General features: G+C 40.9%; 6 protein-coding genes across 6 annotated transcripts in view; 3 read left to right on the top strand and 3 right to left on the bottom strand.

The window, feature by feature from the left end:
- Positions 1 to 50679, bottom strand: part of LOC118113718 (eukaryotic translation initiation factor 3 subunit H) — a 55130-nt gene extending 4451 nt beyond the window's left edge. Inside the window, exons 1-6 of the mRNA XM_035163658.2 lie at positions 50523 to 50679; positions 40743 to 40899; positions 19351 to 19518; positions 12375 to 12474; positions 9049 to 9198; positions 1462 to 1582 (exon numbers count right to left, since the gene is read on the bottom strand). Coding sequence (XP_035019549.1) covers positions 1462 to 1582; positions 9049 to 9198; positions 12375 to 12474; positions 19351 to 19518; positions 40743 to 40899; positions 50523 to 50624 — 798 coding nt within the window. The 5' untranslated portion in view covers positions 50625 to 50679. The remainder of the gene's footprint in view (positions 1 to 1461; positions 1583 to 9048; positions 9199 to 12374; positions 12475 to 19350; positions 19519 to 40742; positions 40900 to 50522) is intronic.
- Positions 50680 to 51811: 1132 nt separating this feature from the next.
- LOC118113978 (double-strand-break repair protein rad21 homolog A) lies at positions 51812 to 60104 on the bottom strand. Its single transcript, XM_035164147.2, has 14 exons — positions 59947 to 60104; positions 58517 to 58703; positions 58063 to 58192; positions 57743 to 57842; positions 57441 to 57547; positions 57108 to 57305; positions 56852 to 56977; positions 56487 to 56612; positions 54735 to 54958; positions 54098 to 54251; positions 53858 to 54003; positions 53338 to 53511; positions 53068 to 53151; positions 51812 to 52783 (listed from the first exon to the last, which is right to left on the bottom strand). The coding sequence occupies exons 2-14, from the start codon at positions 58658 to 58660 to the stop codon at positions 52592 to 52594; spliced, it is 1905 nt and encodes a 634-aa protein (XP_035020038.1). The 5' UTR covers positions 58661 to 58703; positions 59947 to 60104; the 3' UTR covers positions 51812 to 52591.
- Positions 60105 to 65540: 5436 nt separating this feature from the next.
- On the bottom strand, positions 65541 to 102950 carry LOC118113668 (exostosin-1b). Its single transcript, XM_035163595.2, has 11 exons — positions 101066 to 102950; positions 80821 to 80914; positions 77954 to 78061; positions 76882 to 77001; positions 74876 to 75008; positions 74175 to 74293; positions 72842 to 72937; positions 71224 to 71313; positions 69904 to 70064; positions 69627 to 69798; positions 65541 to 68591 (listed from the first exon to the last, which is right to left on the bottom strand). Exons 1-11 carry the CDS (start codon positions 102001 to 102003, stop codon positions 68406 to 68408), a joined length of 2217 nt encoding a protein of 738 aa, XP_035019486.2. The 5' UTR covers positions 102004 to 102950; the 3' UTR covers positions 65541 to 68405.
- Positions 102951 to 113315: 10365 nt separating this feature from the next.
- washc5 (WASH complex subunit 5) lies at positions 113316 to 126154 on the top strand. Its single transcript, XM_035164252.2, has 29 exons — positions 113316 to 113396; positions 114143 to 114401; positions 115229 to 115374; positions 115548 to 115632; positions 115814 to 115914; positions 116498 to 116690; positions 116796 to 116948; positions 117141 to 117254; positions 117671 to 117842; positions 118055 to 118182; positions 118431 to 118560; positions 118922 to 119034; positions 119490 to 119656; positions 120036 to 120111; positions 120577 to 120687; positions 121102 to 121242; positions 121800 to 121880; positions 122096 to 122197; positions 122485 to 122664; positions 122833 to 122957; positions 123112 to 123274; positions 123456 to 123558; positions 123647 to 123726; positions 123833 to 123936; positions 124577 to 124706; positions 124800 to 124896; positions 125371 to 125524; positions 125674 to 125761; positions 125985 to 126154. Exons 2-29 carry the CDS (start codon positions 114216 to 114218, stop codon positions 126039 to 126041), a joined length of 3480 nt encoding a protein of 1159 aa, XP_035020143.1. The 5' UTR covers positions 113316 to 113396; positions 114143 to 114215; the 3' UTR covers positions 126042 to 126154.
- A 390-nt stretch (positions 126155 to 126544) lies between these two features.
- Positions 126545 to 131514, top strand: nsmce2 (NSE2 (MMS21) homolog, SMC5-SMC6 complex SUMO ligase). Its single transcript, XM_035164253.2, has 6 exons — positions 126545 to 126915; positions 127340 to 127452; positions 127729 to 127882; positions 130142 to 130233; positions 130440 to 130546; positions 131170 to 131514. Exons 1-6 carry the CDS (start codon positions 126801 to 126803, stop codon positions 131276 to 131278), a joined length of 690 nt encoding a protein of 229 aa, XP_035020144.2. The 5' UTR covers positions 126545 to 126800; the 3' UTR covers positions 131279 to 131514.
- Positions 131515 to 134275: 2761 nt separating this feature from the next.
- On the top strand, positions 134276 to 136525 carry lratd2b (LRAT domain containing 2b). Its single transcript, XM_035164688.2, has 2 exons — positions 134276 to 134480; positions 134780 to 136525. Exon 2 carries the CDS (start codon positions 134979 to 134981, stop codon positions 135798 to 135800), a length of 822 nt encoding a protein of 273 aa, XP_035020579.1. The 5' UTR covers positions 134276 to 134480; positions 134780 to 134978; the 3' UTR covers positions 135801 to 136525.
- The last annotated feature ends 7654 nt before the right edge of the window (positions 136526 to 144179 follow it).

Here is a 144179-nt window from a genome sequence, read left to right as displayed (position 1 = left end):
GGTGATGATGAGAAGGTCGGTAGTGGAGGATGATGGATCATGAGGGCTTCAGTGTGGGTGATTGGCCTGGGGGTGTGTGTTTCTTTGCAGCCCAGGTTGTAAATGTCTTGTGTACATACAGGGATAACCTGTAGTCGCAGGTGTACGTTTGTTGTGAGTCTTTTTAATGTGTGTGAACTTGCTGTTGGCCGGGATGATGATGACTCAGCCCGGATCAACATCCATACTTCAGATGTTTCCTTAATTTCCACTCGCAGAGAATAACGACAGAATAATGTTTGAACATGCATGTGAGGTGTCACATTGTGCCTCGTTTCTTCCATTTTCCTGTTTGTTTGTCTGTGCACGCATGAGATGCTGGATGTTTACGATGCAACAGGCCGAGCTTGCAGTTGCAGATGGTTCGTGGCCAACTCTTCATCTGGGTGTGAGTATGTTTTTCTGCTCCGGTGTTTTTGCTGCTTCTGGCTCAGTTTGTGCTTGTAGGAGGTGAATGTGTCTTGAGTCTTTGCGCACACGCACACACACACAGTATCTGTGTTTTACAATGTGCTGCAGCTTTCAAATAAAGTCTGGGTTTGTGATGAGTCTGGCTGGTACAGAAAATATATATTTTTTAAAAGTTTAACTAACTCACTAAAATAAAAGAAACACTATGTATTAACATCAGCTTAATGTCCATTTGTATCAGCTGCCCCTTGGTGCAAACGGTATATGGAGATTGTCGGACAGAGGCTTGTGACGAATGATTTAAATCACCCCCTGCACTACATTTTCTATATATATGGATAAACGAATGACTCTAGCATGGATGTAACCCCCATGGTGATAAAAAATGAACAATTCCTGACAGGAAAAGTAATGCAACACGTGGAGGCGAGGCGTGTTTGAAATTCGAGTGATGCTGATCTGCAATGGGCACGTGTCAGCAGCTGCAGTGAGGTGGAGGGTGCCATGTCCAGTTTATTTGTTATTCAAATCACAATCATTCGAAAATAAAAAAAAAAAGAAGAAGGACACTGAAGTGGAAGACTTCATTAATGTTCATTTGATCATCTGATCATCATCAGCATTGCCTGTCTTCAGCTGACAGTGATATGTCTATGGAATATCCACATACATCAATGTGAGTATACATTGCTTTCACAGACACAATAAATGTTTATATATCTTTAACCTTTGCTGTTTACTGTAGTTACCGCTGTGGATTTTAAGTGGGTGTTTGTGAGCCTGGTGGACTCTGTGTGTGTGCGCACACACACACACGCTACTTGGTGCTTCTGCTTCTTGCCTACTGGTATTACGGCTACAACTAGTTGTGTCCATGTCTGAGAGAAATATAACTGCGGTTTTCCTCCAGAGTTTGTGGCGGTAGGTGCCTCGGCTGCTGCTGCTTGCTGATTGTGTGTGTAGGTGGTGTGTGCGCATTGGTGAGTGTGTGTGTGAATGCGTGAGAGTTACCTGGTGTTTCTGCTGCTGTTGCTTACTCAGGTTGCGGCTGTAGGTGTTAAATTTGACAATGTCTTGGCTCATGTCATCGACTCTGTCCATCAGAAGCTGAAGGCTCTTCTCCAAGTGATTGCTGGAAAGAAAAATGTCAGTATGTCATTCGCACATTTTTGTACAGCCATCAGTGAGTGTCAGCAGCAATGACATACATCATTTTATTCACCCTCGTTTCTGATCTTCCAGATACCACATACTAATTACCTCCACCCAGGAGATTATAGTTTTGCCCTGTGTGTTGGTTGGTTTGTTTGAGACGAGTTAACATTTTCCACTGCTTTCACCATCTTAAAAATCTGGCAAAAAGACAGCAAAGGCTCCAAACAACCTGGAACATTTGAAATTTCTTGGCAAGTCCGCCAGCTCTGCCGCACCAATTTACATACTAAAATCACAGTGTGGGGAGAACTGAGATAACAAGACAGCTTAGTGCCAGGTGTACATACAAAAGCCTGTGGTCAGACGTTGCAGTCTAAGAATGCTGTATCCACATCGGATGGGACTGAACACACCTAATCTACGAGTTCACCGTCTTCCAGAGTGGCTCCTATTTGTCCTGAAAGAGATCCGACAGGAAACCTTTCTCCTGGGGTTTGACTGTACTCAGACCCCTGGACCGGTCCTCTTGTCCCTGTGCTACGTGTCTCTGCTCATGTTCCTCATACCCCCCCCCCCCCAGCCCAACACTTCTGTGCTGACAATGCTAACAAACATCCTCTTCTCTCTCCTCCCATGAGCCCTGTTTTTAACAGGATATCTCACTACTGCCTTAACTTCAACCTTGGCCAGGCTGCAGTGCTCTACTTCAAATCTTCTCCCTCTTCTACTTTCCTCTGTGGAATTACACGATATTGTCTTATTTATGAATGTTTTGGGTGCTACATAATGCAGCACGTAACTGTGGAAAAACAGATTCTGACTTGTTTATTTAAATGACAATTGTACCCGCAAGGAATGCCAGCCCCTGTGTATGTTTGGGCTGTGTGTGCACTCGCGCCGACATAACTGTTTTGTGTGTGTTTTATTGTTTCTGTGATTATGTGGAGGCAGAGTGGAGAGAGGTTTGGGTGATTTCAGTTACTGTCCTCTCTGCTGTGAGATTTTTCAATTACCAATTTTTATAAATCAATATTTCTCTCTCGCTCCCCTGGCTCCTCACACGCTCCATCTTCTGTTGCAAGCAAAAAAAAATAAAAATCATCTTGTCGAGAAATAATTTACCCACCCTCAATTTCTTGGACTTAAAAAAAAAAAACTGTCACCGTCTCCACAGCTGTTACCTTGAAACTATTGATTGGGAATACCTTTCTTTATGGTGTATTAATACAGATAGCAAAGTTTTGGTACCGCTGAGAAACAAGATCCACTGAACCCAGAATTGAACTCACTTAATCAAATATGCCTTTTTAATCCGTGCAGATTTCCTTTGTAGCAAATTTTTGTATCTAACAATTCTAAGGCTACTTTTCCGACATAACAAACATGACTTTAGTTAAATTGCTTTACTTTGTCACAGTAGCTCTATAGACTTCATCTCTCAACAGAATCCTGAGTCAATTATAACAATGAGTAAACAACTTTGTACGGGCTTTAAGGTAATGTTTGAACAACACACTCATAAAACTTACTACAATACAGTTATGAATCCAGTATATTTGGTGTTACGAAGGTGATAAGAAATGAAAGTAAAAGGGGAATTGTTATGGTATCATATTATTCACAAACTGCAACATGAGTAACAGACGAAATCAATTTATAATCTAACATCAAACATCTGTTAGTTCTGACTTCTGCACTTTGTGTGGTGTACATTTATAATATATGCAATGGAAATCATTAGAGCAGGATCCTTGAAAACATCTGTCGGTTATTTACAGATGGGTTAAAATTCTTCGTCATCTGTCTGTATACATCAAGTCATTTATCTTGTGTGTGTGTTATTTTAATATCAGGTTTTCATATTATCTTTTGCTGTACATTGTGAAATTGAAGGGCTTGTGTATGAGTCCTTGCCACGTATAAAGGGTTATATGAATCCACTGGACCTCTATTTGATATTTTGAGATACCATAGCTGAATTGAGAATGCAATGTTGATTGCAAAAATAAAATAAATATTATGAAATTCTTCATCCACTTCAAAGACATTTTCAGTTTTTTTTGTGTATGATAAACACACTTCAAAAGGGTTAAGTATTTCCTAACACTGAAAGATGGGACTAACAGTTACACCTGGTTGAAAAAAAATGCTGAATAATCTATTCAAGACTGCCCAGTGTCTGACCATAAACTCCAAAGAGTTTAATTATTCAGAGGTGTCAGTGAACCTTCCGATCAATCCTGAATTAGAAATCAAAGTCTATCGAGGCAGTTCCTACGATCACCAATTCTGTTTCAACGCCGGGTTCAATGGCTGCCCATACTGTATGTGTGCTCGGCCCCACATGCTCATATTCACAGAGGACAGCAGAGGACAACTTCTAAATCGGTATTGATGTGCAAGCAAAAATAGGCCGACATTCAGTAAATTGAAAGTTCAGAGGAGTTGTTTAACAAAGCTGCCAAGGAAGTGACTTCCCTTCTTACAATGACTGTTTTCAGTGATGGAGCCTTTTTCACTGATGGACTGAGGCCCAACACAAACCAACAGACGTGCTTCTGCAGCAGTGCAGGGTTTTAAAGAGGACATTGCAAATCGAACATTGTCCCAGCACTGGTGTACACTGTTGTCTTGGCAAAATATAAAATTAAGTATTCATAAAACACATTTTTATACTACATTTTCACACGTATTCATATCATATAACTTTGATGCGACTGAATAGCCTACAGCACAGTTGTAACTATTCCATTATGGAAAGGAATCATCATAGACAGGAATATTATTGCCCGGTGATCAAAAGCACCGTCTCACTGAATCAATTTCGTCTGTCAAGGGTCATTTTTCCTCAGAGTATTTTATTCACAGTATCATTTCTGTCACCACCTCCTTTGTGACCCTATTTTCCGTTATTTCTCCTCTCTTCTTCCCTCTTGTCTCATTCCCTCTTTAGCTGCAGCCTGAATAAAGTCTTCTTCTTGTTCTCTGTGCCTGCTCCCGATCAACTTCTCCCCTATTGAATATATCATCATATTTCTACAGAGCATGAAGCTATGTTTACATATCTTTCTCTTTTCGTACATTTCAGTACAGAGAGCCAATGACGCTAATCAGACAGTGGCTAATGGTTTGATGATGTAGCTCTATTCATACTGGACAACAGAGAGTAATTATGAGGTTTAAAGGATAATTTACAGTTAACTATGAGGAGAACTGTGAAGATGGTTAAAGACTAAGGGTGCTCCGATTGATTGGCCACCGGTTGTTATCGGTTGATATTCCCTCTTATTACTTTGAACAGCGATCTCTATAAACGCCGATCAGATGAGGCAAAACCAACAGCTGTCACTCAGGAAGTGCAACTCTCAACAGAGATGAGAAGGAATCGAGATGGCTCACTCATTTTTTTTCTTCCAGTAAATACTATTGTATTGTAACCTTTTCATTTGATTCCAGGAGCTGACGGTGGAAATAGGTAGCGAGTGAGGCATTTCTCTTCTCATCTCTGTTGAGATGCACATGCGCAGCATTTTATTGATTCCACAGGAAAGTTAAGCTAAAGTTAAGCAGCTGTTGCCCTGCCAATAATAAACTGTTGCCAATGAATTCATGATACTTTCCCATTCCTTGATTTTATACAATGTTAATATAGTTAAATAAATGCTACATGATACAAAGGCTTTCAAAATGAGACGCACCTGACGTGCACATGAAGCACGCTGTCTGATCACCATTTGCTTCTCTGTGATGAGTGTTTATGCTCTTGTTTAAACTTTATAAAGTTTGTGAAACGCTGTCTACAACTAATTCTGAATCATTTGAGCCTTCTTGTAAATTCGGCAAACGTTACACATGAAGCTATTTCTTTACTTGTGTAAAAAAAACATGTCCCAGTGGGTGCTCAGTAGTGTTGTGGTAATCTTTGCAAACGGGTTACTTACATCACCAAAGGTGGCACATAATATCATATAATCAGGCATAAACAGGGACATAGACCCAGTGATGGGTGATCGGCCCCAAACATCCTGATCGGATCACCCTCATTAAAGACCATGTAAGATTGGCCTACACTACAAGCGCTTTTAGATGTGATGTATATAGGCTCCTGTGTAACAAAGAGCCATTTCAGGCCTGTTTGGGGGTAAAAGCTACATAAATGAATTTCCATTCATGCAATCCATCACCACGATCAACATCATCATCTGTGGTAAGAACAACCCTGTTTGCCAGAGTGAAACTGCATTCACTCAGCCCTAGACATAGATGACATTGACAAATGGGGCTGCAGATTGGAAAATGAGACAAAAGGGAAAAAAACATTAAATAAAACCCATTATCGTTTACTTTTTGAAGGAGTGGAAATGAGGAGAAAAGGGTGGGGCTGTCAGCAGAAGATGTAGAGAGACGGACGCTACAATCCAACACAAGGACAGAGCTGCGTAGCAATCTGACAACTTCAGGAAACAATTTCATCTCGCCAGACATCCCATCGGCAGTCATCCCGAGAAACCTACGGGGAGGGCTGGGCTGCCTCTTCTCCATTTCGCGTCATATCTGAAGCTTTGTTTGAACCTCTGAGTAGTCGTCTTCAAAATGGAGCGATATGAAAGAAAAGCGAGCCATTCTCCTTCAAGTCTATTTGACAATTTGTAAGAAAAGGACTGCGGCTGCAAAGCTTGGCTGGCCACGAGGATGCATTCTACAGAGCTGTGGAACAATTCATTTACTTGATGGCTTACTTGTGTTACAAGACACAGATGATGAGAATCACAACAACTCCTGATGGGTTCCACTGCAGTGTACAACTAAGCGCGGTGCATTTTGTGTGCTAACAGAGTGTGAATCAGCTCTGCGAGTCGTTATTGTGCTAATTTCTCCCACCTGCCCCTGGGAGGCTTTTTGATTAGCGGCTTCACAGCTGTTGCTCCACTTGCAGCGGTTTATCTCCATAAATGATTGCTGATAAATTCTCCCGAGACTGATGCCGATGCCTCTGAGATCTAAATGCAAGACTTAAAGAGGCTGTGAGAGGATATGGTGGGGTGATGCTTGCTCATATTGCACTCATTAGTAATGGAAGACAAAGTTTGATGGCGAGTCCTGCTTTTGGAGAGCTTTCGGAATAAATACGCTCTGACATTTATATGTGGCATTTACTGTACCTTTTTTTAGACTGTATATCTCAATCAAACATCCAATAGTGACCCAGAGGCACAACAGTAAGCTCCAGAAATCAAATAAGTCGTCTCAAATGGAAAAGGAACTCAAACTAAACTCTGTGTGCAGATCTGATCCAAGCAATAAATACCTGTTAGAGTTTGGTTTAACTATATTGTGCATATTACAGGTATTACGATGCATAAAACACCCCCTCTGTGGTACACTTCATAGAATGGGTACATGAATTATCATGAATTCATGCAAGAACCTCTCGATTCAGGAATTATTAACATGAATTTAAATTCTTCCATTTGTCACCTGCATGCAATAACATCCTATGATCAAGCCATCAACTAAGACGAGTACGTCATCATAAAAATGATGGTTTCTTAAAATGACGTTTGCTTTTTTATTGAGCGTGTGTTAATGTGTTCATGGTAGCCTGCAGGTAAATGGACAAACCCACAAATTGATCAGTAGCTCGCAATTTTTGCTGACATCCAAGAACTGTAGGGATCATTAAGTAAACATTTGCTTCTCACGACTTCACGGTTGGACATGACTGGCCCCTCAACTAAAGTGGTGGAATGAAAAATGTGTTGTTAATGATGTAATTGTGAATTGACATGAATTAGGTGTTAGTTACTTAGGACCTCATCATGTTTGTGGCTGCTCAACTAAATCTCCATGACACACACACGGGAGTCCAGCTACTGTGTTGCCCCACCCACCTGGTACTGCTGTCCCAGATGGTTGAAATATGGTTTATAGAATTAGGCTGGTGGTATTTGTATACTTTTTATTATTATCAACAAATCCCATGAAAAGACCAAAACCAACAGAGAATTTATTCTGCTAACAAGTCGGCATCTGTGGAGCCTTATATAGCTTATGCCTATGTACCATATAACTCCATTATCCTCAGGAAACTATTAAAAACAGATAAAAGAGCCATAACGCTGCACTGGGTGACATATTTCTTCATTACAACAAACACAGAGCGTGTAGTTTGTTGCTCAGCTCGGTGCGTTCTCTCCTCAGAGTACTTCAGCTCATATGACATTGCTGGTCCGCCAAATCTGAACCCGTCTGCATGAGAGTTGTCAGCTGAGTGTTCAATTTATGAATCTGATCTGGGCTGTGCTCATTGTAATGAAGGAACGTGTAAATCAGTAAACCTCTCTTTTATTTGTTTTTAACAGGCTTGAGCGTTGGCGACAAAACAATTCTTATTCAGATAAATTAACTTTCGCATTTGTCTTTTCATGTGATTTGCGTGAGGACAACAAAAAGATAAAACAGCCTTCCTAAGAAGTATTTGGAAACAGCAGTGAAGCCATGTATGGTGGGCAACAGGAAGCAAGAATCTATAGACCTCGTATTATTTCCTCCGATCTGGTACAGTTTAGAACAGAGCAGAAGACACGGATTAATGCCCAGGAGTTCTCTAATGTCAAATCAATTTTAATTTAGAAGTAGCTTTAACTCATGTCTGTGAAAGCAGCCTGTAGGTTTTAAGAGATACCGTGATGCACTTTTGAAGAAGGCTTTTAAGACACTTTCCAGAACTGAGAACTGCATTCTTCTGTAGCTATGAATTCACAATTCTATTGGTATACCAAGAGCAAATGAATCATATTAATGTGACACTTTGCTTGGTGTTGGATGGTTGGGGGGTGTAACTTCCATCAATAACCTCTATTTCCTGGATTTGACCGTAGAATGATTTTGCACAGAGACTGATGAGATTGATCATTTTTTCATGTTGGATCTTGCTCCTACAAACACCATGAGGCAGACAGTTTAATTATTAAGTTTGAAAAGCTTCCTCCAATCAAAATCTAATAAACTTCCATAAAACATTAGAATTTTGCATGATTTTCACAGGAGCATTAAAACTTGAAAACAAACAAAACATTTTGATATGGAATTAACGTCTATGTGTATATACAAAATCGAGAGAACTAAAATCCCTCCTGAGCATCCACAGCAGTGATATCTGTTAGATCCCCTACGTGTTCCCCGCAATGTTAGATTAGAAAAATTTACAGCCGGATTGAAGGTCAGAGGCTTTTACAGAGGACAGATGTTGATAAACGCACACAATTCCCCACAAGACCATGCAGAAGCACCTTGTAAATGTTGATCCCTTGAGGAAAACCTGTGCGGAATTGTTAATCCAGATATCAAATGTACCTATATTCTCTCCTAACGTTTTTTTTACAACCGAGCAGTCTAGCCTTAGGCCCTCATGGTAAATGGCTGCGTGCTTTTATGTCTGACCTGCTTGAGAGGTTGAGCAGTTCGTGCTTGTCGGCGACCGTGGACTTGTCCTCCAGCTCCCACAACATTACACTGATGAGGTGGGAATTCTTGATGATGATGGGCACCTCCTCGAACATATGCTCGAAGCCGATGTTGGCCTTCTTCAAGCTGGAGAGCGAGGGACAGGAAAGAGGAGGAGAAGAATGTCAGAATTTACGACAATTTATGACAATTACCATCACACTGGCGATGTAGACATGTTGTTTGAGCCACCTCCAATGAGACTGAAAGCGATTGCAATAACACTTCTAAATTCTAGTCTCTAATTCTAATCTCTTCAAATTCCTACTATGAATTAAAAGAGTTTTTTCCTGCCAGCCCACTAGTAAAAACTCTGGAGAACGTCCGAATTAGCCCTCGTGACAACAGCAGAAGATCCTCCTGAGGATTCACCGCGAGTCAGTGATTTGATTAAGTTTATAAACTGAAAATAACAAAAAACAATACAAATATCAGGATGAAAAAGCGGTGCCACAAACATAGAAAACACAGACAAAGATATCAAGAGGGACGACCCTTGTGTCTATGTGCTATAAAAAAAAAACATGTGATATCTGTAGCAGAACACACACATTGCACTCTGCCTCCTTCATGCTCGGGAGTTGTCTGTGTCATTGTGAATGCATCTAACTGGAGAATCTCTCTTTAGGTGAGAAATGCAAACTCCGGAGAAAAACCGAAGCCCGTTGTATGTACATACTGGAGTTAATGTCTGAAAACCACTATAGTGTAACAGCAACACGGTTGTTTCTATTGTGTGGATAGACATCTATACTGCAAAAACCCCGGGAAATACATATTTTATCTGAGAAAACCATTTGTGTTTATGCCTTGAGATTAAATGCGTGAAATCAGTGGGGATCGTTAGTCAGTAACAAACAAAAGTCATTCCAATAAAAACCCAGATCGTAGCCGATTCATGACCAATCGGAATATTTTTAAGTAAACTGAGTGGGTGTGGTCAACAGTTGCTCTACCTCCAGGCTTGTTTTTTGTCAGTGTTTGTTTCTCATTACACACAGGTATTTTGCTCTTGCCACTAATGTTGTACTTCGAAGTAAACTGAATCTCAGCCATATAAAAGCAAATATGAATCATAACGTTATGCATGTTGCATTTGATATCGAAGAATGGTGTGATACGATAGGATGTGCATATCGCTTACCCCAAGCACTGTTCGACTCAGTAGCATAAATTACATTTTTTATGGGCCGTGCTGATAAGTGTGCAGAGCACTGAGCGACTTTAACCACATCTTCTTGTTCCTCGGGATCTAAAAGCTGCATATCTCTCTGCCTCGCTCTTTCTCTGACATGGGCTTGTTAACACAAAATGGAACTTCAAACTTTGCTTAATGTCTCACATAAATCCAATAGCATTGACTGAGTGCGTTGGTTCAGTCTGTCACTTGTGCACAGTGCATGAGCTACAAACTAATGTCTGTATATGTCTAATGTTGGCTTGTTCGACGTGTTGTGCTTGTTTTGGGATCAATACGCCTGCTGCATTAATCCACCATGTGCACTGTACCACAAACAGATGTTTATACTATGCTTGCCTGTGTGATAAATAGCGTTGTGGAGCATCATTTGATTCTGCTACGGTAATTTTGATAAATGCTGTTTTGTATTCAGAGTAGAGCATCACCTCGGGCAAACTTTAAGATGAGACTTAAAGGCAACGGAAGTGGACAACCCTGCCTCAGGCTCTGAGTGTGGAGGACAAAAATCTGTATGGATAACAGCAGTCTATAAGAAAAATCTATAATGTTATGAATACTGTTTGTTATACATATTGGCACAATTATCCATCTGGAGTGCTTTAAAACATTTCTTGCATATTATGACCTTTTCAAATACCCACAGAGTGATATAAAAAGGTGTCTATGAGGAAATGGAAAGACAGCACACTGCAGGCAGGACAAATTGCTCAACCCTACTGGACTTAGCACACACTTAATGCCATGCTCTTTCCAAGTCGGTCCCCGCTGGACAAAGCCAAAGGTTGACTCCACAGGCTGACTAATTTGACGCTTTAGATTGTGTGCTGAAGTGGAGTCTATTGACCACTGCATCCATAGTCCAGCGGACTTGGAGAGCAGTTCAAAGGGATGGGTCTATTCAGCACTCATCTATCCCTGCCTTTCATTTCAAAAAGGTGCACAATATATGCAAGCTTATGTAACATCAAATACGCCAACATGAAAGGGAGTGCTTTCAACAAACACTGTTGTGTGGGAAAAAATGAAACACTTTTGAAGTTTTGCATCTTTGGAAAAAAGGAAACATTATTGATATTCAGATTTCCAGTCTCTCTGAAAATAAGCAGATAGAGACAAGATTGTTCTAATGGGGCGATATTGCCCTTTCCTTCCCTGAGCTGCCCTCTTTCAATCATGGAGTTATTGGGAACACTGATAGCTACAGATTGGGGCCATAATAAATCATAGGGACTAATGAAAAGCCGCAGAAATCAGAAGGATTCTGACTCTGGGCCAATCACAGTAGGTCAATAACAGAATGGCTCGTAATAAAGACATACAGGTGGAGAAATACAGAGGACATGGGGAAGTGAAATAAAACTGATGCAGATCTTTAGTCTCCCTTCTCCCCGCAAATACACTTGCTTTTAGTGGATTCAAAATATGTGTCTCTCACACACACACACACACACACACACACACACACACACACACACACACACACACACACACACACACACACACACACACACACACACACACACACACACACACACACACACACACAGAGAGAGTGAATGGATAGCAATTTGATGCCCCAGGGACTTCTTCACTGAGCATGTTCAGCTTACATTTGGCAATGCGTGTGTGTTTTTGTCATGCGTGTGTTTATGCCTGCGCAAGCTTGTGCAGTTGGACTACCCTGAACAGCCTGGAAAATAGTTCCCCTCATTACATTCATTTTTAGCTGCAATTTAAAAGCAATTACGATAAGCCTTGGGGTCAGAAAAAGCGTAAACATGGTACATTTGTTTGATGGGCAAGGACGAGCTGATAAATGATCAGCATCCATCTCCGACTGCAGCCACATGTGTCCCCTGTGGATGCACAAGCCTGCATTTGTATCCATTGAATAAGCAGAGTCAAAAGAGCAAAAAAAATTATATTTCTGTGATTAATATGAGCCGCTGCGTTAATACATATGCTCAAATTATGAGAGCATCTGCACTTCAGTGTGAATGTGATCATGAAACTCATCCACATAGTGTCCGTATGTGTGCGTGCTACTTGATGAGCTACTCACCCCTCAGGTGTAAAATCTTTCTCTTTGCAGATCTCCATCAGTTTTGGAGTGAGCCTGTAAGCCTTGAGGGACAGGGAGCCTTGAGCCGTCTTTATGGGGTCTAGAATGACAGGAGAGAGAAACGAGTTTATCAAATTATTTGAAACGGTCCTTTGAATCAGATTCTTTGAATTCAAAAACAACAACAAGCCATAAGTTCAATGTAAATATGTATGGTTGTCTGCAGACAGACGCTGGGCTCCAAAGATCCAAAAGTTTTGGACATGAGCACTGGTTCTCCACTGCTCGACTTGGGGCTTGAAATAAAGCATTCAGGGGTTAAGTGCCTTGCTCAGGGGTACCTTTAAAGATGACTGAATGAGTTGAGAACATTTGTCATTCAGTTCCTGTAACCCACATTTTCCCAGTCAACAAGCTTCTCATTACAAGTCTCCCTTTTTTTTTTTACCCTGTGGGCAACTGCTTCCAACTGAATACTTAAGTCCAAAGCTTCTTGTGCGTTAATTTGCATGTGGTTATCAAAGTTGTTCCTCAAACTAACAGTGTATATGAAAAGAAAAAAGTATGTGGAGCGAATATAAATGTCTAAACAGTCAAAGGTGATTTTTCAGTTTCTAATAAATCCTTACACTAAAAGCAGTATAGTGTGTTCACTTCAGACATGAGAGAACAGTTTACGTAAGATTCAACCAATTTCTTAAGATGTTTAACTGAAAGCCCGGTGATGAAATTAGAGACATTTCACAAGTTATCGTCCTCTTCTCATGCCAATACGCAAAATTAATTTAAGCAACTAAATTTGCAAATACAATTTAAAATCATACGACCACAAGACAATTTATTTTTTATTTACACCGATGTGTGTGCATGAACCACCATCATAGGGCAAAATTAAAATGTATTCACTGATTTAGAATGCATACGTCCTTACAAAAAACACTCATAACTTGCTTAGTGTCAATTTCATATTTTCAAGCAACTTTCAAATTAAAAAGATGCAGTCAAGAGATGATCTACGATAAAATTCATTTTCAGGACGTTCAGTACATGAGTCAGATCTTGTATTTGATGGATTTCTCATTTAACTAAAATAATACTTAATTTTAAGGGTGGAAGACATTCATTTCTGCACATGGTAACACATCTGGGCTGGAAGGAATGGAGTGGAGGACCAACTGGTCTGTGTGATGCAAAACAGCTCTCTTTTTTATAAAATCTATTCACTGAGCTCGAGAGACGAGTTAAAGTAGATGGTCAAAAATGGTCAACCAGATATTTTAGCATGACTTACTGTATACTGTTCCCAACAGTCATTTACCTACACCACAGCCAATCCCAAACAAGACAGACAATTGGCAGCCAATTCCTATAGAGACTGCTTGGTGATAGTTACACTTGATTGAGACAACCCTCCTACATCTGTAAGAAGCTTGATGAGTAAAACATGATTTGACCTGAGCTCCTAAGAGTCTCTTTAAACCCTCTCAGAAATAAATGAGGAATTAAATTAAATAAGAAATTTATTCCAAAATGATGATATTCTCCTGTGAAACGCAGCAAAGGTTTAATAATTGATGCTGTTTTACATCTCAAGGAAACTCAAATTTTTTTCCTTCAGTTTTAGAAACTGTGATTGATTTGCTTGACAAAAATGATATTAGCTTAGATAATCAAACAGAATATTCAATACTATGTTATTTACAAACAGGAGTATAGCATCACCCAAGCAGAAATTGAATGAGGAATAGTTTTAATAGCGAAGACGTTGAAACCTCCTTCAGGAGGAGAAATTGTGAAAGAGCCTTGTTGCTGCCATAGAGCTGCTTAAACCTAAAAAATAATACATATTTTAACTTTCAGTTTGTCTTGATTTACCATTGCAGCAAATGACTGATCTGCTCCAAGATATTGACAAAATATTAGACACTGCAAAAAATGTCCAGTTCTTCACTCATTGCTGAGTTTGATATGTCACTACTGGTAGCAAGAAGGTTTGCTGCATCTCCCAGCACAGTCTCAAGAGCGTGAAGGAGATACCAGGAGACCAGCCGTTACACGCAAAGAAGAACAGGACAGACTTCATGAGGCTGGTATGAGGGCTCGACGTCCTTTAGTGGGACCTGTGCTCTCAGCCTAGCACTGTGCGGCTCGATTGGCATTCGCCCCGTTCTCTACACAGATGAGAGCAGGTCCACACGGGCACTGATGATAGGCATGAGGCAAGAGTCTGGAAATGCCGGTGCGAACTTCATGCTGCCTGCCGCATCATCGGTTTGGGGGAGTGTCAATGATGGTCTGGTGAGGCGTATCCTTGGAGTGTCGCACAGACCTCCATGTCATAGCCAACGGTAGCCTGACTGCTGTTCGGTACCTGGGATGAAATCCTCAGAGCGATTGTCAGACCGTACGCTGGTGCAGTGTGCCCTGGGTTCCTCCTGGTGCAGGACAATGCTCGGCCTTATGTGGCCACAGAGTGTGTAGACAGTTCATGGATGACAAAGACATAGATGCCATTGACTGACCCTCATGTTCCCCAGGTCTGAATCCGATTGAGAACGTCTGGGACATTATGTATCAGTGTATCCGTCGCAACCAAGTAGTGCCACAGACTGTCAAGGAGCTCACAGATGCCTTGATCCAGGTCTGGAAGGAGATCCCCAGGACACCATCCGCCGTCTCATCGGGATCACGCCAAGACGATGTTGGGATTGCATACAGGCATGTGGTGGCCATGCACAATATTGAACAACCTTAAGAGTTGTTGTAATGTGAAGTTGGATCAGCTTGTAATTCCAAATTTTCACTGTGATTTGGGTGTGATTTTGAATCCATTATTTTGTTCTCAATGAATTATACAATGTATATCAATAAAGATTTTCGACATGAATATTGTGTTCATTGAGATCCTATGTGTGATTAAAGTGTTCCCTTATTTTTCATTGAGCAGTGTAATTCAGTATGACCTACGAAAGATGTTATAAATATTGAAATGGCTCCTGATGGGAAAAATCTCCTCCTCCATGTTAACACGTTGCCTCTAATGACGTTCTGTGCTTAAGGGGTTGCACATAACCCTGAATTGAAAGTGCATTGAGCTGTTTGCAGGTTAGCTCTGTGTCCATCCCTCTTCACCTCCTGTATGAAAACTGTTGTCATGGTAAAGATATTAAACCAATCGGTTTAACAACGTGCTCGTATTCTAAGCTGTCACTGGACGGATGCCATTAACTTGCCAGTTGGCCATCGTATTGATTAATGCGCTGGTATAAAATGACCAGTGAGCTAATGATGAAGAGAACAAAAAAAGAAATCAATTTTCTTTCCCTTTGACTTTAAACAGAGATGTCAATTCCTTTGAGTTGCTTTGATCCATTAAGCGCTGCATTATTGATTGACATTAACAGGAGACCTCGTTTGGAATGAGAAAGGGCAGAGTGAGTAACTGCCCGAGTGTCCTGCAGGACTAGATCAGAGGGGTTCATATGTCGGGTGGTTAAAATTAATCTTTGACGATCATGGATTTGTATCAGAGAGCATGACCACTCTGAAGTGATTTGGGGAAACACATGAATGAAATTATTTCCAAAATTACAATTGCAGTTGTGAGTCAATAACAAATGAGCAGTTTTAATGAGACTGATTTCAGATCAGTGAGACTTGTTTGTGCCAACCAGGCTCATGTTTTCAGAATTGAACTTATTTTTGTTTGCCTTCCACATAGAACACAACAGTAGATCTATAACATTTAAGTGAGCAGTGGCGCCATTGGTAGAGCATGCAGGAGGCAAAACTTGACGTATAAAGTTTGATCGTTTTTTTAATAATAATAAATAATGAACACTGGTTTCGACATCTTTTTTGGTGCCTTAAACATGTATGACACCTCCTTTTCATCCTGATGTATCTGTATACTTCCACATAAGTTACCATAGCATGTTAGAAACGTCAACACACCCACTCGCTCGCTGTGAATTTTCCAGACATTCTCTTGCTGTATTCTCACACGAGCTCACTCAGACATTTACCAGAACCTTTCCTGCCAGCCCTTAGAAAAACATCCTGAACAACTGACTCAATCATATGCATATTCACATACAGCCCCTCCGGGACATTTCAGTAAAATGTCCAGACCTCAGTGAATGTCTGAGAGCAGTGTTCATTTTCAGTTCATAAACCTGAAGGAGGCAGATTCAGAACATTATAAAGTGAGCAATGTGAATTGCAATAGAAAATACTCTCTTAATACTATGTCATTTTGACAATGTCTACATTTTATTGTTTGTCTACAGCTAGACGTGCGGGTCCCATTTGAACACCATGTATAAATATACATAGATATTAAAAAGGTCCAGTGTGTAAGATTTAGGTGAAATTGATGTATTGGCAGAAATGTAAAATAAAATAATCCTAGTGATTTGGTCACTACTGTGTAATCATCTAAATTGTACAAATTGTTGTTTTGTCTACCCTAGAATGGGCCCTTTATATTTAAAAACTCTATATTTTACAGCAGGGCGGGTCCTCTCTACGGAGGACGCCATGGTTTTTTTTTCAGTAGTCCAGACTGGATTAACTACACTCCTTTTGAGTTTTTATGACAACTGAAAGCTACAACAGGTTCTCTGTCATGTTTGGACGGGGAGGGTGAGGTGAGGGGCATTCATCTGCAGCATGCTACTTCGCCACTAGATGTCACTAAATTCGACACACTGCAACTTTAAAGCCAGCAGAGCTCTCAGTAGCCAGAAACAAATGACTTGTGTTGCTCATTTACTTAAATGTGCACCTATCCGTGCATTGTACTACTGCCTATGATCCCAATGACCAGTGAGTGTGGTAATGAATTATCATTTACTTTGACACCAAGGAGTTAAATGCACACCGCTTTATAGTGACAGGTTTTCATTTGCTGTCATTTGAAAGAAAGCTTTCACCATCTGGGATGGCAGTTACGGTGCAGCAATTAATGGAAGCTCTTAAAGGCTTTTAGTGTAAAGCAGGCACCCAGCTTCCATAAGTGTCATGTAAGTTGCTACCAGAAACCTTGTTAGTCCTGTCTATATTCCCATCTTGTCACTGCCTCCTCTGCTGCTGGCCTCAGGAGGGTGGCAGGCAGACATAGGCTACCTCTGCAATGTACTGTGACATTTTTTTAACTTGTCATTGAAGATTTACTAGGATGGAATAACTCTGGTCTTTGTGGTGTTTGACGAGAACATATGCCTCACTGCCTCTTCACCAGCCATGCATCCTGCTACCCTGTTTTTACACAGGTTTCCTAAATTCAGATCTGTACAAAAATAAAATATCTTCAATATTCTTCAAGCTTTTCAGCCCACTTGAAATGTACTTGATGTCATCAGAATTTATCTGTCAATGTAAATCTAAATCCAACCATGAGGATAAAACATTGTTTGATTTAGATGACATTTTTTTTTTTCAGACATTTGTGGTTACATCAACTAATAGCTTCCTACATCTGTCAGACTGATTTATTGCTGAGACTCTGAATGTGAACCAGGGTAGAATATCTTAACACTGCTCAGAAGCAGGCCAATTCTTGGATCCACATTGAATAATGAGACTGTTTATTGATTTGATTGTCTAATTATTGCTGAAACATAAATGAATATAAAATCATAAACTGTTATAATCGACTCAACATGGCTGCGGATCTGCTCTCTGCATTATTATTCCTTTAACTGTCAATAAAAGGTTTCCTTGTAGTGAAAGCAATAGATTGGCAAAGACTGAAACCACCATGGGACTATTCCCAGTGGTCACTCACTGTTGGACCTGTATTAGTTACTCAAACACACTTAATGAGCATGGGTTTACGTTTAATTTGACCACTGACCTAAATTTGCTTTCACCATTAAACCATTTCAACTACTTAAACAATTTCAGAATCTATTTTTAATGTGTTCTTATACAGTAGCATGGCTTAGTGTCACTTTATTCCCTTCAATTTAAATTATTAGGACTCTGCACTGGCAACAGCTGTGGCTTGGCATCTTGTTTTTGTGTCGTCTGTACATCCATCCGTTCATTTGTCCTTTATCTCAGGAACACCTGGAGGCAATTTCTGACGAACAAATTACAATTTGCTCATCAAAGGTCATAGTGACCTCACAAACATTTTTGCTCATAACTCATGATATTGTAATCTGCATATGACAGAATTTGACAAATGTCAAACTGGATAAAATGATCAAGTTATGATTATTTAATATCCAAAAGGTCAAATGTCAACTTCGCTGGGACATCATAGTGTTATGCAAACACTTGATCAATTTCATTTTAATTCTTGAAAGTAGGAATAGACACAAATGTACGGTGTTCTATAACTTAAAGATTTGACTTTTTGTCCGAAATCGAACATTCGTTCCAACGTGTGGGGACAAGTTTGTATTGGACCTGTAATGACCTGTTTCAGATTCAAAATATACAGTCTTGAAGCGCACTGGACAATCTCAAGTAGTTTGTCTCCTGATCCAGCAGAAGGCGATCACTGTCAGCTTGACCTATTGCATGTCCTTTTGCCCTTAATGGAGGACATGAGCTAGCAAATCCCTCCTGAGCAGACAATCGTGTCACCAGAGCTGTTAGCAGCAGCTGAGGAGGCACCACAGACGAGTGTGCAGCGTCAAGTGTTCAACCGTTGCACATTCAAACTTTATTTTTGTAAAAATTATAGCCCAACTGCAATTTGACTGGTTGGTGGAGACATAACTACAAGGAACGTTCTAGTTTGTTGTGTATCCAATTGCAATCCATCAAAGATTAGTAGAATCCTGTTGTGTTTTACTTTAATCTGATACCACAGGTACAACCCAGTCATTTTGAGCTTAACATCTTGTGTGGTCAACGCCTCTTTACTTGAGTTTGGTGTAATATGGTAGATAGTGAGATTCCTGAAAAGAAATATATAATCAAAGCAAAGACTTTACACAGTCTTCTCTGTAGGCGTACTCACCATAGATAAGAACAACTGACTCCTCGATGGCGTGCTGGTAGCTGAACTGGGAGTCGAGCAGCGCCCGGCTGACAAAGGAGCCATAGTAGGTGGACTGGTACCAGCCCACATGCAGATGGTCAATGTTGACGTGACGCAGCGAACGCATCATCTCCATCTGGTACTGGACTACAGGCAGAGAGAGAAGGGTGGGCATGGAGAGAGGGAGGATGTCGGGGACAGAGAGAGAGAAAGAAAACAATTAATTTAGAATGAACATAGAAATTAGATTAACTTTTTGGGATCTGCGATTATCTGGTCTCCATCTGGAGCTGGACATGGTGCATGAACCGAGGGAGGGGGGGGAGGATGTGACACACATGAGAAATGGCGAAAAAGGGCAGGGATGTGAAGAGAAATTAATTGAAACTGAGAAAAACAAAGGCTTCATCTTCTGTTATCAAGTGGTTGTGGTGGAGATTTCTAAAACAAACATCAACTGGGATGACAAGTCACCCTTTCGTTCTTTATGTGAGAAAATATATCCTGGTAGGGCGACAACAGCTGGATAGATACACAGACAGGTTTCTGCTACTGGAGAGAAGGCCAGATAGATTGCGAGCACAGCCTTTTCATTACACCAGACATCCTAAGGACGCTCAGCCAGAAATACAAACTACCTGCCTTGTTGGCTGTAAGTAACAACCGGAGCAAGCGAGCTAAACAGCATCGCCATGCAGGCTAGCTGAGGGAGGTTGATAAATCAGGGTGTTATTGGGCAGCTGTGGCCCCCAAGACCCCAGACTGTAGAGCACATCCTTCTCCTGCTGGGGCTGTTAACGACAACAAACCGAAGAGGTGGAGAAGAGGTTGAGTGGAAAGCAGGCGGGGTAAAAAGAGGGAAGATAGAAAGTTCAGGGAGAGAAAAGGGAACAAATAAGTAAAGGAGAGAAACAGTGGAGAAGTGGAAAATGACAAAGAAGAGAGAAAAGGAACTAAATTATAGAAGACATGGGACGTTCTTACAAGGGCAACATGTCTCTTTTGGCATATTTCTAACGACCTGAATTCAACCCCTTGTGCTAATGTTATGTAAAACAGGGAGTGACTTCATTCAAAATATATGAACATGTTCTTTGGTCACTTTGACATTCGACCTGACAATTATTCCTCACAAAACGACTCAGAGCTGCAGTTGTGGCAGTTTGCAGATTAAGTCTGAAGCATTTCAGAATCTTTCTCCCTCTATCATTCCTTCCCCCGTCTCTACTGCACAACACGCACACACACAAAAATCGCAATGGATTGCCCACAATTTCTGCAGGTGTGTGCCATGAAAAGGAGGGCAACGCTAAGGTGCCTTTCTCCCGACAATAAAATCTCATTGAATTTTGTGAACATCTGGATTGGAGCACTGGATGGGGGCAGACAGGTGGAATGGGCTTATTCACAACCTGTCCTGCAGGGATGGACTGTATGTACCTATCTGCCCTTTTAATCTAGCCTTTTACTTAGTGACTGACATGGTCAGCGAGACAAAAGCAAGCAAAGCAGATGAATGGGAGAAATACAGAGGGGAGGAGGATGGGAAAGAAGGAGAGGAATTGGGGAAGATAGGGTGCATGAGGGTGGGAGAAAGACTGCAGACCGTGCAGCAGTTCTGCAACAAACCACAGGAGGAGGACGTGTAAAGGTGGTGGCTGGCGCTGTTTGTGTTTCTTTGCCGTAGTAGCACACCCACAGGAGAAATGTGTGTTCAGTAGCCTCTATTTCACAGAGAAAAATTAGCTGGTGGGGTAAGCACGTGGGAGCTTCTTCTTTGACGGTGGTGACGAATGAGAAGAGTGTTCGAATTAAAACGTGTGGGAGAGACAAGTAGCGGAAGAAGCTAAACAGAGATTATGAGGAAAGAGACGAGTGTTGGTGACAGACTGAGAGCGAGTCTGTTGGAGAGTGGCTCTGCCCAGGGGCTGGCTAGCAGCAGACTCCAAGACAAAGAGAGCTCAATGGAGAAGGAAGGCAGTCTGCCACCCACCTACTAACTACTGTATCTGTCTCTGCACTTCTGTGCCAATCAGTAAGGGTGCTTACCTCTCAGGGGCCACTGATGCGTATACCTGCCCCTCCACCCTATCATTAATGGGCAAATTGTGCACAAAGTGATCTGTCTCTAAAGTGAACACTGAAGGCTGGAGGATTGACAAGAGAGGCAGGGAAACCAATCAGCCATTTCTCCTCTCCTAGCTGTTCACAAATAGTCTTCCCAGTTATTTTTTTTATTATTATGTGGAAAATATCTTTATGCTGATGGGTGGGTGGGTGGATGGCTTGTTTCCATTGTGATATGTTTTATAAAATTAAGTCTAATCCCACACTACTAACAAAATATCTGTATCTCCTTCACTCTGTCAATCTTAGTAGACATAATGGCTTTGTCTGATGTTTAGTTTCACAGTGGATGCAGTGTTTTCAAAGTCGTCACCAAATTCTTCTCAGTGTCCTTGACTTCTTTGCAACTGGTTTCATTCAGAATCTCCAGCGTAGGAGTCTAAAATGGGAAACGTTGTGGATCTGTAGGAAGATTATGCAATTATTTCTGTGCCGAAAATTTCAAAAGCACAGAGTTGGATACAAAGAAATTATAAAAACATGGGATTCCACAGTGTTTTCCCAAGGCTCGTAGGTCAACTGAGCAGCTGCAAGCCACGGATAGACCGAGACCCCGCCGAGCATTCACACACCGTGACGGAAAACCTTGTTATTTTATTTCTGTTTACTTTGTTTAGAACATAATACCTAGTGAGAAGCATGGTTGTGGCACCACCATGCTATATGGGAGCTTCTCAGTAGCAGAGAAAAGGAGACCGATCAAAATTGGGGGAAAGATGAATTCAGCCAAACACAGAGAGGTGCTTGACAAAAACCTGCTCCAGCGTTTGTGCAAGTTAAACCTTTCGGCATGACAATGATCCAGAGTGTAGAGCCAAGACAATGCTGGAGCGGCTACGGGACATGTCTGACTGGCCTCCAGTGGCCCAGACTTAAACCCCACAGAACATCTGTGCAGAGACGGCAGCTCACACATACTTCCATCCAATCTGCTGGAGCTTGGGAGGATCTGCCAGGAAAAGTCAGATAAACTGCCCAAATCCAGGTGTACAAAGCTTGTAGAGACTTAACCCAAGAAGACTCAGAGCTGTAATTACTGCCAAGGGGACTTAGAATAAAAAGTACTGCATTAAGGGTACTCATTAGTAAATGAGGTTAGTTGTTTTTTTAAGTTGCTAAAAACATGTTTTTCATGTGTTGTTTTGGAATATTTTGTGTAAAATGGCAATTTTGATCATTTACAATTACATCTACAACAAAGTTTTGCAGTAAAGTCAAGGGGTTTAAATAATTTCTGAAGCTGCTTTATAAACAAAAAAATCATAATACTGCTGCAAACTGATTTTTATAATACATTTTCACCTCGAAGAAAGGGTCCAGAAGTCTCAGATATAGAATTTAAAACGGGTGCCCTATTCAAAATATCTGGGCCCAATTAAGTGGACTAAAACATGTATGAACATTACGTGGTACTTTTCCTTATATGAATCAACGTCTACAACAACATGATATATGAAAATAACAGAAAAGGACTGGATGTTTTCGGAAAGCCCTTGGATGACACGCAACTTCCTTTCAACACTCAAGCAGACGGGGCAGACCTACAAACTGCAACATGCCGTTCCCATGTCAGATAATAACGACCACGGAGTGTTGTAAATGCCACATTTGTTTTAAAAACCACACCGCAACAACACAAAAACTGACCCTCCGACCTTGGAGACTGTGTGTACAGCAACATGGTTAAGCCTCTGGAGATCTAGAGAACTTTGAGTCGTGTTACAAGGTAAGTTTTGTATCAGTATTAAAGTATTTTTAAAGCGATATATGAAAATTATTAATTTTATAACATTTGAACAGGTATCCTGGAAAATATTTTGTATTGACCATATTTTGTTACCTTGGCTTTTGACCAATCACCTCCAAATGTTCATCATCTGGAGATACCCTCCCAAGTAATATTTCCACAAAGTTTGGTGGAAATTTGTTGTTGCATTGTTTAGTTACTTTTTACACACACACAGACTAAAAACAATATCCTGCTTGCGCCGCTATGCTGGTGCGCAGGATAATAATGTTTTCCGTTCTTTCCAGTACCACTGAGATGGAGGCAATGAATGTAATGAATGTGGGCGCTACCACTGATCCACGAAAATGAACCAAATGGGTTTTAGGTCGTAGCTGGTGGGGCCAGTGGACATGTTATGTAATCAGTGTGTGCCTGAACACTGTGTAACGCCAACTACCGTGGCAACCCTAATGTTGATCTGTACCTCAGGCAAATGAGATTTTGAGGTTAGGTAGCAGGAGCATAGCAGGTATCTGATTCTACTTCTCTCTCCCTTTCTAAAACTATGTTAGCAGCCACTGTGGGTCACAGAGCTGTTTCAGGAGAGCCCTGACATGATAATACAAAACAAATATCTTGTAAATCTACAGCAAGTCCCTGCATGGCCAGCTAGTTTAGAAGCTATACATCCGTCTATATTCTCTGTCCAAAACAGGACAAACCCTTCTTGCTCCCCAATGAAGTATAAGTAAGACAGCTGGTGATACTTTGTGGATGGAACTGCAGCATTAGCCAGAGAATAGCCAATTTAACAATATCATCAAGGCATAGAGGGGAAGCATGCGCCACCGTTTGCTATTCCTCACTCATTTCTACTGCCCTGCCGCCTCTCCTATCAATCAATCTAGGTCCCGAGGCCAGACAGGGAATGAGTCTGCCCATTCCCTTTGCACTGCTCAAGTGTGTGTGTGTGTGTGTGTGTGTGTGTGTGTGTGTGTGTGTGTGTGACAGAGAGAGGTCGAGGGGGAAAAGGAGAGGGGGTGGTGTGTGTACGTAAGACAGAGAAAATGAAAGTGTGTTTAACGGAGTATCTGTGAAATCATGAGTTCAGTGAGGGAAACAGAAAGCGAGGAAGGAAACAGGACATGATGGTAAGTGAGAGCACAAAATGTGGGATAGCAAGAATATGTTTTTGTAGGTGAGCAGGTGGGTAAGCATAAATGTGTGGAAAACACTGAAAGAGGAAAAACTAGGAAATGGGAAGCCTAAGGATACCATGTACTGCATGCTGTACGTCTGAATCGCTTGTGTGTGTGTTTGTGTGGGCATATATATATATAGTTATGAGGGCCATTATGAGGGCCAGGAATTAGGTTAGGCATTTAGTTGTGATGGTTAGGGTAAGGGGCCAGGGAATGCATTATGTCAATGAGTGTTCTCACAACTATAGAGAGACAGGCATGTGTGTGTGTGTGTATGTGTGTGTGTGTGTGTGTGTGTATGTATTTATCAGCTAGGAGCTAAACTCTACACCTTCAGCAGTAATGTTAAGAGTCATAATCAACAAGGCGATTCCAGTGTGTGCTTGTGTGACTTTATGTGCAAGTGTGTGTCTTTGCAGTGAATCAGACAGATAGTCCATACTCTAATACTCAATGACACAAGAGGTGAACTGCATCAGACCTTGCATGCTGCTGCAGGCCACAACATCTCAGTAGAGGCAGTGAGATGTGTGCGAGTGTGTGTGTGCGTCTGTGGATGTGAGGATGCACGTAGCTGTGTGTCACAACATGTTCTAATCACCACCCCGACAGGCTGATGGGGCCTTGCCTGAATAACTGTTGTGGTTTAGCACGTGCACGCACACACAAACTCAAACAAATATCCATGAACGTCAAGTTTAGCTGATGGATAATAAAATGGTGTCAAAAAACTTGGAGAGCTACATTTTCTTAATCTTCCATTCCCTTCACGTTCCTCATGAGTTTCGGGGGAATTCAGATAGTCAGCCAATCAGACCTCTATCCACAATAACCAGATTACATTACGTGGAAGACTTTTTCTCTGTTAGTCACGAAGAATAAAATTGTTTATAAGAGAGTGAAAAATAACTCTTCTATGTGTTGTTTTAAACTAAAATATTCAACTCCGACTGCAGTGCCCTCCATAGAGGGGGAGTGGTGTTCAGCACAGTAAAAGTCAAGAGACGAGTTTGCTTTCTTACGCAGTAAAAAACATATTTTTCCTTTTTGATGACCCATCAATATCGTCTGAGTTGAAAATGAAAAACATAAAAACAGTCATTTCGGATGATTGATGCAACTGCTATGTTTGCTGGATTGCTAATTCCTCATATTCTGCCCGAGGTGCTTAGTGGTGGCAACAAAGCATGCTCATCTTGGCGTTTCATAAATACGTCAGAGCCAAAAGGAAAGAAGACACATTTTTATGTGATTTACAATTTAGAGACACCTTATTCTGCCAGTGTTTTGCTCTGTGAAGAAGTCTGTTGTTCCACACCTTCTCCATATTTTTTTCATCTTACTCTCTGGACTTGGAACAAGTCTAATTTAGTGAGTCTACACTTATGACCAATTCATTCAACAACAACATATTTTTACTTCACGCTCTGACATTCATTAACTTTATCAAAACAAACTCCAAGCTGTTTTGTAATGTGAGTGAGTGCTTCCTACCATCACTGTGTTTAAACGTTTATTTCAGATCCTCGGTTTTCTTTAAAATCCTCTGTGACAATTTTGCTAAGCATTGTATAAATACACGTGGCTTGACTTTACCTCACTTGCAACAAAACACTACATCTGCTATTGTTTACTGTGGTGTACAAAGTGAATCTCTCTGTTTGAAGGCCTCGAGACAACCCGGCTGTTCTGCCTTGTTGCTCTACTGCTGCGTTCCTGTTTACCCTTCCTCTCTTAACCATGCTTCTCCTCTGGATTCCCTAAACAAAAACAGATAATACCTGCTGATAATAACTTTTTCTCCTCCTCAGAGTCTGTTCACCACAATACAAAACAACGGTATTGTGTAGAGTCCTGAGAACTTGAAAATCAAGTGTTCATTGATGCCCTGAGCATCTTGGGTCAATACAATTTATTATTGAGGGAAAGCTCAGTCCTCGTAGATTGAAATGTAATCAAGCTAGAAAGTAATACGATATCTTCACAATGAATACAGAAGGAAAATATAGCTGCAAGCAGCAAAGATCCAGGTCCAAGCAGTTAATGGATAGCACATAAATGAAATGTGTGGATTCGAACCCCAGATATTTGTTTATCCAGTGAACTTTACTCATCGACTGTGCCACTGGGGAGACATGGTAGCTATGATATAACTGGGGTATTTTTTTCAATTCTTACTCAAAGTGCATTTGACAGTCAAATGTTGGAGATAAAATTATATCACACATTCCAATTCCTGTATATTGTAGAAAACACGGCGATCAAGCGTTTGGTGAAATAGAAAATGCTGTACATTATGAATTACAATAAGACATTGAATGTCACAGCGCACTTGTCGTTTTTTAAAATATCTGGTCACCATTTGAAACTAGTATCCAAATAAGTTTAGGTAACATTTAAATGAAGACTCGTGGAGATAAATATGTTAATTGATTTAGCATATTTTAAAAACATTATGTAACTGACTCTGGATCTGTCAGACATACAGGCGATTCATTTTGATTTGTACAGACTTTTCAAAATTCCTGTAAGAGAAATTTGTTATCATTCTTTGAAAAGTATGCCAAATTTCACCAGATCGAATGAAGAACCTCTGCTTTTACCTTTGTATTTACAAAAAGTTGGTTAATTTGGCATTTACAGAGCAGAGGACCATTGAATGAATGGATGAATGAAATAAGGAAATACATGAAGGCAGAAGGAAAGACAGAAAAAAAGAAAAGTTATTCTCAAGGACACTGAAGATATGATATCATCTAATGCACAAGTCTGTACCGTGCACCCTGGAGGTGAGACGTTTTAAAGGTGCGCCACTGAGGCTAAATTTGACATTCTCAGAATGTATGGATCTATTCCCTCATCCTTCCACACCACCCATGTGTAACTGAGATTTAGCCTGATAGCACCACCGAAAAATACAGTTTCCTCCATGAAAAACACCAAACAGGCTCTTCATTCGTCCCACTGGCACAATAACATATGTCAATTAGGCTTTGAGCTATCTGACATTGCCCTTGAGTGAACTAACAGGAGCTTCCTACATAAACCTTGGACTGGTTTCTTAAAGAAAACAAAACGATATTCACTTCCAATAAGCAGGACACACACACACACACACATGCAGGTACAGGGCTGACTAAACTGCTTTTATTAAGCAGGGTGGTGGCTTCCAGCACCATTTACTGAGCCGACAATAAAAAAGAAGCCAAGATTTAAAACAAAAGATGAAAAATAACCACATAAAAACTCTCATACTAAACCACCTCCCCCCAAAGAACTGTAAGAAAACTAAATTAACACCAGAATATTGAAGCAACCATGATAAGAGGCATTTTCATTAAGGTGCAGAACAGTGATTCCCAACCAGGGAATGTACCCCAGGGGTCCCATGAAAAGATTTTAAGTATCTCAACAATTTGAAAAAGATGAAAATTACAATATAAATATAAAAAATACAGTGCGATGTATCACCCTTAGCTGAGTGTGATGTAACTTAAGAGTCTGAAGAGTGGAAATAACAAGCTAAAGAATAGAAAATGATGACTTTGCCTAGATGGTAGGTCTGTGTAGTGCAAATCAATAGCTTTCTAAAACATTTTTTCATATTAATGACATATGAAAATAATGACGTGATCTTATATCATTTCAGTAGTTGAAACGTAGTAAAGTAAAGTTTTGATTGAGTGAAGCAAATGTTAAGCTAAAGTTTCCTGTCAAAATAAGACTCAACCATATTATATTTTCCATTTTCAAATCATCTTTGTTTAAAGCCAACTTTAATTTGACTATAAATCAGCATTAACAAAAGCAGGGTAGTTATTTAAGGCCATGGCATTTGGCAGATTAGTGTAATAACTATAAATTAATTGAAAATCATTACTATTAATTTCTAGAGCTAATCACCCTGCTCAGTAAGTATACTGCTAACTTGTCTCACTCCCTTTCCCAATTCACATGTGCCTCACAGAGCACACGGCCCTACAGACCTGCGGCATCTTGGGTACTTCTGTCAAAGACATTAGGTTCAGTCACATTCTTTGCTTCCCTTCCTCTAAAGAGAAAGGAGGACAAACACTTTCTTTCCAAGCATTGTCAAGGTCAGCAGCTGCTGATGTGAGAGAGCAGATAGCTCGTCCTCCTGTCACGGCATTTTGTCCGTCCACGCGTTCATCTGTCGGAGGGAGGGAGCAGTGATGAATGTGCGAGTTGTCGGGAAGTAAATGGTGGTATCGAGTTGTGGTCTAGTCCGGGGTGTCAGGAGAGACACGGGGCTAATTTTCAGCAGCGAGGCTATAATGGGATGTGTGTGCCTATTTGTGAGTACGTCTGTGTGTTTTTGCGAGTGCACCCACTATGATCCATGTTCCACCTGGCACAGTGGATTAGGTGCAATTAATCTTAGTTAAGCAAGCCCTGCAGAGGGCTGCCTCCCTAAAACGTGCGTGCACATACAAACAGACACTAGGCCACAAACAGGCACACAAACACCCTCAGTGATGCATGGGAGAGGGTGAGAGCGTAGTGGAGCAGCTGCTTTGTGTGCTTAACACACTGACGAGTTCACCGTATGCACATTTGACAGCGCCGCTTGTCACAGGGCTTTGTTTTTATAGTGAGAATAGGGAGATGATGTAGAGGAGGAACTGATGAGCCCGTTTGTTTTATATCCTAGTTTGGGAGAAGGAATTCTTACTTGATCTCATTGTCAGCGCTCATTTAACAACCCCTAAGCTAGCAACAGGTACAAAGTGTTGAGTGTGCATGTATCGTTATGAAGGCATACCAAACGTCTGTAGTCCTTAAAATGCATGAGCCATACATTTATGACTCAATATAAAAGTCTGTATGGAAATGTTACATTTCATATGAAAAACTTAAAAGAAATTTGTAAATAAGTGCAGCAAATAAATGTCTTTCATCAAAACAGATCACAAGCTTAAATCCTCCTAAATCCTTCTCTTTATCCTTTCATCTCTGTGCTGGGGACAACAGGTGTAGCAGCTAAAACCTGTGCATGTATTCACAGGTGTAGTTCCCACACAGGAGCAATTAATTGCAGAGGCATCACCTACATCATTTGTTTAATCCGTATGCCACATGGCCTGTGTAAAAAAAAACAAAAAACTACAACTGTCAGACTTGCATGGCTAAACATTGGACCATAGGTGATTAATACAGACCCAACAGAGCAGCAAGTGGGAGGGAAACTTTCAGGCATTCAGGTTTCTGCAGGCAAAAGTTATGTTCTTTTTTCTGCATAAATGATGTTAGACATCCAACAGTTGAATCATTGTTTTTTTTTCACCATAGAGATTAAAGGGGGGGGGGGGATAAAGTCCTTCACTGGTCTCCTATTGGTGTTCTGTGGTTATTTTTTTATTATTTCCACTATTTTCATGACTACAAGTTATGACAATGGTTTCTATACTTTTCTCTCACTGCCTCTCGCTGTTTCCTTTTCCTCGTCATCTTGCTCCACCTTTTACCGACCTTCTTTTCCCAGTTGTTCTCTCCTTTCTTCTGCCCCAACTGTCAATCTTTTGTTCGGTTTCTCAAATTTTCCCCTCATAATTATCCCTTTTTTTCCATCATCCCTTCATTCCTCCCTTCCCTCCTCTCTTGTCACCCTCCATTTCTCTCATCCTTGTCACATCCTTCTCTCGTTCTTATCTTTTAACCCTCCTCTTGCTCCCTTCAGCCCACCTGGATTAGCAGCAGCCTGCAGTGATGCATTTTGACCCTACCTCCGCACACACAAAATTTAATGTGGGGCTGAATCGTGATGAGACAAAGGAGCAGATGAATAAAACAGTGGAACTGATGGCAGTGGTGACGGCACCCAGGGGACCCACACTCTTGATTTATAACGCCGGGTGAGCATTCAAAAGCAGATACAGCTCCAGCTCGCTGCTAACAGCCAGTCTCAGATCTACACTACAGTGGGAGAGACAGAGAGCTCAGATAAAAAGATAGAGCGGGGGGAAGGAGGAAAGGTGAGAGACTGGGGACATTGAGCAAAAAGACAGCGAATGAGAATCTTTTAGCGCTCAGGAAAGGTGCCCCCCAAAATCCTAATACATAACAGTGACCATAATATCTTTAATGTATATATATTTCCCTTAAAAGGTGGGATACCAAGTGATTTCTAATTAGCCTCACTGAGGGAGAGCAAGGAAAAACGGAGGAAATCAATTTCCCATTTGGGGCAGGTAACGTGATCTATTGAAGGGCTAACCCCGAGAAAGACCTGATCAGAATAGAAGAGAGACAACTTTTTACAAAACACACACGCACACACACACATGCACACACAAACGCGCGCACACACACACACACACACACACGCCTTGCTGCATACTGAATAGTGTATTTACTGGGAGGAGCGGAAAGATCATGGCAGAGGTATTTTGAATCCCCCTGACTTCAATTAACCCACCGTGAAAATGTCTGTCACACACGACAATTAAAGCTCCCAAAACCGAGGACTAACCTTGCAGACCCTACTGGAGGGAGCCGCTGATGTAATTGGCCTTAATTAGCTCTGTTTGTGTTTTCTCTTCCATTTCTTTGCCTTGCTTTAAGCAGATTAAGATTTATTTTAAAATGTGGTTTCACAAACCTCCCCTCCAACGGACAATTTTCAACTTGATCTTGACACAGATAATTTTTAAGCAATACAATCTAGAAAAAATGTACAAGATACCACCACATGCACTGATTTTCTGTGTGCAATTTTTAACGACTAAAGAAATGCAGCACGCCTTAGCTATACCACTACTCCTTTAGAGAAATCCAGTGTATTCACTCTGGGATAAAAGGTGTGCATTATTCAAGCCGTACGATGTAGGTGCCTCACTTTGGAAAAACAAATTTGTCTTTTTTATTGAGTATCACCAAATTATTAAAAGCAAACACGTCTTTAAATATTTAAACAAACATTGGTTTCAAACCCAACACAGATGAACACATCCACGCACTGAAACTCGACAGGGGCATGGGAAGTAGGTTTGCTCACTGCCAAATAAAGTTCATTCTTCCTTTGAAGCCATTTCAAATCTCATTTCTTGGTTATCAATGAGCAAGGTAGCTTAATTATAAATAATAATAATAAACATTTGCAGACAAAAGGTGGCAACGGAAACTGAGGGGTGGATGATAAAAGGGAAGACAAGGACACTGGAAGCCACTAAAATCTCAAGGAGTAGAATATTCAGTGGAGGCGTCAAGGACCATTGGATGGACAATGACGGATGGAGAAGAGCCAAAGAATATGAAGCAGGTGATGCAGCTTTTTTTGCCAGCTATAGACAAAGCAAAGGAGATATCCACAACAGTGAAGCTACTTTTGGACCCATGCTGCAGTACAGACATTTGATTTATTTTCTGGACAATATTCAGAAGGGGCTGTATGTGACAACGCAAATGTCTGTTTGCTGACTCAGACATTTTCAAGAACTTTTCCAGCCCAACCCCAGGTAAAATATATATGAAAGAAAATGTCCCTTACTGTAATGTTTGGATGGGAAATTTCTCTGTTCTGAACGTATCTGACACAGATTTTCCGTTTTTCATACGTGAAACTCCAGAACACATCCGGAGGTTTCCCTGAGTTTGCATGTCTTTGAGGTCTGAATGAGGCTTCCACAAATTGCTGTGAAATCCTCTGCCAGGTCACTATCACAACATGGACATCCGCTGAAAGACTGAGGGGAAGCAGACCTCAAATAACAAGAGGTGGTGGTGTAACAATAATTAATGTCTTTTTTCATTAAAATTAGTGGTGACAGACAATTTTCTGTGGTGCGTCAGTTCCACTTTCACAATGGCCCCAAGTACTTAAATGAATAGATCAGTACAAGCGCCAGTTTGAATCATTGATACAACTGGTCTTTCGCCTCAATTGAGGTGTAATTTTGTGTGAATGGCTTGAGGTGGTTGCTTCACTTCTTTTACACTTATTAGTGTCTAATGTTTTGGTTTGACTACACAGACCCATTGCTTTTAGGAAATAAATTAGGTTATTGAAGCATAATTGTGTTAATTGCACCAAAGCAGAGCTCATTTAAAAAAAGATAATATTTTTGTTTGCGTCATTGGCATCTTGCTGCACATTTATAGTCAAGGCTCACACGTTTAGTGTCATAAATTTATGCAAAGTATGCATAAAGGACATGGCGTACAACATGTTGATATGGGATTCATGATATGTAAATCCTAAGGCAACCTTGCCCTCAGTATACGACACAAAACTCTGGTCAGGCTCTTAGGAGCAAAGTGCTGCAAACTAATGAAACAAAACTCACAATCACAAAATGTATGGCCAACAAAAAGGAGAAGCATTCGGGGGAGAAAAACACACTCGCATTGCAGTGGATTTATTATACTTTAGAGTCATTTGGCAGCCAGAGGCACGGGAGGTACAGACCTTTTGGTATTGACTTGTCACAGCAGGACAAGCAAACGTGTATCTAATAACATTAAAGACTGCTTGGATCCATTTAGTTTCCAGTGCACCATACCAATGGGCCAGCACGCGCAATTGCGATGCCTAGAAATGGAATGCCGCCATGATTAATGTTATTAGTTACACTTGTGCTTGACAAGTCAAAATGTCTGCTTTTAGAAAGGTGTTGTTCATAGAGAGTGGGTAAAGAATGGACTCTTATTTTCAAAAATACTGACAAATCCTGGCAGTTAATGTCAAAGAGCTAAACAGTGGAATGCTGATGATCCTAAACATGCCTCCAAATGAACAACAAACTGTTCACCGTCATGACTTTTAGGGGAAAAAACCTCTGTTACAGCTCAACCACACAGTGACTGTGACCCAACAACCAAAAAATATCCTTTTAACTCGACATACTCCATAATTAAGAATGATTAAAAAAAAACACCCTAAAGAAATAACAAAGACTTTCTTGAAGTGAAGGCAGTGATTTCTTCTCCCTCCAAGTTGTTAAATAAGCTCATTAGGAGCAACGGTGTCATGTTCTCCTGCAGAGGTTGTGTGATATTGTTTGGAAACAAAACATACCATCAGTAATGCAGATCAATGTAAAAGTTTACCACAAGTGGACAGCTATAACTCTAACCTAAGGTCTAATCAGTCAAGACATGTTAAAACTCTTGCATATGTGTGTGGGGCCTTTAGATGGCGTCGTTTCAAGGGTTTTAGATAGTTTCAGATTACAGTTTTTACAGGTAAACACATTTTTGAGAATTGTTTAAATGACAGCTATTTTTATAGGGACTTGCTCTGGGCTTTCCTTTTGGAGTTTTAATGCCAGCAGCCAGTTTTCCCATTGTAAGGAGGCATTGTTTTTATCTCACTGCTCAATCATATTCACATCATCTGAAGTTGTGGGGCTAATTGGTTTGCTGAGCAATTCAAACAATGGCAGCAGGAGCGACATACACAACTAATAACTGAAAAGAGGGTGCCAATCAGCAGAAATCAACCTCGTTAATGACCGCAAGTTGTTTATACACCAAGAAAATCTTTCTGTGCTCTTTTTAATTAAGTGTCTTGTTAGGATTGGAGTAACAACAACCTGTTATATGTTGTGGTGTCAGATGTCCAAAAGAAATGCTCATTGGCTAAGAAAAAGCTGTTGTGTGTTGTCTGAGGAGCCCAGCTGAAATCAAAACATCTCTAATTACTGAATCAGGACACATCAGAAAACAAGCTCCCTTAAAATTTGTTTGCTACGCCAGTTTGACAACTGTTCCCATCCTCCGGGCCAAGCCGAAGCATAACATGAGCCCAGACAAGGGGCCTGGCAGCCCTGCCACCTGCGCTGGGCAGAGAGCTTGTAGCTTGGCATGGGGCTGTGGGACCGCCAGAAGGAATAAAATACAAATACTTCTTAGAGGGGAAAATAACCAATAATAAATATACATACGTTTTGTTTGTATGTATGAAGTACATACAAATTAGCAAACTTGCATGAGAAATTTATTTTATCCAAGCAAATATTTGGGGGTATTCCCTCAAAGTAGAGCCAAAGTAATAACTCCAAATGTTAGGTTCTCTTGGGCTGTCATTGATGGACTGCTCTCGTCACAAAAAGATTACACAAAACCCTTCCGTGGCTATTTAAAGACATAATTTTCAGGAAATGAATGCTTCATTTCCAGGGCATAATTACTAACAGGACGTTGGTTGGGTACTCACATCATTCGTCTTTCCAACAGTATATTGCTTAATAAATCCTCCAATCGTTGCGCCAGGGACGGAGGGAGGATTTGATAGTGGAGTGGATAGATCGAGACAATGGGGGTGTATTAGCGAGGAGAAAAGTGAAACAGGGTTTTTCCAGGGCGTTGGGGCAAGGACACAGGTAGGCCAGAGTCATGGGATCCATGCACAGCTCCACTAAGTCCACTTAGTATAAATGTGGGTCTTTTCATACAAGTTTGGACTCTTAAAAGTTATTTTTTACAGTTTTCACCGGCTCTGTCAGTAATTTACTCCTCCTCTCTGTGTCTATCATTCACGCTGTGCACTGCCAACCGAACCGAATCGAGCCAAACCGAGTGGCGCCCCTCCATCTCCATTCATTGTCTAAGTTTACAAATTCTGTTGTTTTTACCCAGCCTGAGTATACACATTGTCCGATCACACTGTTTGTGTGTGTGAGTGCGAGAGACTAGCTGAATTCTGAATGAATGCGCGGCTGTGAAGAAAGATTTGACGCATTTAAGAAAAGTATTCATCATTATGTGATAATCAGTGTTGATATTGTGGCGTCATTTCATACAAATCTAGGTTTAAATTGTAGCAGTTAAGAGACGTCAGCTGAGTCTGTGAGAAAGAGAGCGAGAGAGAATATAGCAGCAGAGTCATTGTGTGTGTGACACCGCTACCTTTCCCTTAACTTCTGGGACTATCATACAGAAGCTACACAATTTGTTTATAGTAATCAACCGTTTAAAGTGAAGAATTTGGCCCGATGATAAACATGACGCTGTTTCCACGGGACTAGCATTTTGACGGGAGTTGGAGGCAGCTGCCGCTCAATTCTCTGTCCAGAAAAAGCCCTGTAAAAGAAGGGATTGTGAAAAGTACTGAAGGAAAGATCCAACGTCATTGATTGCTGAGGAGGAAGAAGGGACATTGTGGGCAAGAAGGGGCGGAGGCAGCCCTTTCACCTTACCAAGTGAGTTAGAGGGGAAAAGGGAGGGGGAAAGAAAGAGAGGTATTAGAGGGTGAACAGAAGAAAAAATAAAAATAAGAAAAAGAGCAGGCTAATTCGGTTCTATACCTTCAGGATACCTCATCCTGCTCCTGAATACCAGTGACATGGGTTGAATGTTAAGCATACTTCCCAAAATTGGTACTGAGCAGCAGTTAGTTGATGTAATCCCAGGAAAATTAATCATGATGTACAAGTCTGAATTGTACTGAGCCACATTTGATTTCATTGTTTAACTAACTGAAATTCACACATTGCTGAGACTTTCTATTCACCTGCTTTTGAAGTTCGATCTACCAAAACGCAAATAACAAGTGACACAGAAATAGCTTAGTGCGTCACTGCAGTTTTACCTCATCTGTTAGAGGAAATGATAATTAACCCTTTGACTTCTTTTTTTTTTACTATAGTGCACTGCGTCCAATGAAAAAATGTCTAGGTAGCTAGATGTTAGGTTCTTCTTTCAAGCCACTTACTTTACTTAGATCTTTTCTGTGTTGTTGGATCTTGGGCAGTGAACTCTAAGCATTGTGCACTCCATGAGTATGATCATGTCAGAAAGCAGCTGCAGGCCACAGTTTGGGTTTTTGAGCATAAAAAAACTAATCTTTGTAAACTTAGACAGGTGCAGTGCCATCAAATATACATACACTGTGTTGACACTGTGCCGAGGTTGGCCAGAGTCCACCACATGGACCAGCACAGAGAAAAGCCGCAGAGTTAGGTGTTGAGTACAATTGACAGTACACACAAAGTTTAGCACTGAATCTACTGCCTAACCCTTTAAGCATCATTGAAAAAAAAAACTCTTTCCTTATGTAAAAAAAAATTGCTTTTATGCAACTAATAAACAAACTATAAATGCACCCGGTACAGCACATACCTTCACCCGGGCCAAACACCTTTGACTTAAATCAAGCTGCAGCAAATTGCGCACAATGATGGATATCAGTCCTAGAATTCATGACTTTCTCCCTGGGAAATTGGTAGAAATGTCGAAGAAGAAAAAAAACTCCTGGATCCGGCTTTGTCCGCATCCATGCCAATATTTAATAGGGTTCTTTCTTGGCCCATGTCCCATCCTTCCACCGAGTTTCGTAGAAATCCGTCCAGTAGTTTTTGCTTACAAAGAAACAAATGACTCTGAAATGTCTAATGTAAACTTTTTCTGCCACAGACCTTAATCTTTCTGTAGAGCTCTTTGTTTTATTGCTGATACCACAGCAATAGAAGAAGCCCAAAGCACATTATCAAAATGCAACTTGTGTGCCTCTATTGCACAAAATGTCAAAAGAATAACTACCTGCAGTTCTACACATCTCTCTCCATACATTTTGTCAATGAGAGCATGTCAGCACATGGGCAATAGCGGAGTTGGGGTTCAGCCAAGGCTTTTTTCCTTTTTCCTCTTATTTTAATCGGAGTCTACAGTGCGCATTTGATTACTCTCTTTGTCTCACTCATGTTGGTCACTTTTGCTGCCACGGACTGTCCTGCAAATACAGCTCCACACTGGCATCTGTTGATGGAAGAGCAGTATAGCACAGGCACGCACAGGCACACACAGCTTACTTCATGTCAATCACACACCCACACACACACAAAACCCCACACACTCACACAGCTGCCTGATCCTGTCCATCTCTCCTTCAGAGTTATAGATTGGAGGAGTAATACAGATCTGAGGGGCCTGTAGCAGGCTTTCAGGTTAAAAAACACATGACAACACTGGTCCAGCTAAACACAGCAGAGAGACAGATAAACACACTGAATAAACGTGTGCAGGGTGCCTGATTAGAGGAGAACAGAATACTAACTGCTCTGCGGACTCTTTCTAGAACTAAATCTAAAGCTTTATCTCGGGGGTGTAACGATTAGCTGATATGCATCAGAAAGTCAATACAATAGTCAGAGATACGGCTACGGTGACAGAAAGGAAATGCAGATCCAACCAAAATCAGAGAGAGATTTATTAAAAATTGATACAAATGTCAAAAATATATTTTAGCCAAATTACCTCCTGTGTCTCATGCATGTGCATGAATGTGTGTGTACTCGTTTTGAGTATAGGCCTTACGGAGTGAGGACATTAGGGAAAGTGAGGACATTTTAACCAGTGCTCCCTTTTTCAAAGGGCTATTGGAGGGTTTAGACTCACTTTTAGGGTGGGTTAGAATTAGCGTTAGGCATGTAGTTGAGAAGGTCAATGTTAGAGGTGGAGCTAGGGAATGCACTTTTCCAAAGGGTGTTCTGACTAAAATGGAAGTGCAAGGTTGTGTGCCTGCGTGTCCCTCCCCTCTCCTGCCAACTTTCCCAATCATATACCTACTTCAGGCCATTCGCTTCCACGGATGAAAAAGAAGTAGCATGGTACAGAATAATAGAGTGCAGATTGAAACATTTCTTTCAGAAGAAATCGACCCAGCAAGTTGCAACAACGCAAGTGGGAGCAACTATTCCGAAAACACACTGGCTCCTAAAGTAAGTACTCCTTGTTTAAGGCAATAAGCAGTTTTATTGTCCGTGTGGCATTGTTTACGCAGATGACACTGACCCTGGTATTGCCAGTCTGCAGTGTTTCACTGGAGACTATTCATTTATCACTTCCCATTGCTTGTCCTTACTGATGTGGCAATTGGCATTGTATTGGAAGCATGCCGTTTTTAGCCCATGAATTAAATTAGAAGTGATCAACTGAGCGGAGAAATATGAACTTCATTACTTCTGTTGGGTTCTAGATATTTGGAAGATTTCCAATGTCTCTTGAGATTAAGTTCACAGATCCTCCACAGAAACATGATTGTTTCAAAGTCACACTTCACACAAAACTGTTGTTCTGTGTGCCGTTGTATCTGCAATGGGTCGAGGCAACCCGCCCCACCATCAGCACAGATGAACACTGACTATTGGTTGCTACGGTGTAGACGAGAGAGAAGAGAAGGGGGTGGTCGAGCTGGTCAGCTGTGTGCGTAGGTAGACAATTCAGGCTCAAGTATGAAAACAAAACAACCAAATGTACAGGAATAAAATAAATTTGTCATGTTTTGCCTGCATGATACTTTTACTTGGAGTACCACTCTTTCCATCGCGGTGAGTTAGTGGATGAAATCATGAGTGCAGCATAAACACACTGAACAGAGACGAGCATTCTGCAGTTCACGGAGTCGTCTTCTTTGTACTGTGCCGTCCTTGATCTGAAATGATTTTGACACCAAACAACACTCACAACATGAATGACTACCAGCATGTTTCAAATTGGAATTTGGTTGTGTAGCGACAGATAACGTGATGTCTGTCAGCTTCAGGAGCTCGATCTAAAGCCCTGTTGAGGAATTCTGTTCAAGGGGTTTGTGTCAGGGCGCTCCTCACTGAAGGCCTTGTTAACTTAAAGAGAGTGACAGATGGAAAATCCAGCGCATCAAAAGTCAACAACACAACCATAACACACACACAAACGGAGTGAGCTGTTCCTGCCACTAACGACCTTTAGCCACCAATGGCACTTGTGTCTCTCGTAGAATTTTCGACAGTTGCTCGTTAGCAGTGGAACATGATTTTCTCCCTTTCCATTGGCCCTCACATCTTCTCACCATCCCATTCTTCAGCCTGACTTGCAGCAGATTTTGCATTACCACACTGTCCTTGTGCTAACAATGATCGGGCAACAAACAAGGCTTGATAGAGGAAAGGCTGAGGTCAGAGGGCATGGCATCCTTAAATGTGAATGCTGACGGGAGGCAGAATGGGTAAGGAAATGCGAACGTGGGCAGATTAAAACCAAATCAGACCCTCGACTCCATCCCTGCACCACTGCCCTCACACATCAACCCAGGCACTGACAGTGTAGGACACCCAGCATCTAGTTAGCTTAGTTAAAAGTCAGCATTGTCCTTAACACGGCGTCTGGGGACATCTTTCACACACACACACACCTAAGCAAACACAGTGATGTTTAGTGAATTGCTATTATGACTTTCTCCTAGCCTCGAAAATCTATTGTTTCTTTAGGGAACGTGGAAATTCTACTGGGTGACTCCGATCCTAACCTGTTTCTTTGGATTTGTCATATTTTACAGCTTATGACAATGGTGCGTTCACACATATTTAAGGATAAGACGACGAAGGTAATTCATCTTCTGAAACCTTGGCAGCTAAATTAAACGATTAACTCATGGCACTCGTGTCTGATAAATACCAGATAAATGCCACCAATGCATAACGATCTCTTATAACCACATAAGAGGAGAGAGAGCTGTAAGAAGAGCCACTGACTTCTCTGAGCAGCATGCTGGGCATTAATTACAGTATAATAGATTTGTGGATATTCATCACTTTTTCCCCACAATTGCCTGAATAACTCACTGTTGCAAGGTGCTGCCGTCTTGTCTGCCTGTGCACTGTCCATGACTGGCCTGTTTAGAACGCGGACATTTCAACGTCTAAAGCTAGATGAGCTAATGTTAGCAAACAACTCTACTTTTAGCTTATTCCAAGTTCGACTGTAGCGAGTGGGCAAAGCATGATAACTCAACATAGTCTGGCTTATCTTTTCCTTTGTTCTATATTCAGCCAATGATCACAGTTAAGCTTAACTAAAGTTTTCTCCCCTTTAAAACACACTCCTGTGTAAATTGACAAAAGATTGCTGTTGCCAATAATCAGCAGTGGGTTGGACTGAACCAACTCAAAGACAAGTCCAAAAATGGGTGATCATTTTTAACTTGTTTGTGTCTGTTGCTGAAATTAGTAGGCTGATCTTTGATATAGGCTGCTGAAACTGGGCACTCTAAGATGTTACGTTTATGCTTATAAGACTAGATCAAATCTGGCACTTTCAAATAACAATATCCATTTATGTCCATTTTGAAAAAACACATGTTTATTTTCAAATTCACCAACTTTCAGAAATTCCAAGGACCCGCTAAAATTGCAAAAATAATTTTTCAGACAAACTGTCAAGGACAGTCAAATAAAACAATGCCAACAGACAAAAGGTTTCCACAACCAAAACAACAAATTTTTTATACGTTTATTCTATTTAGTATTTTCAGTGCAATTTGGAATAAACATTTTTGAGCTCGGAAGAGATAAAAGAAAGTATAGAGTGCTCTCATTTACCTTCATCGAAGTCGGCATCATCCTCAGTGTGCTGGGGGAAGGGGAAGCAGTTTGTGATCTCCAGCCGGTCTTCGACGACCAGGCCCAGCAGGACGCCCTGAACCACCTCGCTCCCTTGGCCCTCTTCCTGGTAGTGCTTAATAATCTTTAGCACAACCTGTGAAAACAAACAAAAGAGCAAAATCATTGAAGTATCGAACTATCGCAAAAGAACAGAGGTGTAGAGGGAGGACGGCTTCATCCTTCTTCGAATAACAATTTCATTTTCAGAACCTGAGCTGATTTATTAATTTTCCCCATTGTGTGTGCATTTTGTGGTTTACAGAATTTCTTTTAATTGTCTTTTGTCATCATTTGATTTATGTTGTTCAATTTAATTGGATTGCTGCTCCAAATGTCGATTTGTGCTCATTTGGTTTTTAGGGTTAGTTTGGTTGATGTTTCTTTACAAGATGCTTTGGTTTTTCTTTCCCTCCAGAAGCGGGTCTGTGGTTTTCTTTTGTTTTTATATATGCAGACTAGGGCTGTCAAAATGAACGCGTTAACGCGGGATGATTAATTTGTGGAATTAACGGGTTAATTTTATTAACGCATTAACGCATGCGCAGAATGACCCGTTCCATGTACCCATACCCGCCCCCACTCACCCGCTCAGAGAGCGACACACGCAGTGAGATCAGAGCTCGTTCACGTTAAGCAGCCGGTCAGTGACTTTGTAGAAGAACAGTGTAATACAGAGTTTCTCTGGTCACAGCTGCTCAGTGATCAGCGCCGCTGCGTCATGATCATAATAGAAGCTGCAGTTGGTTTGTACCGAGCTGGACTCTTTGTGTCCTCCTCGACTCTGCTCTCACTTGAACTAATAAACACTCATCACTAGTTATCAGGACCTGATCAGTACATGTAGTAACTTAGTGTTTGTTTGATTCGCTCCAGAGTTTATGAGGCTGCATTTAAACATCATGAAAATGACTCGTCAACATGTTGTGCTCAGTACAACACGAGACGTGACGCTCACAGTCTGGACTCAGTGTTAAAATGAGGGGAGCGACACTGATTCTGATTTCACATTCAACTGTGTAAAGCTACCCTGTGATTAATCTGATTAAAATTGTAATCGTTTGACAGCCCTAATGCAGACACACATATTCAAATATTTACAAATCAATTTGCATTGAAATACCTAAAAACAGATAATCATTGAGATGCCTTTACTGGGGTCAGCCCGTAGAAAATTCAACTGAATGAAAGGTAATTAGAAAGGTCCACAACTAAGTCTTATAGCTGAAAATGCACATCAGAGCATAGTCCAAGCAAAGGGGGCGAAGAAACTGGCTGCAGAGTTCAGAGACAGGATTGTGTCATGGCACAGATCAAAGGAATACTACAAAAAACATTTGGCAGCAATGAATGTTCTTAAGAGCATAGCGATCTACATAATTACAGCCTGTTAGAATTGAAACTGGGAGCCATGGGTTTTAGTGGCCTGACCCTGACTTGGATTGATATATACTTATCAAATCATACTTCAATGGTTAATGGAAATGGGCCCTTTCAGAGTCATGAATTGTGGATGTGGGGTGCCACAGGGTAGCATCCTGGGCCCGTTATTTTTTCCTATGTGTATAAATACCCTAAAATCCACTTCCTCATGCTATCTTTTTTATATTGTGTTGATAAGTGTTTTATTGGTAGCATATAAAAGAAAAAACGTTTGAGAACATTTTTAGTGAGGAACTTATAAAATGTAAGTGCATGACTATCAGATCTTAGATAATAAAAAACTGAAGCCATTTTTTTGTTCTCAAACAAAATTAGCAAGGTCATCGGATTTTATAGTCCAAGGTAGAGGCATCCATATAACTGTGAAAGACAACGTAAATTACCTTGGCTGCACTTTAGACAGGTCCTTGTCAGGTGAAATGATGGCTTTAAAAGCCCTTACTAAGATAAATCTAGTCAGAAAACGTACTTTTCTGAACACCACAATCCTTCTGGCACTCTAGTTCAAAGTCATTTTATCACACTGCCATCTCCTGGCACCCTAGATTATCACAACACTGCAAAACAAATCACAAAGGCTCAATATGGGTTGAATTAAAAGGTCCATCCATGAGCACATCTTGAACCTTCACATTCGAGTCATCAAATAAATTCATTCATCCAACATATTCGAGAATACAATAAAGTAGGAGATAATGGTTTCAATTCTTTTGACTTTGAACTTTATTAGGCCTCTTTCTTATGGAGACAACCGCCACACCAAATTACAAAAAACATAAATTATTAAATATTTCTTAAAAATCACAAACATATCAAGAGCTTAGTCTCACTATCTAGTTCAGGTTTTACCTCCCTGCAGCTACAGAACAGTGACATGCGGATCGTGCTCTGTTGTGGTGTTCATGTTATGGATGAATTAGATTTGCAGATGTCACAGAAATACTGCTGCGCTGTTGTATTGGAAACAAGTAGATTTTCCCAAGAAATCACTGCTTGCTTTTTGTCTGTGTGAAGCCTTTATAGGTGATAAATCTTGCCAGGTTCAGCCCACCCTCAGTAGGGTCACCGCCTCCACTCTGGAACCCTATTATAATTGAACTCCTACTACACTTTATTTTAAATAAACCAACATTAAAAATGTCTTGTAACCCAATTGCACTGTAGGTGTCTGTAAGGCACACTGGTATGGACATTCAATTCAATATGAAACTTTGAGTTCTTATTTGAAAGAACTTACATTTGTGCCATTTGCCAGTTTCAATTATAAGAAACCTATTATTAAAAAAATATTTTTGGAAAAACCTTAGAAGACCGACACCATTAATTCATCTGCAAGTGAGAGGCTGATTTCTCTCTTTGTCTACTCTGTTCAGTGAGTGGCAGAGAGATGGAGCCACAATTCCTTACACAGACTGAGATATTTCAATTTGTGACAGACAAATGCTCCTTTCAGACATTCACAGAAACCCTAGCAAGCTAGGCCAACTAAAATCCAAATTCCAAAAGGAATGTACTGCACCTCGAGCAATACTAATTTTTGAGTTTAGATTTGTACTGTTTTTATTGAAACAAATACAGCAACAGTATATACACACTATATATCATGTGAAGATTTAAAAGAGAATTTGATACTATTCTCTATCATTTATACTATTTTTAATCAATCACTATTTATGGCAATAATCATCGTTTTCATCATCAGCTTTTGTCCTGGAGTCCAACATATGATTAAGAGTGACAAAGATTGAACAATGACATTGTTTTAATTAACACATCCACAATAGTGTTTAACCCTAAAGACACCATCAAAGCCAAATTTATGACATAACAGTTAAAATTGATTGTACAAGTGTACCTAATAAAGTGGACACATTATGCCCTTACACAAAAAAAGTGATGATTCAAATTTCAGTTTGAATGCACGTGTTAGTTGGCCTGAAAATCTACCACATCACTAGAATCTATTAACCATCAAAACTAAATTGCACAATAAATCCTCACCCAGCAGTCTACACCCTTCACTGGTCACCAAGCTCTTATATAAAACTACAGTAAATGGCCATAATCTGTTATTTTAGGAGGAAACTTTGGGAAAGTTACTCAGTCAAACACTGGCTATGGTTGAGGTAAATTGAATGGTAAGCACCACCTGTCGGCTCTGACAATGGTCCATCACTGATCCTGAGTGCGGACAAGTCAGTTAGTATTCAACACAGCTTAGCCATTTACAGAGGAGGAGGAGGAGGTGACACACAATGAAATGTTAAGAAAAATGCTCCCCTCACATGGTGGGAGGGTATATTTGGACTTGTCCTCTAATATCCCACATTGTCGTGCCTCAGCTGGACAAAGTGTCCATGCATCACCGTACTCATTTAATTTTTAATGCCAGATAAAAATGGGCCAAAAGGACAAGCATCCAAATGATTGAAGACCTGGTTTAAACTAATGCTGCATCACCGACACCAAGGACATCACCTAAGGGCTACGGCTTATTTACACACACACACACACACACACACACACACCGAGTACGTAGACATAGACAGACACACACACAAACACCGACCCATCATGAGACGCTTTGAAAAAAGAGAGCAGCCAAAGCAAAGAGTGCAGAATAAGGCAAAGCATCTAAATGAACAGGAACAGGACAAGAAGCTGAAAGCATAGTGTGGAGGGGAAGAGCATAAATCATGCTGATAACAGTGTGAGCAGGTCACAGCCAGAGGCATTAATAATACACACATACATGCAGGATCAGGGTGGCAGTCCTAGAGCCATACTCACAACAAAACACCTGTCACCACCATGAGGGAGCCCTTACTGGTCTCACTAGCCCGCGCGCACGCACGCGCACACGCACACGCACACGCACACACACACACCTTGGGAGATGATTTATTTCAATAGAGTGCTACACCTGTCATGCAACAAGTAAAAGAGCTAGGGGCAGGAGAAGGGAGACGATATGGGGTGGAGTGGGGAGAAAAACAAATCTCATTCTCTGCCTGCCAGCCCTGGCTTCTCTGACTGAGGGGAGGAAGGTCTGGACAATAGTTCGGGGAAGGTTGATAGAGAGAGAGAGGGGGGGGGAGAAAGTGTAAGAGTGAGAAGACGATGGAGAAGGTGGTAAGAAAGGAACATGGAGGCAAGGCAAGAGTAAAAATATGTGAGCGAGAAACCAGAAGGATACAGGTAATGATGACAAAAGATAGCATGAGGGGGAACCAGGCGAGGGCAAGGAGAGCGATGGATAAACAAATGACGGCCAAGGAGACCGAGGGGGAAAGAGGGCTACGGTGGAAGTCCTCAGGATCGGCAGCGCAATCGCTTTACAAAGCCCCCTGCCCCCCCTTTGATCTTTCGCTCCTTTTTCTCCTGCAAATAGCTTTTCTGGTCTCAGTGAGTGCAGATAGCAACAGATACACAATGCTCTCAGCTATCTGACTCTTGGCAATCTGTTCATCACACACTTAAGTAGCATCCATGTGGAAAAGGAGGAGGTGAGTGATGGACAATTGGCTAAAAACAACTCCGGGAAGGTCAGATAAATAAAACTAAATTCAAGCGAGGCTTTAAGAAAACTCCTGAATCTACAGAAACGCTTTAAAAAGGGAGTAACGGAATAGGTGATAAAGAAAGGGAGGGGAGGAAGGAACGAGGTTTCAGTGGATTTGTCGTGCTGGCTTCCTGATGTTGAGTAAATGACAGCAGGTTTTGTAAGCAAAGCCTGGAAATCTCCAGGATTGTGCAAACACACACACACAAACAAACACACAGGCTAACACTCTCCAGTACGGTCTTTTGCTGCTTTCTCTCACACACGCACCACTTACATTAATTTCCTTGAGACTTAACCATAACTACTACTACTTGCCTAACCCCAACCTTTACAATACATATATAACACTTTAAAATCTAATAACTTAAATAATGGGCCTTGGTATTTATCCCAATAAAGTCCTCATATTAAGATTGTGTTAACATACAAGGGTCCCTGTGACATGAGTAATACTTTGACCACAGACCCCCACAACTGTATTGATCTAGCTCACCAGCTAGCCCAGAGAGTTCAACTCATATGGAGAGGCCCAAGATTGATGTGCGGACAGCGCCTTATAAATCAACAAGGTTAAAATTGAATTGTGCAAAATCAATTGCGGTCCAAATCCCGCGTTGCCTGCCTTTAATTCTCATCATAAATCTTCGCTCACACTAAAGTGCTCACATTCCTGCCACAACAGGGCTTCAGTTATGAGAAAGTACCGCAAGAGAGACAATCCTGTAATTACTTATGTTTGCTCCACTGGTGTGTAGATGACTCTACGCTCGGTGTGGGCTGTTTTTGTACGAAGACGGAGAGAACGCGTCTGTGTGGCGGCATATGTTATCTGTCCGGTTGCACCATGGATGAAGACCAATCGAAGATTCCCACTTTATCTGCCATCTTGCGCCTGTCGGCCTGATTAGATCTTTCTCAAATATGTTTGACTTGCAGTGTGAAGTAGTCCAAGACTGAGGAATGATAGTCGGGGGCCCTGACTACAACCATTGGATCAAAACTGCTTTCAAATCGAGGAGGGATTCACAGTTAACAATGCAGCATATACAGCATTAGTTGTTTTTAAATTTGTGATCTTACAGAGACCAGCCTCACTGTTTACTGTTCAGGCTCCTATAGCATCAGAGCTGTACAAGGCTGCGGCTTCACATTAAAACCATTCAACTGAGGAAACATGGGGGGGACTTTTATTGTGAAGCCATCACAGCATGCAAAAAACAAGTCAAATTATTATTTTTATGTTTACAAAGCAGTAACCGAACAAGAAGAAGCTGCCACAGCAAGGTAACCAGTGTTAACTGCTGTTTTGTGGAATCGTGTGTTGAATGAAATCAGATTGTGGCTAAAACATATTTTTTACTTACTTAAACACAAGTTTGGGTAATTGCGCAATAAATACACACACTAGTTGCTCTTCTGCTCAGGGAGTAGTAGTATTTAACCACACTTGCTGATAACACTAGCAAACTCTAATCAATCAGGAAATACATTTTAAGAAATTATAACTTTAAATTACCGAATGGACATAAATTTTGGATTCTGTATTTGAAGTCATAGAAGAACCATAGTAATGAGTAACTGTAGTGGACAGATGGAGCATATGTTTCTATACTGGGTAGTAAGTTATCTCTGGTGTGTGTGTGTGTGTGTGTTAACAGATACACTGTGACATATTACATAGTGTGAAGACCTTCCTGACGAGCCCGGGCTTAAGAACCAGAGACAAGTGGAAAATCCTCAGGGGGAAGAAGGGACTATTCTGCCACAGTGTTTTACTCATTCATGTATTCACTAAAAAAACAAAGAACATGTCTGCCACTGGTGGGAAATGTTAAAAGTGATTTTGACATATTTCCAGCCTTTTTTCTGCCCCTGAGCTTTAATGTCAACATGTTCTGCACAACGCACCCCGACTTCTCCTTGATTCACAGCATGTGAATAAGACCTGTGTCTGACGTTCATCAGACGTCAGAATGAATCGAGCCTTCTTCAAAAGTACAGGTATGATCTCAGTGGGTGTTTAATGGAGCCCTTGGCTGTGCAGCACTCCTCTCCCGTGGCAATGTCAACCACTGAAACCTCCTTCAAAAGCAAGGAAACCATCCAATTTTACTACACAGCAGTGGTGATGCCCACTGTAGGCAACCCCCCGGCTACACCTCTGACAGACGGGTCATGACGCAACACAGCAGCAACTGCTGCATATCAATGCATTCAGGTGAAGCGCGTTTCATAACCCAACCTCAAAGAGACACTTCTCCTTCAATGTGACGACTCTAAATAAGGTTGCACACTACACAGCTCTCAACTGGTAATTTAACAACTGCGATTAAGTGTTTGGTTGATAAGACTGAGAAAATGAATTAAGAAAATCTCATTAGGAGGTCTAAATAATACACACTAAGGTGAAATATTTAGATTTGAAATTAGGGCTCTAGACTCTAGGGCAGCTTTAATGAGAAAGATAAAAAGGAAGGCAGCAGCTGGCAAGTTTAAGTCCTGCTACTGTGTTCAGGCACATCAGGCAAATGAGCGGCTTTGTGTCCAGTGCTGTTAAGGGCAGGGGGGGTGAAATAAAGTGCATGGCAAAGTGCAAGTTTGTCCTCTGCTGTTTATACAGGGGTACTACAGAAGAGTACCTGTTAAGATTGTGTGAAGATCAGTTTCAACATGTGATTAAATAGGCTTGTGACAGGCAGTAGTGCCACCAAGTCAAAGTCCTGGAAATAAAACATCAATTATTATCGCAACATAATTTTCATCAATAGCAATATAACAGTTAAATTAATGTTGATATTGCCTATGCATCGTGTAAGCCCAGTGAGGAGGTACAACACTTAGTTGATCAAACTCCGATTTGAAAAACGTTTTGCTGTAAATCGAGTGTTTGTCATTCTATGCTCATGAAGAAACAATAAATAATGGGAAATTTATGATAGTTATTGATCTACTAATATGACTTTATCTTGATAGAATTTTTGCCACATTGTCCAGCTAGGTTTGTCACGAGAACCGATACATCGGTTCCAAGTCAATGCCAAAATTCTAAAAACATCATGGTGCTCTTTTTCTACAGTAACGGAGTATATAGATGTGTGTCAGTAGATGGAGTGTGCAGCCTCTGCCACTGTTCTGTTGTATAATGTTAACAGCCTTATCTTTTTACTTATTACATGAAGGTTACATAGCCACTGTGTTTTGTATGTTGAAATATTTGAATAAAAGGGGTGCATGTTGAAGTAAGTGGGATTTATTGTTTTGGTTGTGGTATCTAATTGGGAACTGGATGTAGAGATGTCTTTGGTATCGAGACATCTCTACATCCAGCCCTTACCCACTCCCAGTATGTTTAATTGGCTTAGGAACATAAATAAAAACAGTATAGCGGAGAATAAATTTGAAGAAATTGGTTTGAATTGTAATCTGGCTGTTGGTATATATATTCTCTTTCTAAGAGAAAAACCTGCCTGAGGTAAGTTGTTTTTCTGTATTAAAAGTCAAATCCAATTAAAATGAAAGGCCAACAAAAAAGAGCAGAGCCCATTGATAAGCTGCTCTGTGCTGTGAGAGCAATACCAAGTGGGGAACATGTACATCAGCAATTTGTTTATTATTTTTATATCTACCATAAAAAAACAAACACCTTTGCATTCATACCATTAACACGTTAATAAAAATAATGTTTTCATACAGGGACGGTGTATTTGACCAGACCAAGCTCTTTGACCATTCTATCCAATCATTAACCCAAAACTGTTATTTCCACCTAGGAAATATGGTCAACCTGAGGACCACTGAGTCAGAAGATACTTCTGTTCACATATAGAGCTCTGCATGTTCCAGCCGCTGCTTACATCACTGACCTGCTCCTTCCCTACAGGACTTACTGGTCACAGTCGTCCCAAGGTGATCTTGGTGCCTATAGATTTACATTCAGAAGTTTCTATTGAGGCCTTTAAAAAACAACTGAAACCCCAATTGTTACTCACCTGCAGTACTGCGTTTAATCCCATGTGTTTCTACTGCCTTCCTGATGTTTATCTGTTTTTTATTGCATATTTGTATTGTGCATTACTCTCTAATGTCCTTTTATCTATCAAAGGCACTTTGTGAATTTGGTCAGAAAAAGGTGCTTCATTAAATAAATTCCACTTACTCATTACCGAAGTGAGACATGTTTCTTATTCCAAATGCAGGAGTTATTTAAAAGGCTTTACTCAGAGTGATGGTTGTCAAGAGACACAGAAACTCTGTAGCCTGTATTTAAGAAAACACCAATTTAGTTTGGGAATTAGTTTACGCTGTTTTTGAAATTCAAACCTTCAGATACTGACAGCGACTAACACATGTCCCTGTAACCACTGAGGCTTCATAGTCTCCAGATGCTCTCTCGGGTCCTGCATTTAGGATTACACGCCGCCGTAGCTAACAGCAGCTAACTTGAGTTAGCTTGTTGTTAGCCTCTCGGGTAGTTTAGAGGGTTTACACCACGAATATTAGCTCTTTTTACAGAGCATTTTGGATAAATGTAACGTAATGTAGGTAAAGCCACTGGTTACTGTACAATACACCCCTTGGCGTCATCTGGCCGCCATGACGATGCTCACATATTAGCTCCCACCCACAGATGCTAACAGTTGGAGGCCGGTTTCTCCCTCACAGCCGCTACTAAACTTCAACACACAGCTCCAGGGCGCCGCGGTGACACTTACCAGCCCCTCGATCTGGATCTGTTTGACCGGAGAGTCCAATGTGCCGCTGGGGGTAGCCACTGCGACGGTGGGTACCGGAGTTGTCTCTTTACGTGCAGCCATTTCTTAAAACGCGTGTAAAGGAAGGACAGTTTTCACTGGCGGACTCTTCCGGTATCTATGCGTCCCCCCTTTTCCTGCTCGTGCTGAAACAAGTTAACTGGACATGAATTTCAAGATTTCATCTGCTTTAATTTAACATCTGACTCAGGAGCACGAGAGACAGATGCTGCGTTTTGTGTAGAGACCCCGGATGTCTTTATATCATGATTGAATTCATTACATTTTATCAGTGTTACATTATTTATTTGTTTCAATAATAGTTGGATCCTAATGAGACAAATGAAGAGTGAACTGTATATGGCAGAGCCAGAAGAGGCTGCACCTCCATGTTGTAATGTCGCAAAGGTATCCGCAATGAAACTGAAGATGAAAATAATTTGATTTACCCAGCATCAAATAGTCAATTCATTACATAAAGTTATTTCAGTGCAGTTTTCACAGACGTGCTTCGTATAATTTCGCCAACGTTCATCCCCACGAGCATCTTCTTCGTATTTGTACGGCTGAGCTCCTGAGAAATAAAGCTGTATATTCTACTTTAATTTGAAAGGCTTCTTCTAAACAAAGATTCTAATCTAATCCAAAGAGCCATTATTCCAAAGACGTAATTGAAGATGAAACCGTTTACCTGAAGATGGATCTTTTTAATAATCAAAGACTTGGGCTCCTCCTCTGCTTTGCTTGTCTTCTTCATCAGGGCATCTTCTTTTTCAGCCCAATTTCAGCTTCACCTTCTCTTTTCTCTCGACGAGCTACTTGTTGAACTACTCGTCCAGATCGATGAAGCCGTTGATGCTCTGGTTGAGTCCAGTAAAATGCTCGTAGTCTTAGCTTCATCTGTCATTTTATCATATTTCCTTAAAAAAAACAGCCCTATCCTCAACATTGGAAGAATCCCTCACATTCCTATATCAAAATCAATGTAGATTTGTTCATGAAATGATATAAAAATATTAAATTATCAGCAAAATTCAGTTCGAATGCTCAATAGTTTTACACTGTCATTTAGTTTTAACATTACTGGTAACTTGCATTTCTTACCAAGGTGTTAAAACTGCTCACTTAATATTTCTGTGTAATTTAATATGTAAAAGTAGATTTTATCTAATTTCTTTTTTCATATAAAATAATCTAAAAAAAAGATCAGTTTGAAAAAAAAAAAATACAGATATAATAAAAATATCCACTTTTACCAAGTACTTAAAACAGTTTATTTGAAATCTTTACAGATGTATCACAACTAGAAGTTACCATAAGACTAAAAAGGTGGGATACCGAACTTAACTGTAACAAGTACATTACCTAGTTACATGATGCAAAAAGGTGAATAAGCATAAAAAGGTACAAAAAAAAAAATCCAAAGAACTGAATTGATAAAACTGCCTGAATTATACATCTGAGACACATTATTTAATGCCAGGTAAGATTTACTGATTTCTTTTGACATTTTAACCTTTTTGTTTATCATGAAAGAACAAGTGCAACAAGGAGAAGGTGGAAGAGGCTACACTTTGGAGCAATAAAACAGTACCTTTCCAGAACATGTAGAGTCAATGAGGGACTTCATGTGAAAATACAGGGCTCTTTATCTAAAATCTCAACGATATCCGGTGACAGGGGCAATAGTACAAAACTGAATGGAATGAGCAGACAATGGACATTTAACTTACAAAACACAATGAAACCAAGCTTGCAAATCGGTGACTAAAAAAATGTTGTTTTATAAATATAATTGTTAAACATTCTTCCTCACTTCGTTTTACCCGAATGAATACTGCATGATTCCATCTGTAGTACAGTAAAATCTTGTTTTTTTTTAAGTTTCCAACCCGTTCCCCGCTACTCCCGCCCCTTCCCCAGAAACAAATTGGGCTGACAGGAAAACAAAATAAAAAAGGCCAAAAACTTGAGTAATTAAAAAAGTATATCTGTTGCAAGCAGAGTGTTTTTTTCTGTTCTTCCAATGTCTAAATAAGGTGGAATCTTGGTCCAGCGGTGGCAACGATGTCGCTGTAGGGCTCTGTCTGGGTGACCTCGATGGCTTGCTGCTTCTTAAGGACAAGGAAACTGTAAAACTTGGCTGCTGCCTGCTTCTTGTTGTTGTTCCGGCACAATTCGAGCAGGCTGACTGAGTCTGCTCCAGTCTTGGCCATGACACGCTGTGGAGAAAGAGGCACAAGATATCAGTCCAGGTCCTTTAGTTTGAGCTGTGGTGACTAATCTAACAAGCAGGTAATGCTCATCTTTAACCTTACTTTCATCAAGAGAGGGAAAATAATACTACTCTAGGAAGTAGAGTTACTCAATGCCTTTTTAATTTTAACATATATAGAAAATATATTCTAAACGTGGCAAACTACAAACAACCTACAAACTAATCTTTTAACAACTGTTTGTCTACTTTGAATCTGTTATCATAATTTGAATACAGTAAGTTTTGTACCTGGAGACCGTGCAGCATCTGCTGGGTTCTCTTGTTCCATCTCTTCTCCTCCTGATCCTGGTCTCCTGTCTGACCATCCTCGTCCTGAGGAACACAGACACAGTCATCAGCATCAATTGCCTCATACAGTTTCTTTCTTATTATTGCAATTTCTGCAGTAGCACTTTGGGCAGTTTTTAAACAAAATGACAAAATGCATCACTTTTACTTGACTACTACCATCAACAATGTTTCCACTGGGTCAGAGACAGCGGTTAATTTTCCTCTCACCTCTTCTTCATCGCTATCATCCTTCTTGTCTTTGCTTTTCTCGCCAATGAGGTCGAACTCAGGGACAAGCTGGGTGAGGGTGAGGGTCTCCTCTGGGGGCAGATCTACCTGAGGCATCTCTAACCTCTGAGACAAGACTGAGCGGTCAACTTGTTGCTGCTCCAACGTAGCCATCTGAAAGAGAGGAAGCAGGGTGGAGGTCAGGAAGAAGCCAAGACTAAGACTGAAGTGATTATGTTTTGTTTTTCTCCAATTTGGCTGTTGAGCAACAAACCTTTACTGCCTTTGTAAATTGAAAATAAATAAATAAATCCTGATGTCATATACCCCCCCATTCGATAACATAATAGTAATGACACCCCACTTATTAATCATTTAGTATGAAAACTAAAAAATTGGGAAACGTTTTATGGATCTGCTGCTACTGCATTAAAATCAACGATCACTCAGAAACTTTAAACAGCGCCTTTGAATTTTAAATCGTGAAATACACAGGAAAACTCAGTTGACTTTTACTCACTGCGAGGGGGCTTTCTTTGTCAAGGGTCTTGCGCTTGACACCACGTGGGGTGGAGGGAGGAGGCATGGCTGTCTCATCCAGGGTCGTTCTGCTGCCCTCCATCGCAGAGGCTGCCAGCATGCTGGGCTCCTCAATGATAGTCTGGTCTGTGAGAGATGTTGATATGTATGAAGGTGTCTCACTTAAAAACCTCTGCCATCAGTCTCTTGATCTCCACTCATCTCCTCCAGCAACACTTACCAACAACATCTCTGTTCTGACTCATGGCCTCCTCTCTAGGCACCTCGGGGTTCTCCAGCTCTTTGAGGAACTCATCCAGGCTGTCGGCTTCTCCGCCCTTCCTCCTCTTCCTCAGCTCGTCTGGCACCAGAGGCGTCAGGCAGCGCGTGAACATCTGTCATCAGAGATTTAACCATTAAAACTTGGAGCAAAATAGTGGTACAATAACAGTGTAGTTAAGGAAGACCGATGCAAGACAAAGGGAAAGTCTGCTAAATTCTAAATCAACACATTATCTATTCTGGAGGTGTAACATGGTTGTGAAGTGATATGGATAAGAGAGAGAAAAAAAAAACAATCACTTCCTCCTCTTTCTGTTCCTTCAGTGTTCTCATTTTAAAATCTCACAACCTGAACAGAATGCCAATGAAAGATATAATATTGTAAACATACTCTCTCTCCCTTTGCTTTAATCAGCCTTCAGTCTGACCCACATGGAGAGAAAGACCTCAGGTGTAGCTTGCTTTTGACCCATATTGTCTATGTGATTTCAGGCAGACAGCTGACAGTTTTGGTATGTTCTCCAACAGGAGTAGACACACAGTACTTTCCATAAATACATGCACATTTATACTTAATACAAGCTTTTGTTATTTACCTTGAGCAACCTTGGATTCCACAGGGGTTGAGCAGGCAGAGAGAAGAGCTTCTCCACTCCTCCGGTCTCTTTCCACATCATGAGCTTCTTCGTGGGAGGGGCGAGGTCCAGGGTGGTGACAATGTCCGAGTAGTCGGACAGCTGGGCCCTGATGGTCTTACTGTCCAGCTCTTTCACACTGTCCACAATCAGCTTCCTCTTACGCTTTGCCTTAGTCTCTTTCACTGCAAACGAGAAAATAAAAATACTTCATGACATGCTTCAACTTTAAAATATGGGTCAACCAATTTTCAAAACCAATATTCAGCATTTTTTTTTACAAATATTGGAACCATAATTTTCCTTAAGTTCAGATTGCTGATACAATCAACTCATGGTTTAGAAGCACCAATCTCTGCAGTGTCGAGCATCATCCAAGCCACAGCACAATCCTGTTGGTTACAGGTCTCAAGCAATAGCCCATCAACACTGAATGCTAGTGTGTACACAGAGGATTTCATTTACTGGCATTGCTCCAGGGAGCGAGCAAAGCTGCGTGTTAAAAGGTGAGGCAGCAGATATTGCAGAAGTGTAATAGATATAATCCTCTTTGCTGAAGTTGCAAATACCTCATTTTTTATGAAGAGGTTCATTTGTTGATTCAAAACACTGAGCAAGAGCGAGATGGAGAAGAGTGAGCTTAGCTAAAGTAACTATCAGATATGAATAATATGTGAAAAACTGTGGAATGAAAAACTGTTTTGCTTAAAGAAGGAGAGCTATGAACGATTGAGCAGAACAAGTGTCAAATGTAGAGCTGGTATGAGGAAAATAGCACTGTCCCAGAATGGAGGCCCAAACACTGCACAACCATTATTGAAATGATTGTTTCTTCAGTTCCAACAAATCCAACAGTGTGAGACATCTTCCTTCTAGTGGATCACATCACTGTGACTCTCTCAACTGAACTTTCATTTGATATCATAGCAATAATTTACAGTTATAAACTTCATATTTTTGAACGATGGCCTTCAGCATTTAAATTATGAAGCTTATAAATATAATGTTTTTGAGATTAAGAAGTCTGTAACTGTGTTATTCAAAAGGAGTCAAATACAACAGCTGTTAAATAAACATTTAAGTATCAGTTAAGATGCATCAGCATATACCCAATATATAATAAAATGGTTTAAAGCAGGAATAATTAAAAACCTATTGTTCGTTATCTAGTCAAATAAAATCCTTTTCCTTGTAAATGTCACCGCTGTTCCCATTATTAAAAGGAAAAACACATTGTGATAAAATTTCATTGCCCCGCCCCGCCCCCCCCCGCCAAAGTTGTATTTACAACAGGTGCGCCTTGAGAAAAAGTAAATACATCTAGCTAAACCGAACGCAGTGTAATGCAACACTCCTGGTTATAATCTTCAGTTTTTAATATAAAATATTTTAGAGTTGAGGATTCAACTATACGATTACTATGGAGGATGGACAATGTGGTGCTGTTGATGAATCCATCTCTCTGTGTAAGGGAGTGGTATTTTCAAATCAGGGAATCCTTGTCTTACGCATTCATTATGAACATTGAAATGTTCCTAGGTAGCATTCATGCATTGGGGTCATTGTGTGTCAAATTAGATAAGGTTGTTGCAACACATCTAAAAAAAACAAACTACTTACATTCTACAGAAAAGAATTAACACAGAATTTAATGCAAAAATATATGAGAATAAATGTATTTATAAACAGCCTCTTAAGAAGAGGGAGTCTTACCAGTGATGTCAATGGGCTCCAGGGCAAAGGCCTCCTCCTCATTATGAACCAGAGTTGTCTGTTCCGTCTGATCAACCATTGCTGGCAGTGGCTCGGCTGGGCCGGAGTCTGGGCTGTCTGGACCCGCTACACACAAAAAAAAAAATTGCATTTCCTCTTAAACAAGCAGATCATGACACAATGTGCACACAACTTATAATAGTACGTGACGATGTAGGTTTTCCTGGGGACCTCTACAACATTTATACATGAAAATGTATTTTATCGATAAACAGTGACTAGATAATAAAGGAGAAATAACAAAACCTTCATAGTTTCCTGGTTAATTTCCTTTGCAATATGGCAAATGACTTTGCTTCACTTACGAGACTGGAGGTTGTCAAAGTCATCCTCGTCATCTCCGTGATCTGGAGGCATCAGGACACTTTCTGTGATGGCTGGAGGATCATCAAAAATACCGCCTCCATCTTCAGAACTCAGCAGCTTATCAACTGGGAAATAACAAAGAGGATTAACATGACAATCATCCTTTTGTTACTTTGTTAATAATATTTCACAGAGCTACTTAAAGAGCAGTCCAATACAGTAAATGAGATTATTGAAATAAGTCAAACTGCTCACCCAACATTCCCCCATCAGTGTTGCCCAAGGAGCCATCCCCAAAGTCATCATACTCCATGTGGTTTGACTTGTCAGGGAGAGCAGCTGGGCCAGGCTCAGCCTCCAGCAAAAGGTTGGAGGCTGAGGCTCCGTGCATGATGTCCTCCTCAAATGTGCTGGCATCGCGCATCATGTCTCGGTCGTCCATACCGAAGTCAGCTGAAGAGTACAACAGGTTGTTATTGTAAATCATCTATAGGGTGATTTAATAATCTGATAGAACTGAATATCATATCTACTCATTTGTGTATAGTGGGAGGGTTTTAAATAATGTATCAGTATCCAGTGTCCTACCGAAGTCATTGTCCTGCAGGAGACTGAGGTTTCCAACGTCTTCTCTCATGGTGATCTCTTCTACTCTGCTCTGGTTCAGGGTGAACTGCTGTGCAACATCTATGTCACTGTTTGAAACAACAGAAGAAGAAAAAAAGACATTGGGGATGAGAAACAGTAAATGAATGGGTGAGTGAATGGCACACCAGTACTAGTGACAGAAGAAAAGTATGTCACCATACAGACCCATCCTTCATTTCAAGTGTTGGGCTCAAGTATTTAACGCAAAACTAAGAAATCAAAAGAAAATGTTGTGAACTTACTCCAGATCTGGAAGGGGCTGGTCAAAGTCATGGAACTCCTCAGGTAAGGTGATGGCATTGTAAGCTGCCTCTCTGTTTTCCTCAGGAAGATCCACCACACCTGAATTAAAATCAAAGATATAACTTTATAACACACAACTGTATGATGATTGTAACAATATGATTGTCTCCCTCAAATAAGAACAAGTCTGTTCACTGCAACAGCAGAAAACTTTGTTTTTTTGTTCGGGAAAACAAATCACTAATTCTAGAAAAATGCATCAACGTCTTTCTTATGAAGAAAGGTCCAAGAACTTAATTGTCTCAACATTTTATCTTACCTGGCCTGAAAGCCATTTTAATCTTGATGAAGGCTTCATTACAGTCAGCAAGCAGGTACTTGGCCTTCCTGTGGTAGATTCTCACGACCCCAAGGAGCAGATGGCCTGATGTACGCAGAGCCATCTTTACCTAATGAAAATAGCCACAGAAAAAGTGAATAAAGAGTGTAAAAACAAGACCGAAGTGATATCAGTGCATTAAATACAGCAACACTGACACTGAAAATAAACCAGCCTATGTAGACCTAAGTACAACTGATTGCTTTTGCATGAAGCAAAGACAAACTCTGTTGTAATATTTCATTAGGAAACACAAACATCCACTGCTTTGACTTATTGGGAGATATCAAGAAAGACAAGACAGGCACCAGTAAGAAGTCAGGATCTGAGCGAGGCTGAAGTGCACAAAGTGATCACATGACCTGCAGCAGAAACTGCAACATGGTCTTGTTACCTTGGGTGAGATGATGCTCTCCACACTGCTCTCCAGGTTGCATTCAAACACATGGGCCTTGGTCAGCTTCTTGTCCCAATGGGCCGCTAGCCAGATCTTGGCCAGCGGCCCACGCTTGCTGAGGACAAAGTGGGCGTAGAACATTGCCCCGGTTCCCCTGGCTCACGCACACTGCGGTAAGGTTTACCTGGAAAACACAATTTGTTTATGTATGAGGAGAGGCCACTCTGAAAAGCTCAGGACAGAAAGAACAAAATATATACAAAACACAAACTAGCAGCTCTGAGATAATGGAGATTTCAGCTAACTCCAGAAGCATACAGAGCTCAGGGAGTGCATGGCACAGTGTGGTGGTAGATATAAATTACACTAGTGCACAGAATCAATGCTTAGCAAGGTTAGCATTTGAATGTTTGAAATATTTGTTGTCAAATACATCAAACATCAGTCTTAAAGGCAACACAAGACAGAACAAACTGGCTCTGTAAAGATATGGATCTATTTAATATATAATATCGTTTCATAGACGAAATAGTTTATATTATTAAAATCTTTGGTTTTAAGCAACTATTACCTTGGTTAACTTTAGGGTTTGCTCTCTCTCTCTCTCTCACAGAATTGTGTTAATACTAATTTATAATGTCGCAATGCTTATGCTGGAGGCTTTAGGGTTAGCATACAGCTAACTATAACAGTCAAATCGATGCGGTTCCCTCCAAGCAATTTTTTCTCTCTTGTTATACACCGATTAAGTAAATTTGATCCATACTCATTGTAAAATACCAAAACAGAGCAGTAAACGTGGAAGAGTGAGATTTTTATGGAATCAAAACAAGCGCTGACTTCATTCAAGTTCCGCCTGTCTCCCAGGCAGGGAGGCAAACATTGGTAATGCACATGTCTACCCACGGCAACAGACGCTTTCCCGTATAGTACACATATGACTCTTAACTAGCACAAGCACATAAATCAGACATGTACCGGTAAGACGCGGGAGTTTACATGATCACCTCGCAGAGTATAGTCTGAGCGCCAAAGGGGTGATCAACACCAGTAAATAGTCGGCGCCATCAACTGGGTCAACTAAATTAGCCGCCAGCTAACTACAAAAGGAGCAATGAAATCGTGAGCTGCGCGTGAAATGTCTCCAGTTTCCGTCCTGGCCGATGAATTAGAGCTTTTCTTAAAACAACAGAGAAGACTGCAGCTCTTTCACGGAAACACAGAAAGTACAGCACGCTGGAGAAAGTCGCGCATGAAAAGCAGCTCCCACTTTTTTCCCTCTACCAGCACAACAGTGTCGTTAGCTGGCGGCTAAAGGCTCCGTGTCCAGTGAAGGCCGCGGCGAATAAACACAGACGCGCGCGTAGATTCCCCCCCCGGCCCCGCAGCGAACAGCGTGCGGAGGTTTCCGCTGCAGACTCACTCACCCACAGGTCGCCTTTCTCTGTGAAACTCCAACTATTAGGTTATTTCTCCCAGCGAATTCTCCCTTGTTGTACTCATTAAAAGAGCCAAGATGGCGCCACTCGCCTTCCTCCCGCTCACCGCTGTCCTTTTAAAATCGGCAGGATGTTTACAGTCAAAAATGGCGGAGGAGGAGTCTGCTGACAGACAGCCCGCTGTGCGCGCCAGGCACAGATAGGGGGCGCTGTGGCACAGTGCGTACCTGACAGACAACAGGAAGGATGGTGACCATGGAACTGTAATAAATCGATTCATGTGATTATTAGGCCCGAGCACCGAACAGTAGGAGACAGTGGGAGGCCCTGCTGAAATTGTAAGGATTATTTTTTTATTTATTTTTTCAGGCAAATGAATTGGCTTTTTGAGGGCTTTAACATGCTCAAATAGTTACCAAAGTTTGCAGAAAATTTGAAAGTGGTGAAAATGTACGTATTCTGGAGTAATTTTAAATGGGCGTGGCAAAATGGCTCAACAGCGCCCCCCGCGCCCCCTGGAACGCGTTCACATTGACCGATCTTCACAAAAATCGATACACAGGTGTATCATGACCAGACAAACAAAAAAGGTCAGAGGTGCACTTCGAAAAAAGCAACAGGAAGCCCGCCATTTTGACTTTAGTGGCCATTTTGGCAAATGTCAAATGACAAAAACAACAGTCCTTTGATCCTTAGATGTCACATTTAGAACTCTTTATTGGCTTTGATATCAACAGGACAAATCTGATTGGACACCTTCCACAGGAGACCTCTGATTGGCTGTTGTCTTTTTGACTCTGCCTTTAATGCTGTTAAAGTTGAAGAAAGTTTCTTATTGCACTCTGACCTTGTGTGAGGTAAGTCATGTCTCCCTCTCTTGAACTCTGTATTTATCCATCATAACCTCTACAATTCAGGCTCATAATTCAAGTTTGAAATTTATTCAAATGGGATAAACCCTTGAGTTGCACCAACTGGTTTTCAAGAGGATGGTTGCTTTCATGACAAATGTGGGAACATTGTTGACGGCTTGTCTTGTGTTTTCTGCTGCTTATATTGATTCCTGTGGTATTCTTGTCATTTAATGTTGCTATTTAAATGAATGAGTGATACGTGATAGCGTGATGCTAACTCTAACTACAGTATTTAAGGCAAAGTCAAAAAGACAACAGCTGTCACTGCCAATCAAATTCAGATTCAAATTCAAATGGAAGCATCTGGTTGCCATGGTGACTGATGAGGGAAGTTTTGTCTCTCTCTCTCTCTCTCTCTCTCTCTCTCTCTCTCTCTCTCTCTCTCTCTCTCAAACCAGCCATCTCTCTGTGTGTCTCTCTCTCTTTGCCAATTATTTTATATTGAATGTCTGTCAATAGATCAATTTCACCTAAATCTTAAACACTATTTCATGTTGTCACCTGCAGACAACCGTTTTTTGGCACCAAGATCCAGACGAGAGCAGAATATTCTTGCGAGAACAAATCCTCGACAACTACTTTTCGACAAGAAGTCAACAACCAACCGAACAGACGAGAGGAAACTGTGAATCAACTCTTTGAACTCGAGTTTCTTCCGTGCTTAATCAAGAAGAAGTTCTTGTCAACCGTTGAAAACCGCAGAAAAATCTGTGGTTTTCACACACTACTAGGCAATGCATTACACATATTATTATTCCTCGTTTATATTTTGATTATTATCTGTGCCTAGTGGTGCATCACACATATTATTATTCTGCAAGATTATTATTGTGTGCATTATATTGCACACACCACTAGGCAATTACATATTATTATTTGTCCCGCTACCTGTAAGAAAGTATACTATTTAAAAATATTTTAATTTTTGTATATATGGTGTGACTATAGGAAAAGTCATCAAATGTCAGGCAAAAAAATGACATTTAGGGTATTTTTACTGCTGTCAAATGTCACAAAGGGTCATATTTGACCCAAACACTATGTGAGGGGTTAACTGGCAAATTGTGGTACCAAGGACTAAAAAGGATTATTTTACACACACAGAAAAAGGCAACTTCAAGTGTTTTAAAGAGTTTTAAACATATAATTTAAATAGTATTAAATAACATTATTCATAAAATATTATTATTATTTTAAATGTAAATCAAATGTAGTCATGAACATATCTTCATGAGTTAGAGTAAAACAAAAAGTATTTACTAAAATAAATGATTGTGAAAACTTCCTTCATCAGTTGGTGTTTTCATCACCATAGCAACCAGATGCTAAGATTTGACTTTGAAGCTGATTTTGATTGACAGTGTAATTCCATCATAATTCCACTGGGGCTGTGACAACAGGACGGATCTGATTGGACACCTACCACAGGAGATCTCTGATTGGCTGTTGTCTTTTTGACTCCGCCTTTAATGCGGTTAAAGTGGAAGAAAGTTTCTTATTGCACTCTGACCTTGTGTGAGGTAAGTCATGTCTCCCTCTCTTGAACTCTGTATTTATCCATCATGCTAACCTCTACAATTCAGGCTCGTAATTCAAGTTTGAAATGATGCTACTGTAAAATATGAAGCTTTTGCTGTTACCTGCTGCTGTTAAATGTTGATAATGTGCTGGTTTCTGTGCTGGTTGTTTATTAAATGTATTTATTCAAATGGGATAAACCCCTTGAGTTGCACCAACTGGTTTTCAAGAGGTTGGTTGCTTTCATGACAAATGTGGGAATATTGTTGACTTATTATTATTATTATTATTATTATTATTATTATTATTATTAGTAGTAGTAGTAGTAGTAGTAGTAGTATAGTAGTATAGGTCACTATATGCTCCAATTGGCTGTAAAATAATTAATTCTGAGACCTAAATTACAAAGTGACAGGCTTATTCTCAACAATACACGACTACATTATATTAATTTTATGATTATTAAAATAATAATAATGATGATTACTATTAGTAAGTAAGTAATAATTCAAATATTGTTGTTGTTATTGTTGTATACACTGATACAGTGACTAATCCCATTTACCTATTTGTATGATTTTATCTATTATCTATTTTATTTGTAAAGCACTCTGTAACATGGTTAAGAAAACTGTTTATTATTATTATTATTATTATTATTATTATTATTATTGACGCAGCCCTGATGTGACTCACATGCATGTATATTAATAGAAAGGAGCTTGAATTAAATTGTTGTCTCCCACTATTTTCCCTTTCATAGATTTTTCCATTAGCAAGAAAAGAAAGAAAAGACTAAATTGGCTGCATTCCATCCAGGGATCTCAGTTGCAGGTGCCCCATGTCATACTGGTGCACCTAAAGGGAACAGGGACATTACTAACATAATTAGGTGTGCTCTCTGCCATGAAAGTCAAAATGTCTGCTGTGATAAAGGCTCTGTAATGACTAATCACCTCGTTGCTGTTGTTGTTGTTCATATAACGGATGAAGGAATCAATCACTTAAGGTACATTTAGCGAAAATTGTAGTGGGACAAACTTAATCTGTAGCAAAAATGTTTACAGGAGAAAGAAGCAATCTGCAGCCCAGAAAAACCAAATCAATGCTTTGAAGTAAATCCTGTGTGTGTGCAGGGAACTGGAGATCCACACAGACTACAAAACCAATTTCCAAACAGTATATTAGATAGTGAGATGAGGAGGAACATGCCTGACCGAGAGACTGACTCATCTACAATCAAATTGCAAAATTGGTATGCAGTAAAGCGGATTTGTCTCATGGGCCCCAGCATCTGTTGCAGTGGAAGCGCTGCCAGCTGAGCATGTTTATGGTTTACCAGCAGCAGGTCTCCATGTCACTGTAGTGGGGTGGATGGTTGATAACTGAGGCACGTCATGTTTTCATTATATGCAATGAACATTACGCATCATGATGACTAAATGTATTTACCTGTGTGCAGATATGCTCCAAAATCAATCAGATCCTCCCTCTCACACACATTTCATCATCACACCAACCGTCTCATTTTGAGATTAACAAGATATTGATCTAGGCCAAATAAATAAAGAATCAAAAGCTAACAGATACGAGGGAGAAAACAGTGAATTAAAATGGTGTTAAATTTAAAATTGGATGGAATTTTTCAGTGTGTTGCATCACTGATCGAAGGGAATATTCAATCGAGCCCTTTTTTGTGTAGACATCTAATGCTTTGTGCAGCGTGCAGAGATACTGCTGTGCGACTCATCACAACACAAAGCCGCAGAGCCACGTCTGGATGGTGACACCGAATTTGGGCTCGATTCTTTTTAAATGAGATCATTTGAACCAGGATGGCTGATTGCTGCTTTCTGTTATCATGTGTGACAGATGCAGCCAAACGGCTTCAGAGGAAACAGCCTCTCTCTCTGCCTTTGCTTTCCCCGCTTACAAGGTGTGAGTCACAAAGCCTGAACGTCTGATTATCTCCACACAGCGAAACACAAGTATATTATTATCTTCACAGCTGTATGAAGTGAAACGTCTTGTTCTTTGTTTTCACTGAAGCATTCTTATACACACACACACACACACACGCACGCAAACACCCACAGGAGATGTGGACTGAATGTGGAGATAGATTTGTATCCAGGCAAATGCTGATTGAAGAATTAGATTCTTTTAATCCAGTGGAATTAATTGTTTCTGGCTAATAGTGTCATAATGTGTCTAATCTGAATGTATTTAATTATGTTGCCACTGGGAGCTCCCCTCCCCTCCCCTCCCCGCCGCACTCTACTCTTCTGTAACATATCTGTTTTATGAAATGCTCCAAATTCAATTGCAAATTACAACAGCAGAACATGTGATGCCAATAATCCACCATGCAACGTGGTTTGGTCGCAATCAAGTTAACTCAAAGCAGCAGATACCACCATGATGACATCATTTCCCATCATGTCCTGATACCAGGACTGCAACCATGTCTCCGAATCGACCAAAAACAAAATTAAGGAAAAAAGAAAATATAGCTGAGTGTATCGCTGTCTGATATTTAATGCTGTTATAGAGAATCACTAATTTCCATCAACCCATCTGGATGTCCTGTTTTTATTTGGCTGTTTTGGTGCACAGAGCTAGCAGAGTGGATGGGGCCTCGGTGTAACTGTAACTAGATCATCTCTCCTGCTCAGGCACGGGTCCAGCTTTTTCACCTTTTTGCTTTGAGTTTCGTTGAAGCCATCTCTCTCGTAGCCGTTGCTGCAGCTGAGTTGGCGGCTCTCATGCACCATGGGATCATCCTGGATAGATTCTGTTATTTATGCAGCGTGTCTAAACCAATCATCCTGACAGATTTATGTAAACACAGCAGCTCCCTGGCATAGGACGAGGTTCACACATGCACACGGAGGAAGCTCAAGATACTTAGCCCCGCTCTCCCGCTGTGGGCACAATGCAGAGAAATAACATGCAAAATAGGTTTGGGAAAACTGAAAATGGGTTGTTATGGCAGAACAGAGAGGAAGTGGGGGGTGACAGGTGCAACAGGGAAAAAAGAACTGTTGTTTCTTTACATTTAGGGTGTATATGAAAAGTCTAAATTTTAATTGGAACTTCAGAAGACATTCATAACAATGAGACCAAAGAATAATACGACCGAAACCACAGTCAATTTATATCAAACATTTTATTTGTTGTATTTTGTTGTTTTATAAAATTATTTTACAAAATTGTGATTTTTTTCCCCCCTCTATCTTTCCATGTTCCATCTCTATGAAGTTATTTCTGCAGAGAATGAAAGGAAGCAGGCAGCAATTCAGCTGAGACACAACACTGCCTGATAAATACTGTGTGTGTGTGTTTGTTGGTGAGAGAATTCTACTGTGTGTGCATTACATGTATTACTACACTTGTGACAACCAGGAAGAGGCGGCTATTGTGCCCTCGCAAGTATACTAATACAAGGCAGTGCGTGTGTCAGTACGAGTCTAAAGAGACGTTGAAAGATGTTCCAAACAGAAAAGGCCGGAATGTCTGTATCACGTCCAGTGTTAAACAACACCATTTAGGGAGCTGTTGCATGTCACTGGCTATTCATGAGGAAAACAAAAACACAAAAGATGTACAACTGTAATGAAATGGGGGACCTGTTTGTTGCACAAGGCAGATGGGGAAAAACAACTCGTGAGTGTATTTCTTCTGAAGGCACATCAATATGTAACCCCCTGCCCTCTGAAACACAAGGGAAGGGAAAAGAAGAAAAGATGAAGAAAATGTCTCCTTAAATATTGCACCAAGTTCATTTCTGAAATGTGATTTTCTTTACGATAATATTCAGTTGTCTTGATAGCGCTGGAATACTGGGATTGTTCATTTGCTGTCTAGCTGGACATTCTCAGGAGTGAAAAACACCACGCAGCACTATTCTCTGCTGATTCCTCCGTCTCTCACACATACACTCCGTCCTCCCCACTTCCCCTCACACACTTTCTTAAACAGAAAATACTTTATTGAACCAAATAAATATGGGAATGCATGGCATGCCTCATATTAGATGAAAAAAAATTATACAAACAAAACCACAAATGATCCAATGGCACATATTGGGGGTCTGTGAAGGATTGGGGAGCTCAACAAAATGATTGTTTCAAAGCTGAGGCTGCTGAAGGAGGAATCAGAGCACGTGTGGTTAGATTTCTTGATTTCACACAGAAACGCTGTTGGTTTCACACCTCAAGGAAAGAGGAACTTTAACTTGCACAATGTTTTGAAAATACAAGGGCACATTTGAGCTTCATCAAATTACATGAACATTTTCCAGATAATCTGATATGACAAATCCAAGACCCCAACAAATTAGCATGAGTATTAATAAAACCTAACACATTCAATTTGTTTAATCCAATTAGCCTATTGATCCATCTGCAAAAAAAACAATTCCATGTGCCACTGACACTTGACCCTCAATGAAGATTTGCAGCGAATGAGATGTGTGAGAAGACTAACATGTAAAAAGATGTAATGAATTATTAACGTTTATGGAACATATTTCTTAACATACAGGTTTTACATTTTGGTTTTTGAAAGTGGCGATGCACATTAGTACACGGTTACCGAAAGGCTTCTAATTCCATGTATTTATGTTAAGGAAACACCACAAATGATAACACTTACTTAATAAAGCTGATCTCCCCAAAGGTGCAGTATCTCAAATGTTTGGTAAGAATTATTCTCCATCTGCATATTTGCTTTTAAACAAGTGGGTCAAATAAAGATGTTTACTTAGTATGATGCCAACTGTTGGTCTGAAACCGCAAATGCCGTTTGTTGCTCCTACATGAAAACAGTGTTAGTTTGTGTCAAGTACTTGTCACTGGACAAATTGAAATTGGGTCTGAGAGGAATAATAATGTCACATAAATATCCCTTACTGAACAAGCCCTACACGATCCAGTCCCTGGATTTTAGAGTGGTTTGTGTTTCAAAAAAATCTACGAGAAAGCTCAGCCTCCCTTGACTGAGGCGACGCATATGATCCAATATTGTTCTTCAAGTCAGCACATTTTCAAGGTTCAAGGTTCTGCCATTACAAATGAAAAATAGATTTTAGAATGGCACATAATGACAATTTAGTTTGTTCAATTGAATAAAAAATAAACATTTATTACACTCCAGTAAATAAAAACATGAATGCTGACCTGAAGAATTTACCACAAGATCCATAATTTCATCATTTGTAAAGAAAATCACAAACCATTGAATCAAAAACAAAACAGAAAGCAGCAAGGTCAAGGTGCTTGTCCTGCACCGTGCTCTTCTCTCAGACACATTCCAACACCATTACATAAACTCGAGGCACTATGAATATCAGATCATTGATGGTTGATGGGTTTTTCATTCCTCCTTTTGCCCGCCCTGCTATTGGTTTTTATTAAGACAATACAGAGAGTAGTGCTGGCCATTCATTCACTGTATAAAAAAAATTGTAAAACACAATCCAAAATAGTGTTATCCTCTTCGTAGTCATTATCATCAATAATATTCATCAAAAACGTTCAGGAACCTGTGCATAGTGTACAGAGCAGAACAGACAGTCTGGGTCAGTGGGATGGAGTTTGGAGTCGTTTGCCACCGTTGGGACACAGAAGCTGCAAAGTTGTCATTTACAACCCTATGAATTTGACCGCTTCAGTTCATAGTCAAACACTTTAAAAGTCCTCAGGTGTCCTTCGGCTGTTGGTAGCCATAGTGAATATAGTGGGACCAGTGAGCTCAGCTGTCCACCAACACACAAAAGAGACAAGGTGGAGAGTAGAATACACGGAGGAACCTTTACAGACACAACAGAGGAGCAAAAAGGATGTGCTGTTCTCCTCTTGTGTTGGAGTTTATTTTCCTCCCCCCCTTCTACCCAGTCCATTTGCATCTCCATTGATCCTTCCATGCAATCATGGAACTGCTTTGCATTTCTCCATGTGTCCGCCCCCTCGCTCTCTCTTTCTAGTGTCCGGTGAGCGGGAGGGCTCCGGAGCGTTATAGCCTCTCGATATCCCTGTACTTCTTCCGCAGTATGGACACCTGGTCTTTGAACAGGACTGGGTCCAGCCTCATTTGAGAATGGACCAGGGGCATGGTGCCAAACCAGTTGGCAAACTTGTTCATGCAGGTCTGACGCTGGGCAAAGTGGTCCGGGTCAGCCCAGCGAGACGCCCGGGAGCTCTGGGGTGGGGGTTGAAGGGGAGAGGGGGGTGAGAAAACAAGAGAGGAAAGAAAAAGAGTGAAGGAGAAAGAAAGATGGACGCAAGGAGGAACATTGGGAGAGGGAATGAAAGAGACAAACAAATTGAATAATGCATCACCAATTATTCTGACCTTTCAGAGCCTGTTGTAATTATTCATGAGCTTTTTTTTATTGAAATGCCATATTGTAATAAACACATTTCAATTCAAAGTTACAAATGACTGATGTTTTTTTCCCCCTAACGGCTAAAACTGTTAAAGTTTAAGTGGTATGATGTGTCTAGAGGGCATTAGCCTACACAACAATAAGGAAAAACACAGGTTTCTGTTAAATACTCATGCTCCATGTGGAAAACTAATTATGAGATAATGTGGGCTTTGACAGTTTAAAGGCCACCTGCCTTAAAGGGATAGTTCACCCAGAAATGAAAATTCACTCATTGTCTACTATAATATAAAATATATAAGAAGTAATGTACGGCTCCTTTAGGGATCAAAGTGTACAAATCGAAATAGATTTAGTTATTATTTTTCGTTCCACCTTTAGGCTTAAAACTAGAATTACTCTATTCCTGTGCCAACCACCCAAACTGCAGTTTGTATTCATGTCAGTCCAGATTCCTCTGTTATATGAAGCCAACACTTTGAAACAAATTAACCCATTAAGACCGGGTACGACATCAGTGTGCTTCTATTGGGCGCCTGAGGTCTTAATGGGTTAAAGTATGAAGAAACTTATATTTTCTCGTGATAGTCTTATGAATGCATGAACTATACCAGGGTTGGTGAGGTCACAGTAACCTTGGTCTTTGACTCCAAAATCAAGGTCATCCTTAAGTGCAAGTGAATGTTTTTGCCAAATATGATGAAATTCCCTCAAGGCATTCTTGAGTTACCACATTTTCAAGACAACGGGACAGATGGACAGATGGACAGACAGATGTCTCTAGCCACTGATGTCACCTTTGAGGCAGCACAATTAATCACTTTTACAGCATAGTTTTTCTGCCTCACCTGTCCCATCATGGTCTCCTTGTACTGTTTCTTCTGAGTGACCTTGATGGGTGGTAGTTTAGAGACGGACGACACCAGAAAATTCATCAGAATGTCCTCGCAGTTGGACATCTGGTCGACCATGGTCTTCAGACTGACTGGAAGGTAAGTGGTGTACAAGTGGTGATAGTATCTGAGGGAGAACGTGAGAGGGGATTGTTTTAGTGTTGAAATGAATCAGAGAAAGGATGACAGCAGCTACAATTGAATAAAGTACACCGCAGAAGTAGATCAGTACTTGTGATAGATGGCAGCCCCAGTCAACACCATGGAGTAGTCATTGGTCCATTTGGAGGTGTAGCCCCACCGCTCCTTGTTGCTGTCCCAGAAGTGGCTGCGGGCTGGGTAACCTACGATGCGGTCCGGGAAACTCTGCCACACTGTGAAGGCAAAGTCCACCTGGACCAGGATCAGAGAGAAACCAACAGATAGAGAGAGACACAGAGGGAGGGAAAACATTAGGGCCAAGAAATCCACAACAGATAATTCCAGGAAACTGTGTCTAAAATACATTTAACAATGAATAAGGGCTTTTTTCACAGCAGATATTAAGGCATGTTATATTAGGAATGGGAACAGATTTTATTGATAACATTAACAAGGGCTCTGTTCAGGCCGAGTGTTCCAGAAAAGACATGTGCTCCTGTTCCTGCTCCGCGAGCGTGCAACAGTGAGTCAGCATGCAACATACCAGGACCCTGAAAGACAAGCAGCTAAATGGAATTTAGCCATCACTCATTTTATTATTTACACCTGTGCCAACTTTGATCTGTTGAAATATGTGCCGTAAAATGCCTGTAGAGTTACAGTGGAAAGCGATTGTACTGAACAAGAACCAACAAAAAAGGATCTTAAATGCTGTTTACACGATTCACTGATTTATATTCTTCATTTTTGAATATAGGACAAGATGGTGTACAAGGGATATTCACTAAGATGTCCCATATTCAAAAATTAAGCAGTCGGCTTACAGTGGTCATTTTGGATCTTTTCATGCATGACATCATTAAAAAAAAGAGAAACGTTGTGGCCTATGAACGCAAACTGTCATATACTTCGACTTGTTCTAACTCATTGTTTAAGAGTTTCACGACCATCCCTGACAGCTACGGCAACATAAGTTTACTGCGTGTGTGTGTGTACATATGCTTGTTGTGTGCACACACAGACACGTGATATGTTTCTCTACTTACACCACCATGGCTCTGTGAATTATTTTGCCCTCCTGTTCCTGCTCTGCCCACATTTTGGAAAATTTACAATGTCACCCTCTCACAGCAGCAGGTATGTTACATGTGTTGGGTGTAATGTTTAAAAAGCAGTAAATAGTGAGGTCGTCAGTTTCATTACCTATAACTAATGTCATAAATACAAAAATGTCAATTAGATGGTAATCTGCACAAGAAATTAAAAAAAGCGAATACTCATCTACTTACAGTAATCAATTTGACCCAGACAGAGGTGATTATTTTACGCTGTATTAGCAAGACCTTGTGCAACATGTCCTCTAGATTACACATAGCTGTAAATGTTTGCTGTAATTATCTGGCAGTCTGACCTCTGTGGTGGAGAGCACCGTGTCCTCATCCAGACTGAGCACAGCGTCGGTGGGGATGGTGTCGTAGGGCAGAAAACGACTGCTGATCACCTGGTGAGAAACACAGACACTGGGTTCAAAAACGGGAGGGAACAGTTTTACCATGCAACCATTAGTGTGTAAAAAGAACCGGTATAAACACAAGCCAGGTGCATCTGTCTGACACGGAGCGCTACCAGTTTCTTCATGTCTGTTTGTGCCCCAGAGTCATTTCATCTTGCAGCGTTGACAGCGAATTCAGCCAAATATACAAGCTGACATTACACAAAATGATAGCAAACTGCAGCACTTCATTGATGATCTAAAACCACAGATAGGAATCTACAACCAGTGGAGTGTGTTTAGCTCCCTGATGAGCCCTGCAGCCTGTGCTTTTTGGCATGTATCTATGCAAATAACTGGGTAAAAAAAAGTGCAAAGAAGGTGGTTTCCAATTTTAGAAATATCTGCACACAAATCTGAATGCTAGTTTCAATTAAATACAGCATGTGTGTGGGTTTCCATCCCTGACTGCAGCAATCTTGGTAGCTAATTTGGCATTCAACCTACAAGACCTGTGTTAATAACATAAACACTAACAACAGTGTAACAACATGAACTCTTGATGAAAATGCATGTTACCAAGTCAGTATTGTAATACCCTGTAATATATACTGCACGGCAGTTATATATTTGTCTCCTGTACTGTATCCTAACTTAATATAGTCAGACAGTAAATATACAATCTTGGAGCCCCTTTACTACTGTCGGACAAAAAATGTGCCTCTGGGGGTTATGGCCAATATTTTGAGGCCTCTGGCGTTGACAGCGGATATTCGGCTATCGTTCTCCGCACACGGTTTACAGCGATACTTTTTTATGCTTTTTAGGTCCAGACGACATTATGGCTAATCTCTATTAACAACTATGTGCATATAAATGCAGACAAATAAAAGAAACTACAGCCAATGCCTTTTGGTCTTGCCTGTTTTGCTCTCCACATCTACCTGTTTCCTTGCCTGCTCAAATGTGATTGGTCATACTAGAAACCAGAAGGCTTCAGGCCCCGAACCCTTGTCCCTCGCCTATATATTCTGCATATTCACATGTACAATCTGTGAATAGAGACAATAAATGGACTGTAGCTTTGGCTAATGGACATATTTTCATCCTCATTGTAACAATTTCTTAACATTAAGCCTGGGAGTTTGTGGGTTTAAATCAATAACGAATGAAATTTATCAAATTAAGTGTTTCTGTAAGTAACACCAGAAATACCAAAGTCATAACAAGAAATCTCAACTCCAAGATAAATGGACCCGCAGATGGGACATGAAAGAATTTGATTCATGTGGTTTTGGCACTGATCCTGTGATTTGAGTCCAAGTCTCAGAATCCGCTGTTGCCAAATTGGAGAGAAAAGAAAAACACTGGTTGTTCAAACCACTTTGAGTCAGGCCAGATACAGCAGGACACACTTGAAAATGTTTGGTTGTCTGCCATTTCACGTTTTACAACTCAAACTGAATTCAATCGCAGGCTTCCAGAACTGAACGTTCAACATTGCCCACAGAGAGAAACAACTGGAGAAGGCGTTTACCTTGGTTTCCCCTTCTATGACAATGACAGGGACTGAGGTGGCAGGCCAGCGGTACTTGGCAGGAAGAGGTTTATCACAATTCCACAGAACTATCACCTGCACAAAAGGAAAACAGACCAAACTTAGACGTCATTCTGAATACAACACCCAATGAAAAAACATGTTAAAATACAAGTTTAATGTTCGACAATCTTGTCTCGCATGTACAGATTAAAAATCCACATATTTTTATATTTATATCTATCCCTTCTTTATGTGAAAGGCAACAACTTCCTGATGTTTCTCTGCAGATCTATTTTAAGAACTGTCACACCACCTACAATTACCTGACAGCGAAACACTGTATTACTATAAATGCTATAAAACTGTCCCAAATACAGGAAAACACAATTTATAAAATACCAAAAATAATGAGTAAAATAGAATTCAATCGAAAAATTACAGGGATTACTGTTCACATTAAAATCAATGCTCCATAAATTGAGAGCTCAGGGTTAAAAGACTAACTACTATAAAACGTACCACTCTCCCCACTAATAAAGCATCTTAGGTATATGAATTCACTCAGAAATTAGAGTCATTACATGTAATTCTGGTGTTTGACAACTGCACATTAAGTAGTTCTGCAGGTAGCGGTTTCCCCTATGTTCTACAGAGAATGTTGGGATAATATAGAATGAACATATCTACAGGGAGTATTTATGGTGGACGAGACGTCTCAAACAAACACGTTAATAGAAAACACCAATGCAAAAACACCAACACAACTGTACAAGCCACACATCGGAAACACAACCAGCGGAAGTGATTCAGTGATTATATTTCCAAGCCCACTGTAGCTAATCTGCTGCTCACAGACAGATCACTCAATATAAAAGGTGGTTAAACAGTTAAAAACATAACAGGATATTTGAGAGATTGAAACTGATGTGTGCAGATAACAATTTGCCATAAATCAGCCTTAATGTCTCCATTCACCACAACAAGTTAAGTTACTTTCATCTGATCGACTTAAGTTAGCTAAATGACCTAGCATTAACGCTAACGTCATTGCACAGCTAGTCTCATAATCTCCCACCTTTAGATGCCAAAATACACAACTATTAATTTATATATGTATGTCATCATCTGTTGTCACTCAGTTGTGTTGTGGTTGTGTTTCTGTTGTATGGCTTTTGTAGTTGTGCTGATACTTTTGCATTGTTTGCATGTTTTCCATTAATGTGCTTGTGACTTCTGGGACATCTCGTCCACCGTGTAAGTTCCATGTAACATTTGCAAACATCAGGTGTGAGGTGGGTTATGTAGAGTTATGTGCTGCCTTTTTGATTACCTGAGCACAGTACTGGGATTTGGCCACGGCCACAAGCAACTTCATGACTGGCTGAGACTGGGAGACCAGTGGGGTCACCAAATGGATGATCGCTGTAAACTTGGGGTATGGCTTGATACCTGGAAAAGGTTGGCACATCGGGGGTAAGAAAATACGCAATTTAAACCTACACATGACATTTTCTAACATTAGATTGACCTTCTGAATCCAGTTCACCAACATACTACATCACTTGTATACAGCACTTTAATAATGACAGTGATAGAAAATCAGCTGTAGTTCTATGTTATATAAACAGGTAACATCTCTTTGACAGCATTTCTTCATTGGTGCTTGTTTACTTCAAGCTGCGTTTACCTGATAGGTTTAATCAGGCTTGTAAAAGGTGCCAGTAAACTGAATCCTAAAAGTCAACAACAAGCCACATATCTTTCCAATTAACAAAGCACAAATACATCATGGCAACATGGCAGGTCTAATTGGTGAGCTTCCCCAAGACAAATCCTGAATTAATAAAGATATATTGCACAACTTGTGGCAATGTCACTGATTCACATGTTAGTTTACAAATAGGCAACAGCTGCTACACACCAGCTGTTCCTGTGCAGTGTCTTACTGAAAATGAGTCCATCAAAACTTAGGGTGAGCATTAATGTGGTTCTTTGCGTACAGCGCACCATATGCATGAAGAATTAACTGACCCAGCTTAGCGTAATAGAAAGGGAAGTCTCCCAGGTGTGTAGAGTACTGCGGGAGGGTGAAGAGACCTCCAGGCAGGCTGTTCCACATCAGGTTGCTCCTGGAGGTGTGCTGCAGGACCCGGTCCTGGATGATCTGGAGAAAAATGGAAGCAAATGAGATTTAAACTAATGTTTTCTGGGACTTTTTCAATTGAAAAATCAAATGCTCATTACTAATTTTTACTCATTACTTTTTGTTCATCGAATAAAGGATCACAAGTGACAGATATTTCTATGAAAGGCGGAAGCTGCACGACTGTAGCATGTCAGTGTGATGAGTCGGAAAACAGCTTTGTTGCAGGATGTTGGAAGATCTTTTATACTTCACTTAAAACTAAACAATTAGGCCAGTGTTATATGTTATTTGGAAACTGAGTGCGGACAAGTATCCCCTGGCACTTCTCAAATTAACATCAGAAATAATGAGTCCCTTTAGATAAAAAATGATCCGACAGACGTTTCCATTATAGTGTCACATGATCTCATAAAAAACAAATTCCTCTCCTATATTCAGTTCTCTATGCACTGTTTTCTTGGCACACATATTTCTATCACTGACCAATGAGTACTACTTACAGTAACAAACTAACTTTGCCAAACTTAAATTTGCTACATATTTACACATTCTCCAGCAGGGCCGGAACACTGGTATAATGAATAAATAGCTTTAAATGCTTTATTTTTCCACACAATAGTAAAAAAGGACTCAAAATATAACTTAACAGTAACATCAGATCACTCAGTTTTGCTTAATAAATTGTGCTGGCACCAGCTTTTCCATTATTCTAAACCAAATTTACAGCCCAGTATCTTATACAGTGTGACAGCAGGCTTTACAGGCCCACGTCATCACCTGTCTCCCACTCCACCAAAGCTCTAAGATTGTTAAACAGTGAGATGAAACCATAATAAAATATTAAGCAGTCTCGGGAGCTGCAAAGTAAAGCCTGTCTGCTTTCTGAAGGAAACCGTGCTGATGAAGTGATGCTTGAGCTGCACCTGAGCATTAAAACATTGAGGATCCCTTGCTAATGGTATCTAACTTTTGGAGAATATTTGAAGCCAAAACCCTGATGTGCTGTACTAAGGTATGTCTCGGAACAAACGGGGTTAAGACACGAAAGAGTGTAAACAGATCGAAGATCAGCTTCTTGGGGCTGTAACTTTACCCTGCTGACAGAGAAATCCCAGCTCTGCCCTCTAGCAGCCTGACCTGCTACCTCCTGGGACGAGGCCTTTGTAACACTATCCGTGGACAACAACCTGCTAACTGTAAACTGCAGTCAGCCATAAGGCTTACGGTAAATGTAACACAATTACAAATCAGCAGAAATTTTCCAGTTTATTGCATCAAATAATAAAGCTGATACATTTATTTCCCCTACATGTCTGGTAGATTACTTGCCATGGTTTACACATCCATTACTGTTGAAGTTAGGAGAAAATAATGATAGAGGCAGGTCCATTTGCAGACACAAATGCTACTCCGTGTTGTGAGCATGATTTACATGATACTTGCAGCTAGCCGACCTAACACACCCTCTGCCAGACTCTCTGTCTTGCTCCCCTTTCATTCCCCCCCTGCTCTAATCTTTGCTTGTTTGTAATTCCAGCTCAAGAGCAGTATGATAGACTGGTCCTCCATGGGAGGGATACAGATAAATGGACTCTGACAGGAACAAATTACTGACATGATTGATGGCCAAGCCAGCCTCAAAGAACATGACAGCAGTGTTTAACAATACACATCATCCCTCTTGGTTTTCTGTCTTGTCTGGAGCAGTTCCATTGTGGGTATGAAGTCTGCAACAACACTTACAGTCTGTAAATGTAAGATGCCAGTAAATGTCAATATCTGGGATAAGTGACTTAAAACAAATTGAAGGATAAAAAAAAAAAAAAGGCAATCTTAATATTTTAAAGCATGTTATGCCTTCCTTTGAAAGCATTGTAAAGCGTGTGTGTACCTCCAGTGTTGTCAGTACTATCTTCTCCAAAGAGTTGAAGTAAGCCTCCCATAGGAACTGGGTCTGCTGTCTCAGGGACAGGATCTTATCCTGGTGGATGGAGCGCACTGTAGAGGGGACCTGGGACAGAGGTGAGCACATGTTAATATACGAGAAGACAAACAGAAAACAGTATGCTAAAGTAGATACTGTCATTTAATCCGCACAGAATGCTGTCAGGAGAACAACTGCAAGATTTGCCTCAATAAATGCAAAGAGTAAGTCTCAGCTGTCAAATGGGAAGGCATAAAAAATGTCATCAAATACAAGAATGACACATCTATAATTACACTGTACAAGCTGGACACCTGCACACTACTGCTGTGTTTTCAAACAATGACTGTTTACATGGCCACTGATATTCCCACTATTGACCTGACATTCTTTCAGTTAGGGTGTTTACATGAGTCGCTAATAGAATATTCCATTCATATTTCTGGTACAGAGTACAGTCTAAATATGACTCGCATCATCATTACGTCCATTTTTTCATACATCATGTTTTCCCAAGACCTTTTTGAAAATATCATCATTGCGATGTTTTTCCAACCACTTCATAATATCCATTTCCCTGAAAACACGTAGCATAACTACAGTTTCCCCATCACCCCCGATATGTGACTTCTTTATAGCGCAAGCCAACCTGTGCACAGGGGAATGCGTTGTCAAGCAGTTGGTAACTTCAGTATGTCGATGTTGCAAAAGGCAGTGAAAACTATGATAGGAAATTATATTGCGATTAAGATGCATACATGTCTACATAATGCAACTACGATTGGAATACTCCACATTTCTTACTTTAATTATTGCTTACTCCAAGTTTGACCTGATTCAGGTAAAGGTAATCAATATTTGCATGGCAGTGATGTCGGACTATTGGTGTCCATGTAAAACAAAGTCATTCTGTGATCCCAAAAATGTGACTTGCTCAAAAAATGAAAGCCCTAACAATGTAATAGTGGTGTACAGATTTATTTTTCTTCTTGGAGCAGTGTTAACAACTTCAGTTGTGTATGAAAGATGCCGTGTCTACCTGTAATAGCAGCCTTTCATCCCCCATCACAGCTGCCGTATTCCAGTCGATGATCTCGGAGAAGGGAAGTTCCCAGCCGTTACTTAGCATCACGGGCACACATGCTGCCTGTAAGAGTAACACACAACACCACACACAATTTATACACTCGTGGTTAATGAGATGAATTGTTGAAGACAAGATGTTTTTGTGGAACCTGTAATTATCATGACATCCAAAGTATGGAAATAATGCAAACCTACAGCGACAAGACGTAATGTATGAATAAATAAAGGTATTAAATCTGTGGTGTGGAAACGATCAAGAAGAGCCATGTCATATCTCCCGTTACATTCAAATATTCAAATTCAAAAGGTATTACCCCTGTCTGTGGTATAATCTCTATTTATTATTAAGATAAAATGAGCAAATGAGAAAACTGAAAAATAAAAGGCTTATGCTCTGCCAATCACTGTACAAGGTCCATTTCTCAAGCAATCAAATCAGGCAATTTAACCAAGAGGGGCAACATCTTCCCACACATTTCCATTAACTAAAGAATCATCACAGCACCACGATGACTACTCTCAAAGCGACGACGCACTGTGCTTTCATTAAATGACCATTATGTTCAGTGGAATAGGAGATAAATATACTTGTAAATGAAATCCCTTTTTCTGAGAGATTAATGAAATTGTATTGAAGTGTGCGTCCACATTTGTGTGTGTGTGTCCTTGTCTATCCAGTTATCCATTTTTGTTTCGGTCTGTGACTTTAGGTGTGTATGTGTGTAAGAGTTGGATAGTACATGCAGCTTCCTGCCAGGAGTGAGGAGCCTTATAATCTGCAAAGCGAGTACCATTCACTGATTGGTCTTATGCAAAAGCACGTCCAGGCACTGCTGCAGCACACGTTTAATCTCCTCGGTGTCATTAGTAAAGGCTACAATCTGCTGGACCTATCACCACACAACATAAAACACAACCACAAATGAAGAGAGCGACAACAGATGCTGACAATGAAACAAGCATTGGGTGTTTGGGTGAGCAGTCGTTTGTGAAAACCTGGACAAGCCAGTGGCCGCTTAAAATTGAATGCTTGTCTATTTGAGGAGTTACGGTAGAGGTGACTTGAACGCCCCAAAAAGGATTAAATTAAAATGTTTGTGTTCTAACTTTTTAGGGGCTCCTTTTGTGGTTATGTTGTGACGTCTTGGCCACTGTACTAACGCACCAAAAACTGAGAAACTCACTGTTGGACATCATGTCTAACAGTGAGTTTCCAAGATGTAAAAAACAATAACCACACAAATGTTCATGGCTTTTTACAAGCCAACACCTTCAATGCGCGTCACAACGCCAGAAAACGTGCAACGTCATCATCTAGACATTCAGCCAGGTGTCATGTTTCCATCACTGCCTATCGGAGACAGTTAAAAAAAACCGTGTCTACTGCAGAGTAATTTGACCCAGGAGTGAATGCTGATTGTATCCATAGCAGAAAAAAGCCCCAACATCTGGCTGTTTGGGTGTTAGTGGGTTTTTTTGACCAGTGGATAAGGGGCTTTATTTAACCCCTCCTCCAAAACCTAGCTCTCACTTAAATCCTGTGACCGTCTCCACTGTGTCCTACCTGGCCTGTTGGAATACTTCACTGAGCCAGTGTAACTAATAAATCTCAGTAGCCTTCAACTTCCCCAAATTCCCCAATTTGTGCCTGGCCTCTTCAACTTTTGTGCTCCCCAGTGTAAGGCTGTGTTTGTATAGAGGCACTATTACCTCCAGGCTGTGGTCCAGCCCTTGAACTCCAGCCAACCTCTGCATGCTACTACCAAGTGAAGCTGCACCTCCTCCAGCGTCGACCTGGTAATCAGTCTCACTGTCTCACTATGTGTCGCTTCTTTCTCCTCTGTGGTGTAATTATCTTCCCATTACACCCAATATAGAATCACTTCTCATTTTCTATTATAAGCTCAAAAGTGATCACTCTTCTTCTTCTTCTTTTTAAATATCTTGCTTCCCTAACAAATTCTCTGCTGTTTTTCCCACACTGGTGCTTGCAGGACTTGACAAAAAAACCTCACACGGTACATCAACACCATAACTTGGGTTGCTTTTGATTTTTTGTGGATGTAAATAATACTTATTTTTATTCCCAGGAAATAATTTTCCATGGTTGCACTGTACAGTGTGCTGTAAGTCACTGGTGGAGAAAAAATAGCTTAATATCTCAAATTCAAATCATTCTACCATATGTATTTAATTATATGCATATTTTACCTACTGCTACCCTAAGTGTGTGAAAGTAAAAAGGCATTTAAAATGCCTCAGGCAAAACTGGTTATTAAAATAAATGTAGGTATTCTTTAAATATAACTGTGGTCTTGGCTTAGATCACTAAAACGAGCAGGCTGACATGCTGAGTACCACTGGGAATTAGGGACACTTGATGAAGACTAGATGGTGAAATGAAGAAAGAGTCAATGGAATGTTGCATGTGCAGCCAAGCATTTACTGTACATTGAAGTTATAATTCAATCAGTTTGATTGAGGAGGAAAGGAAAGGAGAGGAAGAAGACGTGGGTGAAGAAGAAGAAAAGATGGCAAAGGCAGCATGAAGACACAGAGTCAGAAGCAGCTGAAGTAACACAAGCTGCACAACCACAGAATGACTGGCAGTGGGTGAAGGAGTGAGTGGGAGTAAAGTCTGTACGTCACTTTTTCCACACAAAACCACTGATTAACAGCTTTACTGTTTTGTTTCTTCTGGAGGAATCAAACACAGCATGCATCCTCTGAAATACCAGAGTACACCTACTCTACGTGATTCACATTTAATCACCACTCCATCTGGCAATAATGAGCAACATCTGTATTTGTGTCACTGACCTGCAAAGCCTCTAAGAAGCGAAAGGAACCCAGCCGTCGTCCTCGAGGTACCAGGCAGAACGTGGAGTTGTACAGCATCTCTCTGTAGTCGTACCTGCAGGAAGATGGCAAAGAGGAGGAAACATCAGGAACTAATTCGTTCAACAAATTAAACAACACAATCTGAACGCAGATGCAGGACAGTGAGAAGAATCACAGAAAAACTGAGCGCACAACAGCAAAATGACACACGTTCCTTCTATTGTTTTTTTCTTTTCAAAGTTTACTTCTAACATCTCATAATAAAATGTTGACTCTTGGAATGCAGCTCATATCAGGCCCAATCTATCTGAAAATGTAAAAAAAAAAAAACCACCTCTTTCAAACAATGGAATATTTCAAAAGCACAAATACTTTCAGGAACAAAATCCCATACTTTCATTTGAACTCCCCTCTCATTTTTAAACCCCTCGCCCTCTAACCTGCACATCTCAACATCTCTCGCTTCTTCCCCGCTCCCTCCATCCAATCTAAGCCTCCGTCAGCACTTGCTTGGATTAAGGAGCTGCTTGGAATTCCTTTAGTGTCAATATTTTATGTGCAAAGGAGCGAGTGCGAGTCAGAGAGTGTCTGTTCTTGTGTTGCCTGCTCATACATTAGAATGGGTTTTATGAGACAGGACTGTGTGTGTGTGTGCATATTTCATTTCTCAGTGTATCCTGAGTAAACAAAGCAATCCTGCACACTTAGCTTCCAAATTTGTGTGTTTAAGACAAGGTGTCGTCACATTTGCATGAGAATGCAAATATTGATGTAAAAGTGAGTGATTATTTGTGTACTCAGGGTGATGTGCGTGCCTGTAGCTATTTGCCTGCCCTCTCCTTGATTGTATTTGTGTGTGTACAGATTTATTATGCCCTCAGGCTGCACGGTCTCTCTCTCAGTGTCAGTGTTACAGTAAATCGCTCCATGACTGAAGACCCGATGCCTCAACAGATCCACCCACACCTCTGTGGGTCACTGCACAGCCAAGACACAAGTCAAATTTATGTCATGTACATGCAGCAATAGGAGTGCAGAAGAACATGAATGCTCTCTCTGCCCTCTGAGCTATATTTTATGTTATGTAACAAATATCTAAAAATGGAGTCTGAGCAAAATAGTGTCTTTTTTTATATTGATGTAATTCTTATGTCTAAAGGAGATTCAGCTAAACCTCATTTGCAAGAATACTGCAGACACACAACTAAATTAGCCAATTAAATTCACATTTACAGAGCAATTTACATAAAACAAAAACTAAGTTTCCTTACACACAATAGACAAGGTTGACACAGTTGAATTGTTACATCCAACAGCTGCTAAAAAGCAAACATGAACTACGGAGCTGCCCTCTTTAGAGCCCTACTGAAAAGGATTTTTGGAAGCAGATGCTGATTTTTGGGAGGGGAAAAAAATCTGCCAATATATATTAAAAACAATGGAATGGTTCCTAAAATGTCGTTATCAAACCCTCGAGACAAAGTAAAGTAATGTAAAGGTTTGATCTTTTATAATTTAACAATAATCTTTATTTTAACCCATTAGAACTGTCACCATCGTAACTAGATGGCTTTAGCTTCCTATTAATATGCTCAATAAATTCTCAGTGGACATTAGTCTGACTAATCTTTTTTGAGGAAAAATTGAGTTTGGAAGATTTGGCTTGACAGCCGTCTTCCAGTGGAGGTCATAGTCCTGTGTAACCATTAAACACACATCACCAAACACAAAGTTTTGGTCTCACTAAAGTGTTAATACTGAGCATTTACAGTACTATCACATGGGAGTCAGAAATCACTGCAATGCAACATATCAACTGCAATGTAGAATTTACTTTGGCGATTATGTAATATCTATCTGCATAATCCCACTTTAGAGCACACATGCCTTTTACAATTACAGCCACTACAGTGGTGTTAGAGAAGATTAACAGCCACAAAAAAGCATGAAAGCTACATTTAAGCTTGATTCCATCCATAGGAATGCACTATACTATACACAGAGATCCATTATCAACATGGCACATAGGAGTTAATACTAGAGGCTTCTCTCATCTACACTACGAAACAATGGCCTAATTCATCCGGCCTCCATTACAATCATTAAACATGACAAAGAAATAATCCAGCAAGAGGCACATAATAACTGACCATTTTGCAGGCTTACACAAACAGAAGCATACATCTGTATCTGGGCCTGGCACGGTCTAAATCTCACATCCATTACATTTCCTGAGAAAAATCAGAAAAGACCAGATGTTCCTCTCCCTGCATACCTCCATTCTTCCTCTCTCTTCCAGATGGCTGCCTGTGGGAGGACCACTTTCACAGTACGCTACCGCATGTCAGCAGAGATGTTAAGTATGAGTGCTCAAAAAACATCTTCTTCATACACCAGCTCCTGTATTGGTGTGTTGTTTTCTGAGCAATTAATTTAGGTGTTCAACTGATTGGTCACACTTAGTAAGAAAAAAGGATTGCTGTCACCGAGCACTTACTCATACCCTGTATCTGGCCCAAATGTCCGCAATTGACTATACATGACATTAGGTAAATCCTTCCTTGTCCTATATTTTCAGTGCTGCAACATGCAGATGGCTGGTGGTGAGCAAAGCAGTCGCTTAGTAACAGATTGGATATCACTGAGAAAAAAATAAAAATCACACTGTTAAAGTAATGAGCTCGAGTTATTATTTTTTGCTATATTCCTATTATGATGTAATGGAATTGCTAAAATAAAAGCTGTCATAAAACAGAGATTTGCAATTAAGGCTATAATTAAAACTACTAGAATTATATGGGGATAAACTGTCTTATAGTCTATAAAAACTAATGTAATTGCATCCTTCATTAAAAAAAAAAAAAATCGGGTATTAAATGGACATTATCATAAATGTGCTTTCACCAAATGATAAAATTAAATGAATGTTGATATTTTATTTGTTTGAAATTATTAGCACAGAAATTGTCCAGGTGTAATAATGTGTACTGCAGAGTTCAGCCAAGGAGAATTCATGTGGTGGACTAGAACGCGTTCAATGGGGATTTAACCTCGACCGACTGTTCAATCAGACTCACCACACTGTTGACGTTTTCTGACCAGTTTGTTGCCCTTGGTTTTTTTTGGTTAGAAATGCAGTTGTTTCATGTGACCACTCTGGTTTTCATGCGACTGTAAGTAGTAGGTATAATATAAAAGAAATGTCCCAAAAAGTAGTTCAGAAAATTCTACAGTGATTTATCATTGCTCAGAAAGGTGTGAATACTTGTAAATATCTCCACAGAAAGCAAAGAATATTTTACAATACACTCTTTACATGCACCTTCTTTACATTGTTAAAAGGGTACGTGTAGATTGACATGGCCAGATCACTGTCAGTTGAAACACCCATTATATAAAAAAATACAACTTCTCATGAAAAAACTAGTGCGTTACATGTGTAGTCAGTTTTTATGAAATACAAACTCTTCTCTGCATCTACAGTAAGAGAGATGTTAAGTGTTCTAATGCAGCATCATGACTTCATCACTGTTACTCAGATCAATAATGAAACAGTCTATTCCTGAAAATGGTTCGTTCTACAAGGTATTTTATTGGAACAAAGAGCTCGGTGCCAGCAGTAAAACAGCACCTTTAGTTTGATGGTGTGGGAGATGTACTGTCGTGCCATCTTTATATAAACCTTCTCGTTCATGGATTTGATCAGATGTCATTTATTAATATTGCACGAAAGGATTGCAGTCTGAGTCGCAAAAAGAGAAAAGAATAACAGGAAGTGTGCTGGGTCGAGAAAAAACATCAACCAGTCTCCTAGCAACAAGAATGGATGGAGTGGAAGAGAAATGCATGGCTCATTCTGTCAAGTGCCCGAGGAGCCTCAGAAGAACAGCCAAAGAGTTGTCTCCCATAATCTGTGCAAGAGACCACACACATTTCTAACATAACAACTCAGAGAGAAGACAGCAATCAAAGGAGGCATTGCTTTGGCTGATCTGTGACGAGTTGAAGTGCTCATGTGGGTTCCCCGAGACTGTCCTCTGTCCCGGGAAAGTGTGTCAACCACGATCCCTCTCCTTTAATTTAAGAAATTAGCAGTTCACAAACGACACACCACAGTACAAGATGATTTGATTTGTATGAATCTTGAAGAAATAATTCATCTCTTAGTAAATGATACAGGCTCAGTTGGAGAGACAGGATAAAAGGTGTTGGTATATTTGCCACAGGCCTATAGAACAATGACTATGGCCTCGATATTGCAATCCTTATCCACTCATTTGTGTGCTTGCACCATTGTGACGATACACAAAGCTGTGTTAAAGTTCATTCAAACAAATGAGAAAGCATTCCTTTACTCTTGGGAAGCTTCACTATGTCCTACTTTACTGTATCGCATGCACCTTCACTGTGCCTTGATTGACAGAAAGCAAGCCCACAGAGGGCCCGAAGCAATTCATATGGGTTCAAATTTGTGCTTTTATATTGTTGCCAGAATAATCAATGAAGTAAAAAATTTACAGGCATAACTCTTTCAAATACATTGGCTGCAGTTCATTGTGTAGCAGTTCATTGTGTAGCAATCCCTCATCTTGGTCAGTAGGAGAGTCCACAACAAGAAAGGACTCTCTAAAATGAACTTCAGAGGGAAAGTGAGGGCAGCTCCAGTACTATCCCACTCTTTCACCCCACTCCCATCCTGTACTGACTTCATATCTCATTTTCTGCTTCCTCTTTTCTGTCACGCTTGTGCCAAGTTGATGGGCAGTTGGCTGTTGCCGGGACTGAATTCAAGCCAGAGGAATTTCAGCCTGAAAGCCACCAAGGAAAAGTGAGTGTCATCAAATGAGAAAGGGAAGAAAGAAAAAAAACAGCGGTTGACAACCGCACGCTACATCCGAGCTCCACACAGCCAGCGCCACCCAGGGCAAGAATGTCACACACAACATTAACGCACACATAAAGCCTCAGTTTGATCTCAATACACATCAGAGCTACTTCAATAGTTCTAGACACAGCCAGACTCAGCTGCCTAGTTCCCCCTGACAGGACTGCACACCAAGACACAGATTATACAATGCATAGTGACATGCACAGGGGGATAAAAACAAATACACTCTCTTTGTGGAAGACTTACATCAGACCAGCAAGTAAACACACATACACTGCGTTTTCAAGCATGAGAGCTGTCACGTCACGACTGTTTTCCTCTCCACAAGGGGATCAAACGGCTGTCTATAACATGGGGTTAATGAGCACCCCCCTCATACTCATGTTACATGGGGTTAATTAGCCATCAGAGATAGATATTAGAAAGTGGACTGGCCTCTGTTATAGGGAGTGTATTATACTTCTGTAGAAGGCCATCCCTAAGGAATCTGGAAACATTAGACATCAGCAGTGGTGTTATTGAGCGTGTAGGGATCTGGTAACACCAATCCAATGGGAGCCCCCCAGCACATACACACACACACAGAATGATTGATTTGTGTGTTTGTGTGTGTGTGTGTCTATGTGCTGCATTTGGATTCAAATTACACTAATGACTATTCCAGCAATGCCATGCAGGCAAAACTTAAGAGTTTTAAGAGATGAGGACATATCATTTAGTAGCCAGGAAAACTGAAGAGCATGACACTGACTTGCCTAAATTAGTTACGGAGCTTAAAATACTCCAATGGCCTCCGGATGGCAGCATTAGAGATTAATGGCCAACACTGGCATGAATGGCATTACTGTACTATCTTGTACCTAATGGCATAGTTAATCTTAGTGGTTTTACCTGTGACCATGATAGATGAGCAACTTTTTTTGAGGCACTGGACCTGGCTAATGTTACCCAGAGCGCATGATACTGGTCCAAAAATGGAGATGGCAACAATACTACAAATACCACACATTGTTAAATGAGCTTGGCCCTGTTATGATGATGGTGCATCATATTAAGGATTCTGCAAAATACATTTGTTTTCACTACAAATTTAACAGAATAAAGTTAATTGCTGCTTTTCCAAAAGTCTAAAAAAATCTGTATTACTGCTAAGAGGGTTTAAGGATATAAAGGTCTGTGCTCAAGCATAAGTCGATAGAGCAAAGATGAATTTAGTACCAACATGTCTCATTGAAAAACAAACCCTACACTGATTTCCTCAAGGCACCTTGGGCTCACCCATCTTCCCTCTTGTTAACGGGTTCAAAGACAGGTTTATAAAACATTTACAGAGACACAGAGGGGGGGTCTCGAGCTGTATGTGACCCCAGGTTAATTAACCTAATTACTATGCTTTGAATCCTCCATCACTCTTCTTTTTCTTCCTCCCTCGTCTCAGTCTGAATCCATCTTAAGGCTCTCTCAGTGGTAGAGTCAAAAAGCAGGAACCTTTCATCTCTACAAATATCCCCTCCTCAAAATGGAGCCATACACGCCCTAGAGTTAGTTCCACTGAGCTGAACACGCACTAACCAAAACATGCACACTTATTAACATCCGTCCAAAAAGTGTCATTAACAGAGCTGCTGATTTTCACAGACTCCCTTTGGAGTTTAAAGGAAGTTTTGCCCACTTCTCTAATCAGCCATCCATCAGCTTGATGAGATTGGTGAAGGATGCTTTGAAGTGCTCTCTGGGTACAATAAACCAGAGCAAGGGAGTATTAGAGATAATGAAATGACTGTTCTTAGTGGAAAAGCCATTAGTGCTGGAATGTCAGTTCTGACTTGTGAAGTCGGACACCATAAAGATGTCAAGAATGGCCAGATGGGGTCAAATTATATGACTGCAGTGACCACAAAGGGACTCGCCCTCTTTGCCAATAGCTGAGAGCGGCCATATTTGGGAACACAGCAGGAACTGAGTAATATAGCCCAATCCTTCAGTTGTCTAGATTGCTAATTATTCAACTATATCTCACATTTTTAATCATTCTGAATACAAGTAGGTCACCAATTAACATTTTTACGCCTGAGGCTGACAGACTTACAGATCTATTAGTCCAGCTATCAAGCAAAACCATGATCCTGGCTAATTAGTAACTGAAGGCAAGAATTAATATTCACATTACAAAATGGGCTGTGAGTGTGTCCCATTTGAAATAAAGGTGGAAGATGAGCAGATTATTTTGTGGGATGACAGAGTTCGAAGGAATGCTGTCCAACAGCCAGTAACTGACTTCTGCTGGAGATAGAGCCTAGCTGCTGCTGCAGTGGTTGCTTGGCAAGAGAGATAAGTCCAGGTCAGGAATGTCTCTGTGCCTGAGCCAAGCAGGGATGAATGGAGGAAGCGATAGAAGGACGTGACAAGGGAAAGAGTGATGGAGAAAAGGGATGGATTGAATGACAGAGAGGTAGAGGGTGAGTCAGAGGGAAACAGGAGTGATGAATGGATGGGAACTGATTGAAGGGGTGGGGTTAGGGAAGGAGGCAGAGGAAGATGGAAAGTGGTGAAGGGTGGGATGTGAGGAAACAGCAGAATAACAAAAGGCAAAGAAGATTGAAACATGGAACAGATGAAGACAGGCGGAAATTTAATCAGCAAAAAGAAACAATAAAAATGTATGAAATAAAATGTATCCACAGGCATAACTTTCTACCTGTGTGCGTTCTGTGAATGAGTTCTCAGCATGTCAAGCTTTTTCAAACATCAATTTGTGTTTTGTTTTTATCAGGGTGAAAATACTGTCAACTCTCAGAGAGCCTCCTCCCTTTAATGGCAAAGCAGCCGTGACAACAGCCATGACAGGCAGAAGAGGGGGCTTTTGTAATGTCTCTCTTGGTTCACAATATGGGCTCTTATCAAGCAAGTTTGCTATCAGTTCCCCATCAAATGGACCGGTGGGCTGTGTCTGATCTGATCCAATATCCACCATGCTGAGAGAGGGATTTAGATCAATCTTGACTGCTGAGGCTTTGAGAAGTCGGCTTGAAAGCATGTTATGTTTGTTTATGTGTGGGTGTATTTTGGGATAGTATCTGAGTGGTTATGCGACAGACGAACTGCAAGTCTATGTAAGCAAGTCCGTTTTTTATTTTTAAGGACATCTGAGCTGGCCATATGCAACTGTTTCAGGGGAGAAGGGAAAACAGAGTGAGTAGTGAGGGGAGGGAGATTAAAGTAAGCAAGGCCTACATAATCAAATTAAAAATTCACTTGCCTTTATTGAAATATCTTTCACGAAAGCTTCTTTAAGACACACATTTAACCCTAACCCGATTTTTGGGACATTTTCATATTTAAAACAGGTTAATGGAATTTAATCTGGGGTTATTACAGGTTTAAATTAAAGTTGATTAAAAGTACATTACAAAAAAAGAGACACTGGCCTCATTACTGCAAAAAATACATAATCTCTTCAGAAAGTGAAAGTAGTCCAAATGAAAAAAATTTTGGAAAGAAATACACAATTATATTACTGATTATTAATAATATTATTTAGACTATACAATATTGCAAATTTACCTTCATTATATTAGAGACGTGCTTCTTCAAACTTAAATATCTAAAACCAAAATGGATGGATTGATACAGTTGAGTGAGAGCGAAAGTGGTCTCAGATTTTTGGGCCCCAACTGTACCACTACAATTAAGTGAGAAATTCGTTATTTGGGTGAATCAAATCTGGAAAATGATCACATGAAAAAGAGAAAAAATTGAGCTCATTCAACCTGCTGATGAAAACCAGCCTCAAAACTCAGGGAAAAGAAAGTCAATGAGTGCGGAGCCAGTGTGAAGCCATGAGAAGTGTGGCTTCATTCTGCTGCTGAGAGAGTAAATTAGTGTCTCGCCAAGTTGAGCCGCCAAAAACGAAGTGTAAACACAGTCTTTTAGCTCTCAAGAGGGAAAAGATGATTACCTCACAATTACAAGACCACGGAAGAGAGAGAAGCCCCATTGCTTCGGTGACAGAAAGAGAGATTACAGGGTGGCGGCTGTACTAATGATGATGGGGAAAAGCAGAAATACTGCAGTTTATCCCAGAGGATACACAAAATTGCAGCAACAAACAGAAATGTGTTGCACTTGGCTGACACGTTAGCGATGCTCTTCAAAATGAAAGATGAAGAGGGACTGCTTTGTTCGTTGCATGACCTGCTGCTGAGCATTGAGACACAAACATCCATAGAGGCATTCAACAGGTTTCTGTTTCAGCAAAGCAGCATTGAGATGCACAGTGGCCAGTGAATGTCAGAAACATGTTTGTTCTACAGTGATGAGTACTCATTCCAGCCAGTGAATGCTACCAGGCTTGTCACATTATTTAATCAAGTTGATTAGCAAAAACAACATGCTAACTAACATCAGTGGCTAAATACACTTTTGACTTGTATGACATATGTACGACCTACATTAGCTCTGTAACATGGTCTCTCTCATAAAGGCTTGAATTGAAAGGATGGCTACCTTTGCAATATACCGTTTCCTACCACCCCTCAGTTTTTAAGCCATCTACTAAATCCTCATGTACTAATGTGATGACTGTGGGGGAGGGCGACCTAATCCCACACTGATACCATGATACACCACACACACGGACCTGCACATCAACTGGCTATCAGGGCTGCCAAAGGAGACCCTACTGCATGCACAAGCTAAAATCCTAAAACGGTTTCATATTATTGCACCGACTACAGAAGGGTAAAATATATTTGGGCAACTGTGCAGAGCTTAGCAGACCTTCAATTACCTTTTAAGATAGTCACAAATGTAAATATGGGGACTTTTATGGAGGTGTGAATACATGCAAAAAAGTAAAAACATAATTTCTACCTACACGGGGGTGTATTGTAATTTCCTGTTACAGTCGTCACACTCACACTACATCTAACATATTTAGAACTGTACAAAACGTTCTGAGGTCAGACTGTTTTTGTCAGACATCTTTCAACTGTTGAAAGTCCCTAAATGTCTCTGAGTCTTCACTCATACCGACTATGTATTTTCTAGCCTCCATCTATGGCTCTTCTCCATGACTCATATTAATCACAACCTGTTTCATGGACAGAGAAGGCACAGGCACAATGTAATACAAAGCTTTATAAATACTTGAGAATATGAGGACAATGTAATTGGATGAAGATCTGGTGAGCTCATCAGGCAAACATTACACTGTATTCAATCTAAAGGCCATTTCATGCTTTGTGTGTCTGCATTGGTCGGCTTGTTGTACGTTTGGTCATCAGTCCAAGTCCATGTGCAGCCCGAACATTTGAAACTGTCCAAACTGCAACAGCGCTGGCTGCACATGGAAGTAAATGGGACTGTGCTTGTTTTGTGAACCATGTGTGTACTATTTATTTCTCATCCAATTTGTCCAATTGGATGACCTCCATGGACAGCCCATAGTTTTTTTTTACACTTTTCAAAAGGGAGCTCTTCATTGTGTCATGAGGCTGACACAGACCTGTTGTCTATGAGAATGTGTAGAATATATCTTCATACACATAAGTCCTTCTGTAGAACAAAAAAACATGACATCCAATGGCAAATAAAACCATGACTTGGCCTTAAGGCTGCTGCTACTGCCATGCTGAAGACTACAAATACATCCTCTTTACACATAAATAACAAACAACAATTATTTCATAAAGTTTCTATTATTCTAAATCCAATCTGCCATTCCTAATTATTTCAATCACAAAACAGGACCCCCCCAGTCAGGCCAATACAATGTATTTAGGTGGGGAAGCCCAACAAATACTAAAACACTCTACAAGTTAACCTGATTGCAGAGGCTGCACAAGAGTACCCTCTGAGGAAGCTGAATTCCTCTGTATCTTCACAGACAACTGGCCCAGAACAAAGCTTTATCAGCTGTTAATGAATACCACTGCCAGCAGTGCTTGCTGCTTCGGGCAGGTAATTAGTTTGAACAGCAGGAAAGATCACAGACAACACTTCCTGCCTTGCCCTCTGGCTGTGGCCTCAAAAGAGAAAGTCAGAGATCTCACCAGGTGAGAGAGAAGGGAAAAAAACTCTACGAAGCTTCACCAAGAGGCAGAACAAAATCATTGTACCATTGAAAAGTTGTTTCGGTTAGAATCACAGAAAGTGGTTAATAAACCAGATAGCTGCTTGGAGTCTTTGTAAATGTTTTTCATTTTTGCCATCAAGTCCACATTTTCCCCGAATATAACTGCTGTCTTGACATATTTCATGACTTTATTATTGTGGGTCTAACTTAATCTGTTAAGGACTGTGACAAAGAACAGGCCACCATTTCAAGGAAGAGTTAAGACTATCACATAATAAGGATTATCATCATGTGCTGGAGCTTCTCTTCCTTTCACAGTGCTGGCTGAAGCCCTTATCAGACAGAGTAGAGTCCAAAGAGGACAGTGAGAGATAGCACATCTGTGTGTGTGTGTGCCAGATTTATCTGATGTTCCAAGTCATTACCCAGCCAAGCCCCACAACATGGTGGCTTGTAATTTTTTGATGCTGCCAAGTGTGGTTAACTTCACACAGCACAACAAGGTCCCACATGGTGATGATGATGATATGATGCCAAAGTAGCCTTTGAGATACAAGGACAGTCACATTCCTGTGGCCCAACTCTTCATTAAGGATAAGTCAGTTCTTCCCTACAAATATTAAAAACCAAAATAGTATTCAAAACACTTTCGAACTCCACAGTAACCTCCTCCCCCATTCCTAAAATAATATATAAAATATTAAAAACATTTTGTAGCACAGAGTCAGGAGTCACAGCCACTGAAAAATGTCTGTGGGCTTGGCAGGCGTACTCACCACAGTAACTGAAGGATTAAAAGCCCATAGGATTTGGCTGGCCTTGGTTTTAGAGTGCTGCTTAATTCTGCATGTAGCTCTCACAACGTATTTCATTGTACATGAGGGATAATTGAGAAAGCCCCCGTCATGACGAGCAAGCAACTTATCTGAGTTTTTGAAAGGTGTTTTGAATGATTTTAGATCAATTCTTGATGAAGGTCAAGAATTGTTGTGCTTCATTACCATTTCTGTACATCTTCACCCTCTCTGATGAATGTTTCTTAAGTGGCACCCCTATATCTGTCTAGCAGCAACGAAATGATATGAGCCATTGCACGATGACAGAAAAGCTCTTCCTGGAATGGACCACACTCAGTGCATGGCACGTTGACATCCCGTTCCCTATTCCACTCTGTCAGCATTCCAACTGGAATACATCACCTGCATAAGGCTGCCAAGGACGACACATACATCACCCTGTCAGGAGAAGAGACGAGATAGGGAGGGAGCACGGTAAACATGTGGCACTGCCCTCTGTCCTAAACAACTAGCCTCCAATGAGAGTGAGTGTGTAACTAAAACCCATTCAGGCAAATGAAGCATATTTGAATTTGAATCATAGTGTGTGTGAAAGAGGGAACAGAAAACCACTGCAACCATTCAAGCACATGCTCAAACAGGGGTTTTCCTGCATAGAAAATTACGATGCGGCGTCCTCTGTCAAATTTCGTACACGTCATCACACACATGTGTAAACTCAGACTGGGTAAAAACAACAGAATTTGTAAACTTAGACAATACACGGAGAGCCCGAGACGGAGGGGCACATTCGGTTTGGCTCGATTCGGTTGACAGTGAGCAGCGCGAATGATAGAGACACAGAGGAGATGTAAATTACTGACAGAGCCGTAAAAAAACTGTAAGAACCTTTATATAGTGCAAACATGTAAGAATAGACCTCAAATTAACACTGTAAGTTGACTTTGTGGAGCCCTATGTGGCTCCCTGGGTGTCTGCCCGGGGTCTGGTAACAACCCCCCTGTCTGACGGCTCAAGACTAAGATGACCATTCATGTTTCCAGATTTTAACTCTTTAACTCTCAAGAGCAGAACTCAAGGTAAAGTGGAGCTAGCGGATTCAAAGCTCCCTGTAGTAATTAATGAGTGATGAGACGTGAGCACTGATGGTAATAACCTCGACCTCTCTTTTTATAAATCCTGGCAGTGAAAAATGAGATGGCAATCACTTGAGAGTTGAGAGGATTGAACCCTTCTGGGAAAGCAGACAAAAAAGGGTATACTATATATGGCAAATATCCTTAGTGTAATCTTTACTAAGAGCTACAATAAAAGGCGACAGAAGATATTCTACACAGGTCATCAGTTTGACTCAAACCCATAATGTTGCGAGTAAACAGGATGAGCTTAAACTCTATAGGTCAGCCTGCATGTATCTTTGCACCAGGAAGTCAGTTAACCTTTTTACATCACATGACACCATTGTGAAAATAACAATACCAGCCATGGGATATCATGGTGGTTCTGTTATCCGCTTACCTACATTTGTTTCTCTAGCTATCACTTACAGCGGGCTCTCTAAATATGAGCAGTCTGTAATCCCCAGGCTCTATAGGAAACGGTGCATCATCCATCTAGTTAAGCACTCCACCCCCTTAACCCAAGACCACCAGCCATTAGGAGCCACCGGGTAAATAAATCCCCTTTTACATAGAAGTCATAAGCCAGAAGATATATAAGCACACCCTCTAGTTGACATAGATCAAATACTTTGAAACAAAAACTGCACAAAATATATTTAATATTCACAACCAAACAAGTTATACACCAAATGGAAATACAAAATACAGTAGAAAATCTGCAGGGCGATTTGTGTTGGAGGCGAGATGAGAGCTTGGTGCGTCACAGTGACACATTTACTGTTCTATTGTCTATCATCCTTATGAAAGATCTACATCAGCACACAAAGATAAGAGACATGTTTCCAATCACAGCATTCAGGGGAGCTCATCTCCACTCATTGTTATCAGGGGCTGATTGTTCAAGCATATTCTCAGTGGGACTGAACCCGTTTTTCAGCCTCCGAAACAAGACAAGGGGAACCGAACAGCCAGTGAGAAAAATCGTCAGATCACACTGGATTAATTTTAACAACATAATTTAACATCACATTATGTGTGAAATTAGCAAGGTGGGTGAAAATGATTGTTTGTGTGACGGCAACGCTATATCCTTGAGACACAGCTCATCTGCATTCGATTCCTATATATAGCTTATAAACATGTAAGAGAACATAAAATTAATAAACTCTCGGGAGAACTGAGTGAGAGTGAGCGCCAGGAGAAAGATGAAGACCAAGTTGAGAGACTAATGCAACTTCAGTGAATGGAGAAAATGAGCTGTTGGGGAGCCTTCTCAAACCCCTTTGCTGTTTAGGTATTTGTAGGCCTCTCGCTTGCTACATGACCTGTACACTCACTCTGATAGATAAACTGGCATAGCACAGTACACCATATACTGTTTTTAAATATATTGACCATTCCAAAACTATTGTGTGGTCATGTAAGTGTCATTTCTAAGCCTTTGTTGATGATGAGTAAACATAATCTGTTCAGAGTGGTCTTGTGGTTTACCAGCCTCCTTCATTTCCTGCTATGTTATCGAGCACTTTCTTGCATGGCCAACTGAATGTGTAGTTTACTAGCAGAGCTGACTTATGAAGGATGGCAAAAAGGGGCCATGTGGGGAGAAGGGTCTTTCAATAAACAAAGTCACAGCATTAAATACCATATAGCTATATAGCAGTACAGTAAAAAAAAAAAAGGAAATCGTCCAAAAACAACGGCATAAAAAGAGAAAGGTGACTTTGAGCACAATGTCATCATCTTAATTCAGAAAGACCAATGATCTACCAGTTTCACCAAATGAAACAGTCCAGAGGAAACACACTGCTATGTGGCCCTTAAAGGTGATTTATGCTTGTGTGTCAGGGTGTTGTTGAGACTACATGTATGTGATCTGTGGCTCTGTCATAACAATGGAGCGGATGTTTACGTCCTCAAAAATGTGTCCACCTACACACCAGGGCTTTAGGGACTATAACAAAATATACTATGAGGATATTTTTCAGTGATGCTAGACAAGTTGTTATTGTATTGTGCCATTGTTGTATGGATAAATGCTTATCATTTGGCATTGTTGGTGTCATAAATTTGCTTGGCTAGAGGCAATAAAAACAAAAGAGAAAAGGAAAGGAATATTCATTCAGAAGAAATATGTGTTAGGCTCTGAACAAGTCTACCAAATGCCTGTTTAAATCAAAAACCCAACTACTGATCCCATGAGTTGAGATAGTTGACATGAAGCATTTATGGTTAATATGCAGTAACTCAGAGATCGACCATCCTCCCCCAACGATTATCGTTTTCCCCAAGCACTGCAAAGCCTGCATCAAGTTGGCTAGCAGCCCTCTGCCAGGGGCTTTGGCCAATATTGAGGATTAAAACCCTGCAAGCCTATAAATACACCTAGCAGACTAACGTCAGCACCCAGCTAGATATTGCACTCACCTCTCACTGCTGGATGGCTGGCATGGGTTTTTCTGCTTCTCACATGCTTTTAATTTGTCTCTCCGTCTTTCAGTTTCTCAGACTCTCACTGTTAGTTATTTTTGTGTTTCTGTATTCCCCCTCCACCTCCCTCCCCAGTCTCTCACTCTTCTGTGACTCTCAATCTATCCCCTCTCATACTCTCCTGCTTGGCAGGGCCTCTTAATTGGAAACAAGCTGTGTGAAGGCTTTCAGTTTGAGGTTAAAATTACATCTGACCTGCCTCCTGCTGTATCTTTTCTTCTCTCCTCTGGCTGTTTTACAGGCTCGTACACGGTGGCTGAGAACAGATGTACAAAGGACAGAGTGTGGTGAAGAGGGAAGCAGAGAGTTGACTCTTCATACTGGCTCCACTCAGCAGGGACGTGATAGGTAAACACAAACCAAACAGAGAATATGTAACTCAGGGTTTTTACTCCTTGAAAATCCTACCCAGGAAAAACATAAGATGCATTATCAGGTAGACAAACAAGACTGATTAATCAAGCCTTATGGCAAAACATTCCTTTAGTCAGCCCCTGCTATCACCACAGTCAAAACAAAAATGAACTACATGAAGATATGAGCAGTGAAAAACTAGTAAAAAGGTGGATTATTTTGTTTTTCAACCAACAAACTAAAGTCAGTGTGAAGCTCTGGACAGATGTAATTAAATGTTCACTTCAAGGCAACACATGTCCATACACTGTACATCAAAATACCCATATACATACCAAGCAAACATCTGGAGCCTAAATTCTCAACTATTACACAAACATGACATGGCCATTACATGGTAATTATAGCGAGAGGCTGCATTCAGTCTGTCACAACTTCCTTGTTGTCAGTGGGAGAGGATAAGAGGGATTTGTTGCACAAAGGACCACAGAAGCACAGCCAGGCACAGAAACTATTACTTCCACCCAGTTAGACAACAGACTGTACTGTCTGACCCACAGGGCTGTGTAACAAGGGCCCAACTCAGTCACGATCAAAAAAAGTCAACCTGCACAGAGAAATCACTACAATTCAAAGATGGTTCAGTTCAAACAGAAGACTTTCTAGATCTATGCTTTACATGAGATGATTCTCTATGGAATAAAGAATAAATCTGGCACAACTACAGCTGTTAAAATACAACACTTTTGGCTAATGTCTCAACCTAAGTGTAAATATGTCCAACTGACAAATTGCTGCATAATCCAGGGAGGTAGTTTTAAGAGCTCAGCTCAGTTAATATTTTCCCAATCTGCAACATGCTACAAGCAGCTTACTCCAGCTTGTCTGTTGTTTACAGCCCAGTACAAGTCACAGACACTTTTCATTTGGAAAGTGGAATCATGACCCAAAAACAAATATTGATCTCCTTGGCAACTGCCTTCCTTGACTACTGTCCCACCCACATCTTTGGCCCCTTCAAGTCTCACTCGCTTGGAACGCCAAGTACAGCTCGGTGCCACGCCAGAGATAAAGAGTGAGTCTGGGTATGATTAACAGTTGAAAATGATTCAGCTTTTGGGGACTGATGAATGTTAAACATTGGGATTTCCCAAAAAAAGGACAACCACCACTGAACTTGCACTCGAAACAGACTCAAATAAACGTGATATAATAATAGAATTTTCAGGGTTCAATGTACCAGTGACTGGTTCCCAGAAAGCATCTATTACTAAAGATGAACACAGCAAGAGAAACCAGAAAACTTTCGTTTTTTGTTTTAAAAAAATCCGTCCACAGATCACATCTCATCGCTTGATATTATGTGACCCATACCACCGAGGAGGTCCCTTGATTCTTCTTCATAACAAAAAACAAGAAATTGAAAGGATAAAATATGAGTATTCATGTTTCATTGGCATCTACATTACACACTGGCAATCATGCCAGGTTATATAGAATTTACCGTATAACATTATATTTGATAGATAGCATTCATTTCAGTCTGTCACAACTCGGAACAGTTATGAAACTCCACTGAAACTGTAAAGAGGGAGTGGGCTAATATTTTACATAGGGCTGCACATATCGATTATTTTTTTATTGATTCATCTAACGATTATTTTTTATTACTCGATTAATATAATAATGAATTTATCAAAAATAAAATTTCCTTTAGCAAAGCTCCGAAACATCATAATGTGTATGATTCGGTGCCATATATTTTGAAGTAGCCTGGTAGTTGTATCAATGTCAATGTTAATGTCAATGTCGTGGGATCTATGTACAAAAGGGGCTTTAGATAAGAAAGCCTGTCAATTGGAATTTGTCTATATTGTCTACTTTGAACGTTAATGTAATAGATGCTTCTCACTTTTTAAGTGCAAGAACTTTTAGTAACTGTATTGGTTTCACAAGCATTTACTGAATATTGTGGCTCTACCATCCCTCCTCCCAGGAGGAGAAGGTATATTTGTATATAATTTAACAGGAATTCTACAGTTGACTGGGGTTCAAGCCATAGCCTGTTGACGGATAGTGGTGTGGCTTACTGAGGATGTACTTACTCAAAGCCACTGAACAATCTGTGGCCATGCAATGAAGTTAAGCTGGCAAGGGCTAGTGAGGTACCTAAACCCTTTTTTTCTGCCCAATGCTACTTAATGACAGGAGGATTAATTTTCCCTTCATGTGATGGGTCTGATGCCACCCATCTCACAGTGTGAAATCATTCCTTGGCAGCACATAGCAGCATTTCGTCAGCTGGCAGAAAGAGCCGAGATAGCTCATGTCTTAAGATTGGATGGAGAATGTTATTTGCTTAATCCAATGAATGAACCATCTAAGCTGATTCTTACCTGCACAGGCACACACAAACATGAGAGGATTTACACTAAGCAAACATCAGACATCAGACATCGTGACATAAAAACACATCAAAATAAGCTACTGATTTAAAGTAAATGAAGAAAACAACTCATCTCTGTAAAGCTCCATCCACACTAATATGCTGCTTTTGCTATAGTTTTGCATGGCACAAAACTACAGAGATTTCAAGCCCCTAAAACAGAAATTTTGAAAATGCTGCTGACCCAGTTTTAGTTTGAAAACTCTACACCTCCATTTTAGCTTGGACAGGTAGAAACCGACACTTTATGAGACAAAAACGTAGGCAACCACATTAACTTCCTGATCAGTTATCCTTACCTGCTTCTACCATGTGATCGTTTTACTGAATTAAAATAAAAAGAGCATCAGCCTCGACTACCAGTGGTAAATGCAACATGGACGGCAAATTAAAAGAGTTGCAAACATCGTCAGTAACAGTTTCACTTCATCGATAAACCAAGCAAAAGAAACCCCTGGTCTTACTTTTTGCCATTACTGTTTCTCGTTCATGGTATTTTTAAATATTAAGCAATCATCGGCAAAGTGGACAATTTGCCTCAATTTACCTAAAGCGCATACACATGTATGATAATAGTGATGTGATATGCACTTTCATGTGTTAGTATGGACAAGGATAATTTCTGAAATGGAGCTATTACACTAGTCTGATGAGTCTTAAGTGAGGATGTACGTGTTACAGCCAGGTGTCGTAATTGACCCTATGACATAATATGAGATGGTCGGTCACACTAACTGAACAACAGACAACATCATTGGGGATCAATCAATGCAGGTCCCCAAATAACGGAGAGGTCACACAGGACACGGGTTGGGGCCAGGGCATTCCTGGCTGATGCAGTTGGGTTTGTCTGGGAAATGACTGTGCAAACAGGGGCCAGAGTGGCTTCCCCTTACTGGCACCAGCGCTTTGTCCCTGTTAATCCACTCCAAAGAGCCACAGTCAAACACCCAGCGCCATACAGTCACCAGTAACAACACAGCACAGTCTGGGGTGACATGAAATGAATCCCACTGGCAAAAGCAGGGAGACAGACGCCAGTTTGCTCATCAGATTTGGGCACAGAATACAGTAGGGCTGGGTGATGGTCACAGAGCAATTTCTTGAGGCGATGCCTTCAGCAGGGATGAGTTTCAGAGACAGTATCACAGGGCATTATTGAACTTTCCAGCTGGGTTGGATTGTAGCAAACATGTTCATTATCATAAATTTCTGCCAGAGATTATCATAACTCATAATGAACAAATAACCAGAGAGCTGGAAATGTCAAGAGCTAAATTCACTGGTGAATAGCAGGCTTTATAGATGGATGGAGATATCAATTGAATTACATTAATACAGTAACTAAGGGATGGCATTAAGGAAAATCAACTTATCTGAGCCTTGTGATGTTTAATTTGGTAAATAAGGTCATATGATATGAAAACTATTTAAAAGTAACAAATCACTGAAGTTCATTTAAGTCTGTTGCTGTTGAGTAAAACAACAGTGTAAAATTAATTCAGCTTAAACATGGGGAATTGGGATCTTGACAGCCCTCGGGTCATGTTGCATTTAGAACTACTCTCATCACACTTCCAAAGGTCTGGGATCCAGATTGATTCGTTATGTATCAACATCCCAGACTTAAGTCTCTAGATCCCATCAACAGATAAGAAAGAAACACAGCATGGGAACAATACTGATAAAAGCCACAATCTGATGAAAATTGAGAATATTCATTGTAATATATGTGGGTTGTTGAGATATTACCACAATCAAATCCCTCCAAATTGAATCTACTAATGAGTGATTGATTATGTTACTGACACCAACCTGGGAATCTAGGAAGAAACAGGAAATGCCTATTTATGGTAGAGTTGGATAAGAGTTGATTTTGATGCTGACATAAATAAGGACAAGATGAAAAGACAAGAGAGTTTATGGCCTTCAAAATCAGTAGTTAAACCAACATCCCATACAGCTACTGTGTACTGTACAAATCAAGAAGGTCTGAATGACAGCCTTGCAGTGAATTAACCATTGAGATTGAATAGCTGGTAGTGTACTCACTTGTCGTATTCTGCGTTGTCTCTATCACAGCGTGCATCCTTGTGCTTCTGCCAATCCTTCCCATGCTTACACGTGGTGAGGAGGACCACATCCTCGGAGTTATGAACATGATATAAAGCGTTCCTAGTGTCTGAACCTATTCCAGTTAGGTACCTCTTCCCCTTAAAAACAAGCACGTACTTCCGGTACGGGGGAATGGCATTATGTTTTAGGTAGCCTCTTTGCCCTCCTGTCCTGGGGTGGTCTTTGGAGAAAAGAGGAATGGAAACGTCAAAGTAAGGCCGAAAGTTCTCTGTGCTGATGCTGGCCTTAGCCAACATGGCAAGGCCGATGTCAAAGCCAAGGTCTTCCGTGTAGTCTGGCCAGGTGCCGGAGTATAAGTTGAAGATGATGTGATTCTTGCCCCCATTCCACAGTGGAAGGCTCTGGATTTTTGCTCTCAGGTTGTGGAGATACTGGGGTGAAAGCTGGTCCCGGTCCAGTGTGTCCAGACTCAGGACAAACAGGCATGCCTGTCCCGGGTCAGGTGTAAAGAACCTGGACCCTTCAATAGAGGACAAAATGTTCTGATAACTCTCCGACATCTTTTCCCCTTTCTGCTGGGGGTGCACATAAACTTTGAAGCCATTCCTCTGACACAGGGAGAAATCAAAGCAGGACTCCATTCTGCAGCGTTTCCCAGAGTAAACGCCAGAGTTGGCGTCTCTCTTCTGCCTGGGAGACATGTGCTCATTGCGATCATCGCTCCAGTCCTGCTCCCAGGAGCTGAAATGCTGCAGGTACCCCGGGAAGCGACGCCACCGAGCCCCGGGGTGATAACCGGCGAGGCTGCGGTCATCACGCCTGGACAGCGGGACTTGTATCCCTCCAAAACAGAACAACAGGATAAGACACGCACCGGCGGAGAACAGAATTAAATACCGTTTTTTGGCCTGCATGTGTCCTACGATCTGAGATAAGATGTCCGGTGATAAATCCAAGTCGTCCCCAAGTTTTGTTTTCACCACCTCTTGCGGGAACGCTCCGCCATCTTCCCCCGGGCTGCAAGGGCTGTGCGCTCACGTCTCCCACCTTCTGCTTCAGATGCCTTTCACAAGTCCGGGAGCTGATCCAACGCATGTGGGCGATTTGTAATGTTCATCCACCTCGTCTCCTCGTCAGTGGTTGTGTCGACAACTGACAACAGGTTCTCCGGTACACCCGACCCTTTTCAATTTGAGCATCTAAAGTGGCCACCTACTTTCCTTTTGTGAAGACACCTTTACTTTGCCCTAGACAAACAGTCTATGATTTTAACCCAGAGGATGACAGCAGCTAACCGGGGCCACACAGGAAACTAACAACACCACACAAAATGAGCACAAACTTGAGGGTGTTCAGCAGCAGACTTGTTGCCTGGACTATTAACTATTGTCCCTGCTGGGAATTAGCAAACAGAGGGCTCCGGAGTCCCAAACACCCAGCACAGCGTCTCTAACGTTATCGGAATGGTTTAACAGAACGTATCGCTGGATACAAGTAGCATTTGAAGTTAAAAGCTAAATCCGGGAAGACAATTCCTATAGCCGGCGGTCTAGCTAGCTAGCAGGCTAACTACCTGGCTACTTTGTGAAAACATCCCCTGTTAGCTTGTTAGCTAAGCGGCCGCATCAAAGTAGATTTATCGCTGGTTGGAGGTAGAGACAGCCGGGCGTCCTCTCCTCTCCGTCTGCGACCATGTCTTCTCAGTCCTCCACGACGTGTCCTCCGCTCCCCCGACGAGCTCCGTAGATCTCCCCGGGCGTGTAAGTGTTCAGGCAGCGGCTCACACTGGGCACACAGGCAGAGAGGAGCTGTGGAGACTGGAGCAGGCGGAGCGGCGGCTCCACCGGGACGACTGATGATGGTGGAGTGACGTCCGCACACGGTGCACGGTGCGTTGTCATTGGCTCCCGTTACGTCCGAGGCGGGCGGGGCTTCCCGTGCACCTATTCAAATCCAGGCAGGGGAACGAGTGTCTGCACTGATTTAGATATTTGTGTTGTTAACCACAGTTTGATTCCACAGAGCGTGAGCTGAGATGTATGTGCCAATCCATTAGAGTTGAGCGGGGAAAGATCAGAAACAATTTCAATGCAGTCAAATTAAAAACCCAATTTATCCTAAATAGCTTTTGATCATTTGATCTTCATTAGCAGTATATAATATAGTATAATTTATCTTTTATCTTTGAGGCCTTCTCATGCATTTTGACTTCAAGGTCCATTGTAATAGATCAGTGGTTCTCAAACCACGGGGGCCTGTCGACACTGCCAGGGGGTCCGTGAAAAGTTTCCGGATTAATTCATTAAAATATCAGGACATGGTGAAAATATTTTTCATACATATATAATATATTTCTAATACAACTCCTTTCTATTATTCTTTCACTGAGCGTAAAAAATAGGCTATGTCAAATTGTTTCACAGTTCACACATGAGGGGATCCACAGGAATATTTTCTGTCTTGTAAGAAGAACCTCTGTAAAATATAACTGAACTCTGAAACAAATATTATTAGTCAACTGAAACTCATCGGTGTAATGTGACATCCCTCTGGAACTACAACATATTATTTTGATGTTGCTTGTGAGGTTAAAAAAATAATAATTACACAAATATAGTCCCCTTATGAACTCAAATTTCCATCTACACCAAATTTCATCTCATGAGATACCAGATCTGATTTCCCTGGGGAAAATACCTATCTCACAATGTTAAAGAAAGTAAAAAAGAATTCCTGGATCCATCCCCTGATCTGGATCCCTGGCCCATATCACATCCACTAAGTTTTGTGATAATCCGTAAAGTAGTTTTTACGTAACCCTGCTAAGCAACAAAAAAATGTAGATGAAAACATAACCAGTTTTGGTGGAGTTAAAAAACCCTTAGACACTTTAACAGACTGCAACTTCAAGGACTGTTATTGTGTTTCTTCATATGTTGAGTAGGTATAGTCCCTCAAGGCCAAGGTCTTTGGCAAGAACCGACATCCAAATAGCCCTGTCACTCCAAATCTCACATTATTGAGTTAGGCTGAAAAAAATATTATTGTGAATAATAACGGAGGATTATAAATGATTTTGTCTTGCCCATTAATCAATATTCCAGTAATAGTGGTTTATTGTTTTGTCAGTTAAATTTAAAGACAGGCTTCTATTAGCAGTTCCAGCGCTGCCGATTATTGGATAGTTATCTTGGCACACGGCTGGTGGACTGGTTTCTGTTCAGGTCTCGGTCTTGACAAAGTGACTCTGCGATGTGATTAACAATGTCTGTAAAAAACGGCCCAAAGCAAACACTGGATCTTAGTCCTGCTCTGTTGTCGAAGATGACCTCTGACCTCTCTTTTTTGGGAGAGAAATTCATAATTTTCAATCTAAACAGAAATAGAATACAATAGAATACATAAGGTAAGAGTAAAAAAAAGAGCTTGCATCAGTGAATGTGGAGCAGCAGGACAATGGCACTGCAGTGCATTAGACAGGTCTTTTCTGGCATTTGGAAAAGCCATGATGTGTTTTCACAGCTGCTCTGCTCTGAAAGACAAGAAGTGATTTTGCAGAAGCGGGGAAAGAGCAAGGAGGAATGTGAAGCTGCGTTCCTCAGGAGCTGTGGACCAGCTATCTGCACAGTTCCCCATGGACCACTGATCAAAGACAGGGAGGGGTAGGATGGCCACCTCCTCATTCTCTGTACCTCCTCCCTTCCCCCTTTGTCTCTCTTCTTTCTGTCTCTGTCGCCCCACACTCTTGCCTTTTCCATTTCTCTCTCTATCATCCCCTCTGCTGCTCTCTGGCATTCTTTCCATCCCTTCTCTCTTTCATCCCTTTAACTGATTTACGAGGGAGGGTGTCGCTGGTGACTGATATGCATAGGTTTATGTTCCTCAGCTTTTGCCACTATTGGCTGAGGAGATGTGCTTTGTCTATATGTCACTGCATTTTAATTCAGGCTCTTTAAAGTGGTCAATCCGAAGTGTTACAGCCCCCCATTTCAAATTTGGAATTGCATTTTTGTACTTCCAGTGTATTTGGATGCCTCGCTTCAAAACCAATATAATGACAAAGTCGGGACAAATCAACAAAAATGCAGACAATTGGATTCCAGGGAAAAAGACCTATATTCTTAAAAAAACATCATGTGGGGCGCTGCTTTTGTCTAGTTATTAACTGCAGCTTAATGAGAACGTGGAGATGCCGTCTCCCTGCTGTTGCATTGTGTTTGCTGAGCTGAGCACTGGCCAGATTTAGAGCAGCAGGGTGACTGAGCCAGAGCCGCACTCCCACTGTGTAATACACACAACCGTGCCAGTTTCTAATTTGGATGTACCCAGGTCAGCAGAGTTTTCCCAGCCAGCCAGCAAGTCGGCCGGCCAAGCCACTAAACAACCAAATGGTGATTTATTATTTCCTCCTGAGTACATTTTGGGGTCACTAATCTGTTTGATAAGAACTTGAATTCAATTCAGATTTGTCATTGCAGGTATAAAAATATTAAATGTGTAGTATACGCCAGAGAAATGCCTTGAGCAATATGTGCAATACACTCAGTTCACAGTACATTACACCATGTCTGTCATATTTATCTATTCATCAGTATGTGCAATTGCATCCATTATGTGCATTATTTCTCATGCCTGTTTACATCTTATGTATCTATTTATTCAATTTGTGTCATTTCAGTCATTTCCGTGCAATATCCTAATGTCTGTTTACACTATATATACAAATAACCACTATTTGGTTTCGTGACAGATTTAATCTACTTAGTATTCTAAATTACAGTTGTGAGCTGCATGCAACAAAATTATACTCTGCACTTGTTTTGTGTTTGATCTGAATGACAATAAAGTGAATCTTGAATCTTGATATGTTGCATATACGCAGCAAACAGTCATTTGTGGGAGTGTAAATACTTTGTGTGTGTCTCTTTCACGCAGAGCACAGCCTTGGATGTGATAATTTAACGTCCCCTGGTGACTGAGGCCGACAGCCTTGGTGAGGAGCCTCATCCATATGTGTTGGTGCTGAAATGCACAAATCACATCAGGACAAACGGTGAAATGAAGGTTTCATGTGACGAATAGAAGTGTCAGTGTCTCGATGCAGAAAGAGGGTTTACCTGGGGGGCTACTTGATCTACTGTGCATCACCCAGCTACTGTATCCTCGAGAGGGAACAATTCATGTTGATTGATACTTTCAAAAAAGCACACTCCAATAGCCCCTCAAATGCTTTCTGTCATCCCTGCGAGTTATGTGAGAAGATTAGTATTACTTTCATGGCTGTGTGTTAGATATGGAGCTCGAACCAGCTTATTATTGCAAGTTCACCATAAATACAGGAAACAAGGGGAAACAGGCAGTCTGGCTCTGTCCAATACCAACACCTCTACAGCTCACTAGTCTGTGGTTCGCTTAGTTTGGCATAAAAGAACATTACCGAGAGGTAGTCGTACAAATAGCTATGGAGGAATATTAGGCCCATGTACGAGGAAAACATTCCAATTTGTTTTTCTTTTGATGAATTCAGATTCTGCTTTTTATGTCACTTCCACAATAAACATTACAGCATACATAAAACTGAAAGGCTGCACTCAACAGATCGGGGTGCCGGTCACATTCAAAGACAACATAAGACACGTTAAGACACATTATCCATGCAACATAAAAGGTTATAAAAAAACGAGAGCAGTGTTGGCAGACAGTCAGTTGACATATTGTGTAAATACATTGGTGACACTGTTCTTCTGTTCTTCTAGTAACAAGGAACTTCTTGTGATAATTAGTGTTTGGGCTTTCTCTGGAGGAGGTGCATGTGTGAACACGAATGTCTGAGTGGGACGCTCCGCAGTTTCTGCAGACTTTGTTCAACGGGCCTCGGTAATGTCTGTAGAAATCTAGGAGAAATCGATGTGAGAACAGGGATTCAATGCGAGCGAGTGGGGTCGGTGATAACGCTTCAAACACACCACAGACACAAAAAAAAATAAAATAAAGGAAACTGTTGTGGAAGTTTTATGGAAGCTGGTGAAAGGAGAACTTAGGCAGCAGCTGATGTCTTATGCAGAAGATTTCAATGTAGACTTGATGCATCAAGGAGACCAGAAGGTGAAACAATATACAAACGCTGACAGAGTAACATGAGCAATTGTCACCCCCAAGTCTGAAGATGTCTCCCACAGCATCCCAGTATATCTCCCTCTACTTGCGTCACCCATTCTAACAGCACATCCATGAATGGCTAGAATTGCTGTCACTCTCTATGTTACATGTAGTAGTTCGCATCCTATTGGACAGTTAAGCCTGAAGCATTCCTAAATCACATTGTGTCCTTACGTCTTGCCACTGGTGAAATACGCAAAACAGTTAGAGTTGGTGTCTCTCTGTCTGGGCACATCTGAGTTAGATATGAAAGTCCCTGAGTGTAGACACTACAATGTACTGTTAGTTGGTCCTTTATCTATAACCTGACCTTTGGCACTGCTTAGAGAGAGAAGGGAGTATCTGTGGAACAAAACATACCCCACGTTCTTAATGGTGTACAGATATAATGTGCACTATACACTATATACATAATACATAATGACATGTACAGTAATGTGTAAGGATGGTCAAAAATTCCTCAACAAAAACAAACACCTTCCAGTGAAAAAGCGGTGCCACACGCGTAGAAAACACAGATGCAGATGTCAGGAGAGTTTGTGGTGATAGGAGCCGACACCAGTGTCTGTGTGTTGTAAACAAAATCACGTGACCTCTGCAGCAGAGTTAATACGTCACTTCCTGCCTCTGCCTGCTGCACCCGGCTGCTCCACCTCTCGCTTGAATAATGGGGGAGGATCTGTTGCTGTTGCGTTGTGAACGTGTCTGTGCAGAAAAACCTCCTGCTGTGTGAAAGGCAAACTGCGGGTAAACTCCAAAGCCAATTCTCCGGATTCTACCCGCAGGTCACGTCGGAAAAAACGGCTTAAGAGAGCTGTAGAGTGGTTGCTGGGTGGAGCTGTGGCCTCTTTTTTCCTTGCACTAAGCTAAGTTTACTGCTGCTGGCTGTAGCTGCATGTTCAATAGCCAGAGTGGTATTGATATTCTCATCTAACGCTCAGCAAGAAATCAAAGCTCCGTTTTAAATCAAACCATCAGCCTGTTAATATTGTTGATATAATATCTGCATGAAGAGAGCCACTAGAGATGAGGGCACAATTAAAGGTCGGCTGGCCCCTATTGAATTATGAAAGTCTTCTCCTTCTGCTTCTCACAGTAATTTCTGTGATGTGCTTCAGTCACAAGAGCCTGTCACATCAATTTGAATGACAGACACAAAGAGCTTTCACCCTGTCACGACCCTGTTTAAATTCACAGTGAATTACTATGCTCTATAAAAGGCTGATATTCTCCTCTTTCCTGGCACTACAAATCAGACATCCTTTATCCAAAAGTGATTAAGCTTTTACTGCGCAGTAGTTTTGTTAAAATATTGACTATTTTCATTTGCCGTTCCCTTGTTTCATTTGTGTAATGGACCATTTTAAAAGGTAAGTTGTATGAATGTGAACGATCCCGATCGCTATAAACACAGAGCCATGATTAACTTCATGTTCCCAACTCCTTGTTTTCCCCCCTCCTCTTGCTATTCAACTGATGTGTGTATGCAAAAAAAAACAGGATGGTTACTAAATGAAAAGAACAGAGGAAAAACACTTTGAACACCTGTGAACGAGTGCGTGCACAAAACACTCACCACCTTGCGTGCGTGCGGCGTGGCAACGTGTGTGTGTGTGTGTCTGTGCTGCAATATCTCAATCACAGAGCAGAGATTAGGTTCAATTACACATGCAATAACTTTTGGGTCTCAGCAGGCCTAGAAACCATTTATATGCTAATCTGTATGACAGCAGTAATGACTAGCAATAAAAAGACATCTGCTGCTTGATCAAATCTGATATTAGAGCATTACCACCATCACCCTTTGCTATTTGTCCTGAAACCACTTGTTAGTCTTGAAACTCCTTGTGGGAAGTGTTTTGGCAGCTAGTATTGGTGATGTAATAACCCATCTCCTAGCCGTCTGTCTGCAGTGAGTAATAGTGTTGTATTGGTGTTAGCTGTGCACCCTTTGGGGAAATTGAAAACAGAGACTTATTTCAACTGGAGTCAAGTCAGTGTTCGACCAAATTCACAATACAGGGTTTATTTTGTTTCAGTTTTCTCTTTCCTCTAGTGTGTTCTAGTTTTTTTGTTTATGTAAAAGCTCTACAAAGTTAAAGGGGGCTCCCCTCCTCCACAGAAGACACTGATCCTAAAGATCCTGAAACGCCTCGACAGTGGTTCGGCCGACACTTCCACATCATCATGTTGTCATGTGCCATTTGCATAAAGCACACCTAGCAGCCTGTCTGGCACTAGTCCTGAATAAAGCTAGTCCTTCAAACACCCCTTCAACCGCAGTGTATTCAGGACCCCCCTAAAAACGAAATTCCTGAATGCTTTACAAATGGACAAAGCAAATCAACACGGTGACCGCTGCTTATAAAATGCTCATAAAAAGTATGAAATCTTGCAAAATTACCATGAAAAATTTTTTATATCCAGCGGAATATCTTATTTTTATCCATTAGCAAATTAAAGTGTAATTAAATCGCTGTGACAAGCTTTTCACGCCATTATTTTTCACGCCATCAAAACAAGCATGCAGAAGTTTCCAATTCCTAGGGGAAGATTTTCTTGCCCTACTCCTTGTGGCTCTGTTTGAAGGTGGACCCTCCCAGTGAAGGGCACTTCATAGGGGTAGGGCCAGGGGAGAGGAATCGGGACAGGGCCTATGTCTCCTTTAAATCTGAAAACAGACTGTATAACACCCTCCATCTTCAGACTCAGACCCTCATTTTGGACAGGGACAAACTGCCTCTAATATCTAACATTACAAACTATAAACAGCCTTCCCCATCCCAGTTATATTATTATACCTGCTACACATCAGCATCTTAGTGAGCACATTTGCATGCTGACACAAGCATTAAGTTCAAAGCACCACTGTGCCTAAGTGCAGCCTCACAAAGATGCTAACATGGCTGCAGATACTTAGTCTTGTTCATAAAAAGGGGGAAAAATGTTCCCCAAATTATATTTATCTAGAATATATGTATTAAATATTTATTACAAATTTACACTCTCTGTATATGTGATTGAAAGGGTTTTACTTCTAATGTATTCATGCACACGGTTTAACATAAAAATATCCTAATTGACTTTCAAACAGTATCACAGGAAACACAACAAAGTTAATCACATAAGTGTTATTAAAATACCAGCCGTACACGGCAGCTAATTTTAGCTGTAATTAGGTGTGAAACATATTGATGAAATATTTGCTGACGTGAGAGCAGGGAGGCAGAGAGAGCAGAGCAGAGTGTGCATCCTGTCTAATTCCAATGAGAGAAGCCTGCTGTGTGCAGCTCTCACTTCAAGGGGCCTGAAAAAGATCAATGAGGAAGAATAGCAGAGGGACTGGCCTACAAATTGAGCAGCCTTTAATCACCTCACACAACTCACAGCGGTGTGAAAGTTCCCGCCACGAAAGGGTTTAATCACTAGCGAAGCTGAATAGAGTCAACTCGCGACTAATAAAGGGCACGCGGGGCCTAAGGGGGCACGTGTGACACATGTGCACGCAGAAACACACACACACACACGCGTTTGTACACATGTGCTTCTAGGCAATTCATACAAAGAGCTTTGAAAATGACACACTTGTAGCAGATAACAACCTCTAATTTACAAATTTCTGAGTCACTCTCGACAATGTTGTCCGAAGTCCGAAGTGTGGTGAGTTTGCGATCACATAAAGTAGCTCACAGGTAAGAGGAAATCACCATTTGTCAGCCAATTCAAGAGCTTCACTGACAAATGATAATTACCTGACCCAACAGTCAATGGCCGCCGGGCTACTCAGGGAACGAGATCGTAGATACGTCAATGTTCTTAATGGGCAGAGATGTGAGGGTCATTTGGTCACTCTTCAGTCAATGGCTTAATGAATACACAACATTTGTTTCGGATAGTACTGTCTGTGATAAGATTACACTCTTAACCTTAGCATAACATTATCACAAGCAATCCCTGTTGAAGAAATTGCTTTTCTAAGACGAGATTCTTCAAAGAGCAATCATGATAACAACAAGTGAAAGCCCACAAGGCAGCAGAAGGTTAATAAACAAGGTGTGCAGTGGGAGCCCTCATTAGTGAAAACCTTTCATGAGGCTTCCCAGGAAGCCCATATACAGTAGCTGACCCAGGTGCTGCAGAGAATGTGACCTTGGTGTGATGGTAAATGGGTAATAAATCCAGCGGCCGCAGGGACACCGTGTGCAGTATGTGGACAGCCAGGTCAATGAGGAGGCCAGCTATGAATCTAAATTTCACCTGTCTGTCTCTCTCTCTCCTGTCCCACCATAAAACGCTCTGAAATAATGTTGCTCCGGCGGCTCGGCGAGATAAGAGGCACGTCGCGCAGGACATTAAACGCAGCCCAGCTCGCCTTATGTCACATCCCCGGCCTCCCCTTCACCTGTCAAGCTCCACTTAGCACTAATGAGTAAAGTAAAAATAATCTTTGAAAATACCCTCAAGCAGAGAGAGCTTTGCATATCAAGGATAAAATGCAATTGAAGTGATGCGCTTGTGTTTTATTGAAAGACTGACAGCGATTTTACCACATGGATCTTGAAGGATGTGCACAGACATGTCAGCTGCTTCAGGATTGAGATGAACCCTGGCTCTGCCATGCAGAGGGGTGACAGGATCAAACAAACAGCTCCCTCCACGTGACTGTCATTAACCTCTGGCTCACACTGCTTTAAGGAAGTGTCTGCCAGCGTCTTAGACTTATTGGCAATAAAAGTCCAATTCAATCAGAAGTTGAAGGAAACATGAGGGCTTATGCTTGACCGCATGTTGGTGATCTTGCAGGTTGTCAGCGATTTCAACCACGCTCAGACACAGTGGCTGCTGGACTCCAGTAATTACAAGTTAGGCTCATTATTTCTGCCGCCAACTGATTATCATTGAAAAGATGATGATTAATAATGAGTGGTGGGCTGTTAAAGTGACAGGAAGGTCACGTCAGCGGCCTGCAACAGGAGATGTTTCAGGAGGGTATTTCTGGCTAACAGGGGACATTACACTTCTTCCCTGCTGATTTATCTCTGAGCTTTTCCACAGTAGGTTGGTATGATTTTAATTCAGGCTCATTCTCACGGCCAGATCCCTGAGAATCACTGCATTGCTGTGAAATCTGCACTCAGGGACCCTCAGTGTGGTGGAGCAGCAGTGAGAGAGATGAACTCAGAGTAAAATGGATCTTTGTCGCCATCTAGAGAAACATGTACATAGAACTAATAACTCTGACTTGATTTAATTCACCGTTCATTCATTGACAGTGTGTGAACCAACATAACAAACATCTATTCTCGCTTAGGTTTTCATCATTTTATCTTACTTTCCATTTCCCTTTTGTTCACTTTTTTTATTTTAAAATTTAAATTTGAGTCTTTTTAAAAAAATATTTTAACTCTAGTGTTTCTTCCCTGCATCTTGTGTGTGTTGTGCAGGTGTGTATGAGCAGCTGGGAGTGCTTGTGTTTCATGTGGACGGCTGCCTGTGGGTACGTGTACAAGTCCTAAAGATCTGTGGGATAACGTTTCCTCAGGGGATTTTTAGTTCCCCAGTAAGCCCTGAGATAATATTGTGCTATGTAATCATGCTGTGTGTGCATGTGTGTTTGTGTGCACTTTGTGTTTCTTTTTGTTTGAATGAAAAGTACTTAATAAATAAAGTACAAACTGCAATATATTGCAACATTGTGTTAACAACTAGTTTAAATTCAACAAGAAGTGCTTGAAGTCGTTGAAAAGGGATCATCGCAATGGTTTATGGGATATTTAGTTCCTTCACTTTAAAAAAAAAAATCATGTACACACAGTATTGTGGATTTTTATTTTAATGTTTTCTAATATTTATTTTGCCTCGATTTAAATGGTTTAATATCGTAGCTGGTTCCAGGCTTAAAATCCTTAGTTAAAGATTTCCATGGAGAAAATTAATGGGACATTTACTTCTGTAACCAGAGCCTGTCTAAAAGTTAGGCTCTATAAAGAAGTATTTTAGTTTCCCGCTGTAACAGAATGATAAGGCTTCCACCGATGCCCCCGCCCGTCTCCGGTGTGTTGAATGTCCCGAATCAAACACACCCAGCGGTAGAGTCACATGATCAGTCATGAGGAAGTAAACAGGGAAGGAATTATCATCCACAGAGGCAAGTCTTCTTTTTCTATCATCACAGACTTATACATTTCTACATCTGAATATCAAAACATGCACATAGTTAGTTTACATCTCGTCCTGTGTGGTCGTCTGCAGTAGAGAGACTCGTGAAAGGAGCTGGCAGGCTGGATGCTAACGTTAGCTTTGCAGTCATAGGAAAAGCTAACAGCTAATGCTCGACTGTAAAGTAACTGTTTTCTAAGAAGCTAAACAAGTGCATAACATGTGTTTTAATGCGTCACCAAGAAACAGGGACATTATTTAACCGGGCTGTGCTAAGTGCTGCAGATATTTTAGGTCTAAGGTTAAAAGAAGAGATGTGTTTTAATGTACTCTGATAGGACCATACATTTTCAAAGTCAAGGTAATATCATATTATATTATATTAAATTATATTATATTATATTATATTATATTATATTATATTATATTCCCAAAATGGAAATTTATTTCGTTTAGGTCAGTAGCATACTTCAGACAAGACAATAAAAATAGTAGTAGTATAGAATACACAAAAAAAGCTAAGACTGTTTCTGTGGATTTCAGTGTGTGTGTGTGTGTGTGTGTGTGTGTGTGTGTGTGTGTGTGAAGGTGAATGTGCGCACATGCATGTTCCCTCAGAGATCTCAGGACCAGACAAGGTGCAGGAGAGCATGAGTGGTTGAAAAAAAAAGTATTAAAATAAACTACCTGTTGTATTCAAACACCCTGCTTTTCTTTTCTCTTCTTTTCTGACAGTTGCAACATTTGCTGAAACCCCCCAATAGAGTGTGGCTGCTTTGTGCCTCCTCCTCATCTTCCTCCAGCCGCGATGGTGGACTTCCTGGCAGAGAACAACCTGTGTGGCCAAGCCATCCTCAGGATAGTCTCCAGAGGAAACGCCATCATCGCCGAGCTCCTCCGCCTCTCTGATTTCATCCCTTCAGTTTTCAGGCTCAAGGACAAAAGTGATCAGCAGAAATATGGAGACATTGTCTGTGACTTCAGCTACTTCAAGGTACAGTAACATTTTCCAGCTGTAAATAGTTAAGGAAGGAATCACCTGCTGTCTGAGAGGATGATATTTTAAATCAAATAATTTTATTATCATCTCCAAATTTGTAGCCTGGTCTCCCTTTTAGGTCCATGACATTATGAGAGACACACACACAACCCATTTTCTCTAAACCCAGTCCACGATGCTCCCTCTCGAGCGGCGGCTTTGTCTCCCCAGGTGCTAAACCAACTAGCACAGGGCTTCATTCATTCCTGAAGCCATCCACCTGGTGAAGGCATTTCAGGACAATTCTGTTCTATCTGCAATGTGAACTACTTATTTGTTATAACTTTTAGTATTTTTGTAGAAATTTAATATTTTTGATAGAAATTGCAGCTCAACACAACTAAACAGCTGTTTTATGGTGTTTTAATGTGTTATTTTTTTCAGTGGATGTTTGTCAGTGCATGTCTGCATCTTGTATTTCTGTCTTCTTTTAATAACCTTAAGCTAAATTGCCTTTGGGATTAATGAAGTCACTGTGAAGACCATATTATTATTATATGTATTATTACTACGTATTATTATTTAATGGTTGTAAAGTTGAGGTGTGCTCATCTCATGTGAAGTGAGTGCATATTTAGTTCTGGCTTTGATTAACTGCTGTAGGTTTTCCCAGAGTTCAGAACTGTAGTTCATTGAATGATTTATAGTAGCAATAGTTCCCTAATTGAGGTAACTCTACCACCCTTTTCCCCAATGTTGTTAGCTTGGTGTTAATCTTCATAAAGACACAAGTATCGATTGCACTTTGATTGCATTGTTTCACGATGCTGCTTCCTCCCCAGGGCCCCGAGTATTACGAAGGGAAGCTGGAAGCCAAACCCGACCTTCAAGACCTGGATGAAGAGTTTAGAGAGAACAACATTGAGATTCTGTCGAGGTTCTATCTGGCTTTCGAGAGTGTCCACAAATATATAGTGGATCTCAACAGGTAAGACAGGACTGGGTTATTTAGGGGTTTTGTTCAGTTCAATTGTAGTTCAGTGAAAACTGAGTTTGATGCGCACATCATCAAACTTTCTCCTTTTTTTAAAGAAAAACACAAAACACAATGAAGCCTCTATGTTACAAGCTGATTTGATATTATTTCCCTCTGTCCTCCAGATATTTGGATGACCTATATGAGGGTGTTTATATTCAGCAGACCCTGGAGACTGTGCTTCTAAATGAGGATGGAAAACAGCTTCTAGTGAGTAATACAGATGAAAATCTGCTTTAATTTATCAACATTACAAGCATAAAACAATGTAACATCTTTTATAAGTAAACATCAACTTTAATTAACAGTAGTCGACACATCAAACCTAATTAAAGAGAGACTGCACAAGGATTTAAGTTGATTGTGTTTTTGTTTTTGCCTTTCCACACAGTGTGAAGCTCTGTATCTGTACGGAGTCATGTTGCTGGTCATTGACCAAAAGATTGAAGGGGAGGTCCGAGAGAGGATGCTTGTTTCCTACTATAGATACAGGTGAGCTTATGAACACCCCCCCAGTTTTTTTTACCTCTGTCTTAATCTTTTCTAGCATTAACTTTGTTGTTTCTTTGCAATGTTTACATTTACAAAACATTAGTTTATCTATGAATAGATTACTAACATGCTAATATTTCTACCCTGCATAGGCCAAGTGCATTAACTATGCAAACAGTGAAATGGACTAAAATGTCTTTAAATTTTTTTAAATGCCCAGCCAAATATGTTACATTAGTAGTAAAGCTTTCATTTAATGTCTTTTTAGGATTTGGTTTTTTGATAAGGACAATGACCAACAATAATCCGACCAATTACCCCAAAGTCCATTTCCATTTTTAACTCAGTTTTGATCAGATGTGTAGTTACTGCAGTTGGCCTTTGTAAGGCAGATTTGAATGACATAGTGTATAAATATATTGTTTGTAAATTTTGGTTTATTACATAAACAACTACATCTGGTGCTTTGACCATTATCTTTTATTATTTTGTAATATTACAAATTATTAGTATTTTATTATTAATCACCTATTTTTCTGAGTTCTTATCAAAACCCAATGTATTGTTTAACTTTTTTTTGTAGCGCTGCTCGTTCATCAGGAGACTCCAACCTTGACGACATCTGCAAGCTCCTCCGTAGCACCGGCTTCTCCAGCCATCCTGGAGCCAAACGTCCGGCCAACTACCCAGAGAGCTACTTCCAGAGAGTTCCCATCAGCAACCCCTTCGTCAGCATGGTCATTGGGAGGCTGCGCTCTGACGACATCTACAATCAAGTAAGACACATTTTAGATCATTAGACTTACTGCAAGACTACTGAATTTATACGGGGACTGTTAACAACTTGAGTGGAAATGGTTTGTTTCAAATTTTCCTCTCAGGTTTCTGCGTACCCTCTGCCAGAGCATCGTAGCACGGCGCTGGCTAACCAGGCAGCCATGCTGTATGTCTGCCTTTACTTCAGCCCTTCCATACTGCAGACCCAGCAGGCCAAGATGAGGGAGATAGTGGACAAGTACTTCCCTGACAACTGGGTGAGATGTTTGTTATAAACAGGACTGTTCAGTGGACATCCTGTATGCCCCTAATCTTAATAGTGGGATTCAAACAATATAGGATTCACTGTGTTATTTTGGGTATTCAGTTTGTTTCTTATGAGTTTTATCATTTGCACTGTTGCACTGAGTTGAACTGTGTGTTTATATGTGTGTGTTGCCTGTCTGCAGGTTATCAGTATCTACATGGGGATCACAGTGAACCTGGTGGAGGCCTGGGAACCGTACAAAGCTGCCAAGACTGCTCTCAACTACACTCTGGAAACTGCTAATATCAAAGAGCAGGTATGAAAACAAAAGTGACAGTTTCAATGTCACACAATCTCCAGCTTTTTCAATTTTACAGAAGTAAGAAGTCATCCAGTCTGACTGTGCAGAATCTAAATTAAAACTCAAGGATATTTACCAAATCAGAAACTTTAGAAAGACGTTTTTATACTTCGCTTGATAAGTTAGTTGAAGAGAAGTTGAATATATTAATGAACTTGAATCGAAATTACCTGCACAGTATCATGATTGTGAAGGACTCTGCTCTCATAGCACCACTGCAAATGAATGATCCATGCATAGTCTGTGGCCTGCAGACACTGCAGTGCACGCCAAAGGCCAATAGTGGGAGGAAACATATAATCTATCGTCCAAGATGAAAGATACTTTTGATCATATCCCTCCTAAAAAAAACACCATCTCTGTGTGTTTAGGCCACTAGATATGCAGCGGGCATGGAGTCCCTGAGGCCTCAGGTGCAGCAGCTGCTGAAGGAAGGTTTCCTGAGGGAGGAGATCATCCTGGACAACATTCCCAAACTGCTCAACTGTCTGAGGGACTGTAACGTCGCCATCCGCTGGCTGATGCTGCACTCTGCAGAGTCTGGTAGGAATCCTAATTTATTTTTACTTTAAAACCACGAAAAGGCTTCTTCAAGGATAAGAAATTAAAGTTTTACAGTACCGAAGCAGCCTGAATTTTCATTTTGTTTTGTTTTTGCTTAAAGGTTCTTTCAGTACTTTGAAGCAAAGTTCCAGATTTGTGACTTTACTGTTGAAAAGATGTTTATGAAAATAGATTATTCATTTGTCTTATAGCCTACGACCCAAACAACAAGCGTCTTCGTCAAATCAAAGATCAAGTGCTCAACGACTCCAAGTACAAACCCAAGATCCTTTTCCAGCTTCTGCTGGATACCGCCCAGTTTGAGTTCACGCTCAAAGAGGTGAGAGACATCAATACTGGAAAATGTGAAGTGAGCATTAACAGTGGGAAATTTGTGTCAGAGTAATTCCAAAGTGATCCAGCCAGCCGTTAGGTGTGTCTGCTCTGTTTTCTATTAGCATACAGTGAGCCAGCATATGGCTTGGCAGTCTGTCTATAAGAAAGGACACAAATTTAATGTTGTCATTACACAACTCATGTGACTAATCCCTCCTCGTCGACTCAGCATCTGCGTTGTCCCTCTTCCAGATGTTCAAGCAGATGCTGTCAGAGAAGCAGATCAAATGGGAGAGCTACCAGAAGGAGGGATCAGAGAGAATGATGGAGCTGGCCGAAGTCTTCTCCGGCGTCAAACCGCTCACCAGGGTGGAGAAAAACGGTGAGACATTGGATGAGGTGAAGGATTGCACACTCAGCAAAAAGTAGAATCAGACACAAGGAGCCTCAACCATGCAGGGTTTTGTGTTTTGAAGTCATGGAATATTTCAGTGATGGAACACAAACACTTTTTAAGTTTAAGCTCGAAACTTTCCAGAGGAAAATGTTGAGGTAGTAAAACATCACAGAAAAACTGCATAAAAGAAACACGTGGGGAGAGGTGGATTCAATCATTCATGTTTTCTTCAGTCATTGTGACTCTAGCTTTTGTGGAGAGAGACATTTTCTTAACTGCCACTTGTGAAACACTTTGATAACAATCTTTCTCTGCTTGTACTGCACGTCTACTTTACTCCTCACAGAGAACCTACAAGCCTGGTTCAGAGAAATCTCAAAGCAGATCGAGTCTTTAAACTATGAGGACTCTACGGCTGCCGGGAGGAAGACGGTGCAGCTCATACAGGCTCTGGTTGAGGTGAGCAACATAATGATACCTCTATCTCTACCTCAACCTGATTTAAATGAATTATTTTATATCTTTTATTGCAGTTCAGGAGTAACTTTGATTGCCTTCGGTCATACATGTAGCCAATAACTGAATCCAAGCCCAATGAATGCTAACAGAAGCAAAACAAAGTCACAAAACCAGAATACATGATAGAAATGTGTTGTTGGCTTTGTGGATTGCAATGCCCTCCTTTTCTCCTCTTTATTCTGCCACAGACTGTTGTCAAATTAGATATTTTCAAAAAGTTATTTTCTTCTATTTAGCTCATGTAACTGTTTACACAATCACCTAGTTCATGGGCAAAATAATCCTCATGAGCCAAAAATGAAATCAAGGTCGATGAAGAGTTATTTTTAAGACAATAACTGCTGAGAAGATCCCTTTGTCTTCCTTCTGTAAAATGTTTTTCTTCGTGTCCTCAGGTCCAGGAGTTCCACCAGTTGGAGTCGAACCTGCAGATTTGTCAGTTCCTGGCTGACACCAGGAAGTTCCTGCACCAGATGATCCGCACCATCAACATCAAAGAAGAAGTCCTCATCACCATGCAGATAGTCGGAGACCTGTCGTACGCATGGCAGATAATTGACAGGTACTTAATCGCTGATAGATTTTAAAGCTATACAGCAATACTGGTAAAAAATATGAATGATCAAATAATACAAAAATTGTCTAATGCAGTTGCTACACAGCTTAATAGTTAAATGCTGTGTTAATAACTGATTTTCTTGCATATTTTACGCTTTCACATTTTCTCTTAAAATATCCTCACTTACATGTAGACAATATCAGATATGTCTTTCTCAACGTCCACCAAAGACAGCAAGCGTCTGCAAGGCTTTTTATATAAACCATCAAGAAGACCACAGTGCTGAAGATACTTTTTATTTCAGCCTGTTTTGCTTACGTTTTTATCTGTTCAGCTGATTTCACCAAGCTTTCCTTTTCTGGATTATGTTTTTTTTCTGCAGCTTCACATCCATAATGCAGGAGAGCATCAGAGTTAACCCGTCCATGGTCACAAAGCTGAGAGCTACATTTCTGAAGGTCAGGACTATTTCTGCCATATGAATACAGGCAGATAGATATTGGATTTGTGTTTTTCTCATAAAAGGGAATTGTTACTTGTGATAAAAATAATGATAGAACTTTATTTCTATGGCTTTTATTGAAAGAAGGTTACGAACAGCAATCAAGAAGTTAAGGAAATTTCAGAGCCTCAGAGCCCCAAGGGCCAAGTCCTGGTCACCCTTAGTTGCTACTCTTAACTTAGAAACTACCATCATGTGTTGGCTGGAAGATCTTGTGGCTCGGATTCTTGATTGAATTTGATTCTGATTTGTAAAAGTAAGAAGATGTCCTGTGTGTGTGTGTGTGTGTGTGTGTGTGTGTGTGTGTGTGTGTGTGTGTGTGTGTGTGTGTGTGTGTGTGTGTGTGTGTGTGTGTGTGTGTGTGTGTGTGTGTGTGTGTGTGTGTGTGTGTGTGTGTGTGTGTGTGTGTGTGTAAAACCAGCTGGCATCTGCACTGGATCTGCCGTTGCTCCGAATCAACCAGGCCAACAGTGCTGACCTGCTGAGTGTTTCCCAGTTCTACTCTGGAGAGTTGGTGTCTTATGTCAGAAAGGTAAATCACGTCAAAGCAGCTTCTGTTAATCAGAGAGGAGACACCTCCTGTGGTACTAATACATGAGCATAGTTTACTACATTTTTTAAAATGAGCTGTGTATGCTGCTTATCATTGTTCAGGACGTAGGCACTAACAGCTGCAGCAATGATTCATGTTTTTACCACCATCTGCTTGGAAAATGCACCTAAAAAGAGCCACTTAATGGATGTGTACCTACGCTACTTTATGCTCGAGGATTTGCTCATGCTGTCTGTGCACAAGATTTTTTGGGTTTTTGTTTAAAGCATCTTGCACCATCTGTTTTTAAAGCTTTTTGATTCCTCTTTTCTCAAACTCCTCAAACATAAATGCAAATATTAAATAAGAATTCTTATTGGTTCTCAGTGGGTTTTTTTTACTTCTTGTTTCCAGGTGCTTCAGATCATCCCAGAAAGTATGTTCACTTCTCTGGCCAAGATCATCAAGCTTCAGATCCACGACATCATGGAAGTGCCCACCCGGCTGGACAAGGACAAGCTGAAGGACTACTCCCAGCTCGGGGCGCGCTACGAGGTAAAACTACTGTTGTGGTTGAGATAGTCACAGGACTGTGCTTTAATGTTCAGGATGTAACTGAACTGAGGAAAGAAATGCCTTAGATCTTATACATATTTAGAAGCTGTTGTATGAGAGGCCTGAAGTTTTACTGTTTTGATGTCGACTCATCTGCTGTGTGTGAGTCAGAGGCAATCACTAGTTTCTGAACATTTTTCAATCTCGCAGAGCTTTTGATGTGAAAAACAAATTGGAGAAGACAGATTGATATAGAAACAGATTATGTTTCAGAATCATATTTAAATTACATTAAATAGAATTGGTCAGGCTGATATTGTCAAGGATTAATTTTAATTGAATGTGAATCTTACACTGTAGTTTACATTTTGACTAGAATTTCAATAAAAAAACTTAAAAGAATGGCAAAGTCCTATTTATGCACTGTAATTTAATGAATAATGTATTTGATAATATTGTATCAATGTAGAATCTTCTTTAGCGGATCCTGATACTTTGAAATTTGAATGATTTCACATCTGTGTGCATGAACATGCCTCTGCTTCATGTGATGACAGGTGGCTAAATTCACCCATGACATCTCCATTTTCACTGAGGGGATCCTGATGATGAAGACCACTCTTGTTGGGATCATTAAGGTAAATTATACATTTATCATTTATAGAGTTAGATATTTTATTTATATTTAATATGTTTGCTCCCTTTACTCTTTGCTTGGTGGCATACTATTAAAATGTATTTGCCCTTGTTCCAACCTTCTGGCAGGCATTTGGTGCACACATCAGTCAGAGTGTGGTCCACAAATAAGTTATCATATTGGATTTTATTTTTCTAACACACTGTAATGCTTCAGGTGGATCCTAAGCAGCTTCTGGAGGATGGCATCAGGAAGGAGCTGGTGAAGAGGGTGGCCTATGCCCTGCACAAAGGATTGATCTTCAACCCCAAGTCTAAGGTCAGACATCAGATCCACTGATTGTTTTCATGTTTATATTATATATATATATTAACAATATTATTAATATGCACAGTCCCTAAAAAATACACGTAATAAATAAAAACTCTATCTTGAGCACAAGTTTGTGTGTATTTGTGTGTATAAGTATATGGCTCAATATAATGTACTGAAAAAGTTAGGATCTGATATGCATGTCTTCTTCCCCTGTGAGGATCAGGGATGGATAGTAACAGTGAAGTGTTAAAGGATGAACTGAACAAATATACAATATTCCCTTCTCTCAGCCCAGTGAGCTGATGCCCAAGTTGAAGGACATGGCGGCCACCATGGACGGGTTCTACAGGTCGTTTGAGTACATCCAAGACTATGTCAGCATTTATGGCCTTAAAATCTGGCAGGAGGAAGTGTCACGCATCATCAACTACAATGTGGAGCAGGAGTGCAACAACTTCCTCAGGACCAAGGTCAGGCATTATAAGAATCCACTAACCAATTAACATTCTCTGATCCCATCCCTAAATACCGATTAGTCCAATCAATAGGAAATGCTCTGGGTTTTTGTCTTCTAGTCAGGAATAGGGGTTGATTGATTGATTTGACTTTGATTGATTGACTTTCCTTGCTCTGATCAGATCCAGGACTGGGAGAGTGTGCACCAGTCCACCCACATCCCCATCCCCAAGTTTCCCTCTGTGGATGAGTCTGCCACCTTCATCGGTCGTCTCTGCAGAGAAATCCTCCGAATCACCGATCCCAAGTACGTCTCCTAAAACGTGATATTGAACTTGTCTTGTCTTTTGTCTCAGAACAGCTGGGCTTTAATCTGAAGGTTAAGATCTGATGAGGCATATGTGTAGATGAATGGAGCAGCATTTTATAAGCTCACAGAGAATCACGTGTCCTCTCCACAGGATAACTTGCTACATTGAGCAGATGAACACCTGGTACGACCTGAAGAGCCACCAGGAGGTGACCAACAACAGGCTGTTCTCTGAAATCCAGAACACTCTGGGAACATTTGGCCTCAACGGACTGGACCGTCTGCTCTGCTTCATGATCGTCAAGGAGCTGCAGGTAATTTGCCCATGAAAAACATACTGTATATCAGGCTGTGAGACAAAGCTATCACCAGGCTCTCATTGAAATAATAATCAAATCTCAATCTGTGAGGGCCTTGACTGTATCGTCAGTGTATATAGTACTGTCAGTGTGTCTGCTGGAATATTATAATTGGCAACCTGTTTATTTCCATAAGAACTTCCTGACAATGCTTCAGAAGACCATCCTGAGGGACAGAGCAATGGTGGATGTCTTGAAAGCAATGCTGGGTGCTGTCAACCCAATTCAGGGAATTGTGGGTAGGTATTCGTTCACAAAATTCTTCTACCTGCCAGGATCTTTTTACTTCTTGAAAAAAATCTGACTTGCTTTTCTTTCCTGCTATAGCTAATGCCAGCAAAGTGTACGCCAGCGCTGCGGCCAAAACACAGAAGATCTGGGGCGCATACCTGGAGGCCATCATGAAGGTACTGCTCCATGTTATTCTCTCTGAGCAGTTTAATTATAAATGACTCTTTTTGTTGTTGAGCTGCCATAAATAAATATATGTTAAATGCTGATGTTTTTTTACAGGTTGGTCAAATGCAGATTCTCAGACAGCAGATCGCTAATGAGCTGAACTACTCATGCAAGTTTGACTCCAAACACCTGGCTGCTGCCCTGGAGAACCTCAACAAGTCAGTCTACTCTCAATACAAAGTGCATATCATCACAATCATATCTCTGGAACTAGGCTACTATTTCGTTGTTGTGGTTGGTGTTGAGGGGAAGATGTTGCTTTGTTTAAGTGTCATGTAAAGATACCCATAAGTGTCGTTTGTTGCTTCTAAATGTTGGTTATTATTTATAACATTTAGATGATACATGATATGTTTATTTAATTAAGTGTATAAATGTTTAATTATTATTTATTTATTTTACAGTTCTAGTGCATTAATGAGTTAATGTTATTGCCTTTACTCTTTGTTTTTAAGGGGAAAATATGTGACTTTTTCTTTATTATCTCCATCAAGGAGATAATTTTTTCACTTTTTTGTCTGTTAGTTAGCAAGATTACACAAAAACTACTGGACAAATAATCATGAAACTTGGAGGAATGATGTGGTATGGGCCAGGAAAGAATCCATAACATTTTGGTTCAACAGTACTCAGGGAAAAGGGACAAATTGAGGACATTTTTTCACTTTCTATAACATTATGATAGGACATTTTCCACATTTTCATTAACTTTTCAGAGATTAATTAATTCTCTATGAACAAAATTAGACATATTTAGGCCCTTTTTAGTTCTTTTGCTGAATGCTCACTCCTTTCCAGGTCTCTGCTGGCCGACATCGAAGCTCACTACCAGGACCCATCCCTGCCGTACCCAAAAGACGACAACATTCTTCTGTACGAGATCACTGCTTCTCTGGAGGCTGCCGGCATTCACAACCCGCTCAACAAGGTGCGTAGATTCCCACACTTCCACACACACACAGTAAACCTGTGTTTATCATCTGCACTCTCTCAGTCTGTTTCCTGTTCATTTCTTTTACAGATCTACATCACCACCAAGCGCCTACCTTACTTTCCCATTATCAACTTCCTGTTTGTTATTGCTCAGCTGCCTAAACTTCAGTACAGCAAAAACCAAGGTAAGTTGTTTTTGTCAGTTTTCCCACGTATTAACGTTAAAGAGTTATTGAGTTGTACATATATGAGTGTAACAGGAAAAATAGTGTCTGATAATTATTTATGTTTTAGAGAACATTAATGTTATGGTTCTGTTAATCCATCAAAATTTAATTTGTATTTCTTAGAAAGAAAATTGGGTAACTCTGCTTCCCCTTCATGTATTGGTTTTTGTGAGAGTTGATGTGAGGGTTGTTCTGGACCTCGTCACCCACATGGCGTAACAACTATAATTGGCTTGAACTTGGTTTCTAATTGGATAGACTGGCACAAATTGAGGATATTTCTGGGAAATGTAGGATGTCGCTACTTAGTCCTGGAAGGGTCTAGGAATGTGTGCACACTTGATTCTTGGTGTAGTAGTGATATATTCTGGTATATATAAGACTGCCTCCACGTGTACATATCCACGCTACTGATGTCTTGTATTTTCCCAGGAATGACGTGCAAGAAAGCCGCAGACCCGGTCGACTGGCCTCCGCTGGTGCTCGGCATGCTCACCCTCCTTAAGCAGTTCCACTCCAGATACACACAGCAGTTCTTGGCTCTTATTGGTCAGTTCATCCGCTCAGTCATGGAGCAGTGCACAAGGTAGGGCAAGAGACCTTGGAATATATGATACATATTTAAACACGATTTAATATTTTTTGATGATTGCTTGCTTGACCCGAATGCCATTATGATGGCAATGATGTGTCCCATCATAACTTTATGAACTTACATTTGAATTTCCATTATAGTCAGAAAATCCCTGACATGCCCTCTGATGTGGTGGGAGCCCTGATGTTCCTGGAAGACTATGTGAAGTACACAAAACTGTCACGCAAGGTAAGTTGGCTTTCAGTTTCAATGTTATAAATATGTTTTAATTGACAGTTTACAATAACCCGGGGTGGGAGGAAAGCCTGGGCTTTGATTTCTAACGATATGTTTGAGTAATATCTAAAAAATATGTATTGTTATATACCAAGGTGTCATATCGTTCATCTTTTTTTTATTTGCTTTTTCATTGTAAGGTGTATCTCACTTTTTTTCCCTCTGTGTTCCTTAGGTGGCTGAAGCTCATGTGCCCAGTTTCATTTTTGATGAGTTCAGAACAGTACTGTGAAGATCTGGATAAACCCTTTGTCAGAAAATGACGCTGCCAAAGGCTTTTGTTTCACAGGAAACAGTCTGACTAGTCATGGTAAAATAAAAACAAGTATTACTAATAACAGGAAAGATGGCTCTCTTCTAGTGAACCATAACACTGTATGAGCTGGTATCTGCACAATATCAGCCATTATGAATGTTATGATTTACACCTTCACTTTTTTAGTACAGTAACATTCCAGATTGTCTTCTCTGATACAGGCCTATTGAATTGTTAACTTACATTTCATATTTTTGACCTAAAAGTCTTAATGCACTAAGAGATTGTACATAAAACATTGAATCAATGAATTAACTTCCCAACTGTGTGTATTATCACTTTGTGCCATTTTCAAATGAAATGAATTAATAAATATTATAGTTCATAATTTGTTGTTATATTTCTCCTCTGTTGATGATTTGATCTTGTGTCTACTGCTCATTTGCGTATTTTACTTTGAAAAGACAAACCCGGAACTTAGTGAATGCGGATGTGAATTGAATTTTCGCGGGTGATTTGTCGTGTTTTCTTAATTTACCTTTAACGCTGTTGTTCTAATAATATCCTGACATCCGACAGTAACACGTGTTAATACAGCGCTGCTCCACTTTGAAGAAAAACAGCAGCACGTTAGCTTTGTGGCTAAGCTAACCAGGGGAGCAGCAGGTGACGCTAGCAAGCTAGGCTAATGTGATGCTAGCTCAGGTTTAGGTTGTGTCTGGAGGATTCATCATCATGTCTCTGAGCTCAGTTCACGCGACCCTGACGACTCTGAAGTCATGTCAGACGGACATCGGGACAGGGATGGACATAGTGACGAATGTGGCCATGGACCTGGCGGAGGCTCAGGGTAGGTTCAGTCTTTAGAAGCTGTGCTGCTGACCTGTCACGAGTTGGTTGTATTCATGTCTGCATAATAAAACTGCTGCTGAGTTTTTAAAGTCTATGTAACTAAATACTTTAACTCTAAATCTTGAGGTTGTACAGTTACTTTAGATGATATGTATAATGCACATTAATTTGACATAGATTGTTATTAAGTAAGTAATTGTATTTTATTTCAGCAACAGCTAACTGTAATGCCCATTCTGCAACATGAGTACTTGTACTTTAACCACATCTGTTATCCAAATCTCTGTATTTTCATATTAATATTACCTTAAATGCAGGGGTTTTATGTGTTGGGAGTATTTTATAAGTTTGACATTTGTATTTTTGCTTCACCTAAATACTTAAATGCTTGCTCCACCTGTCTGTTTGCTCCTGTGATCCAGATGGAGAGGGGAACCCGGGCGTCAAAGAGATGGAGGCAATGATTCTGGAGTGTGCCAAGCTGGACAGAGAGATTAACTACTTTGTTGATGCTGTGCAACAAGTCATACAAGAGGTGAGGGGCGACCTGGCATGAACTAATCACATAGGTGGAACACATGTTTACCCTATACTAAATGAACATTCGGTCAGATAAGTATTCCTAAAAGATATACTTAGTAAATTAATTAATAAAAAGTTCATCTGGATTATTGAATACATGCAAGGTATTATATAACTCTGACTTTATAGAATGGGCCCAGTGTGGAGGTGCAAGTCTTAAACACCAGGAAAAACACTGACTGTAATTGTAAAGGTCGAGGAAAGAGTATGACATATTTCAATTCTGTAGGTTGCCACGCAGCAGCCAGAGGCCATGTTCAACCTGTCGGCCAAAGTGAAGGAGAAGTTCACTGAGAGAACGGCCAGACTCTCCGATGCTGATCTGCACCGCCACCAGAAAGTGGTGGCCTTCAAGGAAAGCATCAAGAACTCTGTCAACCCAGGTGAGGCTTTTCCACCAGGCTATAGTGTAAGGGGGTCAGGGGCATGCCCAAAGCACGTAAACCCCAAATTCACTTCAATGCCATTTTTCCATCGTATACAAATATCCAAAACATGTAGTGAATTATTGTAAAGACAAAATATCAAGAATGAACAATCACTTTGTTGCACTCTCAACAAAGAGTTGACAACTCAACGAGAAGATAAACAAGTTGCAAACCGTGGAAATAATGTCTGATATGGAAGAATACTCACATTGGATCATATATATATTGCAGCAGGAATTTCCATTTCATCACATTTGGTTTGTCTCAGACAGTAGATAGGTTTACAAGACTTTGCAAAACCCCCTTTTCCACTGGTCAAAAAACCACCAACGCCCACTAACAATTTTGGTGTAAAAGAGTTATAAGATAATCATTTCGACCACATATAGGCAGCTTTTGTTTTAGCTTCTTTGTAACAATTTGCTGTTATTTTAGTTTGTTGAGCAGGTTGTGTATTTATTGGTCTTTTACTGTGCGTGTGTGTGTGTGTGTGTGTGTGTGTGTGTGTGTGTGTGTGTGTGTGTGTAGCATGCACAGCAGCCCTGCACAGAGGGCAAATGGGGCGTCTTATTAAAATATAAATAATAACACTTATTAATCTGAGAGAAATCCAAATACATAAATAATACTCTAATACAAGCTGGACTCAAATCAAAGCCTGTTACCCTGCAAATTAGGTTTAAAAAAAGACCCGTTCACTATATGAGGAAAGTCAGTAATAAAGTAGTCAGCTTTTTGGCTGACAGCCGCTGCTTGTGGAGAGTTCTGCTGCAGAGAGAAGAAAATAGGAAACAATAGTCAGAAGTTTTGGCACCAGTGTGCAGTGGACTCCTGAAATATTGTTTTCAGGATAATTAGCTTCATTTTAAATGCACAGCTCCCTCTATTTACTGTTGAATAATTATGTTTGCCTGTCACCCTGTGGCTATTATTTTCTGCTCTTTAATTGTTGTCCTCATTATACTCCTTATTAAAAGCGCGGTCTCACACAGACTTTCTGCTTTCTGTAGACACTGAGTGAAATAGCTGCTGCGCTCATGTAAATTTCCCTAAGCTGACTCAGTCTCAAAAGTTGAATTAGATTACCCAGTAAAAAAAATGTGAGAAAACTGAAGTGAGATCTTACAGAAGCCTTTTCAGACTCGAACTACGGGTAAAGTCCAGAGAATTGGGTCCGGACTTTGCTTTTCACACATGCACAACGCAGCGGGAGGTTCTCTGCACAGACGTTTTCACCACAGCAACAAATCCCCTCGCTCGCGGTGAATCCCGCGGGGGGGATCCCCTGCTGTGCACTCACATTGGATTCTCCTGACTTTCTACAGACTTTCTACCAGGTGGAGAGAGTCCATAGAGCTCAGTGCATGTCTGAAAGCAGCTGGTGAATGTATTTTGAGAAGGATTATCCCATCAGACAATATTATTGTCCACTGAATCGTTGTCAAAACTATCACATGTTCTCATTGTGGTGAGCATATTTTGAAGCTCACATGTTGCCCTTGAAGGCTTAAATCAAAATCTGTGAGCTGAGTTGTGGCTGTGTCATTGCTCTGTGGCCTGGATCAATTTCAGGAGGCAGCATGTATAGTTTCTCTAATTCCCTGGGCTCAGGTTGACCTTTGAGTCAGTAGCTGCAACGAGAAAACAACAATAGATCTTGTGAACATTATACGTGGATTCAAAAAAAGGGGCGAATGCTTCATGTGGGAGTGGGTGAGGTTTGTTTGTGTTCATTAAGGCAACTGTAACTAGTGTTGGCTAATGGAATGAATCTGATACCACCTCAGATGGAGATGTTTCTGATTTACATATAGTAGTCCAGTGCCCATTCTAAACATACCTGTGGTAATACTGGTTGCAAAGACAGACTGCAGGACTCAGGTTACAGAACACTGAAGCTGCACCTCCGCTGCTGCACAAAGAGCTGATCACCTGTTAATTCAAAGTTCAGGGAAACTCAACTCAGTACGCAAAACCTCAAACTGGAGAATCGCTTGTCACTGCCTCTTTTCTTGGGCCCTTAACATTACACATGCTGGGGGTAAAGGTGATGAGATATGTGAGCAACATACAGACAGAACATTTCTGGATTTAGTAGATAGAAGATTCATCCAAGCTCATGTCCTTACCTGCCATCTCGCCAATGATCCGGTTCATGGTTGATTCCTGGGATTGGACATTTGGAACCAAACTGCATGTATGTTGTGTTTTCAGCCAACCAAGAGTCAGCAGAGGGCATGGAGGAGCTGGATGACGACATCGCTGTTACACAGAGCCAAGTCAACTTCACCTGCCCACTCACGCAGGTACACCACTCCAGCCATTTTTAGTTTTTTTAATTTACACTCACTGATTCCTGTTTTTTTTTTTTTTTAATCTTTTTATTCATTTATAAAACTTTCTTTAAAGATCACATCTCTATATCAGACCCAAAGAAGAGCGAATATACAGCCATCTCTGTGTTTTTGGTCTCTGTGTTTCATTATATAACCCCTCTGTATCTGTATTCAAGGTGGAAATGGTGAACCCAGTGAAGAATAAGAAGTGTAACCACCTCTATGATGAAGCAGCTATACTGGGCCTGATCAAAACAAGACACAGCCAGAAAAAGAAGTGCCGGTAAGACACTGTCTCTCCCTCGGAGGACTGATAGAAAGTTGAGTCAGGCTTCGCGGCGGCAGCGAGCTGGCGTGGGACCAACATTCTGCCTCAATTCATACTTTCTTTAATATCCTGCTTTGATGTTAGAGTCAAATTAACTGTGGCTGCTCCTAGAGGAACGCTGATGAAATCCCAGAGCTGGTCCGTGTTGTTGTTTAAGAAACCTGCCTATTGTCTTGAGCCCTGACTGCGGTCACTGCGCACACTTTACATGCACAGTTATAGCAGCTATTCCCAAGAGGGCTTTTCTTGATTAGGTGTGTGACCCGAGGTACAGCAGCATTTCATCAGTCGTTACTATCTCCATATTATTGCAGCTCTGAAGTGCACATCATCATTCAGGTCCTTACGGGTATCAAAGCTTTGATTCAACACTCACCAAAGCATGGTTATTGTTTGAAGGTGTTCCTGTTGCACACACATCAGAATAAGAATACAGGGAATGCACAAGCGTTGGCATAGAAACGAATAGAGCAAAGGGTAACCAGGTATTCGACCACTGAGTATGCACGTTCAAAAAAGTTTTTATATATAGAGCTCTCTGTCTGTGTTAAGTGTTTCTGTCTTTCTGTGTCCTCTAGCTGCCCTGTGGTGGGCTGCGGGAACTCTGATGTAAAAGAGTCGGACCTCATTCTTGACCAGATACTGAAGAGAAAGATCCAGAGCCAGAAGAGACACAACAACCGATAACGTATCACAAGGGTCTTGTCTTCAAGACAGTTCCTTCTTAGGTTTTTAATCTATTTTATCAATGTTTGAGAGACTGTACTTTTCTTTTTGATTTGTACCTCAGGAAAAACATCAATACAAGCTCATCAATACAAGTTTTATATTTCAGAGTTAATGGCTTTTTGTGTCTTACCTGGAGTGTTTTAAAATCCAGACTTGTTTAATTTAATAAAACCTTCAAATCTTGCTGATAATAACAATGCTGTCCAATATTTTTTTCAATTTGGGATGGGGGTAATTATAAGATTGCAATTATGTTCCAGATGCACAAGATGCAATAATTTTTCAGAACCACAAGGGAGCAGCCTCTGCACAAGGACACAAGTTTATCAGGGCGGCTGTGGCCCAGGAGGTCAATTGTTTGATCCCCATCTCCTCTGGTCCTTCGGCAAGACCCTGAACTCCCTGACGGCCATGCCGGCATAGTGTGAGCGGGATGTGTGATAGAGAGGTGTCAAAGATGGAGGCGCTGAATGAGTATGTGTGTGAATGAGTGAATGGGACTTGTAGTGGAAAGTGTTTTAAATCTTTGAGACTAGTAAAGCCAATTTCTCAGCCAGAACAAAAAAATGTAGCTATAATCTCTGCTCTCTCTGATCTATTAATAGTTGTGACCATCACTGGCAATTACAAATCCAGGTGTCCATTTTAGCTTTCAACTTCATGAGCCTATACGTAAAAATATATATAAACTTTGAATTCCCTGGTATCCATTTCAAAGTAAGACACTTCCTTTAATCTGCAGATAACTGATGCAGGATCCTGGAGATGACAAACGAAGTTCGTCAAACACCAGTTTCGCAAAGTATTCCTTAACGTCTGCCTGAGAGCATTTCTGCGATTAAATCTCTCACTTCCTGCCGTCTCCCGTTCTCTGTGAATGGTCTTTGTTTCAAAGACAAACAAACAAAGGCTGCGTTGAGATGAAACTAGGTGAAGCTAATCTTTTAATAACCTTGCATCAGGCATTTAAAAAAAAGGGGGAAAAAAAACTCTTAATTGCTCTCTCCCTCCAAAGAGTGCGTCACGCAACCCTAAGAGCATTTTGCCAATGAAGATATTAACTGGCAACAAATGATCGAGCCAATGTTGAGTCATTCATTTCTCCACTCGGCTTCATTTTGAATTACGATGCCGTTAAACCAATCTCGTTTATTGCACGACATGTTAAGTCACAGGTAATTTTACAACAAGGTTCAATTTGTGGAAAGTACACACACACATTCACCAAATCACAGTCAAAGCTATCATGCTGTTTCTTTGGAGGGAGGCAGAGCTGTAAATATCCTCAGGAATTCAATCACAGCATCGCACACACATGCAATGCTGAGAAAAAAACAATAGACGTGCTTATGTTCGATGTGGAATTCACACTCATCTATTGAAAAGCTCAGAAGAGCAGGTGTAATGGCTGCCTGAGACACTGAAAGCATCAATGTCTGATTTGTCCGAGGAGGATTTTATCTCCCGCAGTCTCACTCTCTGGCACAGGACCCCCCCGGCCACGGCTGTGTGGAAGCTGTATGCAGAGGGAGGAGATCAGCGGGACTCGGACACGACTGGCACCCTGAACTCCGGCTTGATCCAGGTTTCGCATTTTTCTCCCCCTTTATCGAGGGCTAAACCCAAACTGTTTGTCTCATTGAAAAACAAGAGTGCCTCCTTGAGCTGCTTCCAGAGTTGACACACTTCTACGGACTTGTCAAGGAAACGGTTCTCTCTGTGGTTTCACTTCTCACCAAAACAATTTCTTCTCAAGCAGAGTTGACTTGATTAAATACAAACAACATCTATGTGCTGTATATCTTCCTGTATGAACATCCTGCATCAGCTTCCTGTGCTCACACTCATACACTGATGAGTTTGGAGTCGGCCTATTTCATGGCAGAGACATTTTGACATGTCACAGTGGGAAAGGTCCAGGTACAAATAAGGAAATTAATAGGGAGAGCATTTCATAAGCACATACACCAAGGCAGTCCAACAGCCCCCTTAAATTCAACCAAGCTGCACCAAATGTCACACTCATAGATATCAGCTCCCTAAATATGATTTTAAAAATCAAGAAATTGGTAAAAATATAAATAAAACACCCAACCTCAATATGTTAAAGAAAGTTAATAATATAACAAAATCCTGGATCTGCCCCTGATCTGGATTCACACCAAAACTTTATAATTCCTTCCATGACCCCTACCACATCCTACCACAAAGTTTTTTGATAATCCTTTCATTAGTTTTTTGCGTAATCCTGCTGGTAATTTATTCAAACTTTGATCAGAACATAACTTCCTTTGCGTAAAGGTAACATCCAGTGTTGATTAATAGAACTGAATGGGAGAAGTGCATGCTGCAGCCTTTGTGGATGTGTTTCTGTTCTCCCTCACTTTCCTTCATACACACTGTCTTATGCTCTCTATTCATGTTGGGGTTTTTATGATTTCAACATTTTATGGGCTCATGTTATAGAATAGCATGTTGTTAATAAAAACATATGAATACAACATAAGGTATAAGATAAAATAGACTTTATTAATCCCATAGAAGATTGTTGGGCCAGCTTTTTCTCCAAGATTACAGCAACAGCACAATATCCAATAGAGTGCAATAGAATAAAACAATAGTATTAAGTATAAACCAAATATATGTAAGTATTAAGTATTATTGTTTCTGACCATCTCCATTTGAAATGACATGTATTCATATAACAATACACATCTCGGTATTAGAGGTCACAATGTGGAATACTTTTTTTCAGTTTTATTTATTTCATATAATGTAATAAATGATATAGATTAAAGTAGCATGTTATGGTTCTACACTTCTAAAACGACCTCGTATGCAAAAGGAGGACTTCGTGTCACCTGACTGACAGGTTCTCCCTCTGGTCTAAAACTATCCTGGAGACCGGATCATGTAAACGAGGCAGGAAAAGGCGCACTGCCGCTTTAAATGGCAACAACACCTCCCAGCAGCAGCCACTCGATCCTGGATGAGTTTCACCGCAACGCACACTGAGCCTCATACTACAGACAGTGTGTGTACTGCAGAGAGAGAGAGACACACACACACACACACACACACACACAGAGGGAGCAGAGCAGCTGGGAGCCTGTGTATTTACTGTACTGATGTGACCACAGGAGAGTGTGGGGAGCTGCAGGTGAGTGTTTCTGCTGACTTCACTGTGGGTTGACGCGCAGATCATTAATCATACTTCTGTACACTTGATGGAGACCACGTCCGCTGAAGTGTGGACGGTGTGTCTCTCAGGAGGAATCAGAAGGTGTTTTTAAAAAGTGCTCAGCTCTAGTCAAGATGGCGAGTTGCGTGGAAACTGAGCCAACAGGTGTGTCAGGTCGCACCTGTTGGAAACGCCGGCTACGCGTAGTAGTTCTATTTGCGGAAAGGCTTCGGTGAGGAGTCAGAGTTTTTCACGTGCTGCGTTGTGTTTCTCTCCAGGTGGTGTTCGTGTGTCTCCAGCTGGACATGGATCACTGGTGTCCGTCCTCGCCGCGGTGGATTAAGTGAAAAAGACACTGCGCCTCCCTCGGTCTCTTCCCCGGTGAATGAGAGTGCGTGAAGAGCAGGTGGATCCGGTTTCTGCGTCCAGCTCCATATTCTCCCCCCCCACCCCCCTCTTCATCCACCTGTCACCCTTATGGGGAACCAGGTGGAGAAACTTACGCATTTAAATTACGCAGAGGTGCCAACGTCGGAACCGAATGGCTTCGACCCGGGCGACGAAGGACCGCGCATTGGCGTCTCCTACATTTTCTCCAACGACGACGACGACCAGGACGAGCACATGGACCACTACTCATCCGACAGCGGGACGGGGAACCACGAGGAGAAGCCCTTCGACCCGCAGGACGAGGTGGAGTGCGCGATCTTCTACCGGGAGGAGAGCGTGTTCGAGAGGAGCCGCGGAGCCGCGACGCACACTGCGGAGAGTCTCCTGAACAAGTGCAGACCGGGGGACCTGCTGGAGTTCGTGGCCACGGGACAGTATCCACACTGGGCCGTGTACGTCGGGGACTTCCAGGTGATTCATTTGCACCGGGCTGAGATCAAGAACAACTTCCTCAGCGATGTCAGCCAGGGCAAGAAAGGCAGGATAGTGAACGGCCTCTACAGGTACCGTGCGCTCCCGCCGGAGGTGATCGTGCGCAACGCCCGGGACTATGTGGGCTGCAGGGACCAGGAGCTGTACTGGAGAAACTCTGAGTGTTTTGCCGCCTGGTGCCGCTTTGGCAAAAGGGAGTTCAAAATCGGAGGGGAGATTCGGATCGGGAAGCAGCCGTACAGACTGAAGCTGCTGTTCTCCGAGAAGCAGCATCACGTCCTGGAGTTCCAGAGCCTGGAGGACGTGATCATGGAAAAGAGAAGGAACGATCAGATCGGGAAAGACGCCGTGATGCAAGAGCTGGCCAACCACCTGAGCACAACACATGAAATCAAAGAGGAGCGATTTGTCAACTGAGAGTGGACGATCCAGATGAAACGATAACAGACGGAGCACGTGAGGGAACATCCATGCCTTCCATTAAGACAACTGTGACCATGAGCCTGTGCGCGTGCCACACTGCAAACAGATGTCCAAGTTGGAGCAAAAGCTCTGACATCTGGAGGTGACACTTGTTCTGGTCTTAAGTGCATTAGTGAACTTCATCACAAGTGTCAAAACAAAGGTTTATTAGCATTATAGTGAAAATCAGCCGCCCTGGTGATACATTTCCTTCTTTTTCTATAAGAGAACTGAGGCTTTACACTCCACCCAACATTCAGTGACTTGATGGATATGTTCAGAGCTGCAGTCTGGTCTGTTTTTGCAGATGAATTGAGAATCAAATTGTCCATAATTATCTTTCTAATCCAATGAGTCTTTGCACAGAGGAGCAAAACCCCAGTGACGCACTTCAACCTGATGAGAAGAGCGTCCTCCTGTGCAACTCAGGTGTTGGACACCGATACAGAGTGGACTATAGCTTTTCTGAACCCTTTGAGTCAACGTGGAGGATCTCCCCTCTTGTGCTTTATAACTGATCATCACACAGCTTTACCCACTATGTGACTGTGTTGTGGACACGGCTCATTAGCCACGACTGTGCACTTTGAATCGATTCATCCCTTTCAACAGTTTATTTTTCGGGATAAAATATGTTTGTATGAAGGAATATGGAAATAAATCTATATTTGAACAGTAAAGATTTTATTTTTTATTTTTTTTAGAGAAGGGTTGTGACCTTTTACATATTTCAGCTGAAAGAGTACAGTTTATTCTATATTCTACCAAAAACCCTGCATCCTTATCACAGCAGTGTTTTGCACTGTGCACAGGATGTAAGAGCAGGTACAACTCTACCATCACAGTCCCGGCTCCCACCCTGGGGGAGCCATGCACGGCTCTGTTCAGCTTGACCCCTGCTTTTTTTATTCTGATGTGTGACGAAGAGTGCTTAAAGCTGCTAATGCTGCCGGTTTCCAGTTTCGCTCTGAATATTTGCCTCCGAGCAGCAGTTCCCTGAAAACGACTTAAACCTCAACTTTGTTATTGGCGTGCGTGTCAAGTAGCGTTTAAACCATGTTGGCCATTTTGCTCTGTTTACACCTCATGACATTTTTTTGAAAGTTTAGCTGCAGGATAGAAAATGTCATCCACCCATGTTTGGCTTTCCTTCCTTCCTCGGGAATTACAGCATTCAGAAAGGTGTGTGTGTGTGTAAGTGTGTGTTTAAGCACAAATAGGCCTTTCTGTGCCACATTTCCACTCAATATCTGTAAGAAAAATGAATATATAGACATATTAGCACTTCATAGAGTTCAGATAGATTAAAATAGATATAAAAGTTGATGATATATACCGTATGAGATACAAATCGAGCTATATTTTAAAAGCGAACCTCTAAGTAATGTGAAACGATAAATGCCTGAGAAACACTTGCAGTGTGTTCACATACAGAGTCTGCAACGGAAATCACTGCAAGCTCTGAGGTTGTTTTGAACAGCTAGACGTCTTGTTTTCTTCTTTCCTCCCTCTGTGGTTCAGAGCAGCTCATGGCTCTTTCACAGCCAGTCGGTGGATGAGCACTTTGCTGTTTGTCTTCCAGTATTTGCATGGAGATAATTCTGTAGTCGTTCAGCTGCAGGTACGGTCCTGCTGGACCCCAAAAGCAGGATCATCATCAGGTACCAAATAATAAAGCTGCTGGGCACATTAGCATTTCTTCAATCCTCTGTGGTCCAGCCCCGTGATGAAATATGAATTGTGTCATTGTGTGTGTATGGGCTGCAGATTTATGATAATATGACATAATTTTTTTAGAGGCATTGGGTGAATACCCAATGTTAAAGCAGCTGCTAGTGGAGTTGTGTCACTGTGAATATTAAACAATCCTCATCATGTGTGAGAAAATTGAAATGGAATTATACTGACGTCTTGTAAAGGACATTACATTCAGTTTGATTTCCTCTGTCTGTGGTCTGTGCGTGAAGATGCTGTGCCATGTGTCATAAAAATCTGACATTTAGTTAAGAAAAAAGCCATAAAGCTGTGAACTTATGAACTTTAGTTCGGTTTTATTGTGCAACTTCTGCGCTGCTGACTTTTTGTATACAAAGAAAAGTTTACATTCTGTGTTTCACACAAAAATGACAATACACAAAAACGACATGTACGCTTGTAAACTATAGCAAATTTTGCAAAGCAGATTTTTTAGATAGTTGAAGCTTGTGTTGTAGTATGGATGAGCAACAGTGGAGATGTTTTGGAAACAATGACGCCGTCACCCACATTCGCTTCCTGTTTGGTTCATCTAGTCGCAACGCAACTACCAGCAGTGAAGGCAAAAGGTTGTTTACACTGTCAGTAACAGTTCCACTTCATCATTGGCCCCAGAGTCAGAATCAGAAAGCTTTATTGTCATTGCACAAAACAATAGAACGAAGCTGCTGTGCAGCACCAAAAGAACACGATCCATACACATTCCTACACACACCTGTCCACACTCATGAATAATACATTACAGTGAGAAAGATAAACCAGCATATTAAGAGCATTGTAACACACACATGCCCAGTGCACGTGAATGGTCATGTGATATGAGTACGGGTGTGTTAGCATGGACGGGGAATATTAATGCTACACGAGCTAAAACACTTGAGTGGACAGAGATCATTTTAGTTTTAACACACAATTTTAAAATGAAACAGTTTCAGTATGGATTTAGCCTAAATCTGTTTCACTTTCAGTCCAGTATCATCCTGTGAAATCTGAGCCATTGTGCATCCCTGACTGAACAAGAACCGCCTCAGAAGAAATACCACCAGTGAGATCTGTCTCTAAACAAAATTAGACGTGGCTGGTGAGAGTGATATGTTACAAAGCCCTCTTTTACCCTGCTGCACACACCAGAGGAAGCTTTTGGTTTGACACGTCAGCTGATGGATGTCAGCCTTTCGGCGAGTCAGCCTGTCATGTTTATGGGGGACTGGAGGAGTGTCCACCCCCTTCAGGCAAAACTGGCAACACTACAGAAGCTGGGGACAAGCCGGAGCTCAAATCAGTCCCACCTTATGTTTACAAAGAGTCCTTATCTACAAAAAACTCCTCCCCACACGCACATGTCTGAACTGAAGAGGACCGTGCTCATGAGGAGATGATATCTAACGAGGGCTAAAGGAAGAGGGAGTGTATTTCAGACGTAGCCTGGAGCCATAAGATTGTTATCCATGAGAGACAAACACTGTGTAGCTTCAAGACGGATTATTTGAGGACAGTTTAAAATTCTAGTTTGACTAGTTAGCATTTGAACCTTAGGGTTCTAGTAGCTTGCCAGTTTTCCGCCACTTAAACTTCTGCTCAAGCATCGTCTCTGAGCGGCTCACGTTTTTTTGCCAACAGACACGATGGCTCCTCTTCAACCACTAAAGAATATGAACGGCTGTTGGGAAAGAGGGTGCACTTGTAAGATAAAATAGTGAAACGGATTACTGAGATTACACCAGCCTTTGATTAGGAGCGGTGATGTAGGATATTTCAATTGTTCCTCAAGACAGAGTTGGGCAACATCAGGATAGTCTTTGAAAACTGGGCCATTTTTCCGCTCCTGATAATGGTTGTAAAAAGTATGAATTTGTTTCCTCACCTTCAAAACCGTTTGGCAGAGACAGGGGCCGAGTGCTGTGGGGTTTACTTTGTCAGGTCACTTCCACAGGCCCACTCACCTGAATCATGTTTATGCCTGTGTTTGGAGAGACAGCTCCATTTCCTGTGAGTATAATGAACCTCCCAGAACCCTTGTAGCTATATAATTAACTACGCTCTATTCATTAGCAATCATTGATCACACACAACTTTCTTATTTCCACACTTTACTGGCAACTTTATTTCTTCTAATGCCCACCCTGCACCGGGTTAATAATTAATATGGGGCTCCCACCAGTTTGGCTCGGACTTCACTGTTTACTCTTCCTCTCAGACTGGCGCTGCGTTGTGATTCTTTCTTGTCCCGACATGGGATGACTGTTTGTTTTGACAGCTGCACAATGGCAAAGTCCATTCCCTCCTGGTAACATGGACTTCTAGGTTTCAAAGCTACATTCCCAAACAGCCAACTTTTGAAACTGTTTGTGCTTCGCCTGCTACTTTTCAACGACAACAATTTGATTTAGTTTGCATACTACGGCACAAACAGACAAGCGACCAATGTTCTCGTCCTTCATTTGGGGTTTCTTTTTCACCTTTACTTGACAAATGTGGTTTCACAGGAGCGAGCGTCAGGCTGTGAAGGTAAAGCCCATTGTTAAAAGCCAGAGCTGGGGAATTGCTTTGCTCAGAAATGATCGCTTCGAAGAAATTGTGAGGGTTGAAAGGAAATAACAAGGAAACAAGAATACAAAATGATGTTGCACATCAGGCCGGATGAAGATACAAGACATCAGGATAGCTGTGTAAGACGGTGTAAGAATACCCTTGATTTGACCGTTTTGTCTGGAGGAAGGGAACAAATTCTTACTTCTTAGATGACAGGAGCTGAAGAGAGAGCGTTTCAGAATGGAATCAGGCTCTATTCTAGTTTGAGCTGTCGTGTGCGGTCAGCCGGGGCTGTCTGGTTTATATAAGCACGGCCAGACAATAGGGAAGGGCCAGAGGAAACCTTCAATTGACTTACACTGTTTATTAGCATGGTGATGGATGGAAGAGAGAAAGACAGAAAGACAGAAAGACAGACAGACAGACAGACAGACAGACAGAAAGAAGTTACATATTACCTGAGAGAGGAAACCTTTAATTGACTAACACTGGTGGTTCAGGTGGTTATGGATTGAAGAGAGAAAGAAAAGAAAGAGAGAGAGAGAGAGAGGGAAGATGGAAGGAAGGAAGGAAGGAAGTGAGAGAGAGAGAGAGAGAGAAGGACGGAGAGAAAGAGGAAGAAAGAAAGAAAGAGAGGAACGAAAGAAGGAAGGAAGGTAGGAGAGAGAGAGAAGGAGGGTGAGAGAGAGGAAGAGACGAAGTAAGAAAGAAAGAGATAGAGAGAGGGACGGAGGTAAGAAGAAAGGAAGGATGAGACAGAGAGAGAGAAGGAGGGTGAGAGAGAGGAAGAGACGAAGTAAGAAAGAAAGAGATAGAGAGAGGGACGGAGGTAAGAAGAAAGGAAGGATGAGACAGAGAGAGAGGAAGAAAGAAAGAAAGAAAGAAAGAAAAAAGAAGAGTTATGAGCTGAGAGAGGGAGCAGATATGAGAGTAGTTATTAAACTCACACACTTGAAGTGAGATGTGACTGAGAGTGTTTGTGTTCCAGAGCTCTGACCTGTTTGTCACTTCAGTTATTTACGGCAGCCTGATTCAATAACTATCAGCGTTCATCTCGTCCTGAGTCCTCACAGCATTTCCCGACCTGCAGCCTCGTCGGCTTCACTCACCAGCTCTGTGCTGGTTACCACACATTAACAGAGGGGGGAAATATAGGAAAATTACAATTTAAGTGGGTCTAATTATGCTGATGATGGACCTTCTTTTGTGCACGAGGTTAACTAAGCAGAGAAATAGCTCTGAATCAATTCAGTTCTTTCTCAGTTGTTATCCTTTACTCAGCTCATGTTTTATTACTCTTTTATAATTCACTCAACATATATGTAAGGTTGGGTACTGTTTACATTTGAATCAATTCAGTACCAGTTTGAGTACTTGAAATTGTGCATCACCACCCAACCTTTTCTCTCTCTGTAATGCCAGAAAATGTAATGACGTAAAAATAGATTGAATAGACAGAACAGGAGGTGGCGCCCTGCACCTTAAGGTTGCAATTCATATACAGTCAATCGTTGCGATCCGCCAGTAAAAAATGCTAACCAAAGTACAAGCTAACCAACAGTGAACAAGAACGTTTTCTCCAGCCACAACTAATCCAACTGGTGAAGTCGATGTCTGTTAAGCTGTCGAGGCTTCACATAAAGTTTCGTCATCCACGGAGGGTTCAACTTCTATGACGCAGGCTGCAGGCGCGCTGCTGACGTTAGCTGAGGCTTCTGTGGGGGACTTGAGCTTCAGGCTATCAAATATACACTGTTCAGCTTTATGTTTAGTGTTTGCATTTTACATTACTAATACTACAGACAGTGTGGTCTCCTTTAACTTTTGAAAAGTGAAATCACACTGGAGACTACTTTTGGCTCACCAATGCCTCTGATTACCGTCACCGGAGCATGATGGACACATTCCAAGAAATGTAGCATTGCTCGCCACGCAGATACGCTAGCCCACACGTATCAATGCGTACAACACTTACAGAGGCTCTCCATAGATTCCACTTTCACTCAGATGACTTAACTTGCTTTCTTACCGATAGATTCAACATGAATCGGTGCTCGGTTGTACCCTTGAAAGGTAGCATGTTCGATACCCGACCCGATGTACATGTATGTGCAGTATCACGCAAAATCGGATAAATACATAACCAGGTTCAGACTCCTAAAAACAGCAGCAATAAAGAACCCCACTCTCTGTGAGATTTTGTGTGCAGTGCACTTTACCTGGCAGCAAGAGTCATAATCCCCCTGAGCGTCTCTTCTCTGACAATTAATAGAGCCTACCCTCGCGGCTGTCTTTTCAAACCTTCCTCCCAGATCTCAGAGAATCAAATTAGCGCTCATCAACTTTCTTGCTCTTCTTTAATTTTAATTCCGTACTGTGCACCTGTGCTCCCTCAGTGTAATTGTCAGGGATGGAGCTGTGTTTTCTTATGCCTTTCACAAAAAATTAAATAAAAGGTCATCTGTATTCTAATGTGCTTTCCCTCCTTTCTTCTTTGCCTCCTTTCTCTGTTGTCTTCCTCCTTGCTTAGTTATGTTTCGAGTTGTTTCAGTTGACTCAAAATGATCTGACATTTTCAAAATCATGAATTGCATATTTAGATGAGTGGATCTGGTTTAGAGAAGTGTCGTCTGTACTGTGCGCCACAGAGAAGAGGCAGCACTTTAAACAGTGACTGACGACGGAGTCATGATCATTGTCATGTGTGTCTTTGCATCGAATATAAAGTCCAGTTAGCTTAGCATGTAAATACTAGAGACTGAGGGAAACCACAAACCCAAGGTAACACAAACTCTACTACTTTTCTAATTAACACGCTGTATCTTATTTGTTATAGCACGAACACAAAGCGTTAAAAAACAACCATTTGTTGTTTTACAGGCAGGTACGCCTATTATTCCTTGGTGCAGTTTTGTGGTGTTGTCCTCTGCAGATTGTCTGATAACCTCACAGTGACTCAACATGAAGCTATAGAGCCAGCAGGCGATGAGCTTGATAATGGCTCGTTTGGAATTTGAGGAGGGTAATGTTGGTGCGATTGTGCTACACCGTAACGTGTTAGATGCTTAGACTTGTTTTTACTGTGGCCCTGAGAGCTCAACACACAAACACGTGTAAATAGACACAACACATGCAAAAGGAGAAATGTCACAACACGTGTGGCAAACAGGAAACTGCAAATACTCAACCAATTACTCACAACACTACCAGATACTCACAACATTACCAATAATTCACAACACAACCAATTATTCACAACACAACCAAATACTCATTTCACTACCAAATACTCACAACACAACCATATTCATACAACACGTCAAAATACTCACAACACTACCAATTACTCAGAACACTACTAAATACTCACAACACAACCAAATACTCACAACACAACCAAATACTCACAACTCAACCGAATACTCACAACTCAACCGAATACTCACAACAATATCAAATTCTCCAGCTCCTGTATGAATTGTTGTGCCCACTCTGCAGATGACTAAGACAATTATTAATCTGACTGCTAATAATAAATCGGCCTTAACTCTCCATCATGTTACATTTTGTTGCAAGGAGGCCAAATAAAATGGTCAGATACTGAACCCAGAACTGCCCCTGGTGTTTGTGCTGCATATAGCAGCCGTTGATAAGATTAGAAAAAACTGTACATTTATCTGTTAGATAATGCAATGTAACATTTAAGCACATCACATTGTGCCTGGGGATCAAAATTACCTATAAATATAATCTATTTTTCAACTGAACATGCGCTTATCTATAATCCATAGATTTATTATGTTTCCCTTTCTGTATCATGTCTCCTGAGTAAAAAATATTAATTTAAAAAAGTAGAGTATTGATTTGGGCTTGAATCACTGATCCAGTGTTTTGCAGGAGTGCGACTTCTCTGCGTGACGGCTATGATCAGAGTGGGACCACCGATGCTGAATGGGAAAAAGGTCTGCATGTGGTTTAGAAAAGGTTATGATCAGAGCAATATTGTATCTCTCTCTCTCTGAGCAACTTAACCTTTGCTCAGTGACA

The sequence above is a fragment of the Hippoglossus stenolepis genome, chromosome 8 (assembly GCF_022539355.2).
Source record: "Hippoglossus stenolepis isolate QCI-W04-F060 chromosome 8, HSTE1.2, whole genome shotgun sequence".
NCBI classification, from domain to species: Eukaryota; Metazoa; Chordata; class Actinopteri; order Pleuronectiformes; family Pleuronectidae; genus Hippoglossus; species Hippoglossus stenolepis.
The sequence above is the reverse complement of the archived record's forward strand: the minus strand, read 5'-3'. Positions and strand labels throughout refer to the sequence as shown.

What these genes read in the sequence shown, in the direction of transcription:
- nsmce2 (XM_035164253.2), top strand. Translation starts at nt 126,801, where the DNA reads ATGTCTCTGAGCTCAGTTCACGCGACCCTGACGACTCTGAAGTCATGT. An exon ending in CAAGAACTCTGTCAACCCAG is followed by an intron (nt 127,883 to 130,141) that starts GTGAGGCTTTTC and finishes TTGTGTTTTCAG; the next exon opens with CCAACCAAGAGTCAGCAGAG. An exon ending in AGCCAGAAAAAGAAGTGCCG is followed by an intron (nt 130,547 to 131,169) that starts GTAAGACACTGT and finishes TGTGTCCTCTAG; the next exon opens with CTGCCCTGTGGTGGGCTGCG.
- LOC118113978 (XM_035164147.2), bottom strand. Translation starts at nt 58,660, where the DNA reads ATGTTCTACGCCCACTTTGTCCTCAGCAAGCGTGGGCCGCTGGCCAAG. An exon ending in TAAAATGGCTTTCAGGCCAG is followed by an intron (nt 57,843 to 58,062) that starts GTAAGATAAAAT and finishes ATTTTAATTCAG; the next exon opens with GTGTGGTGGATCTTCCTGAG. An exon ending in CACTGATGGGGGAATGTTGG is followed by an intron (nt 56,978 to 57,107) that starts GTGAGCAGTTTG and finishes GTTATTTCCCAG; the next exon opens with TTGATAAGCTGCTGAGTTCT.
- lratd2b (XM_035164688.2), top strand. Translation starts at nt 134,979, where the DNA reads ATGGGGAACCAGGTGGAGAAACTTACGCATTTAAATTACGCAGAGGTG.
- washc5 (XM_035164252.2), top strand. Translation starts at nt 114,216, where the DNA reads ATGGTGGACTTCCTGGCAGAGAACAACCTGTGTGGCCAAGCCATCCTC. An exon ending in CCCAATTCAGGGAATTGTGG is followed by an intron (nt 123,559 to 123,646) that starts GTAGGTATTCGT and finishes TTCCTGCTATAG; the next exon opens with CTAATGCCAGCAAAGTGTAC. An exon ending in TTCACAACCCGCTCAACAAG is followed by an intron (nt 124,707 to 124,799) that starts GTGCGTAGATTC and finishes TTTCTTTTACAG; the next exon opens with ATCTACATCACCACCAAGCG.
- LOC118113668 (XM_035163595.2), bottom strand. Translation starts at nt 102,003, where the DNA reads ATGCAGGCCAAAAAACGGTATTTAATTCTGTTCTCCGCCGGTGCGTGT. An exon ending in AATCCCAGTACTGTGCTCAG is followed by an intron (nt 72,938 to 74,174) that starts GTAATCAAAAAG and finishes CCTTTTGTGCAG; the next exon opens with GTGATAGTTCTGTGGAATTG. An exon ending in GGGGCTGCCATCTATCACAA is followed by an intron (nt 69,799 to 69,903) that starts GTACTGATCTAC and finishes GTTCTCCCTCAG; the next exon opens with ATACTATCACCACTTGTACA.